This window comes from Protomyctophum bolini (genome assembly GCF_963924005.1).
Source record: "Protomyctophum bolini genome assembly, chromosome: 2".
NCBI lineage: Eukaryota > Metazoa > Chordata > Actinopteri > Myctophiformes > Myctophidae > Protomyctophum > Protomyctophum bolini.
This window is the reverse complement of record NC_137863.1, coordinates 14,604,585-14,730,067: the sequence shown is the minus strand read 5'-3', so window position 1 is coordinate 14,730,067 and position 125,483 is coordinate 14,604,585. Positions and strand designations below refer to the sequence as shown.

General features: G+C 41.6%; 3 protein-coding genes across 3 annotated transcripts; all 3 read right to left on the bottom strand.

Annotated features, from left to right (window-relative positions):
• Positions 1 to 21,646: 21,646 nt before the first annotated feature.
• mybphb (myosin binding protein Hb) lies at positions 21,647 to 35,325 on the bottom strand. Its single transcript, XM_080793337.1, has 12 exons — positions 35,012 to 35,325; positions 29,983 to 30,117; positions 29,005 to 29,172; positions 27,161 to 27,249; positions 26,811 to 27,006; positions 26,234 to 26,373; positions 25,928 to 26,087; positions 25,397 to 25,533; positions 23,875 to 24,061; positions 23,069 to 23,131; positions 22,331 to 22,368; positions 21,647 to 22,191 (listed from the first exon to the last, which is right to left on the bottom strand). Exons 1-10 carry the CDS (start codon positions 35,250 to 35,252, stop codon positions 23,091 to 23,093), a joined length of 1,494 nt encoding a protein of 497 aa, XP_080649463.1. The 5' UTR covers positions 35,253 to 35,325; the 3' UTR covers positions 21,647 to 22,191; positions 22,331 to 22,368; positions 23,069 to 23,090.
• Positions 30,124 to 34,991, bottom strand: LOC308336102 (uncharacterized protein). The gene is made up of 6 exons (XM_080793346.1): positions 33,421 to 34,991; positions 32,960 to 33,022; positions 31,638 to 32,464; positions 31,323 to 31,385; positions 30,774 to 30,839; positions 30,124 to 30,396 (listed from the first exon to the last, which is right to left on the bottom strand). The coding sequence occupies exons 3-6, from the start codon at positions 31,638 to 31,640 to the stop codon at positions 30,214 to 30,216; spliced, it is 315 nt and encodes a 104-aa protein (XP_080649472.1). The 5' UTR covers positions 31,641 to 32,464; positions 32,960 to 33,022; positions 33,421 to 34,991; the 3' UTR covers positions 30,124 to 30,213.
• Positions 35,326 to 35,592: 267 nt separating the features above from the next.
• On the bottom strand, positions 35,593 to 112,675 carry nav1b (neuron navigator 1b). Its single transcript, XM_080793194.1, has 32 exons — positions 112,561 to 112,675; positions 104,002 to 104,772; positions 103,088 to 103,173; positions 93,993 to 94,736; positions 87,451 to 87,553; positions 83,535 to 83,879; positions 64,439 to 64,586; positions 62,854 to 63,160; positions 60,432 to 61,197; positions 59,664 to 60,083; positions 58,641 to 58,682; positions 58,370 to 58,539; positions 57,526 to 57,699; positions 56,958 to 57,010; positions 56,011 to 56,034; positions 55,487 to 55,564; positions 52,973 to 53,056; positions 51,928 to 52,045; positions 51,303 to 51,433; positions 48,041 to 48,219; positions 47,406 to 47,562; positions 46,360 to 46,552; positions 45,420 to 45,514; positions 44,596 to 44,691; positions 43,908 to 44,076; positions 41,103 to 41,338; positions 40,813 to 40,967; positions 40,638 to 40,709; positions 40,250 to 40,446; positions 39,996 to 40,114; positions 39,630 to 39,827; positions 35,593 to 39,251 (listed from the first exon to the last, which is right to left on the bottom strand). Exons 2-32 carry the CDS (start codon positions 104,736 to 104,738, stop codon positions 39,168 to 39,170), a joined length of 6,480 nt encoding a protein of 2,159 aa, XP_080649320.1. The 5' UTR covers positions 104,739 to 104,772; positions 112,561 to 112,675; the 3' UTR covers positions 35,593 to 39,167.
• Positions 112,676 to 125,483: the final 12,808 nt, after the last annotated feature.

Here is a 125,483-nt window from a genome sequence, read left to right as displayed (position 1 = left end):
GTTACTTGTAATGTGTTGTGACAATAAAGTCTGATTGATTGATTGATTGAATAGACCACTATTAGTAAACCACACCACATATTATGTATATATTATATGATATGTTATACAGGCACGGTCTGCTCCAGGGGTAGGGCCCAGGGGTAGGGCCCAGGGGTAGGGCCCAGGGGTAGGGCCCGACAACTAAGCCTATGGCTTCTCCCTAACCCTTTCTCGGATCGGACAGGACATGAGCTACGGACACTAAAAAAAAAAAAAAAAAAGGAAAAGAAAAGAAAAGAAAAGAAAAAAATATGGAAACTATGAGTACGTATGAACTGTATGTCCTCCTTCCGAAAATAAACTGAACTGAACTGAAACTGAACATAGGAAGTATTGTCATATTTTGTATTGAATAAATATTCTAAAATGCATATTCAACACTTCATTCTCTCACAAAGGAAATGTTCAATTTCCACAACAGCAAATGGTCTATATTTCTATAACGGAAAAGGAGACTTTGTGATGAAGCCAGGATGAGCCATGAAAGGCTATACTGTCTCCTAAGCAACAACTGCCCTGGACTGCCTCGGAGAGAATTGACCCTACCTTGACCTTTCCTACCATGCTCAGTGGTGTGTTCTAATGTGGAACTATGGCGTAGGACGTTAAGAACAAAATGAAAACTAGCATATGCCCTTGATAAGCTTCAAAGGAGCGTATCTGATAAGCAGGAGGTGGCAAGAAAGTGGATTTCAGAGGCAGGCTCCCGACAAAACCATCAACACCACCATCACGTTTGTTTTGGGAGTCAGGCATGGGGGACAAACAAATAATACCTGAACCTGTCATCTCAGCGGAGGTAGACTACTGCTACTGGTGCTAGCTAAACAAATCCGTCTCACCCGTCCAGGGTTGTCAGATTTTTGTGAGAGAGAAACAAGTAACCAGGACTATTAAAATAAGTCCAAATACCGGTAAGCAAGTAGGCTAATGTTGTCGAACAGTTATCAAACATTTTCATGTCAAGGACCCCCAGTATTTTGAATCAACTTTACGGAAAAACAAGCCTGAATAAGTAGATTATAATAAGCAGACTTGGCAACACTGTCCACTTTTTTGTTATTGATAAGTTGTCTTTTAAAATAAAATGAAGGCGGCTTGCTGTGGTTCGCTACTAACAGAAATTTGCATGCACAGGGAATGAAGGGCCAATATAGCTAGGCGATCTTTGTTGTTTTTTCGCCGCCTTTTTTCAGAAGTTAGACTGGGCCAGCTCATAAATAAACTGAGCCACGGCCCAGGTGGCCCAATGAGTATACACACACACACACACACGCATTTGTATGACCACAAAAATAATCTAGAACACACCACTGACCATGCTATGGCAATGCTATGGCATCTAAAAGTAATAATGTTTAAGCTGTGTCAGTTGACCAGCAAGAGCTGGGTAATGTATGTTGTCTCTTGGGAACTAGCCCAATAAGCTATTTGTATTTATTCTGGTGTTTTCAATGTGGAATGAACACCCATTCAGAAGGTAACCAACTGCATTGATGAACTAAATATTGCCTTTTTATGGTGTGCTCTAAGGCCTATGCCATCTACTAAAGTAACTAAACCTTCTCCTGTCTCTCAGCGACAATGTTACAGCTTTTTATGACTGATCGACATGGCTTCAGACTGGCCTCCAAATACTGACATCATATTGATGACGCCATGCAGTCTTCCGCCTGACCTGGCAGAGATATGTCCTCAATTTAGCGTCATTTTCCTGTGTTGACACTTTTTACGGCGTGGCCGAGCCATCTGTCTGTGTTTGTCTGTCTGGGGTTAATAATAGAGCTGTTTAAGTTGAAAACGAGAACGTCTGCAATGCACCGTCCAGTCATAATCTTGAATTTAGATTCAGAACAGAGTAGCAGCCCTGTAGTGTCTCCATAATGAATCAGCTGCGTGTGGAGGGACATTGAGCTATGAATCATACAAGTGAATGAAATCGTTCATAATTCATGTTGCTGTGCATAACTGTAGCAATCGGCCCATGTTTGGCGAGATAAGCCAGGTGTCGGGAGGGTGATATTCGTCATTTGTTATGCATACTCCTACGCCACGGCCTGTCAGTGTTGGGTGAGAGGAGGACGGAGATGCTACGGCCACCAGGTGGGGGTTCCTCACTAGCAAGTGAGAGAGGGATACACCAGCAGTGACTACACACAGAAATGTGTGTGGGGAGGAATCAATTGGCAGAATGAACGACTAAATTGGGGAGAAAAAGGGGTAAAGAGCACACACTTGAACTGAACGGTGTCTCTCATCCTGACAGTATGCTGTGATAAGCCACACCACACTTTGTTGTCCTGCACTATACAGACTAACGTTGGGAGAGAGTTGGGTCAGATGTCGACGATACATACTGTACCCTACAGACGGCCAGCTGATGGTGTTGGTTGTGTGCCATGCGTGAGAGGAAATACCTCTCCATGCCAGGAGAAAACCAGAAGGCTGTGTGCAACAACAACAAACCACTAAAACCTGAACCAACCAATGCATGGTTCATATCTCATTCACACGCGCGCGCGCACACACACACACACACACACACACACACACACACACACACACACACACACACACACACACACACACACACACACACACACACACACACACACACACACACACACACACACACACAAGTTGGGCGATTTTGATTGAAGGTTCAAAAAGTCTCCATATATTCGGCTGCAATTATTAATAATGTAAACCACACCGACCGAATGAAAAGACACACACAACACACCCACAACAACTGGCAAAGAACTTGAACTTGAACCATGAACTTGTAGTAGGGTAGAGACTCATTCCCATCATTTTGTAGTTTAAAGATATTACAAAAAACTCACAAATGAGGATGGGACTATAGTTTCACATTGTCAGCCAAAATGACACAGGTCAGGTCGGGAGGATATGTATAGTAGTAACGAATGTGAGGTATGCTCAAAATAGCACAGCAGAACTTGATTTAGTTTGTTTTTTTATTTATTGTAGTGTACGGTAGTTTTTAATTTTGTTTTATTGTGCACACTTTCTAACATGTTATGACAGGGGTAAAGGAGGTAGGTAGTGGGTCTCTCTTTGTATCTGTAATTGAGGCTCACTCAACACAGCCGCTCTGCGTTGTTTTCATCTCTGTGTGCCAGCCCATGGGGATAGCAGCCGGAACAGAGAGAGGACCACAAAACACCAGCGATATCCAAGTGAAAAAGATAATGAATGCATGCAGGGGACAGCTGGTGCAGTCCAGAGCTGTATAGCTGCAACTATTGTTTATCTTCTTACACGATTAATCTATCAATTACTTTTTCGATTCATCAAATAACCAAGAACTGCATATTTTAATGTCTTTTTGCATTTGGTTGCAACAAATTGATTAACCACTTAAGCACTATTTTATACTCCATCGCACAATGGTGTAGTGCATCAATAGTGAAATTAGCCCATTTATAAGCGCACAATGTGTTGCAAACTAAGCGATGCTTAGAATGACCGATAAATTATTCGTTTTGAAATCAATTATTAACTTATTAACTGCACCCCTACTGAGCTGGCCAGGGTTGATTGGTCAACGGGTGTCCCCTCCTCTGAGGCAGGAAGTAGAGGACTGCACCCTCTCAGCTCACGCAGGGATTGCTGCAATGCAGGGGTTTCCCATATAAATATGAAGCTAGACGACAGTCACAGACAGACTCTGTCTGACAATCAGCCACTGATTTCACTCCCTTCGTTTTATTCTCTTCTTTACTTCCTTCCATTCCTCTCCCCTAGATACACACAGACAGGACACATAGACCCGTGCATACAAATGCTTGTGTTTGGCTGGGTGGTTATAAGGTCTCCAGTCATATAATAGCAAAGCCAGTAACTTGATACGGTAAATGTAGCTAGCTCTCTCTAACAAATCCCTTTGCTGGGATGATTACATTATGGTGTCATTCTATGAAGGATGGGAGAGGTGTATGAGGTCTATAAAGTCAACATGGACATAGAAGTAACGCCATAACCTCTTAAATACAATGCTGAACAGAGCCACTTATTTTCACTGAATGTTTGCCCTAGAATAGGGATGCTAGAATACATGCGTTTAGCCGCTTAAGCCCTAAATGCTTCGTTGACCAGGGTCCCCCGGGGTCTATACTTGATCCCCTCACATATCCTTAATCTATCTCACCATGTTGTGAGCTTGTAGATCAGCCATTTGTGCCCAATGTTCGCCCCAGCATAGGGAAGCTAGGGTTCATGGGGTTATAAGACAAACTGTCTGACTAGCTTACTTTCAAATGAAAGGCCTTTTTATGATTATTTAATTGCTGAACATTGGGCTATAGGTGTAGGTACTGTGCGAGAGCTAGTGGCACTGGAGGCAACGGAGCTGTGCTGAGGTGTATATGAAAGGAACATTTGATAGATGTTTTAATTAAATCTAGTGATACATTTAGGAGAAACAGCCCTAAGCTGTTTCCTTCACACTGTTGCCAGTTGCCACCATTCAATAATTGGTGGTGGTGGGTGGGCGATGGGCGTGTGTTTTTGTTCCTAAAGATCAAAATGAAGCCGAACTAGCACATTTGATGACATCCCTCTAAAAACGTCCACCTACGTAGTTAGATCTCTTTGATTGGCTAGAGAAACACACATGGAGTAGCCTCATCGATGTTCTATAGTAAAAAGCGCTGACCTCTCTTTAGCTGACCTGTTGTCAAGTTGAGACCATTGCATTAATGCCAACCATTACAGCACAATGACACTAGAAACTGATTCCAGAATAGCAAGTAAACAATGCAGATTCTGCAAATGTTTTTAGAAAACCCAGTTATGCATTTACATTTGTATTATAAAAAGTTACAAAACTAAACCAGTACCTGTTGGATATGATGCAAGTCCAGAACAAAGCAAGTTGGAAATGCATGCCTTATTTACCCGAATAGTCTACCTATTCTGTCTGTCAGACATAATAGGTGTCTGTCAGACAGAATAGGTGGCCTACTGACAGTCTGTCTGTTTCCCTTTGATGCCCATAAGTTCTGTGTCAGGCATGCCCAAAGTCCGGGCCAATCTATTATGTCATATATTGATCAGGTCAGAGTGATCTTGTTGAAAGCTAGACCAGAACTATGGCATGAGACTGAATGCACAATACTAGACAGAGCTGCCATTACTTCACAGACACCAGGATAGCAGGATATTGACCATGATACCGACACCAGGATACTGACCAGGATACTGACACCAGGTTACGGACACCAGGATACTGACCAGGATACTGACACCAGGATACTGACCATGATACAGACACCAGGATACTGACCAAGACACTGACACAGGATACTGACCAGGATACTGACACCAGGATACTGACCAGGATACTGACACCAGGATACTGACCAGGATACTGACACCAGGATACTGACCATGATACCGACACCAGGATACTGACCAGGATACTGACCAGGATACTGACACCAGGATACTGACACCAGGATGCTACCGACACCAGGATACTGAAGAGAATACTGACACCAGGATACTGAAGAGAATACTGACACCAGGATACTGACAATCTGACAAAGGTTGCAATAATTAAAAGATATTGGCTATGAACGCTTGTCCACCCAGCTCTCATAGACTACAATGCATTCTATCAAACTTCCAGCTCCTCCAGGTTTCCTCCCTGTGTTCTGTGCGATTTCTCCTTCACTATACTCCTTAGTTACACACATCACTTGTAGTGATAATGTGTACACTGTGTAGTCAGTGTGTTCAGTTGTTGTGTATGTTGATTGATTGACTCATTATGTATGAGCACAAAAACATAATATAAAACAAGGATAGACAAGATAAACAAATAAAAATAAATCAAATAAAAAGTTTAAATTAGTTTACACGACCAAACACGCAGCATCATCAACCGTATCATATGTATACTAAGACAGTAAACAATCAAAATGGCATTGCCTGACCATGGATCACATCAAGGACCTGCAACATGACTGAGGAACACGTTCCACTTCGAATCATATTTATCTAACTGATTATTCATCTTAAAAGATTACTTCTCCAAAGCAGCCACAATACCAAGCTGAGTGAACCATACATGTGCTGGAGGCAAGTCCTCAGACTTCCATTCCTTAACAATGATTTTCCTTCCCACCATTAATGCTGTGTGAATCCAGTCAGCTAGAGGTGCAGGGAGATGTTTCAATACAAATACGGTATATACTTTTATGAAAAAAGGAAATCATCATACAGTTAAAGAAAGTAAAGAGGGGAAACATATGTACATTATGGATAGGGGGGGGGACTTTATTTTTTTATTTTTTATTTTTTTTACAGGACAGGGGCCCGTTTCAAATTACAGCTGTCCGCTCTTTGAGAGCGGTTTTGAAGGAGTCTATGGATTCACATTTATTAATGGCTATTGGTAGCGAGTTCCACATTTTTGTGGCATAGGGGCGAAATTAATTTAGTCCCTTTTTTGAGCCGAATCTGGGTTGCATGTGGTTTGTTGAACTCCCTCTGGTGTTGAGATTGTGGACTTTGTTGACATTAAGGAAGTATTTATATGGGTATCTTAGTGGTGTAGAGAATATTGTAGACCAGGCCCATTGCAAGTTGCTGTACTCAGTCGTCAACCCTAAGCCATTCCAGCCTATCAAAATGGGAAGGGGTGAGGTGTGTTCTCTGAGTGAGGCCAAGTAGTAGCCTGACCAGTTTGTTTTGGGAAGTCTGGAGCCTTGTTTTAAGGGCCTTTGGAGGGCTATGGTACCTCAAAGGCTCTGGTACATATTTTCGTGTGATAATTGTCACCCACTTTAACTGAGAAGCCATCGTTGAGATTACTATTTGATCCCAAGAGAATGGATTCAGTTTTTCCCCAGGTGTAAAGATAGTTTGTTATCAGCGAGTCAGGTGCAGATTCTACCGAGTTCAGAGCTGAGGGCCTTTTCAACCTGCAGTTTGTCTCCGTCTGACCAGCAGTGCTGAGTCATCCGCGAACAGGAACAAGTTGCAGCCAGTCACAAGCTGATGTCATGTCATTTGCATATTAAGAATAGTAAAGTCCCTAGTATGCTTCCTTGTGGAACACCCATAACTGTTGTACATACATATTTGAACATATTAGTCATACAATCAAAAGGTTTGCTACTACCCCTAGTGATTTTGTCCAAACCTCATCCAAATGGGCCTTATAGTAAGCGCCACCCCGTTCCCGCACCTCCCCCGATACTGTTGCTAAGTAGGAAGCGGCGGTGGTTACTCATTCACCCTCCCTGCTACTAAATCATACTATTAACGTCAACTTTTATTAAACAATGGTTAAATCAATCGTCTAATAAATAAACAACTTACCCTGGAGCACCTAAAATCAAAGTTTAAACGGTTAAACGAGCGTGTAAATAGCTTGTTTAGTGAGCCGCTTCCAATTAAGTTGTGCTTATGCATCATAGAGTAATAAAAGGATAGAGACCGAACGGGAGCGCTAGCCCCGCCCCCAAGCTATTCATTTCAATGGAAGTTGCTCAGTGGCATTTTGAAGCACCCGGAAGACTGCCGGAAATACAATTATAACTCAATGGCCTCAAATTTGAGGTCCTGGGCTGACGCACATGACATCATGAACGTTCGTCCACCTCCATGAAAGTGCTGCAGTTTCACTTTTCGCCAGTAGGTAGTGGCAGCTTCAACATTGGATAGCCTTACTGGGGGCTTAGTGTGCATGTCGACTGAACTGAAGTCAGTTGGAAAATCTAATTCCACATGATTCGACCAGGGGAGGCGCAAAAGCATTTCAACCTCCTTGAAAAAATGGAAGCGGCTGTCTAAACAAGCTATGTAAACACCATGATGTAAACGCTCGTTTAACCGTTTAAACTTGGATTTTCTTTGCCCGTCAATTCAAATTAGTTTAGAAAAGGGTAAGCAGCGTTCTTTTTTCTGAACCGCAGTGGGAGGGGGATAGGCGTGACTGGAGGCTGTGGGTGAAGTTATGTGGCCGTCCACACAATCAACTGAACGTGGAGAAAGTTACAAAGCACACCATTTGCTCCAGGGTAAGTTGTTTGTTGTTTATTAGACGATTGATTTAACCATTGTTTAGAAAAAGTTGACGTTAATAGCATGATTTAGTAGCAGGACCAGGGAGGGTGAATGAGTGACCGCCACCGCCGCCTCCACCTCCATATGTAAACATTGACATGTGCGCACCAACGGGAAAGGGAATAAAATCACACCTGTGTGAAGTGGTGCAACTCTGGGGTCCCCGGAAGTTCCAGACCCAGGGGGCCGGGCAGATTCCAGTGAGCCGCCCCATGTCCGAAACGGTTGAGAAATGACAGAGTTACCGTGTGGGGCTCCCTCTACTGTGTCTGTACTATACTGTACACTATACTGTACTAGCAACCATGCTATTTTCGTGCCACCAACCACCCAGCCAGGCACCCAGCCACCCACATATAGCTCCATAAGGGAATGGTTGCACAACTCAAAAAAGAAAATGCCCCAAACGTTCTGGGCACTATTGCAACAACAGCACTGTTTCACCATGGCATTATTATAGTATGGATGTTGTTGATATGAATACTTCTATTCCTCTTCGGAAAAACGCTGACATAACACGGTCCTCAGTGTAGGAGCAGCAAGCGTGTCCTACTTAGGTATACAGTATAGGGGGAGGGGCGGGAGCAGGGTGGCGCTTACAGTAAGGTCCATTGGTACACCATTATCTCTCATTGAACACACTCTCCCAGTAGGCCAAGGAAGAAACTCCACCCCAAATTATTCAAATCATGGTGCTTTCTATGTGCTTCCCTGTCTTCTATGGCGAGGTGCTTGGTCCTGCTGGCCTGGTATACATTACTATCTTGATTGGCCTGGTAGCTTACAAAAATAGGTGGTGTCTGATAGACACACAACCAATCTCAATATCTCTGCCTGCCTGGCAGAGATAATCAAAATAATAATTATTGGAATAGGGCAAGGCTTTAATATTAGTTGCGTTTAGTCCTCACTTTTGCCTCCATCAGTTAGCTTGCCTGAGAGTGTTGGAAACTGATTATTATGAATGATCAACTCATTTGGAAATAGTGAGATTAGCTTTTCTACTGGAACTAGTTTTCACTTATTTGAAAGGAGATCATGAAGGAAAATTACTGTGAACTGCAATTCCAGAGAATCAGGACAATCAATCAAGCGTTATGAACGCCCCAGTGATGGGTATCTTTGTGGCATTTGCATAATATTTTCTCATATCTAAACACTCAATGACAAAAAAATCTAACTCACAGGGGTAAGCCCATTAATAAACATAACAGACAGTCCAATGTCCTCTTTCCAAATGACTATTTTCCCATGTGATTTCGCCCCAAATTATATTAGCTTGAAGGCATGGCATGCAATTTGCTCTCTCAATTATGAAGCCCACAAATATTACCCTCAGTGCCTGAAATGAGCCAATCACATGAAACACTGGATCAGATAAGCTTGAAATCTAAATTGTCAGACCTAGGTTGTCTTGACTTCTTTTCAACTCAATCATAAAAGCACAAAAAAAGCACTGAAAAATGTGAATTCCTCTAGACTCACTGCTAAAACACACTACACCGTAACAGGATTTCATAAGCTCTTGCCACAGGATATTATTGTCAATTTGTGAGTATGCTTTTTTTATTTTGCCGCTGCTAGATCAATGGAAATTTGCGCATTGTCAAAATAGATCTATTGATGGCAAAATATTGCCATGGCTCGTCTTCAAACTTAGCCTGGCATTGACAGACTGATGACATGGATATACACTCCACCGTGGAGTCTAGCCCATTATGTCCTGCGTCATGTGATCAAGATGTATAAGTTTGATGAGTACACAGCCGTGCAATAGATAAAGGCCGCCACAGACAGACACCACTCCCAAGGGAAGTCACACGATGCACCCACTGCACACAAAACGTGGTGGAAACAAAGCTGCACTTACTGACCACCTGCCCACCCCAGACACATACTGTACAGATTATACACACCTAAAGTGAGTTTGAAAACATGACCAATGTGCGAACACAGCAGCAAGATGTGTGAACTGCTGCGATAAAAGATTAGCCAATGGAATGTAACCACCCTAAGGACTACTACCTTAGGGTAGTATAGGGTAGTATTGATCAAAGTACTGTGTTCGTATGCCACTCCCAAAGCCTGTACAAGGTATCTTCAGTTGATTAAAGTAAAAAGTTATTACAAAAATGTTTTTACAACCAAACATTTAAAAGAAATCCACGGGGGACGGGGGACAAGTCGGGGGACAAGTTCCAGAGTCCCCTCTATCCCAGCACCCTTTGAATGGAGTCCATTATCTCCACTTCTATTCATCTTGCATTAAGCTGTCCTGTCTAGAGTACAACTCTAGGTCACTTCAAATTAGGTCAAGCAGGCACTTGGTTCTTGTTCAGAGGCTTTTTCTTTCCCCCCATGGTGCACCAGCTAAAATCCTTTTTCCTCATTTGCTCTTTTCACAATCACAACACACGCGCACGCACACACACGTCACATTCATGCACACAAACACAGGCACACTGCACACACACACATCTCACTGCGCCCTCAACATGCACATATACGGATACGCAAATGCATTCCTTCAGAACACATGCACGTGTCGTACAGTCACACACTCAAATAGTTGCACGCACAGTCTTTTTTTCTCCTGCTGATACCGAAAATAGCATGACCGAGGAGAGCTGCATGTTGGTGCATTTAAGAATGCACAGAGAGACAGAGACAGACAGACAGACAGACAGACAAATCACAGGAATGAGATAGACATACAGCTGATAAACTGCTGAGATACATATAGACTGCAATACAGATAAAGAGTGAGAAATGAGGGCAAACGAGAGAGAGAGAGAGAGAGAGAGAGAGAGAGAGAGAGAGAGAGATGATTCATCACCCCTACAAGAGGTATTGCGTTGCCCCACTCTATAGATCTGGGGCAACATGACAAACTACTGTAGTACTGTGAAAGATGTAAGACAATTGGGACATGAGCTCAGTAATTCATTATCTGAACCTTTTATGTCACAGTTTCTACATTCCTTTTTTCCTTTAGCCTCAAAACCAATTCTGAATCTTGTCAATGAAGCTGTGTTCTCCCTGCCTTTGGTGAGATAGTAATTCCACCTTAAGAGCAACATACAGTAGCATGTACTGTATGGAGGGGAATACATTTCTAAGCAATTAGTGTGAGATTGTCATACCAAACACTCTAGTTTAAAGGGGGGGGAAGTCTAAACAGAGTACCAGAGCCTGACTGCCTGTCAGTGTTGACATCTTCAATTTTCTGCTTCAGTAAATTCACGAATCTCTTATTGGGACAGCGGGAGACATACCGACTTCATTAAGAAGAGCCTTTCTCAGCAGTTCTTCATCAAAGAGAGACTAATAGTGCTGCTGTTGCAGGTGGTAAGCACTGCATTGGATCAGATTCACACTATCTTCTCTGTAGTAGGATTGTTGCGAGTGTGTGGCACCGTTCGTTGGACCTGTCGATGTGAAAGCAGTTGTCCACATTTTTCACATCGGCACTAGCAAGCCACATTTTTGGCTACAACTCTTACAGATGTTGTCCAAACATTACTCAAATCGGTACACATTATGTCTATATAATTTGTTCAAGACGGAGATTTTTCATATTCCATCGTGAGTGGCTCATTTTGAACACAATGCCTCATAAATCATGAAACCATGAAAGGCAGAGTAAGAAATGTCTTTTCACGTTGGCCTATTATAGTGCCACCAGGAAGATGATTACACATTTTGTCCAAATATCACGCAAATCGGTAGTACACGTTATGCCCATAGTCATGACTGAATTCCGAACATTGCTAGCCCACAAAAACCTACCCGAGCTGTGCTCAGAGGGATTTTCAGGATATATACAGTTAAAAGATGCTGCCTGACTGGAAAGAGATGGAGGATTCTATGCTAGTACCAGTTTATCACCAGTAGAGAGCACTATTCGTCCTTATTTTACATCTTATCCTCCTCCATAGCAATTCTTTGTCCACGCATGTGTGCCTGCCTGCCTGCCTGTGTGCACGGTTAATCTCAGACTCAAACTAGATGTTCTACTACTACTGATTTTGTCAGTACACATTATCTCTGGAACATGTATTCATTCATTTTTTTATATCCCCGAATCCATTGTGATTGGCTATGAATATGATTGCTTTCCAAAGCATGAACACATGCGTCTGATCTACCCCAAACACACATTGAGGGGCGGTATACACACAGTGTGCAACACTTTTTATACTTTTTTTTTTACACATAATCAAATACACACATGCATAGTCTCTCACACACACACACACACACACACACACACACACACACTCATGACTCATCCACACAAGCGCACAAATTCATGCTCAGATGAACAAAGTTTCAGCTGACGCCGGCACTCATCAAATGTATTAATTTGCCCCCGAAGCGTTCCAAATTGATTTGCTGAAAAATATTGATCCACCGTTGGGGCCTGCAGAGGTCAGTCTGTCACACTCACTGGAGCGATTAACACAATTTTCACTGATCTAACCGGCTGACATTAGTGCTAATCAGAACCCCTCTAATATACGAAGTGAAAATATTCAGGACAATCTGTTTGCTTAGTGATGGTGTTCAGTAGGTTAAGTAAGCCTTGCAGAGGCCCATCTCCTGTTTCTGTAGCGTGCGGCAGCATGATGTACACCCCATGGACATGATGTACAAGTACACCCCGTGGACATGACGCTAGTATGTCGCTAGTATGTAGTATATTGCTCTTTTGTCTTTGGTATGACCCGGGCCGAGGATCTAACCCCTACCTCCCAGTCTCAAGGCGGACACTCTAATAGGTTAGTAGGCCAGACATATCTGCATTTGTGTTCTCATACCGAGAGTGAGTTGAATGAGTTACAACAGCAGTTAAGCCTGTGGTATCTAGTTGGACTTATCTGAGCTTAAGGCAAGGAGACGGGAGAGGTCCCAAGCAATGCATAAACACTGTCATTCTCCTACTGCCCTCTCGTATTCCATCCACTATACACCAACACATTATTTTCTCAGGCAGAGAACAGTTGTGTATTTGAGGATGACTGATGGATTTATTTTTACCAGCTTTACTATCCCCAGGTCAAACTATGAAATACACAGTAAATATATTCAGTGTCACTACCAACCTCAATTGGCCAAAACACATGATTGTAAATTGGTTCCATAAACATGGCATGTTGTGTACACACATGGATACGCTTGACAAGCTGTAATAGAGGATCTCCACTTCAATTTGGCTACGAGATTGCAGGAGTCCTACAAAATCCTATTTCATGAGCCATCGAGCAGATGTGCTTCAGGCATGTCTCCTGAAGAGAAGGACAGTCTATTGTCTTACTGTTAAAACAGATCCAACGTGACTCATATTTAGAAGTCATGTATCTGTGACTTTGAAGAATAGCTTGATGAAATGTGATATCTCTTGAATGTAAGAGTTAACTCATTACCATTCATAGAGCATATCAAGGTCTATTGCACCTTACAGAGAGACGACTTTACCTTGGAAGCTGACAATTTGTATGCTTTTGCATGGTCCAATCCAATCCAGTCAAATGTATTTATTTATATTGAACATTTTAAAAACGACTCATCGTACCAAAGTGCTTTACAGATCAATGTAAGCAGCAAAACAATCAACAATAAAACAACACAAAGTCATAGTACTAACTTTCTTACCTTTTTCACAAGAGAAAAGTGAAGCTTTTGGTCATGCTTCACAGACTGTTGTCACAATATATAATAAACAGTAAGACGGAATCCAGTTCCTCAGTCAGTGCTACCACACTTTGCACCTTTATAGTAGTTTATAATTGTCTTCTTGTTCTTTTACATATTGTCATATATTGCATAATGTTCTCCCAACATTATCACATAACATGAATAGTCTAAACTTAAAGTAATAACTGATTTATATACAATGTGTCATATCACATAGGCCTTATATATTGTATACTGTTTAATATAATAGGTAGGAGTAAGTCTATTTCAGTTTACTGCAATATACATTACATTACAGCACTAAAGCCACCAAGGCATATCTCTTGTAGAATGTGTGTATATAGTGTATATAGTTATACAGTACACATTTCTGCCCTGAACTGTTCTGTGCCAAAAGGGAGTCATTTGCCAGTATGTACAGAGGAGTATCCCAGTCATGTAGTCTACACATAATACCCCTGGGGACTACAAAAAAACTACGCATCACTTTTGCCCTTCAGTGTCACACATGGCCCTGGAAACCAGCATGCAGAGCTTTCTACCCCACATTCTGCTGCGTATTTCCATAAGACTATGATAAATAGGGCACTACTGTAGCTACTAGGAAGTCGCATGGCAAAAGCAGGTAATGCACCACATTTTACCAACTGAGATCCAGTTAACCAGGTAATGTGTGACCTTTAATTGCCACAATGCAGAAGATTTAAATGCGCAAGGACAAGAAGTCTTTATATACAGCAACAACTCGTCATTATAGTAAATAGTAAATACACTAACTTATTGCAATATTTTCAATATACTGCAATTTAAGGGAAACGGTGGTGACGCACTTCATTTCTATGAGCTTGGTTTTAACTGGTAATAGGATGACTCAATTCCATTACAATCTACAGAGTGCGCTCTGCGGACTCAGAAGGCCTGCTCCATTCTTGCTGAGCTCAGCAGATCTGACCTTGCATGCACCCCCATCAGAGCATTTACTGTATTCCGCTATCCTAATCTAAATAATGCATTAAAAGGCTGTACTCTTCTTTTCATAACTCACACAACTAAAATGCATGGGAAAAATGTTGGATCCAATTGATGTCCATTTGTGAAAAGACAATCCTATCATAATAAAGGTATAATCATTTAGATCCCCCCCCCCCCCCCCCCTTCCCCCAACTCTTTTTAGTTTTTTGTGAGAGCAAAATAGCATTAATACTTTTCTAAGTGTTTAATCAATACACCACTATTCTTCAGACCTACTATAGATTGTATTCGGTCAATGGTATGTTCTCATCCCATGACTACAGTCAGAGCAATCCTGTCTCAAGTTCTACACTCAGGCACAGTTGCTACTATTATGTAACACAATGCCGCAGCAATGCATGACGCTACACACTGGGACCTGCTCTCCCCTGAATGATGAAAAAGTTCCAGTCCATAGCTCTGCAGCATAACTAAATGAGAAATGGCAAATAACAACAACAACAACAACGTCTTTGTCTTGTGGCAGACCTCTTGCCACTTACATACTGTATCTGTGTAATGAGGCTTGTTACCTTTGTGCCATCCTGATAGAGCAAAGCGCTAATCACTGGTGACAATTGATCTATGGCAAGGAAAAGAAAGCCGCTTACCTCACACAGAGATGAACTGACTCCTATAAGAAACTGAGTTGAAGTATAGAACAGAGAAAGATAACGCTCTCGACGAGGGAAAAGTACAATCTTAGTAAAAATATGCATATATTTTTGCTGGCAGCTCCCAGTTGCACCCCTTGGGGGTCTCTCTCTTTTGTGAAAGACCACACACTCACACACGCTCACTCACACACACACACACACACTCAGGAAAAAGAGTTGTCTCCCGACCCGAGATGCTGAGATAATCAGATTGGGTGGAGAGGAGAAGAGTAGACGCGCACTTTATCATTCAAAAACACACTGGTAACCAGCGGAAGGCATCAGACTTCGGCTGCAGTTGCACTGCTGTATTTTCCCGGCACTGTTTCGTCATTGGTTGAGGAGCTACTCCATAAAAACCTTCCTTGTCATCAATTGAGCAAAGGAGGGAGGGAGGGATGGGAGGGGGGGGGGCATTTTCTGTGGCGCATTAAGAACTGCACGTTCCTCCTCTTTTTTCAGGCTCTCTCTCTCCCTCACTCTCTCCTTTCCTACAGACAGGGGAATGCTGAGCTTTGAAATATTTACATGCAGGGGAGGGAGGTGGTGGTGGTAGTGTACTGTATATGTGCGTGTGTGCATGTGTGCATGTGTGCGTGGGAATCGATGAGTGCTGAAAGGGGAGGTGCAGACTGACAAGTCCAGCACTATATGCAGAGACTCCCATAACGTCTGGTTTTGGGTCCTCTGCACCCCCTGCTCCACCACACACATACACAGACCCCACCACCAGTGTAACATCTATGTGGGACCAGAGTACAGTGAGGTGTCAGAGGCAGAGTGGGTAGCGGAGAGGGGGAGGGGAGAGGAGAGGAGAGAGAGAGGACCGGTTCTCAAACACTCGCACGCACGCACGCACGCACACACACACACACACACACACACACACACACGTGTATACATGTTACACATTGCATGTTAATGCAGTTTGTACTGCGTCGTGGATGCAAGGCACCAACCTGCTCATCAGGATCAGTTAGTGTCTTGCTCAAGGACACTTGATACGCAGGTAGGAGGAGCCAGGGATCGAACCGGGAACCTTCTGTCTCCCAGACAGGCGCTCTACCTCCTCTGCTTCTACCAGGATGCGAGACTGAGCGAGGAAGGGAAAGAGAAGAGAGCAGAGGAGATGATGGGTGTTACCATTCTGTATGGTGTTGCTTTGCTGCAGTGTAGGTGCAGGCTGGCTGCACACGAGAGACCAAGTTTCTCCAGCAAGTCGACAGACGGTTGCTGTGACGCTCGAGCGGACTCAGCAGCAAAATAAAAAGGCATCCAGTTCTCCTTTCATTTTAAAGCGTGCGCCTGGTGAATAATGTAAACCAGCAGAAGGTGGAGTGAGATGCACAGGAAAACACTGCTCACTGTTGTCTCATTAGCAACTTAGCAAGGATCAGCCTACAATATGTGGAAGGATCTGGTAGGGACAATATAATGCAATGTATTTTAGCTATATGCTAATTCTATAGCGGTAGCCAAGAACACAAGACAACCGACATTTTTCACGAGGATTAATTTTGATACTGCATGATTATTTAAAGTTATAGATAGATACCGGTACGCAGGAAAGGGCAACATAACTGCAACAAGACTTTTCTTGATTTCGTTTAATCTCCTGTCCGCTTTCCACAGTTCAACTGCAATGGTTTTAATTAATTTGACTTAATGAGTCCCATTCTGCTATCTGAAATCAATTGATTACTTGAGTTCCCACTGTGGACAGTTGGGGAGAGTTACGTCACACAGCCGCTGCAGGCTTTCTGAAGGGTCGTCTGAAAGGATTCCCTGTAAGTGGCTCGTATTTGTGCATTACCCTCAACCTCACCCACTGTTAATCATAACGAAGCAGCATTCTACCGACAAAAAATACATTTGAATGTTATCTCAGCACCCAGCTGATTGAGGCGAGTTCAACAATAGTATCAAGTCAGAAAGAAGAGCGAGCGAGTTGTGAAAATGCTTATGCTCTTAATTAAAAAGAACTCTTCGTACCATGAGTCAGACGAACAGAAAAGAATATGCAAATCCAATGTTAGAGCTAGGTGATTTACAGTAGCACTGCTAAAGCATTTTGATGGAGAATAACAGGACATTGGTGTGACTGCCAGTTATACCATTAGGCAAATTACGTCTCCTTGGAGTCACGCCAGAACCTTTAAAGCAAATGCCAAGCAGGCTCGATTCTGGTGGGATGAAGCATTTCATTGCCATCAGAGGTACAGTGGCCTGCCGCCTATACCCTTGACGCAGTAGCGAAGCGACCAGCCATTTCTCAGTCCATTATCAATGATTAGAAAACACCACCATGTGACTCAGAGGTACTGCATTGCCTCACCTCTCTGTATCCTTTTAACTTTCCTTTAAGATTCCCACGTTGTGCATAAAGACCTACTCTTCAAACTGTGGCACTACCACCGAACTATTGACCTGGTCATTCAGACAATAGCCTATTTTGTCAGATTTACTTCTTTGTGGGGTATTATGGCAGTTAGCATCCTTAATAGTTGCACCCCGTTCTGTATATCTCAGTATCTTTACTAATCTATTCCACAGACTTACTATGAGGACTTAGGACTTAATAATGAAAATCCTCATAATAAATATAACAGAATTGTTAATATTGTAAGCATAATGATATTCTAGCGTTGTGATATTTGGCCATAACTCCCTCCTCTGTAGGTGGTAGGTACCTTTGGTAAGATGTTGTATAACATGTATAATGGTGAAAATGTAGTAACGTTTTCACTTTTATTTATTTTCTATTTTTCTTCTTAAGAACTTGCACCAAAATCCCGGCTTAATCACTAATCCAAGTTTCGTGAAATAGGCCCCTGGTTTTCTAACCTATCATTTAGCTCAGTGGTTCTCAACCTTTACAGTTTGTGATATCTAGCTCGAACCAAAAGTAAATAGCAAATTAATTCATAGGATTATTGAAGTGATCAAGAGCCATGCATATACTGTATGTTCCCTGTTACAACTCACATACCTTCAACGGTATACTGTCACAACATACAAACTAGATTCACATCAGCATTCAATTCCAGAGCCAGAAACAGTTACTGAACATGTTTACTTTCATTGCCACTCAGTCCCAAAATAACAGCAATAGTACACCAGCTTGAATCACACTAGTATAGCAAGCATAAAACAAAGTTCCTTACCTTGAGCCGTCTTCTATTTCACGTCATCAGTTGTGTAAGTGATGCCAGGGTCAAAGTTCAGATAGAGCAGTCGTCTCCATCCCCCGGCCACTGTGGCCAGTACTTTCCTCCCAGTATCAATGGCACCGACAAGGCTGCATCTTCTCACTCAGCCTTGGATGTTTACTATTGTTTAGTATTGCACATAGCATTCTACAGTGGTCAGGCTCTAGGATCCACGCCAGCATTCACAGCATCATCCATTCTCCTCCTGTGGCGTGACGCCACAGAGAATGGACTCAGGGCTGAGAAGAAGCTGAGCTTGGGGGTCTGGGGTCATCACTGTGGCTCATGTACCTGGAGCAGGTTGAGAGAGACACCATAAGCTTTGAGTAGAAGTAAGTAAGCTAGAAAGAAAGAAAGTGAGCTGACCAAGGAAGGGCCACATACTGTACAGTAGGCTATGTGCACAGTATGCGGGTACAGTGTAACCTGTACTGTCGTACCCTGTCACAACTCAAGCAACAGCTGACAAACAGCCTGAGTGAGTGAGTGTAGTAGGCTACAGTACTGCATACTTCCGTTTACAACATATACATACAGCCTAGTATACAGTATACAATACATATAGCCTATTATATCCTGCCACAACTTACACAGCCTAGTATACATACAGTACATATAGGGGTACATAAATACGTAAAGTTCGTTTTTAATCCGACAATGGATGCTGTGGGTACTTGACTATTGTATGCCTTGAAATAAATTGAGAGTCAAATCTAGATGTGCAATTCAGGTTGTAACAGGATTTGTAGCCCCTCTCGGAACCCTCCGAAAGCTTTTATGATTGGACCTAGCTTAAAAATGTCAGAAACTTTACTACATTTGGGTTCTGCTTGTGGGGCTACAGGATTTGGTGCTGTGACACCCAAAACAGAACCTTCAACCTTGTCTCTGTAGGCCTATATTTATTCTAGCCTATTTTCTATGGACACAACACTTCAGCACCTTTATTTTTGTTCAATTCTCCCTCGCACTCTCTCACTCTCTCACTCACACACACGCACCACGCACAAACGTTAAATGCTTGTTAGCATAGCATAATAAGCTAGATGCAAGGAGGGAATCGACCGGATTCCAGATAACTCACCTGCATAAAACAAAACGAAACCACCAATCAGTGTGTCATGAAGACAAATTCACTTCTCTTTCACTGTCACAAAAGTTGTGACTGAGCATTTTTCACTTCCTAACAACCCATGGGCAGGTTCCATGAGGTGTAGAGTTACATTGTGTTGTTTATTTCACTAGTTTTACTACAAAACAAGCTCGTGTCGTCATGTCGTGTCTGACTGACTGACTGACTGTCTGTCTGTCTGTCTGTCTGTCACTCTGTCTCTCTCTCTCTCTCTCTCTCTCTCTCATGACAGTCTGACTTAGTTTGCAGAAATTGCAGCGTGTGGGTGTGGGTGGAGCGCGTTGCTCAGGTGGTTTTAAATTTAAACCCTTTTCATGTCAAGCTCAAGATGGATCGTTATCGGTAGGCTACTAGGCCTATATATCGCTACTCGATAGCTCTGGTCCATACCATAGCTCTAATGCCGGGCCCGTAACCGTTGCATATGTTACGGCATATTAGAACTATATGGACCGAGGTACGTTTTATCGGTATTTATTCTGCATTTAAGCCGGACCACATTTTTATGTCAATTAGCCTCTCATACCCAAAACTCGAATATTTTGTTATCGTTTAATAGATGAAATGAAAGTCTGCTGACGCAATAAAGACAACTTAAAGGTACTAGATAACACTAGGCAAATAACAATTATTGGTTACCAACTCTCCATCATTTAGCTATCCTCGCATTATATCAGCTTTTCCACCTCGGAGGAAAATCATTTAGCTGGTTAATTTTATTTTAACTTAAAATAACATTTTAACAGGAGGACTAATTTCCTGTGGAACAGTGCATAGATGTTATTACTTGAGAGTAACACTAGATGGTGCAATGGTCAAAGACGTCATTCACACAATGGCCTAAATAAACTGTTGAAAGTAGGCGAGATAGAATAGAAACAGCCTTGGGTCTTTATTGATTGTAATGTATAGACTGATCTCTGGATTATAAAGGTTTTCATTGAACATGGAATAAGAAAAAGGAAATCATGTTTTCATTCTGGATATGAACAGCTTTTGACTTTTGAAAAGGGCTGCATATTACCAAGCTATCTCATTGAAACAATTTCATTTTTGGGCAGGTCAAAGTGTGCTGTACTGCAGTTGGAAGTTGGGCCTAAAATAACTATAGAGGGAAGGCTTGAGAAGTGAGGCTAATTTTGTCAACCACTTTGTGAACTGAGCCTCTATCTCTGGCAGCAACCTAGATATCTCTGGCACCATGGCCTATATCACTATGCCTGTAACTTCACGGCAGCATGATTAGAAGATCAGAATTTAAGTATGGTAGTATTATTGTGGCAGGCCTAACATTCTGTTATGCACATTTGCACTTGTCCGAGTATGAGCAAGATGAAGAGACACTGTGTTCACATTCTCATAGATCCACTGCAAGTGTACCATCCACAGGGTCAAATAGTAGGCCCTAGATCATTTTTCATACACTTTTTGACTTACAGTTTAATGGGGCGTGGTGTTATCAGACAGTGTATAAGATGTCAGTTTTAGAAACCAATTTAAATTCAGATGCTCCATGTTCTTCTAACACTTATTTTAGTATCATATATGGCAACCTCCAGAAAGCTGGTAAGGAATGTCACAGACTGACATTTGACACTATGCTGTAACACAGCAATAGGCCTATGTATGTCATTCAAATACTCGTCTCTGCTATATTCTCCTGTGTCATGAGACTTGTACAGGCATGAATGAACACAAAGTAAATTAGGTTACTGCAAAGGGTTGGACATTTGTACAATATGATACCCTTTAATTTGATCAATTTACACAAACACAATATATAGCAAAAAAATAATAAAATAAACCAGAAATGAAAAGATTTATTGGTACAAACACTTACATGTTACACATTGTTCTATGAGTAACAGTAAATTTATGCAACATAATTATAGGTGGACACGACTTACATGACATGACAATTGTAATAGAGGGTATGCGCGTGACATCATCATCAAACCCGGAATTTATGCGGGAACGCCTACTGAGTGGCAAAAAACTACTTACTGCTTGACAGCCCATACATCCAAACAGAAAATCTGATTGCATTAAACAACATTAAACAATGTTAAACTCACTTTGCCTATTGCTTTGCCACTCGATTTGCCACTCGATGTGCCATTCACTTTAAGCATGCACATACCCTCTATAGTAGACAATTATTGGGAACTGAGCTGAAAGTGGACATGGATGTGTGAGTAGTGTTGCTTGTGAGGAAGTATGTTAGTAAATAAATAGGAACAAAAATGGCTCAGCTTGATAAACATTCAGGATAGAATTCAGTCAACAACCATTTGATGTGTTCACCAGCCATACTATGTACATGTTCTTTCAGGAATCCAGCACACGCCTAAAATGACACAGAGATTGCACAAAGGAATTTAAATAAATAAACCAAGGTTATAATTATTACAGTATATACAATCAGGAAGCTGTAAAACATTTCATTACAGAGAGGCCAGTTTTAGAGGTGCTAAAGGAGTACTTGCCTTTTGCTGGAAGGGCTCCTTCTGCTCCTAATTTGGGACTGCAGCAGGTGAGAAAATAACAAGAAAACAGGTGTGAAGTATCTTTGGAGGCAGTGACTAACAGTTACAACAATAAACACATGAGGAATTTCATGAAAATCTAAGTACAGAACATCAACAAGACTATTTTTAACAGGCGTGTGACCAGGGAATACTTCCTGCTGGTCTGTGATAATATTTAAGCAGCCCATTTAAAATACTTTAAAGAACCAGATCATGCAAACATTATTTCAAAAACAATTAGGGTCAATCGGATGGACTCGTCTAGCGCAACAGACTATAACAGTAGAGCCTAGCAATAAATGGCTGTGTCTCACTAGTCCCTAATTATGGTTACAGCTGCTGACTGGAGGAAATGTGATTAAGCTCCCTCTGCTGAGTACCAATGAGGAGTCATTACATGTTTAATTTATGGGTGGTGCTGCTGCCCCTGTTTCAGTGGCAGGGGCCACCGAGTCCAAGTATAGTGCCTTCCATGTATGGACAGCAAGACATGGAGCAGGCAGATGTCACCTCAGGACTCAAATAGATCCATATGGAAAAAGAAAAGCTTTCTATCACTGGGCTGTGGGCTTCTGAGGGGAGATCATAGCTACTTGTCAAATATAGTGTAAAAACAATTAGGACATTTATGGACAAAGATGACTAAAACTATCACATTACTATAGTAATAAAATGTATATAAAAACAGTGCCTAACCTGTAAGAATTACGATATTGGCTTATGACTCCTCTTCTACATCTGCATCTGGACCAGTAGGCTCTGTTGAAGAGAAAAACAAGCTAGTATGAGATTGAGAACTTGGACTTAAATAACATATACATTCAAAGTGAAGGAGAATTATGTACAGTAGTATTACAAGAAGCTTACAGTATATTGTATATAATATCATACTAAATTGGCCAGGAAGCTTATTCGAAGAGATTAGAAGAGAAGTCGATTTCCAAACTAGGAAAGATATTTTGACAAATATATTTAATATTTGGACAACTGAAAATAAATGATCTCACATGAATTTGTTTCGTAACATTTTTTTAAACTTCGGTTTATTGTCTCCACCACGAAGGCATGGGGAGAGAGTATGTTTTGCACTCCGTCCGTCCGTCTGTGTGTGTGTGTGTGTGTGTGTGTGTGTGTGTGTGTGTGCCGACTTTATATTACTGCTCCAGATTCTGTCCAAAAATCCTGCAAATCGTTACACACTATCTCTATATATGTTCAAGACGGATCTGTCCGATATTTTGTGTGCAATTTACCTGGAATCTTTCACAGACTTTCCTACTAGGTTGAGGAATAGATCCCACCCTTTTCAAATTGGCCTGTTATAGCGCCACCAACAGGTGGACTTTTGAAAAACACATTTTTGGAACATAATGCCTCAAATCATCCAATTGCCATCCAAGGCGTAAGAAGAAATGGCACTCTTTTCACATTGGCCTATTATAGCACCACCAGGAGGCAACAACCTGGTGGTGCTAACTTTTCTAGTTCAAACCTTTACTTACTTTTGACCTCCAGCTTGCACTCGACCGTGGATTCTCCGTGTTCGTTCACAGCCTTGCAGACGTACACACCGCCATCATAGTTACCAGGCTTACGGATCTCCAGAGTGCAGATACCCTGCACACACATCTGCCTGAACTTGGGGTCATTTGAAATGGGAATCTTGTTCTTTATCCACTGGATCTTAGGCTGCAGGAAGAAGAAGGACCATATGTTCAATTCACATTCATCCAATTTCACACCTAATCTTTTTCACACGTTGACTAAAAAGTGCTTCTCTACATGTAACCGACATGCCCAGTAGTATGATGATTATAGCAAAATGTCTTATTACCTCAAATAAACAACTTCACAGTGCGTTCTTTCTAAAGAGTGTTACTCTTGATAATACAACCACCTGGGAGCAGATAGCTCAAACACACTGGAGGTTCCAATGGCAGTGCCACCACATAGTAGGTAGTAGTAGGTATTTTGCACATCGGACCCTCGACTAGCTGTCACCCTCCCACCCTATTCCCTACACAGAGTTTAAAGGCAGAGAATATCATCCGTAGTCATACCAAAGATACCTCATGTCCCTTAGTGTAAAACGCCTTCTGTGCCAGTCTGACCCAGAGGCATGTACAGTAGAGCGAACGTATTGTAGAAAGCAATGAGCAATGACTAAACCACAGGCTAACAAGGGCAGGATACAATATAATCGTTTTGTGGCTCAGGGGTAAACACGTTGACAGGGATGGATGAACAGTAGAGTAAGGTTAACTGTACCAAGCCCTTCATACAATCTATCGCCACAAGATCATGAAGGTGGTTAGCCACCAGCTGGCATCAGGCCCGAACAGTGTCAGGTAACTGATGCCTCTGGTGTTCGAGTGTCACAGAACAAAAAATCACACCCGTGTGTCGTGTGAAGTGAGTGGTGCAACTCCGTGTGGGAGTTCCCGGGGGGGTTTCCAGACCCAGGGTGCCGATAGAGAAATGACAGAGTTACCATGTGGCGGTCCCTCTACTGTACTGTACTGTCACTGTAATGTACTGGCACCCCCTAAAGCATCATATATACAGTTAATACGTGCGTGTGTGTGTTTGTGTGTGCATTAGGTTGCGCAGTGTGGTGAAAAACAACCATGCTGTTTTCGTGCTCATACCCAGACACCCACCCACACACATATAGCTCCGTAAGGGAGTGGTTGCACCACTCAAAATTGAATGCTCACAGGGTGAGGTATGGCTCACTCACTGTAACTTAACCTCCACATGTCCCCTAATTAAAGAGTTTAGGCCATTTGCTCAGCACCAGCATGATAGTTTATTAAACATAATTGCTATATAAATAAAGTTTATATATCTAATATTTATAATTGACTCTGTAGTTTTGTCATTTGAAATAACGTAAGACACAAGACGTTGGTGATGGTGAGCAACTGTACCTGGTTAAATGCTTTAACTGGTTAAATGCTTAATCAGTGACAGTTTGGACGCTAGGGAGTTTGATTTAGGACAACCAGAAATGTGCTGCCGTACCTTAGGGAATCCCCTGACAGAGCACAACAGCCTGGTGCTGTAGCCAACAGTGGTGGCTCTGTCAGTGAGAGCGGTGGTGAACTTGGGAGGCTCACTGTGATCAGCATCGCTGTACACGGGAGGCTTGTAATCGATGGCTGAAGAAAGAGACAGACACAAAATATGCAAAATTGAATTTAGCATATTATGTCATCAGAGACTGCCTTTCATAAAGCACCTCAGTCACATTCTCACCACTACATGGAAGGACAGCTGATAAGGGTGCTATTTAGTCAGCTAACAATTTTGTTAGTTCACATGCTTCACAGATTACTATGAGGACAATATATACTGTATGTGTATTAGGATTTGTTACACCTGTTGAAATGAAAAAGTTCTGACATAAAACCCACAACAGATATGACTATGCAATGAATGGATTAATGAATTAATATTTAATATATATATCAGCAATTAAATGAATGAGAAAATCCGGTATGTACAGTCTGTATGTCAATGTTACTAAAGCCAAAAGCAAGTAGTGAAATATACCTGTCTTCAAAATGCTAGCTTCAGTGTCAGTAACAATAGCCTCCTCACTGATTCCAACTTTGTTCTCAGCCCACACTCTGAACTTGTAGGTGTTTCCCATGATGAGGTCAGAGATGGTAGCAGTAAGTCTATGGTAATGCTCCAAAACAGTGAACCAGTCCTGTAGACAGACAGATGGATGGAGAGAGGGGGAGGGGGGGATGATAAATTAAGTGTTTCATGCATATGAGTATTTTACCACCAAAAATCATCACACGTAACCTGGACACTGTTGTAATCTAAGACAGGCAGCTGGCAGCTACTTACTCCGGTCTTTTTGTCGGCCTTCTGTATGGTGTAACCGGTGATTACTGTGTTTCCCTTGTCAGAGGGTTCTGTCCATTCCAGGGCAACATTGAAGCCCCAAGTATCAACAATCTTCACGGTTGCAGGGGGCCCTGGCAGCTCTGTGGAAAACCAAGTATTGAATAGCACATATTATGGTGAGCATCTGTGGTGACTAGAATCACAATGGTCTAGAAGACTGGAGAAAAATAAATCTATCACTATCTATAACTAGATGTTTTTGTTCTGGTGAGCGTAGGATGAGTTTGTTAACATAACAAACAAAAATGCTACAACTGACACTTCTATAGTGATTCATAGTATACAATCTATAAGCTCACAACGCATTGCAATACAACACGTTGTGAGCTAGTAGAATAGATGGTCTATTTTCCCTACTAAAAGGAGAAAAAAAGGAAAACAAACCCACTATTAATGATATGTCAAAACAATAAATAGCTATACAAAGTGTTTGTACAGAAACCAAATGGTGAACATCAGGTAATGATTTGAAAGTACAATTTCAGAAAAAAAGAATCATCCTAGTAGCTTTACTAACCAACAATTTGAAGGATGAATGGACATTTGTCCTCAAAGTCGTCCACTTTCACACACATCTCATAGACTCCAGAGTCAGCTCTCTCAGAAGTACGGATGAACAGGATGCTGTTCGTGTCGGTGCTACGGACCTGCACCCTCTTGGTGTCAATGGGCTGACCATCCTTAGTCCAGGAGACAACTGGTTTGGGTTTGCCCTGGGAAAGACAAGACCATATATACTCACTAATTTATACTTTCACAATGGCGTTGCTAGCTGAAAATCCTTTAGTAATGAGCAAGTAGATTACTGATCATGCATTTATAATAGCAGGAAGTCGATTCTGGTGATCTTTTCAGGTGTATACTCACAGTGAAGGGGATGGTCAGGTTGATCTTGGCACCAACATTGGCAACGTATCTCTGTCTCAGGAAACGCGGCATGCGAACTTTGGGGCGGTCTAGAGAAAATGGGAAATTCAAGTCGTTGATATTGAGTTGTGAACACAGGATTGTATGAAGAGAGTTACACGTATTAGTAGTACTATTAAAGAATATTATATACAGTATGTACAATGCACTCCTAGATTCATCATTGAGGGGAAACATGGGAGGATTGTTGGGAACAGCCACCTGCTAAGTTCAGCAAAGCAAGAAACGCCAGGATTCTAAATAAAGCAGGACTAATATTAGACCACTGCAGGCAGACTACCCATAAAATATCATTTGGAGATAAAGTTACTAACATACAACCGTCATACACTGAAATAAAGATCATATTTTTCTGTCCCAACTTGTCACTCAAAAGTAAAAGTCTAAAGAAAACGCCTGTAAAGTCTATGGCATGTTTCAAAATTATCAGTGAATGCGTGGCAGTCCGAAGGAACTTAGGCGCCACTTGAGAAACTATAACCTCCCCCACACCTCCTTCGACGCAAAGAGAACACACCGGAATGCACTGCGCTAGCCACTCCCCTGACAACCCCCACCTGCTTGCAAGCCGATCAGTTGTCACCATCGATACGAAGAGCAGATTGTCACCTCTCCAGCTATTTACTGTTACAGTGGGTACAGAGCCACCACATTTGCGTTAATGACACACACATCCTAGCTATTTTTCCACGGCTGCGGGAGAATGTGGCCCAGCCGTTCTTTTGCAATAGCATTTAATGAGGAATCTCTATTATGTGGAACCACCTTCTGTCCTGGCTGGCAGGTGAACATGGAACATTGGTAGTAAGATATTGCCAGGATCATGTTTCCTTCCATGCCTGTTCAACTCTCCATTACGTGAAAGATGACTTGACATGGCATAAATCTATGCCATGCTTTTGTTTTTGCTTAAATGTAAGTCGCTCTGGATCATGAGCGTCTGCTAAATGCCTAAATTGTAAATTGACAAAGTCACATTTCCAGCTTTTAAACTATCAAGAGAAGGCCAATGTCCTGACCTACAACTTTTAACTCTTCAATGATCACTGCCACAACATTTTGTTGGCCTCTCTCAATAGTGACTTCTGCACTTTACAAACCCTAACATATACTATCCATAAATAATTGTCAGTGTCAGCCATTCCTAATTTACCTTAACAAAAATATTTACATGAAATCCCCCCCCCCCCCCTAATTAACTTGCTAAATGGGTGGCCTTTGTTCACAATGAATGAATAGAACAATGTTAAACATCCATTGCTAACACATCTGAATTATACTAACATGAGTGCACGTTCCTAATAACTATTTGCAAATGATCTTTGACCCCGGTCTATTTAGGACCTTTCTGCAGGGGCCTGGTGATGTAATACTGTTCAAGTCAGTAGATGGTCAGAACAACCGTGCGGCCTGTGTTGAAAGGGCAGAGATGTACTCATGCACATTTTGGCCTATCCTATAGTTTTGGAAATGGAACCCCCACTGCAAAATCTGTTAATTTAACTCTGACAGTGTACAAATGTAACCATGATATTGGTAAATGAACACTGATGATTTTACTGTGGAACTCCTTTCGGTCACACCACTGCAAGAAAATGGAATTTTCACGCATAAGAAAGAGGATTTCTACAGCCATTGATGCTGTGTTGGAATATAGCTAAATATACACATACTTTGGACAAAAGCGTCCATCAAAGGGCGTGTCGAGTTTAACTCGACACTATTAAATCTCTAAACTATTTAAATCTCACTATTTCTGTGTGAGACCACTTCTTAGTTCTTACCAGCAACTTCCTTCACCAGGACAGCCTCGGGAAGGGCGACAGGGGGGCTGCGGCCCCCAGCATTCACAGCCACCACACGGATCTTCAGGCGATCACCGGTGGTCTGGTTCTTGATGACGTAGCGGGTGGACTTCTGGAGCTCCTCATTGACTGCTACCCAATCCTCAGCTGTGGAAAACAATGTACCGTTAGTGAAGAACAATTGACACAGCTGTGTTACTATAATACTAAAACACAATACTAAAAGCACACTGAATGAGCAAGCTGGCTTCAGATTTGCGCTGATGAAGAAATTGAGTCTGATGCAGGTTTGTAGTATACAGGTAATTGTAATCCATTCCCCTTAATGCCATACATTTATGAATGTAGCACAAGGTAAGAGCAGGACATTAGTGTGGTAATAGTTTTTATTTATGTTTTTCACATAATGTTTTCATTTCAACACAGTTGATTGCAAGATGCTAACTATGTCTGTGGCTAACTAAGTCTAGCTCAAGCTTACATTTAGCTGGTGCTGACTTTAGCTTTGTGCTTGGGATCTAAAAGCAGGAGCTCTGGTGAGACCACAGCAGCTCTCTTGGAATGACTCCTTCCTTGTAGGGAGAGGTTAGGTAGCCTATGATATAAATCTACGAGTGACACTTCAGGGACAGGTGCAACCGATAGGGGTGACCCGTATTAAAGTGCCATTTACCACGTTCACGGGTATATTTAAAAAGCACGTCAGCATGTGAAGAGGCTGTCGAGATATCAAAAAAATATGACTGATTTACAATGGAAATAAAATATATATTTGAACTACAGATGTCAGCTGGTGTAGTAACTTCTGTGACCCTTTCTGAAGTAGAGAATAAATAGCTTCACACTCTATGAATACCGCCATCTAACACGTTGAATTCCGCTGCCAGTACAGTGAGAATGTGGGGTCAAATTGAATGCATAATGCATGTGTGAGAGAGCAACCGCTAATGGACTTACTTCCGTCCTTGCAGACTTCAATAGTGTAGCCATCTAGACCAGAGTCTCCAATGGCCTCCGGCTGACTCCAGATGATACTGACTGAGGTGTCATTCTTATCCTCCAAAAACAGTTCCACGGGGGCACTTGTAGGCTCTACAGATGTCATAAAGGAACACAGAATACTACAATAAACATTTTGAAATGCAAAAAATAACAACAGACAAAAGGAGAATTTCAAATGGTTCGAGGTCATTCAGGGTTGTCATACCAGTGTTTATCGTAAACACAGTAACGACACGTGACGTGAAGAGCGTGAAGAGCATAGAAGTCGGTGATGATGGATTGCTCAGTCTGACAGTTTACCTTTGGGTGGTGGTGGTGGAGGTGTTGGTGGTTTAGGCTCTTCTGGCGCGGCTGGCTCGGCACCTTCAGCTGCTTTTAAATAAGCATTAATGTCAGCATTAGCTTAGCAAGCAGCATGAAATTAGCACCACAATGTTAAGCGGTCAAATCTAATCTAAATGGTATCTCACAACTCTCTGTCTGTTTGCTTGACTGTGATTACCCGTAAAGCTAATTTATACTTTGTCAAGGGACCGTGTCGTATGACAAACACAACATAAATTCAAGGGGTTGATGGAATGTTTAAACTATTTTGGCACACAACATGGTCATTTGACAAAATAGAAAGGCTTATTTTTTTTTCTTCAAGGGACTATATCCAATAATTGTTCTCGAAAAACTAAAGATAGCTAATGCACAGAGAGGAGTGGACAAGAACACGTTTCTGCATGTTTGTTATTGTTTACCATCAGCAGGTGCTTCACCATCAGCAGGTGCAGCGGCAGCGTCCTCTGCAGCGGGGGCAGCGTCAGCTATAGTTAAATGTTAGATATTAATGCCAAAGCCTATCAGCAGACCTGATATATCGTTGCTGTTGGGCAGAAACCTCATATCTCCATATTCCTTCAATAATTTTCGTATATTAATGCCCTATTTCATCAAGTGTGTCGCACTATAGTGAGGAAGAAAAAAAAGGAAACGTATAAGCTCACGAGTCGCAATGCCACGCACTGTGAGCTTATACATCTGTTTTGAAAAATAAATTTTAAAAGGAATGGTTTTGGACAAACAAGGTTTCCACCCAACAGTAACAATATGTTGAATCAGATAATATAGGATGTGCTGGGTCTTCATTAAACTGTATGCCAAAGCTTCAAAGCGTTTGGCAGGAACATCTTAGTGCCATTAAATTAGCATTACAAGTGCATTTAGCAGCATTGCATTGATACAGTGGTGGTTTAAATAACTCAATATGTCATCTGTTGTTTCTTTGCATACTGTAGATAGTGGTTTACCAGCAACTTCAGCTTCAGCTTCAGCAGGTGCGACAGCTTCATCTGCAGCTGGGGCAGCATCAGCTACAGTTAAATGTTAGATATTAATGCCAAAGTCGATCAGCAGACCTGATATAATATTGTTTCAGCATGTAGCATACGCTGGATCTCCAGCAACTCGTATTCCAACCATTATACCTTCGTATTGTTTTAACAGGCACCAGTTAGTACCATTACTCCATTAGCATTACAGTGAGATGACGGTGGTCTTAAAGTTTAATTAGACTGGATATAGACTATTTGTTGTATCTCCTTTGATACAGTATAGTGGTTTACCATCAGCGGGCGCAGGTTCAGCAGGGGCAGCGGCAGCGTCCTCTGCAGCTGGGGCAGCTTCAGCTATATAGTTAAATGTTAGATATTAATGCCAAAGTCGATCAGCAGACCTCACCTGATATACGTTTCAGAATATAGCATGCTGAAACATTATCCACCTGTTTACTCTTTATTATCATTATTACTACTATTATTACTCCTAGCTGTATCACCTTTTCGTATCTGTTCTGTGGTAACGCCATGAAAACAGAATCTCCCCAGCGGGATCAATAAAGGTCCATCTATGGATCTCCAGTAAACTGTATTATGCCATAGCTTCAAAGTGTATTAACAGGAAGGACCCAGTTAGTGCCATTACAGTAGCATTACAGTGAGACCATGGTGGGTTTAAAAGTGGATTAAATGGAGGGACAGGTCATCTGTCTCCTTTCGTACTGTAGATAGTGGTTTACCATCAACGGGAGCTTCAGGTTCAGCAGGAGCAGCGGCAGCTTCTTCTACGGCTGGGGCAGCGTCAGCTATTGTTAAATGCTAGATATTAATGCCAAGGTTCGATCAGCAGACGTGATGCAGTATGTGTTACATCAGATGATGTAGCATTATGCTGGATCTCCAGCAAACTGTATGCAAGAGCTTCAAAGTGTTTGAACAGGAACCAGTGCCGTTAGCCTTACAGTGAGACTATGGTGGTGGTTTAACGTTGAATTAAGACTGAAGGATAGGGTTCTCTGTTGTCTACTGTAGAGTAGATAGTGGTTTACCAGCAACAGGGGCTTCGGGTTCAGCAGGAGCAGCGGCAGCCTCGTCTGCAGCTGGGGCAGCTTCAGCTATTGTTAAATGTTAGATATTAATGCCAAAGTCGATCAGCAGACCGGATATATGTTTCAGAATATAGCCAGTGGTGTAAAGTAACTAAGTACATTTACTTAAGTACTGTACTTAAGTACAATTTTGAGTTATTTTCTACTTTACTTGAGTATTTCCAATTTCCAGTCCTTTGGGTAGTTTAAGTACATGTTGATACCAATACGTTTGTACTTTTACTTGAATTCAAGACTTTTACATTGCAGTATTGGTACTTTTTAATACTTAAGTAAAGAATGTGAGTACTCTTTCCACCACTGCATATAGCATATGTTTGACATACATATGTATATATAGCATATGTTTGACTAGCAACTTGTATGTCAAGCATAGCTTCAAAGTGTTTTAACAGTTAGTGCTGCTATTAGCATTACACAGTGAGACTATGGTGGTTTAAACTTTGAATTGAATTTGAATTAGATCTGTTGTCTCCTTTCAGATTGTACATAGTGGTTTACCAGCAGGTGCTTCGGCTTCAGCAGGAGCAGCGACAGCTTCCTCTGCAGCTGGGGCAGCTTCAGCTATATTTAAATGTTAGATATTAATGCCAAAGATATGTTTCAGCAAATAGCATAATTATGCTGGATCTCCATCAACTTGCATGCCAACCATAGCTTCAAAGCGTTTTACCAGAAACCAGTTATGCTAGGTTACTATACTTTGGTCTGACATACCATTGGTCCGATCGACTACCTACCCCAAACCCTCACCCTAACCATAACCGCGAGCACGGGGCAGCACACCTAAACCTAACCCCCAACCATATCCCGAGTCGGACCAATGCTCCTTCGAACCAATGATATGTCCGACCAAAGTATGCTCCCCGTTATGCTATGCTATTAGCATTACGGTGTGGTTTAACGTTGACTAAGTTATAGGTTATCTGGTGTCTCCTTTTATACTGTAGTTAGTGGTTTACCATCAGCAGGGGCCTCAATAGGGGCCTCCACTGGGCCCTCAGCGGGGACCTCAGCAGGGGCCTCTACAGGGACTTCAGCAGCAGGTGCGGGTTCCTCTGTTGCAGGAGCATCAGCTAATGTTAAAGGTTAGAACATATCAGATTAAAAACAAAAAAATGTTTTAAAAATCGTTAGCCTCATAGTATAATAGCCTCTGTAAATTTTTTGGGGCCAAATTGACATTTCTACCGTAACTCTACCTACTCTCCTAACACTACGTCTCATTCATTGTGCCTAATTGCCTATGTCTTCAGCCTATCAGAATGCTTGTTACATTCCAAAAATTATGCAATTCATTTTCTTTCTTTCGTTTTGCATTCTGATAGGCTGAGAACATAAGCAATAAGATGAATCAATGGTGTTAGGAGTAGTGTTGGCTTGTTAGGCAGATATAAATAAAGACAGATAAACATGATCATGACAAACATGACAATCAAGTGTGTTGACATTTTCCAAAAGTTATTTTTGTTTTTGTTTTAATTTCTTCAATATTTATAATTATGCTATGAGGCAAAGGAAATGTTAGATTGAGAGTTGTTTCTCATTAACCACTTAAATGGCTCCCTTGAAACCAAAGATAGCAGAGATTGTACAAATATTTTTGCAGAATGTTCGCCCCAGATTAGCACACTAGGGTTCAAGTGGTTAACTGAAATCCATGAAGTCAAGTCAAAATGTATATGCAGAATTGGTAGATTTAAGATTAGGTTAAATTACCATATACTCCTACTACTGGCAGCTGGCTTATTTTGGTACAGATACATTTAACTTAAAGTGAGAAATATGTCATTAATATTGACTGTATTCCTCTGAGCACACTCAGCAGGAGGAGTGGGGCAATGTTAAAAGTTAAACTTAAAACTTTAGTTGTAATAGTAAATTTGTGATATCATTGTTGCTAATATGCGTTATGATGAATCAATGGAAGCAATGCAAACCAAGCTCAGAGCGCACATCACTTCCACTTTGCAGACAATGGACATACCATATACTCATACAGTAGGCTAGCACTAAGCACCGCATAGTAGCAACTTAAGCCGAGTTCTCAGAAACAGGAAATATTTTTCTCAAGAACCTTTCAGTTAATTAGACTGGGCAAACAACGCAAAAATGATGCAGTTTGATTTCGTTGACCAGCATGCTTTGCCTTTAGCCATACCACCAAAGAGCGCTCAGACGCGTAAAGGGTCTCCAAGATGTCAAGAAGTGCTATTTTTAACCATCTCCTTACCATATGAGGTCTTGAACGCATAGGAACAACCGACTACTTTAGACTTACAAGCGGAATACGCAAATTCACCAACGTAGGTCTACATCCAAATGCGCAAAAACGCGCATTTAAGGGTCTCCAAGATGTCAAGAACTAGAAGTGCTATTTTTAACCATCTCCTTACCATAAGAGGTCTTTCTTGAACAACCGACTACTTTAGACTTACAAGCGGAATACGCAAATTAACCAACGTAGGCCTACATCCACCTTCAAATTAGGTCATTGTAGATTTTACGCAGAATAACAAGGTAATGGCTCGCGTCTTTGAGCGCGTGCATTACCAGGTGGGGGTGGGGGTGGGGCCTCCTCCACTACTGGCTCGGCCTCTGGGGCGGCCTCTCCCTCGGCGGGGGCAGCTTCTCCCTCTGCGGGGGGAGCTTCTCCCTCGGCCGGTGCAGCTTCGGCCTCAGCTGGAGCTTCAACTGGAGCAGGCTCAGCAACAGGCTCTGGGACGGCTTCAGCCTCGGCCGGCGCTTCCTTGGGCGCTGGCTTCTTCTTGATTGGCGCTGGCTTGGCTGGCATGTTGGCGGTTCTCAGCTAATTCCCAAAGTAGTAGTAAGTCCTCAAAGTGTACCCCTTATCCAATGCCATCATTCCTCTGGGAGTGCAGAGTTTATATAGCAGCCGCTGGGTTTGGGCTCCACCCCCTAATGAACTCTATGTAACAGATACTTGACAGAAGTATGGACCACAGATACTCTACGTGTCTGGTGGTTGTCCTTAGTCCTCTGTGTTCATGATTGAGTGTCATATTCATATATCATGATTCATATTCCCACTAGAAACTTGACATCTTAATAAAATAAGTAGGCCTATAGGTGAATTGACTTGAGGTGTGAGCAGTGTGACAGAAACACCATGATCACCAGCATGACATGTTTTTATTGACTCCAACAAACAGTGAGAGGATGAATATGTCTCCAGAAGCATGCCATCTCCTTGTATTGGACCCAATTAATTCTGAAGAAATAGAGGTCTCTGAATTAATCTTTTACTCATTAATGATTGTTGCCGCGTCCACAATGCTGACATATTTACAGTCTTTACAATTATGATGTCCTGTACAAAATAGAGAAATGAGGGTTTACAAAGGGTTCTTTAGAAAAGGAAAAAGAAATATCAAATACCATCGTATTAAAAAGGAAAACCTTATTTAGAATAATCCCCTATAATAATAGTTAAACTGTTGTTTTTTTGTCACAAAGCAAGTTTACATGCGTTTACAACACTTAGAAACCCATCACACTTGCACGTCAGTGTCATTAGAGAACGCATTACAGTTTTAAATTAATTTTGTCAACAGCAAGCTTTGCCAAAAAAAATATGACTATTCAGCAACCTGTATTGGTCAATATTCTATTCTTTTTATTTTAAGTTTTCAAACTGTAGTGCTTATTCGTGTCATCTTAAAGACACACATCCTTTCATTTTTTGTATTTTTTTTTCTTCCAAGAAGGAATTTATTAAAATAAAATGTCCTGCTTTTAGACCATTCACTATAGGCCTTGTGCAATTACAGTACACTTTACTGCATCCACCTGCCTTGTCATTCTGCAGTCAAAACACATCATATGGGCTTAACTTCACAAACCACCCTAGAAACCCTGTCGCAATACAAACCCCACGAAGGCCCCCCTCATTAAGGTTCTATTTGGTCCAACCTACAATAAGAACTCGAAGTCAGAGCTGATGAAAATGTACTGCATTTGCTAGTTATGACATTTGCTGTTTGCTAACACCAGTAGAAGTTGCTGCATAGTCCTGATACACTAGTTAGCAAATACACATCACAGTTACACAGCAACAGGTACAACAACCAGTTAATGAGATGAGAAGGCCGACATAATCGTGTCCACTGTCTGCATACAAAGATGAGGGTAGAATAGAGGTGGGGGTGGGGCACTGTCTGAGTTGTTTTATATTTTATATTTATTTACAATAAATAAAATAATTATCAGTTGGCGTGGTGCCAGTGTCATCACTGGCCATTTGGCATCTTTTCCTAAAGAAGTCGTCATCAGCTTTTGCTCACATGACCGATCAAAGCAGCAAATTAGCCATTAATTGGCTTCAAGTTACGTATTTGACAGTCAAACAGCTTCATGTAAAAGAAGTGCAAAAATAAAGCAACAAAAAGCCCAAGACAGAAGACATATTTTAAACTTAGGTTGGCTGCACTTTTCTTATCAAATAATTCCTTTGATGTCTTGTGATAACCATACACAGAAAGTGGCCTGACATTCATTACAGTTTATGTTCACATGGGGGAGGTTAATGCATTTTAAATGCAAAGGCCTGAACAATTGACAGATGACTCAACACTAACATACACCACAGTCCCACTTTACACATCATCTTTCGTCTCCATTTACCCCAGCATAACTAGCTTATAACAATAAACACACACCAAGCACATCGACAAGAGGTTTCATGTTGTCATCGGTCTTGCCTTTTGAGCAACTATGTTGTAGGTATTTTAGTTTGCTGTGTGCCAGTCTCCTATGCACTGACCAGTTTTCAAATATGAATACTGTACGTCAACATCAACATGAGAATACATTACACAGTGTCTCACATTACTCCACTGTCTGCACTGAATGTCTTGAACGAGTACACTTCTTAAAAGTGACCAAGATCTCTCAAATAAATTTCACACAATCCAGTTTCACAAGACACCTAACAGTTCTATGGTCTACTAACCTCACGCTAGCCTACCCTGTACTTCTACACTGATCCTTATGCAACATTAAACACAGTTCATGACACTGTTGAACTTTATTCAACTTAAAAGCAAAGAGCACCATAAGTAATTAAATGATGACCAATGTTATGTTAGCATTATTAATTTCCCCCCCCTGGGGCCGTGTGAATTGTATTAACCTTGTTTATACTCCATCACACGATGGTGTCGCTTGTCGACGAGAACTGATTTAAGTTCTCGTCGGGTGACAAGCGACAACGTAATAGACACTTGAAATGGGAATAGGTAGCTTCAAAGTCACTGTGCTCACCCACATGAACACATGGCTGTTATGGATGGTTAAGTTGCAGTCCGTCTCTGTGGTAAGGCTAATTTCTAAAGCACCTAGTGTAGATGACTGCCATAGTTATGTAGTTGTGTGTTTTCTAAGTGAAATCTATACATTCATATATAAAGCAATTGAACTTAGATCCCTAGCTTGACAGTCAATATGCAAGATTACAGTTTAAGTACAGTATTTGGTTCAGCATATTAGATATTTGCACCATGCAACTAGTGTAGATAAAATAACTGGCATGTAGCGTTTATATGTACATAGAATATACAGTAGCTACTTTGAATTCTGAGGGATAGACTTGATGCTATTTTATTACTTTTAAATCAACTGTAATGAAAACAAAATGTTTAAAGTGGATTTTCTAAAATGCATCTTTCACCAGGCGGTGCTATGTTGTCGTACCTGTGTAATACGTATCTAATACCTGAATTTTATGGCAATAATGGCAACAATGCTTTATTTTATAAAGCTCCTAATAAAACTGAAAGCAAGTGGTAATAACACTAAAAGAGCAACTTCCAGATGTCATGAATTTGCTGCCAGCAACAAAGTGATGAACTTGCATCACAAATAAAAGGTCAAGTGTCTGCAAAAGAGTATAACAGCAATTGAAAATATTCAACTAAGGAATCAAATGCACAATAGCAAAGGAATAATGTGCATCTGGTCACCAATGATCAATACATGAATGCCTGAAGTGTTACTCATCTATACAGTCATTCCTTATTTCATGCTCCTCTCTCACATTGAGACAACACAGTGGTGGTAATATTAATGAAAGCACCAATGCACCGCTAAAGTTGAGAGATGACAATGAATTCTTTGTTTTAAGGCATTCTGTCTGTTTGACGAGATTTAAACGAGTTGTCACCTGCTGGTGTGGTGAGATTTCAGGATTGCATACGGTATGTCAACATTTAACTCAACCTGTTATGCTGTCATACTCTTTTCCAAAAGGACTCACACAAATTAACCTGGACTAAATTTATTTCAGAACCTGTAGTACAGTTGAGGACAAAGCAGAGACTGTACTGGGCTGTTCGAGGAAATACCTGACTGAACAACTGAGACGATTAGTTAAGTGTATGGATATATTAGCACCAGTGTGTGTGTGTGTGTGTGTGTGTGTGTGTGTGTGTGTGTGTGTGTGTGTGAGAGTACTAGGGGATAATAAGATTTGTACATATTTGTATAGATGTCTTCAAATAAAAATAGAGAAAACGTTTCATACCTCTTACGAGTTGAAATACACATTCCTAGAATGACTAACACTTGCAACATCATGGAGTGATGATGATATTTTAAACTAAAAAATAATTTCTTTCTGAATATGAACAAATAAATGTTATATTTTGAAGTGCTATGGCTAAGATTAAAATACAAGAAGGGAATGGTTCAATTAAAGTCTGGGCAGGCTGGGGTCTTCCTTGTCAGGAGATTCAATGTAGTTGGCAGCCTCTTGGAGCTTCAAAAGCATCGCCATCTAAAACATAAGAGTAATGTAGTCCAAAATGAACTGGACATCGCTGTACAATAACAAAGAAACCGTTTGTTTTACATACTTAGATTAATATGTGGTTAATTGCTGTTGATGGCTATTGCCACGATGACACCTGGAGTTTCCACCAGGGATCAATAAGGTTTATCTTATAGCTTGATTTACCCATTTTATGAAATATATATTATATACTTATTGTCATTGTTCTCAAATATCTCAAATTTGTATTTATAACCAAGATTGTTGACTTTCCATTGGCATTAAGCAATGTTGAATTTAGTGCCAATAAAGCACATTGGAATTTATTGAGAGCCCTGTGAAATACTGTAACTGACATAGGATAAAGCTAAGTTTGTCTCCTACCAGAGGATCAGACTCCATGGAGCTGGGTGGTGTCTGCTTGTGAGGCATTTCTCCACTGGGTTGCCCAGGGCTACCAGATGCTACACTGGGTGGAGGCAAATGGAATAGCTTGGCCTGATCTTGCTGGGCAGAGGGCCAAGGAAGGGTACCCCTCACCCACTCCACTGGGTCCTCCCATACTGCCTTCTGACCACGGGCCTGAGGGCAACACACAATAACAGAGACAACTCATTTACACCAAATATTTCCTGAGAAAGGAACAAGACTGGCACTTCCTGACGAATCCTGAGAAATAAGTACAGCAAGATGTTAAACTGGCCTTGTAACAAAGACAAACAACAAAAGAGTAAAGCTGAGGATTCCAACCTTGATGCCATCCTTGGCGCCTTCCTGAAGGTATGGGATAATGGAATGGTTCCAAAGGTCAATAAACCAGGATCGAAAATCGTCTATTGTGACCGGGCAAGAAAGGAAAAAGCAAGGGCCTATAGGAAAAGGAGAAAAAAGAAGATAAAACGGTAGGCTAGGTTAATCTAACAAAACAAAAACAATGCACATGCTCTGTTTACAATCAGTGCATCTCAGAAACTCATTCTTCATGTGATAACAGCCTTCTGTACCAATGAGGAAGTCAGATGTGCTGTGCTTCTCCAGGAAGGTGTGCAAGTGGTACCACAGTTTGGGCACCCAGTCCAACACCCTGATCAGGTCCTCATTTGTCAGGCTCTTTTCATCCTCGGCTTCCATTAGCTTCCTGTGCAAGTAACGCACCAGGAAGCCATTGGCTGGCTCCACGTTGTTGGAGAAGGTCACCATCCTATACAGGTAGGCAGGGGGAAAATAATATAGAGGGTCTACAAGCTGTGTGACCTTACAGATGTAAACTGGAAAACCAGCTAATTATCTTCATATTGTACAGTATATCTGACAAAGAGTGATGTTAGATCCATAAATGTAACAGTTTTCAGTCATACAACTAGTGTATTTCGCATTTGACTCGTCTCTCACCTAAAGCTCAGATGTAGGCTGTGGTTAGCGTTCATCTTCACCGGTTGATTGCTTGTCCCAATAATATAAGGGCTAAAGAAACAAGTGAATTGACAAGCTTAGTATGATTTTATGCACTTCTGGAATTTTCTTTAATGCTTACATTTAGCCCACAACCAAGAAAGAAGCAACTCACCATTTGTGATATTTGCAGGTGAGTGCACCGTTGACAAGCTCACTGATAGTGGCTGGATCATGAATGTCATCCAATATAACTATTAATGGAATTTCTGATGTGCTTGTTTCCCGGTCTATTTGATTGGCAAGGTTGGAAAGGTAGAGTTGCAAATCCTGTTAAGAGACAAAAAGGTGATGAGGAGAAGATCATGATGATGAATAGAAGCGATTAATAACGAGTCAATGACAAACGATAAAGAAAAGCATGATTCAGCTTTTTCTCTTGTGACATTTCAAGTTCCTTCTAACCTTGCATGACTGTCTGTGCATATTGAAAGTGACCATGATGCCCTCTGTGATTTCACGAGCACTGCGGTCCACCAGGTACTCTGCCAGTCGAGAGGTGAGGTGGGTCTTCCCTGTGCCACTGGGACCGGACAGAATGATGCGGCGGTGCTTGAGAAGCAGGCTGATGTAGTGTTGCATCATGGGCTTTGGGATAAGCGTCTCAAATACCAGGCTGTCTACGCACTTCTCCTTCAAGCCTGTAAAGGTGGAATAGATTCATTATTGTGTTGTAAAAAAAAGATGTTGAATTAACCACTTATTTTGTACTTTGTTGTACGATGTAACGCACAGCAATTATTATTATTTTATTTTATGTTTGTAAAATAAAATATAGGAGACCAGGCATCATGTTTAAAGTGGTTAAAATCAGCTATTGAACAAGTATTCAGCAACTGGCAATTGATTGATTAATTACTTTATTTACAGTTTGCAAAAAGTACAGTTATACAATGCTAAAAGAATAACACAAAAAGCCCTGAGGGCTTGTTTGCATTGTGGTCCTATGTATTGAATTAATCAATACATATAAAGACATACAATACTATACAAGAAACCTTAGGAGCAGTACCAATATATTTACAGAAAAACAGTGGGGGGCTAACAATTTATTTTGGCAAGCTGCTAGAAGACTTGCAGAGAAAAACACAGAGGCGAACCGGGTGCTTACAGGAGATTAACAGCTCAGGAATAGACTTGGAGGAGAGGAAGTGAATATTAAAACAAAGTTTATTAATTTAAATTTCACTTCCTCTCCTCCTTTTTTCATCATCCGGAGATATCTTGTACACTGTAGGACGATCGTATACTATAACAATACAGTTAAAAAAAGCTAGAGCCTTTGGCAGAAATTAGTTCAGGAAGGACCACCTTGCATGTCCTTCATAAACAACTTGGAGCTCCAACAGTCTGTTCTGAAAATAGCTCCACATCAAGCATAGAGGAGGTGCATCCCCCACCAGCCTTCAGGACAAGTGTAATATATATCACCTCCCCCACCCACATGCATCTAGGCCGGGGGTCTGGGTGTCTGAGGGTACTGGACCAGCTGGGCCTGCCTGTGACACCAGGCTGCACAGGGATCATGTTACCCAGAGCCAAGTCTGCCCTGGTGCTCCCAGTTCAGTCAGTGCTGGCATTCTTGCCTCGCAAAGGCGGAGAGGGGTCGACTACCAAGCAAGCACTGTCTTCATAATCAATGATGGTACCTCTTTGGTATAGAGTCATTAATGGGGTCTACATGTGCTATCGTCCCGTGGAATCCCAGTATAAGACTGCATTACCCTTCCCTTCCTCTCTGAGTCGCAACCTTCTTACCCTCAGAAACTCTGATCAAGATTTAAGAAAACAAAGACAGGCTTTTTCTATTTCCTCGTATTTCTACATCCTTTTTTGCTACTTCTATTATCAGTGGGCTGTGACTTTGACCCTGATGTACTTAAAGGACCACTTTTCAACCTATCTTCATATACTAGGTCCTCACTAATAATCAATAATAAATGGCGCAATTTCTTTCTTCTTGGTCTGGAAGAAACCGTCTTCCAGTGACATCATCATTAGGCAGATTTATTTAAAAAAAATATTCTTTTACAAATTTTTTAATTTATTTTAATTATCGTGAGAACGATGGCTTCCATTTTCGCATTGCAACTTTTCAGGACTAGAAAGCCTGGAGTTTCTATTAGCTTGTATTCCCCATCGATGATGTCACTGGAAGACGGTTTCTGAACTGCCCACAGCCCTCCTATGAGACACAGACTGAGTAGAAAGAAATCGTGCCATTTTTTATTAGTGAGGACCTACAGTATTATATGAAGATAGGTTGAAAAGTGGTGAAGTGGTCCTTTAATACTGGTTCTCTTTTTAGTATGATATTAGACCATAAACAGTAAGAGTTGCAAAAGATTGCAATGCAGCAGCAATACATTCCCAACAAAGCAAATATATACCGTAAACAGGGTTACATTTCACTGCCGCAATCAGGTCAGCTGAGTTTATGTTTTATGTTTAGGGAGATGACTGCCAGGCAATTTCCAAAGTAAATACATCCATGTTGAACTTTGCAAGACCTTAGGAGCAGACAAAGCGTCAGTCTTAAGCATGGCCGACAGAGCTGTGCTTACTCACCAGAGACGGGCAGGCACAAATGCAGTTGCTTTGATAAGGATTTGCTCTCATAAGAGTTTAGAATTCTAGTCGCTTTACTCGAATTCTAACACTTGATAGCCACCTACGGTAATCAGGGAATCCCAGTCATAAATCAGTGTAAGTATTCCTGTGGAGGAGCATACACTACAGTATACTATGCTAGTGTTCAGTCAACAGATCCCCACTTTCTAAAATTAACAGCTGAAATTCAAAATGCAAGCTGCAGGCTTCTTCCAACAAAAACATTCTGTATTGCACTTCCCATTGCACTGAATCATTGCAGTCAGAACTGCAGCATCACTCCCAACCTTCCGCTGTAGTCTGAAAACCCACCTTTTCAGACTCCATCATGGCCCATAGCACTTACCCAACCCCCTTAGATAGCATTTCTGTAGACTTAGATAGCATTTGACACAGACTTATAGCATGTTATGAAGACAGCACTATAATTGCATTGTATGTAGTCATAGTACGTCATAGTACATATGTATAGCATAGTAGTTTATGTGTATAGTTTAATTATATAGATATTCCATAAAGAAAATATAGCATCATTTTATATATATATATATATATATATATATATAAATGATAGAAACATACTTCCCCACTACTACAGACCTTTCAGTGCCACAGTGATGCTGCTGGGGCCTCTAGACATGCAGCGAGATGGCTGGCTCTCTGGTGCCTCTCCTCCCAACAGCCTTTTAATGTGCCCCATGTTGTAGCTGTAGATGGAGTCAGTGGACAGACCCAGGCTGGAGGTCGGGTCCACCTTGGCTATATACACCTACATTAGAGACAAGAGACTGTATCACTGTACCAATATGGAATAAACCTGGCTATATTCCATCAAATCAGTTTGTATTACAAGGACAGAATCAAACATGCAATCACGAGGATGGGTTTCGCTAACAACTGTCCATTGTATCTGTAGCTAATGACAGCTGCTGTTTCCCATGCATGTCCTTGAAGCAGGCCATGGGGATTAGATGGCCTCTTCTTTGTCGTGCTTATACAGTATTGAGGATGGAGATGACAGTCCAACAACAACAAACTGCATTAGATCACATATTAGTTACAGGACAAGCTTTGGATCCTTTTCAGGGTAATTCAAGTTCAAACTAAACAAAGTTAATAGCGCATTCTGAATGCATGACATGATCACTAAATGTGTCAATCTCAAGAGTTAAATTAACACTAATGATTTTGTTGCACAGTATACACTGCCACAATGTGTACATCTAGTTCATAGAAATGAAGGTGAACCATCTTATGCGAACCATGTCATCTGAGGACATTATCTCACCTTAAAAGCCTGGCTGACAGCTGAATCCAGCATGGACCAATCCATCCTGCCATTCACCCTGACTGTACCAATGAAGAAGTCCTGTTGTTTCACCTCCTATCCAATGAACAATGGGAGTGATAGGTAATAAAACGTACAGTACAGTACAGTACAGTACAGTACAGTACAGTACAGTACAGTACAGTACAGTACAGTACAGTACAGTACAGTAGGGGTACCCAGAAGTTTCAGCCAGGACCCAGACAGGAGGCTTACAAAATTACATTATGAATTAATAACGATCTACAAAGTCCACAATGCGTCACCTTGTGACATAATGTTTTGATTTTATACAGTATTGATCTGCTATTTTCTCAATTGTTTGTTTGTTTTATTTCTGGATTTCCTTTGAAAAAGATGTGTGTTTAAAATATAATATTGTGAACTTATACTGCTATTTTCACAATTTCTCAATTGTTCGTTTGTTTTATTTCTGGATTTCCTTTGAAAAATATGTGTGTTTAAAAAAAGATTATATATTATATTTCTTATTTATATATATATATATATATATATATATATATATATATATATATATAAGAAATATAATATATATTTTATAAAAAATATATATATAAATAAATATATTAATATATAAAAATTATTTTCATTTTTTTAGTCAAACCCCATGAAAATGGGTGAGCAACTCCAAAATGGGTCCTGACTCATTGTTTGGGAAACCCTGGAAGTACAGTACAAATATTTGATTATAGCGCTGCTGGAAGCAATACAGTAAATACTGATGGGTCCATGGGAGATTAACCACAACGTGTGAAAATACTTACGTCTTTGAAGACATGTAAATCGGCAATGGAGACAACAACCCTGACACGGTGGTCGTCTCTCTGTAAGGACAGACTGATGGAATCTGTGAAGACATCTGTCGGAAAAAAAACAAAAACAAAGATTAGGCACCTGTAGTGCCACATGTTATGAAGTAAGCTACCCAGTTCATTTAACTCATAGTGTAAACATTACAGTTAAATTAATCTGGGTTTTGCTCCGTAGGCACTAGAATGAATTGCACAGAATGAAGTACATACTTTTACACATCATATAGCCTAAAGGAAATGAGTTGCATTGGTGTGGTTGACCTTAAAACGGTTTTGTACCAAGGAGTCCCTACCGGTGTGGTTTGGGCTTAACGTATGTGGATGTCCCTGGTTCTCTTAATACACTTAATCTTAATTAAGCTCATTTTGAATCAATGAAAGACCCCATGATTAAGACACTAATTGAGCACTGACATTGATGGAGATACTGTAAGATGTATGTCTACCACTAGACCTGGGCTAAACAGGTAGTCTGAAAACGTACCTCTTCCGACTTCACCTTAACCACTTAAGCACTTGCCCTAGCCTTGACGACCTTGCAGGCGTATGCAAAGGCTAAACTTATGTAATTTAGAAAGCATATTATGTAGACTTAGCACTCTATAGTGTATACTCAGTTTCATTCTACAGATATTCTACTGTTAGACGGATGTTAGATTCCTAGCTTGCTTATGACTATTTGTCTATATGTATTCGATGTATTGCCATGTGTTGTTCTTGCTTAATGTAAATCGCCCTGGATTAGGAGCGTCTACTAAATCCCTAACTAAAAGTAGATTGTAGGCAATAATACAAGGCTTGTCGTATGTGGCAAACCCAACTTTTATGGGAGCCCAGACGTCCTTGTGGGGGATTCAATGAATTCTAGGTCAGTGTTGGGGAGGAGTGTCACCTGAGTTGCTCCCGTCACTCAGCCCCCTGCTGTAGCTTTTGGGCATGTGCATGGCAACAGATTGACGCGGTGATGAACCCCCGAGGGTTGTGAGACCTGAAGACTGCGAGACAGAGTTAGAAGGGCCCGGAGAGGGGGAGGGGCCACCTGTCTTCAGCTTGTCATTCTCAGTCTTCAAGCTCTCCACTGTCATCTACAGACAAAACCAGCAGTATTACAATTAGTCAACTCCACTTCAGGAAGTATTGTAATACACAATTAAAATGGTGTAATTGCAATGTAATGACCATAATTTTAATACATTTTTACTAAATTAATACACAAAATGTTATATATTGATTTTGATTAAATAAACAAATCAAATTGATTAGTCAACCAATTCCAATGGATATTCATTGACTAAAGAAAACAGCCCCTTTTCACAGATGCATATTGTAAAGATAGCAGCAGCATAATTAAATGATAAATCAATAGCGTTTTAGGTATGTGAAAAAGCAAATCATTGCTAAAAGTGTTAAAGAGTGTACCAGCATCATCACACAATCCTCTTTCAAGACCATTTCGCAACTAATTTATCAAACGAACATTCGCCAAAATGAAGTGAACACTGGCCGAAAACAGTGGATCACAGAGTTATAAATAATAGAGACGGCACCGAATTCCCCTCCCATAGGCCCAGTGCCGCTCGAGCTGCAGTACCTCGGTGGCACAGTGGATCTACAAGCTCAAAATGGCTATTTTCAGAGATTTGGGGCTCCATTTTTGCCACCGTTAAACCCCTTATCCCTAAACTTCTTTGCCTTTTGTTTACTATTTTGAAAAACATTTTTGAATAGTTCAACTAGACAATCTACATTGACACGTTGTGAGCTTGTAAACTGGCCATTTTAACTATTCAAAAATGTTTTGCAAATTAGTAAAAAAATGGCAAAGAAGTTTAGGGATAAGGGGTTTAGCGGTGAGGAAAATGGAGCCCTTGGTGTAAAGGGAAAAAGGAGGGGGCCCTGGAGCACCCTGTTTAATCTAACACATTGATCACACGTTACCTCCATGCTCGTCATGGCGTCCTGCAGCTGTTCCAACTGACTGGCGGAACTGAGGGCCTCCAAGCGGATGTCCGTAAGTTTCCTTTCCTTCTCCCAGAGTTTTGAACGAAGGTTGGATACCATCCTGTCATCCTCGACGTCACCGTCTCCGCAGTGTCTGCCGATGTCGAGTTTGTGAAAATGGGTCACGAAATTTGAATGACATCACACAATAAGATGCTTTAGTGCTCATTAACTACTGACCAAGTGATCAATCACGGATTGCAGACATGTATTATCGATGTCAAAAATGTCAGATGAATGAACATAGTGGCGCACACGCACACGCACACACACACACACACACACACACACACACACACACACACACACACACACACACACACACACACACACACACACACACACACACACACACACACACACACACACACACACACACAATATCTTGGAAGGATAACATGTGTTTAAATAATTGCCAAAAGTAGAATAACAGGAAATGAGTCTTGGCAACATCAAAAATTGTGGTTGTAATTCCAATGTGGACATGTACAGTATTTATCTGTCATTAGACAATTGAAATGTATGTGTGCCATGTGTTGCAGTGATCATCTGGGCGTGCTCTGTGATCTCACCCGGAGGAAGATGCCGATGTAGAGGACTTTATCGTTGCGGAACGGTTGTCCTCATCATGGTGGACTTTGGGGGATGAGGGTGCAGAGGTTTCTGGGGTGGTTATCTCCTCGATGTCAGCATACGAGGCTGAGAGCTTGGAACCCTTCTTATTGAAGGCTTTGTTGAAGGAGCTCCGTAGCTGTTCAGAGAGGAAATAAGCTTACTGTCAGCCAAGGTCTGACGAACAGACCCAGGCCAAGTAACATTTGAAATCATTATCAGTATTTATTTTAAACGTCTTGGAATGCCAGATGGCTATAGTTTGTAGTTTACATTATAACAACACCTCTGATAGTGTTGGGCAAGATGTTGATCGCATGAACAGGTGACTTTCCCAAGCTGTCATGGGATTGTCCAAACAATCTGATCCACTTGGTTTTCAGTAACCACCTGGTTCATGCTATACTGTAGGTTTGAATCTATAAATTAACAATTTACCCAGTGAGTAATAATAATAAATACTCAAATCACTTCCATTTCTAACTCTAACTTATGTCCACTTTTCTGAGGCAGAACAGGATGGACAGGAATACCCTGAAGTAATCTGGCAGAATGGTGAATTACTGGTCAGTTGGATGCATGTATAATGACAATATTGACTCAGCTTAGTCAGCAATGAGCAGAGAACACACAAATTAAACAGTGCAGCTCATAAACCCTGGGTTTTAACTTTTAATGACCATTCACGGAATAGAGTACTGTGAGATGGAAAAAGCAGACCACATGGCTTTGGCTCAGTGCACAGTTAGCCAAGCCATATAAAAATAACAGTATACTGGGTGCCTGGTGGCTCAGATTGGCGCAGATTGACCAGATTATTCAAAGACTGAAGCGCTCCTTATGAGGACCCAGGTTCAAATCCAAGCCATGTCCCTCCTCTCTCTCTGTCCTTTTATATAATTTTTATCCCACGATTTTGCAACAATTTTTTATCCCCCAGTGTCAATTATCTAATGTAATGCTGGGCGCTACACTTCCTCTGCCAACCTGGGGGAGGAGTCAAAGCTGCCAGTTCCTTTCCCCTCCATCAAGCCTCCCAAAGCAAATCTTATGTAGCCTAGCAAATTTGAAACTGTAAAGTATTGTATGTGGGCTCAAACTCTTTCTTGCTGCTGTATGAGTGTACTGTAGTTTTACCCTGTTTATGGATATCATTGTATGTATTTATGTATAATACCACAACAACAAATTAATGGTTAAGATGAAAACGCACCCAAAATTGTGATATACTGTAATACAAATATATCACAGTCTTGTTTTAATGCCGTTTCTAGCTTTGTTACCAGAGATGATTATCACCTAACAATTGTAACTAAACAGTACTCAACAGTAATCAAAACCTAGTATATCTTTTGTCTGTGTACAACAGATAACTTAAATACGCTCTAACAGGGAATTCTAATTTCACAGCACGTTAACACTTCTGAAATTATTACTTAATTCATCAACTTTTTAGTTCCTCTGACAGAGAAGAATTTCAATATGTGGAATATCTACTGTAGCTAATTCAAATCATACTTAAAATATCAGCATGATGTTTAAAATGATCAAATATGGCCACAGCACAGCGAGTCCGGAAATTAACTGTAAGATTTCTATATCACAAGAGACTTATCTTCCAAATATTTCACTACTATTACGACTCATAAAGGGGGCTGCAAGCTGGAAAGGGAAAAGTGGTCAGGGGATTTGGGCTTATGGGACTCTGTAAATTACTCACCTCGTACACCTGAAATAAAAAGCATGGAAGCATGGGAGAGAGATCAAAGGCATACATTAACAGTCTATTGTAACAGGGAAAGCAGAGAATCACATACTGTACAGTGTACATACACACATGCAGAAGGACAAACAGAAAGAGAGGTCAAGCAGAACACTGGTTATGTGTGAGCGTCAGCACAAAGGCGTTCAGTATGTGACTAATGACTACAACCATAATAGGTTTCAATGTCACTTATATCGTTGCTGTACGGCAGAAACCATGTATCTCCAGTCCATTTTTTTTTTTTTCCCACATCAAAGTTTCATTAAGCTCAAAACGTGTCACGATGCAGCATGTTTTGAGCTTGTAGATCTGCTATTTTTTGCTTTGAAGAAGCGAAGAAGAAGCGCTGCCGTGGTCCGTGCGGTTGTACAAACTGTAAACAGGTGTTCATTGGCGAGGGTTCGATAATGAGAATACAAAGCCGAAACGCGTAGGTCTTTCTTTTTAATGCTCTTTGCCGAGATGCCGCTTCAATAAAGGCTTTTTTACTTGACCGTAGCAGAGTGCCTTGGACCTCTTTCTGTATTCCCTGCTGTTTTTGCTATTGAATTAGACTCCTGAAAAGTAACCGTTTTGGATATCTGGTGGTTATTGACAACATATCTGATGTTCTCTGAATCATCCAAGCACCCATGGTGTGCATCTGACCTTTATGGAAACACTGAGAACTGTTTTGTGAGCATTATATGACCCAGGGACAGCACCATGCACAGATTCATTCTATGACACAGGGACAGCACCATGCACAGATTAATTATATGACACAGGGACAGCACCATGCACAGATTCATTCTATGACACAGGGACAGCACCATGCACAGATTCATTCTATGACACAGGGACAGCACCATGCACAGATTCATTCTATGACACAGGGACAGCACCATGCACAGATTCATTCTATGACACAGGGACAGCACCATGCACAGATTCATTCTATGACACAGGGACAGCACCATGCACAGATTCATTCTATGACACAGGGACAGCACCATGCACAGATTCATTCTATGACACAGGGACAGCACCATGCACAGATTCATTCTATGACACAGGGACAGCACCATGCACAGATTCATTCTATGACACAGGGACAGCACCATGCACAGATTCATTCTATGACCCAGGGACAGCACCATGCACAGATTCATTCTATGACACAGGGACAGCACCATGCACAGATTCATTCTATGACACAGGGACAGCACCATGCACAGATTCATTCTATGACACAGGGACAGCACCATGCACAGATTCATTCTATGACACAGGGACAGCACCATGCACAGATTCATTCTATGACACAGGGACAGCACCATGCACAGATTCATTCTATGACACAGGGACAGCACCATGCACAGATTCATTCTATGACACAGGGACAGCACCATGCACAGATTCATTCTATGACACAGGGACAGCACCATGCACAGATTCATGCACCATTCAGCGCTCACCCAGCTCTTCTTCTTCTTCTTCTTGGCTTCCTGCTCCTTCAGACTACCCAGACTGGAGTGGCTGGTGGTGCTCTCGAGGCTCTTGAGGCTGGAGAGGCTCTCTGACGAGTTCTGACGGTTGATCAGCAGTTCTGTTCGCCAGATGAAAATAATACATACAGTAGGTAAGTTGAATGGGAGTGCTACTGTGCACTCTGCAAAACAGTCTCATGAAGATGCTGGAAGCAAATTAGTCCAATTTAGGAAGGGAAAAAAAGATTCTGTACGCTTTCTCCATTGCAGATTGCAGATTGTCTGTGAACAATATAACCCGAGAACAAATGTGCATGTTAAGGTCACAATCAAGGTCAAGGTAACAAGAACAAATGGGTGGATGTTCAGGGAAACTCGTTGGGAATGGATCAGTAGGCTTGGACAAAGAAAGAATAGAAAAGAGGCCGCACAGCTCGTAGTCACGATGCTAGAGACTTTTATTGAACCGACGTTTCGCCGGTTATAGCCTTCTTCAGGGTATGAAGAAGGCATACTGTTTGCCACATCTCAGGAACGTTTTTCCTTCCAAAATTATACTTGGCCTACTTATTAAAAAAATGATATACAGAATGATACAGCGTTTGACCCCTACCTGTTGGTGTGACCTCTGGTTCTGGGTTACTCAAAGCCACCTGGATGATTTCCTGCGCTTCAGTGTTTTTGACCTTCAAAATCTCAATGGTATCTTTCAGCTCAGACAACTCAGATTCCTGTAGAAGTGACAGTGAAAAATAAGTTTAAATAAACTTAGTTATCATGTTTGCCAGGCCGACAGGCCAGAAGATGAAGACCATGTTTTTGCCCCTTGTGTCAGACAGTGAGTTTACAACTAATCTCACTGGACCAATCAGTGTGAAACTTTGCATTCATGCTCCAATAGGCCAAGGAAGAACCTCCGCCACAATTATTTTCAAATCGGCCTGACGGCCTCATGGTGGCACTATAATAAATAATTTAGGCCACATGTCCGACTATTTCACATTCTCCTAAAATAATAACTCCAGCTATTACTCTTACTGATTTGTCCTAACCTCACACAGTTATGATGAGCATTTATTATTAAGCTTTGTCATACTCTGATTGGCTTCAAGGGCCTGTTTTACAAAGTATTGCTAAATAGAGTGTGATCTAATCCCAAATGTGGATGGCACACTGAGGTGCCTCTAAACACAAGGCCAAAGTGATTTAAATTACACCTATATGGAGTGCCACACATGCTACTCACAGTTTGTAGCAAATGTAACTTTTATTTGGGGAGGCCACCATGTGAGCTTGAAACATCAGACCTAGTACATAATGGAATACAATTCTGCCTGTGTTTTCTTTTCAAGACTGTTCCAACTTATATTTCCATCAATTAGTCCACAACTGGAAATTTTCCTTGGGCCGTTTTCAAGGTTATTCCCTGTAAGGGTATTGGTGTTTTGGGGTATTTATTTTAAAGAGCTAGGATAATGTATGTATTTGTATTTATTTATTCAGCACAGTATAAAAACAACACAGTGAACATATAAATATGAGAAGGGTAAGGTGCTAGGCTGCTAAAATAATACAAAATGCTCTAACTTTCCAATTAAATGAAATAACATTATTATAATAAAATAAAATAAAACTGAAACCTGATTTCTGTGTGATACCTTCTGTTCTGAGGAGGCAGACAGTGTCTGTAGGCGTGCTGTCATCAGCGCCAGGCTCTGCTCAAATGCCGCTACCAGGTTAGCCTTTTAAGATACACAGAGAGACAGAGAGAGAGAGAGAGAGAGAGAGAGAGAGAGAGCATAGACAAACAAACAAAGACAGGAGAGAGAGATAAGTCACAGGCTGCAACAGAAAGGTCTGCTGTCTCACAGGTTCAGGATCAAGCGAATACAGTAGCTCTCTCCTTCTGCAGGGAAGACATGGGAGGGAGGGAGCAATGACCAGCTAGATGAAAGAAGGGGTTAGGTGCCAGATGTGAGGGATGACAGCGATGTGACGCCTGGGCACAGACCTCTTCAACCAAATTTAGCATGTTTAGAGTTTAGTACTGAATGTGATGTGTTTCATGACTGCAGCATTAGATGTTATGTTATGTTTCTTCTGTTCCAGTTGCTTTGCAACAGATCTTTCTGTTTCCTTTGGTGATGGAATGTCAAGGTCAGTGTGTGGTTTACTGTAATGATAATGGTCAACATGCTTCGAGGTGAAGCCTGGGCTTCACTCAAAAGGAATCATGCGACACCGTACAGATGGAGAGAAGGTTCTGGAAGTGACAGTGGAACAAACCTGGCCAAGCTGATACACCCAACATCCAATGGCGTGGATCAATGGGAGCCAAGCAGGGGGCAGCGGTCAGTCCAAAAGTACAAGGAGGAAAGAGGGACAGCGGCATTAGGCCTGGGTTCGAAGTAGGGCTGCCCAATTAATCTAAGTATATTGGTTAGATGCTGTACCTTTTAAAAAGTATACAGAGTTTAATAGAAACAGAACACTGTGCAACTTCTCCATCCATCAGCCTCACAGAGGAGTAATACAATCACAGAGGCTGATATGCACAATGAGCAACAGACACATTAAGAAAATAGTAAAAAACACCCCTTTCCACACAAAAAAACATGAACAATAACTGTGACTTAGAATTATTATTAATTAATAACGATTAATTAGCATTTTATTGTCTCGTGTTTTGTTATATCCGTTTTGTTTGTATTTTAAAATGGATAAAAGCAAAAAATATGTTTCCTTATATACAGTATATATATAAAGAATCACTATTAAAATATTACTTAAAGTAACTGATAATCGGGATCGTGCAGCCCTACAAGTTCATGGTCCTATTATGGATTTACACTGACTCAAGCTCACACACAAACACATCTGACAAATTTGCTCTTGTTGATTTGTTGGTTATTTGCAGTGGACGTTGCTGTTATCACATTAGATCTATTTACTATGAAACTAAGCTCTGGTTATTTCACACACCACATACTGTAACACACACTAGGTGACTAGGATATCTCTAATAGTGTTTATAAAGGTTGTAGTTCAGGGGTTCCATTAATCATTATAACTATTTCATAGCGCATCATGCTGAAAGTATATATTATTAATTTATACCATAGCCACAGGGAATACTTGATATTTCATAGATTTTAATCAAAATATATGTGTATACAGTCTGTGATTGTGTATTGTGTATTTTTAAGCTAATGTTAGCTCAAAGCTATCCTTAAAACCCAACATGGAGGCCCGGACCGTTAGCTCAACCGTCTGGGCACCTAGGCTGTTGAGCCAGCCTGATGGCGTGTTGCGGGTTCGACTCCCGATCCCGACGGCCTTTGCCGCGTGTCGTCCCCCCCGTCCCCCCGTCCCCCCATCTCTCTACCCATTTCCTGTCAAATTACTTTCCAAACTATCAATAAAGGCAGAAAAAGCCAAAAATATCTTTAAAAACCCAAAATGGATTTCAATACAACTTTGGACCTTTTGGGAGAACATAAAACATGTCTGACATTGTGAAAATAAGACAACTGACTGATTCAATAGGGGACAGGGAACTCTGCTACCACTCCAAGACCCTCTTCTGATTCTTTTTCTTCTTCAATGCCCATTGGACATCCAAAACAGATACCAAAACATTTAATTTTGAAATAATTTTGAATTATATCCTCAAATATCCAAATGCTGATACAATGCAAATAGAGATAATTCTGAGCCGTATGGTTATTTAAAAATAATGGATTCTGTGGAACATATTATGTGGAATTAGCCTCCATATCCTGCATAATTCTTCGATAATCACACATCTCATTGTTGAATATTGATCATCCTTTACTTGGAGTATGGTGACTAATAGACTAAACAACGTTAGCTGAAGCCTAATGCCTAATGCATATATTTTAATATGGCTTGGGTGGTAAAACCTCAGTTACAAGTAATGGATCAACATAATCTCTTCTGTCCAGCGGCAGTACAATTTACATGATGCATTCTCACTCAGACCAAACACTTATAATGGATGCATCCAACACAGACATTGCAAGATTGGTTTGCCAAAGGGAAGCTAGAAAATATTCCTTTGACAAATCTATTGTCTGTACTACTGTCAATTACAAGGGGGAACTACAGTAAGCTGAAACTGGTGGTATACCGGCGGATTTTAGTATACATACATTGGCACTGAGCTGGGTGGTCAAGGTGGCAACCTTCTCCTGGGAAGACTCCAGTTCTCGTCTCAATTTGCGGATTTGCTGTGAAAAGAGTGGACAGTAAGACCAAGCAGTGTGGAGACTGCACTTTACAGACAAATTGACACTGATCACACAAGTACTGTATGGTGGATGTTATGTCTGGCTTTTACCATGATAATGAAATACTGTACAGCCATGAAATGTCACAACAGTGCACCAACATGTTTTTATACATATTGATCAGAATGATTCTTAATAGGCCTACAGTCAAATCTGGGTCAATCGTTAATGTTAAATCTGCTACTGGCACTGACATTATTCATTAAATTTGTTATAATGTGTGTGGACAGACATTGTGGATGATATTAATGGAAATGACGCTGGCTGTGAACTCATTCAAGACAGAGTGAAAACACAGTTGGATGGATGGACTTGGTGGAATGGAGACATGCTTTTGGAGAAACGGACATAGAGTGAGCAGAAGAGGACCAGCCCGTTTGCCTTACCTCTCCTTGTATCCTCTCCTCGTTCTAAAGACAGCATGAAGGTAAATAAACAAACAGTAGGGGGGAATAGGGTCACAATGTGAGCTTCGGGGGCAGATAAGGGCACTAACTAGACATAGTAAATATGTTTGACGCTAGAGATAGATAACAGGTGTTAAATGATGTGCTTGGAGTTGGTATCAGGACAGTATGCTTACAGTATGACGGGCATTTGAGGTCATGATTGCGAGAATGAGTTCAAGAGGGGTTAAGAGGTCACTGAATGTAAATATACTTAAACCATGGTAACCCAAGAGAGTTAAATGTAGGCAACACTGCTGTATACCAGAACTTAAAAACACTGCTGTACAGTATACCAGAAGTTAAAAACAGAGTAACCCAGAAGCTGCTATGTCTGCATTTTTGTCTCAGCCACACTTCAGACTGACATCTTTCTTTTTCTTTTTTTGCAGTTTTGTTACAGATGTTACAATGATATTGAATTATAATTAAAAAAAAACTGAATGTGAAAAAATTTGTGAAAAAAGAAGCAAAGAAAGGATTCCCATGCAATAGAAATAAAACAAAATGAATTACAACATAATTGTAACTGTTGGATTGTATGTAGCCTACAGTATTTACAGTCCATTGCAATTAGAACTGTATTCCAGGGTTAGAACTGTATTTACAGTTGTCATCGAGATTGTTATTTCATTGTTATTTCAACAGGCAATATCAAGGGACTAAAATACACCTGCACATTGTCTGCACTTGCTCAATAAAGATATATCAAGTTTCATTGTCATTTCAACAGGCACTATCTAGGGACTAAAATACACCTGCACATTGTCTGCACTTGCTAGCTCATAAATACACTTGGTATTTCATAAACAACAAAAGCAACAAAGTCTGCAAAAAGTAACTATCTAATCACAGAGGAATAGGTTGATAAATAACTATGTACTCACCGAGGAATAGGTTGATGAGGCATTCGATGCCAGAGAGAGGACAGAACCATGCACTGGAAAATAATAAAGGAGAAAGTGGAAGACTTTATTGGCTACCCATTCTCTGCTGTACGATGCATATTTACTACATATACACAGCACAATGTACAGGATCAGTACGACATTGTTGTGTGCGTGACACAGTGAGAGGAAATGATGGACTCTAGTATCAAATAGAGTGCTGACAATACTAAAGAGATGAAGTACATCCAAGCAAAGATGGAGAGCAAGTCTTAGAAATGGGACTAATAAGCTGACCCAGTTTTCTTTCAGCTCATTAGGCCCTTATATAACTCATCCCTAATACTTGCTCTTTATCTCTCTGTTCAGAAAAACAAGACAGATTTTGTACAGAATAAGCCTGATTTATACTTCACTGCACACCAGTGTCCTATGCTGAAAATAGCCGATCTACAAGCTCACAGTGCGTTGTTTTCAGTGCGGGACACCTTTGTGTGACTATGTATAAGTCAGGCTTTAGGTCATGCTGCGTGGCTCCCTAGAAGGGGGCTTCTCTGAGCATGCTCACCATCTTCGCCAGGCTCACGGAACGACCCAGATCGCATCATGCTCTTGGGTCTGTCAGCCAGCGACATACTGCTGCCGAGGGGAGATGTACCATAGAGGTCGTAAGCTGATTCGCTGGGGGGGCCTATGCTGTTAGAGCGGGTAATCCTGTGGGTGCCACTCGAAATCGGGGCAACTACGATGAAAGAAAGGTTGAGAGAGTGAGGTTGTGATGGAGAGTGACAGAAATTAAACTGTATGGGTAAGAACAGTGTCCAAAAGTTTGAATCTTTCTCAGTCGCGCACAAGCGCACACGCACACACACACACACACACACACACACACACACACACACACACCATGCTGCCCCATTTCTGATGACACAGTGTAAGACGACACTGATGGCCCACAACATTCAAAGAGATAAATATAGATTAAGTGACACCCCACACCCACACACACACACACACACACACACACACACACACACTATACCATTACCTTTCCTCTCTATTTTGTATAGTAAGTATATTGTAGCCAAAATTAAATGACTCCACATGTGGCATAGTCATTTTCCACTTGGTTTAATAGCATAACGTGATATCCCCTCAGAACACATGTGTGTATATTATATATAATTAACTACAGTATGTCAACATGGTGTTTCTTAGTAGTTAAGTAGTTAACTGGTCTAATGTGAGTTGACATGGAATGCACTTTGTCCTTCTTTTGCAAAGCTTAAACAGCCAATAAGCAACGGTATTTTGACAGCTTAACGAGTCTCTGCAGTCTTATCAGGTTAAACGCTCATGGCAGGAGAACTTTTTGGAACTTGGCAGGAAAGCTGATGAAGTTGGAGACTCACCGACGTTGGTGAGAGGAGGGGCTTTGCCAGAGGAGGGGTGCAGCAGAGCACGGGTGGGGGAGGGCAGCTGAGGTGGGCTGTCGCTCTCCGTCATGCTGACAATGTTGTGGGAGTGACGCCTCCCATGTTTCCCTGCTCCGTCACTATCTGATAGGCTGGAGCTGTAGCGTCTGACATGAGAGAGAAGAGAGAGAGCATTAATTGTGATGGAGCATAAGCCTTCAGATACATATGTTCTTGTAATTATTGAGAAGTTATTATTGAGACATACTCTAAGCCTTTCTTCGGTAGGGTGTTCCTGTCAGTTTGCAAACTGTAAAAAAAGACAAGTTGCAATAAATATAGAGAGAATAATAAATAGACATAATGAGAGACAGTTCATCAAACAGTACAGGTAGAAAGAACCAGTATAAAGAAGCTCCACTGCAGCCATCAGGCGTCCGTCAGCGTCAACGCAGGGAATGTCCCCTTTTTAGTCAATGAAGGGTGCTCCACGGCCGACGGTTGCGTTTGGACGGTGTCATCCATTCGCCCTGGTTAATTGTTTGACGCCGTCCAAACGCAACGCGATGCAACACACGCAGTCTTACAAAGATCTACATGCTCTCAACACGTCACACTGATAGGGGATTCACACTGAGTCCATTTCATTCGAACCGTTTCTGAATACAGTTGCCTGGTCCCCGCTGGCCATGATTCACATTGCCCGAGATTCAACAGCGCACCCGGGTACACTTGCATAACACACTTTGATCCTCTAGGTGGCTGTGTGCTTGATGGCTGGCGCGCACGGACACTGACCATCAACTCTGCGACATTGTCTCCAATAAATCCAGACACACTGCATTGCATTGCCTCTTTGACTCTTTGCCGTTATACTACTTCACTGTCAGCCTGCCTGCTATTCACTGTGTCAGTCAGTTCTGCGCTCCAGTGTCGTGTTTGATTAGTTTGCTATCGATTCTACTTTAGCATCATTATTATTTTGTTTCCCGGGAACGGTACGCAACTACGCATCATTCACACTACCACAACATCTGCCAAGTGGTCCCGAGTGCGCACCCGGGACCCATAGTGTGAATCGCCCCTCACTGAGATGCGTTGTGAGCTTGTAGATTGGCTATTCTCGGTGTGCAACACCTGCTGCACGCAGCTAAGAGTAACTCAGGCTTTAAATTTGGAAAGGGAAGCCAATGGAATCCACAGGATTAACACTGTTCCTCCCTTTGGAACGGCACAGGTACGTACAGGTGTCAACACCACTGAGTGCCAAAACTCTCCAGCCATGACCCACCTGTCAGGGAGGTTTAGGGATGTTCTGCTCCCTGCCCCCCAGGTTCCCGTGCCCCTTGTCTCCTCTTTGTAATGTGCCTCTGTCCTGACAAACCTCCCACAGGGCGGGACACTCATCTGGAGTGGCAGGGACTCCATGCTGCGGTGCATGCCCGACAGCTTGGGGTACAGCAGGGGAGAGCTGCGCCCACTCAGACACTCGCTGGTGTAAGACCCAGGAGAGTCGATGTGAAGGACAGGGGCCGGGCTGGGAGTGAGGCGAGGGCCAACGCGAGACCCAGCCAGGTCCTGGAGCTTGGAGTAAGGGGGAACTTTGGGTGGCAGGTCCTGGATGATCACACAAGAGTCCAAGCTGTTGGAGTTGACCTTGTCTAGGTGAGCCAAGCTAGGAGGACGCCCCAGAGACTTGCAGTTGAGCATCCTATGAATTAGACATGAGGAGACAGAACAGTCAACAGGTGGCGCAGAAAACAAGAGTGAGTCCTGACACATGCTGTTCGGAGATATTCGCAAAGTCCTGCATAAGGCATGAGTACACAATACAATACATACTGAAGCAAGCAGTTGCTTATTCCCTTGCTTATATAAACAGTTGTATACGTCATTTGAAAAAGTTTTATTATTGTTTAAAAGTAGATCTCATCTCAAGTGACAACAATGAATGCTATAATGTAAACAACATGTTGTGACATGATCTTTTCTGGTTCTGTATAGTTGGTGTATTTATTTCTGTCAACGATACAGTATAGAAACATCAATGTTGACAGACCTTGGTGTAGTGGGTGAGGACAGCTCAGGGTATTTACTACTGCTGGTCCGTCTTAGACCATGCAATTTTAGAGTGGATTCTCCTGTACACTCGGATTGGCTGTTGTCTCCTTTTAGAGAACAGCAGTCCATGTCGGAGGCCACAGCCTTGGCTTTGGCTCTCTCCTTCTCCTTCTCCCTGTCTGTCTGGTTGACAGGGCCTGTGCTGCTGCTCCGGTTGGCCATCTTACTGCTGCAAGTTGCAGGCTCCTTCGCCCGTGGACTCGTGGAGGAAAGGGGCATGGGTTTCAGGCTAAGCAGACCGGCGTCAATTGTGCCACAGGTGGGCCGGGACGTCGCCGGGCGGCCAATCACGCTGAGAGGGCTCGATTTGGCCGGTCGCGGCAAGCTGCGGTACTGAAGGCTGTTTCGGGCATTAGGCCCGAGGAAGCCATGCTCGCTGCTGGCATCGAAGCTGTTCTTGCGTCCTGTAGGTGTTCCCCCGCCCACGGGTTTCACAGGGATGCCAGAGGACCTGGGGATCTTGCCCACGGTGGCTGAGCCACTGGAGATGGTGGTGCCCCCTGCTGTCATAACCGTGGCAGTGCCAGTGGCCGGGGGTGGCTTCTTGTAGCCGAAGGAGGTTCCGACACTGGGCTTCACTAAGCCTGACGGGGGCTTGCGGTAGTCTCCATGGTGGTCCCTTCCTGCATCAGAGCGAGAACGCTGCAGGCCCGATGACTTGACGGACATCTTGGATCTGTCCAGTGGCTTCTCACTTTTAGGTGCTGCGAGAAAGAAAGAAAGAAAGAAAGAAAGAAAGAAAGAAAGAAGTATAAAATGACAACAGTCTCACTCAATATTTCAGTATCTTTTTCACATTGAGGTCCAGTTGTGCCTGGAGAGCACTGACAGACGATGAACTAAAGGTCAAAACGCCAGAGGGAAGGTGGCCTGATGACAGCATTGTGAGTCACATTGGAATGGATAAATCAGGTTGGTCACACATCATTATTCTCTAACTGGGTGGAGACACATAAAAGGATCTACTGTATATCATTCAAGCTATTAGAGCACTGTCAGCACACACAAACATATAAGCACTAAGCAGGGAACATCTGTATTTACTTTCAGATGTTTTTATGTGCCCATGACGAGATCTACTGTACTGTATGACTCACCTACTGACATAAATCTTGGATGGACTGTAAGAAAACACAGTGCTTTTCAAAGTGGGGGTTGTGGCACTCAGGGGGCGCCAGAGGGGGGGGGGGGGGGGGATTGGAAAGGAGAGGAAAATGAAAAGAAGCTCACAACCTCACAATACCTTGACACTTTTTCTTTTTTTAAAGCAATTTTGCAATAGGGGCAGAGACTATGGCCATGTGGGGGTCCTTGGCATAGAAAGGTTAAGGACCCTCTTGTAACATATTATACACTATCTTTATGATATTCAGGATATTGTTTGTGCTTATCATTGATATTGGTAGTGAAGTTTTCAGCGCAGATATCCCTCAACTCCATAGATGGGGAGGTTGATGTAAAAAAGAAGAGGGTAAATTTAGGTTTCGTTTCAGGTTTGATATACATTTTGGGTTTAAGGTTTACTTAAACTAATGAGTCAAACAAACCCTACTGGTCACTGGAATCATTCCCGCCTAGCAGTCACGCAAACTGAAACACACACTGTATATTAATCACTCATATTAGCTGAAATGAAAGATAAACATGTTGAAGGCGTTGTACTGAATTGCATCAGCGAGGAAATCTATGACTTAATTACAACATTACAACAACAGATTAAACGACAGCAAAATATGATGATGGTTTGCAGCAGGCAATGAAATAAGCTTTTCTCTGAGACAAACGAGAAGCATGCCTTCAGTTATTATATTTGAAACTAATACTCGAGTAAAATAAAAGACAGGTCTTTTCAATTAAGTGCATCGTTCATTGCATTTCCCCACCGACATACTGTGCAGTGCTACCAATCAAATCTGGGCAACAGTGCAAGCTTCTACATTTCATTTGATACCGAGCAGATATCCGCCTTGGCTTCTCTACAAACCAGCTTGCATTTGGATTCCATTTACCAGAGGTTATGGATGACATACATTTCTTGCTAAAACCGGTCAGCAAATCACAAAAATAAACCCTCCCACCCACTTAAGGAGGGGGATTCCAGGGGGAGAGAGAGACCAAGAGAGTGAGAAACTGAGGGGAAGTAAAGCAGCGAGCCATAACAGCAGACAGACAAGAAAGAATAGACAGACTTTCTCAGAGTCACAGACAAATAGCAGTGTCCAGTCATATAGGCTGATGGGAGCAAAATTGACTTATATACTCACACAGGGGCCATTTATCTCTTACGTCATATATAATACTCAGGGGTTGGGAAACACCATGTGTGAACATGGTCAATACAGTATGTTAACCGATCTTACCAGCAACTTTCAGCATGCTCTGAGAGGTGTGGGTGATGGGGGAGGTCACGCCAACGGGAGGATTGCGTCCTTTTCTGAAGTTTCCCGACTGACCCAGGCTATGAGGTTTCCTCGGCTCCCCTTTGCACCCCGTGTCTTCACCCATGCCCTGCATCGGAGGCTTCTTTCTCCATTTGCTCGGAGCCTCGGTCTTGAGACTGCCCGTGTCGTAGACTCCGCCGTCGAGCTTGTGGACGGCCTTGCCGTCCTCGCTGTACCAAGACAGTCCGCTTTCCACCAGGGATCGCTTTTCCGCATCGGTGCGAAGCTGGTTGGGACGGGCAGGGAAGACAAGGGTGAGAAGAGTATGAATAACAACTCAGGACAGTCTCAGACAGTGTCTGTGTTATCTGAGGAGCAGCAGACTCTGTATGGATGTAATCTCTCCGCTCTCTGTAATCTTTGCTCAATCTCTATGTCTGCATTCCAGTTGTGAGGGGATGAGGGGAAGGATGACAATCTTGCATAACAATTTAAAAAATACAAAATACATAAAATAAGAGCAGTCACAAAAAGGTAGAAACCTAATCCAGAGTTTATTTTAATTGCATGAAGATACATGATACGAGCTAAGTGATTACAATTGATCTTCGATACTCCTTGCAACTCAAGGAGTAGCATTGGTGTGGTGACCTTAAAACGGTTTTGTAGCGAGGAGTTGCAACTGGTGTGGTTTATGCTTAATAGAACAAAACAATAAATGATAATAACAAACAATATGACACAGACTTAATGTGACACCAAAGATACTTTGATTGCAAAGCCAATAATATAATTACCCATGAGCTGAGATAAGGATTACATAATAGAAAAGATGAGGCTTCAGCCTTTAATTTGCACAGGAGAATGCATTTATAATTTTTTAGAGTAGACTATTATTCCATCTCTAAACAGGACTTAAAAAGAATACCGTTTTTATGTAGCTGATATTTTGGTGTTTTTGAGGGGCGCAAACTCCTCCTATGCCCAGGTTTCCGGGTTTGTGTAAACACAAACATTGAAGACAAAAGTGAAGACGGAAAAAGTGAAGACACAAATTGTGATTGGCCAGAATGATGATGTATGATGATCAGAGCACCCCTCACTTCCCCTCCCCTCCACTTCCCTGCCCCTAACTTCACACAGGTGTGATTTTTTTTATTGTAGTGGAGCTTACCAGTTTAAGATTTACTGTACACGTAACTGACTTGTACCTGACCAGTGCAATTGTTACAATTCTGTTACAGCCAACAGAAAGCATACAAAGATAACTTTGCTGACTTGAGTTGAGTTTTCCCTCAACCAACTAATCATCACATATTTATTAACCATTTACTGTATATACAATAATATATATTTGTCTGCCCTCAATTATATCTTTGCTAAAAATAGCCAATCTACAAGCTCACAACACATCGCAAAACAGCATGCAGATTGTATATTCTTTCTTGCCAGATGTTTGCCTATTATGCTCAAAATAGGGATGCATCAGTTCAGCTCTTGTGGCTAACAGGACAATCCTAATCTAATCTTGTTCTTTCCATTATAATAGATACAGTGCACTCACCATGACAGAGGAGTTGCGTCTGGACCCCAGTGGTGTAGTGGGGAGAGAGTTGAGAGAAGAGCTGACGTTGAATTCCTCAGAGCTGAGGTTGTCTGAACCACCATCTCCATCGCTGAGACCACTGCTGATCGAGCTGCTCTCATCCCAACTGAATCAAGACAAGAGGGACATGTCATTAAAATCAACATTGTAAATCTTATCACTTTCAACCTGTTGTAATTTCACAACAATGCAACGTGTTGTGAGCTTGTAGTTATTTTTTAAATAGGACGTGTATCGCCTGTGCTCTAACACAATGTGGCCAAGAATGAGTGAGCAGATGAAGGTATAGTATTTTGTTCAAGATAACAAAAGAAGAACACAGTCACCCTGGAGATGGAACCAATAATCTTTCATTTAGCCCAGGTAGTGTCACTCTCACACTTTTGGAATTCTGCAGTACACACTGCTGAAGTTCACTTGATTCAAACTGATCAAAGTTTCTGAATTTTAAAGTAAATAAGTTGAATCAATAAATGTAAAAACATTATGATAGTCTTCAAAATTATTTTTGTGGAAAATACAAGATTTATTGGCAATATAGTTATATCAAAAAGACAATATTGTGTTATCCAAACAGAAGTCCTCACCACCGCTCATCTGAAGTGAACAAAAGTTGGCAGTGACTTTGACATATCCATCTGTCCTCAGAGAGAATCACCCTGGAGGTGACCACATGCTCAATCAAGCAAGTAATACCAGCATGGCATGCAGCGGCTTTCATCCAAGTTATGCATGATTTATACTTGGTTGTGCACGATATATCGCACACCAAAAATAGCAACAATAACCAAACTAACAGATATAGAAGCTTACAACCTGTCACAGTGCCACACTGTGTGAGCAGGTACTGCATCTGTCATGTGTTTGGTGCGCAACACCAGGGCACAGCTAGGGATTAACCCATTAAGACCTGGGTCCAATTCTACAAATGTCTTTCAAACTAGTAGTTCTCACACTTTCAAGATTTTTCAAAAATGTTCAAAAATAGCAGATGTACAAGCTCACAGTGTGGCACGAAGTGATTTGCTGAGAGCTTGCTAATTGTGAGTAGCTAACGCAAAAATCTAAAATGACACAAATCTTTACCCGATTTAATGGGCTAATAATGCATAAAAGGCCAGGACACAGACCATGTCCTGCCATCAGGCAATGAATAAGCTCCACTTGAAAGACACAATCAGCAATTTATTTGATGATCAATGTATAATTTGTATATTCACAGTTTGGAACATTCCACATTATAGGTCATGCCACAGATAGCAAATGTGAATTAGTTGCCAATATTTGTGTCAATATAGATTTAAAACCAGATAACCACGGTTAACTCCTCCATCAAATCCTGTAGGAACTACTGTAAGTGAAGCAGGATCAATGTTCAAGACCAGGAAGGTAAATCAAAGTTTGTAAAGTCCACAGCTCAGTCATGCTCTTCGTTGGGGTCATAGTTTGTGTCAATTTGCTGCACAATGACATAAATAACTATTTTTCTCAAAGGGTGTGGGTACAAAGAAGTGCTGGAAGCAATGTTTTTTAAAGGGGTCACTGAAGTGCTACATTTGTTTTTAATTAATTCTGCATTCAAATGAGGCAGGGTTCCTGGGTTGATGTTGGAATTTGATACAATATGCAATTAATACAATATAAACAAAACAAAATTTGGGCAGTTTTTCAGCAGTCGGCACCATACTGCAATTTCTGATTGTGGTCAAATGAGGCTTCCCGTTACACTAGGCATACTAAATCATTCTGAATGATATGCATGGGGAATGACAGCTCAGGGTTCATAAGAGCCAACTGGCATGCACTCTTTGAGAAGCATGAGAAGGTCCCAATGGCAGCAGCATGTAGGACCAGACAGCCTCCTGTGGTACTCCCCCTGACCCTGGCTTCTCTGCAAACTCCCCACCACACTCCTGGGTTGCCCTGGAACAGATGGTACCTGGCCACTGTCCAGTAGGGGTGTAACGATAGACTGCATAAAATAAATTGAAGTATATATGTTAATCCATTCTGACCTGAGATCAGATTCTAAGAATGTCTTCTACATCCTGACAGTTTTCTGAAAAAGCTATGTTTCTATGTCAGTCGTTCTTAGATTTTTCAAAAATAGCAGACCTACAAGCGTTGTTATATTGTACCGTTTTACAAATAATGGATATATCGATACTAAGGTATTAAAGGGTGTGTTGTAATTAGGAATTTTAAGACGAAAAAAGAAAGTTACATTTCTGTTTGTCCATGTGTTCACATACAATGTCTATGTATTTGCCAGAGAATCACCGTCTTTACTTTATATATATAATAATACATGTTTGATGTTTCCTTTAAAACTGCACTATCCAGTATCCACACATTCCACACACATTGTATCATATCGCCATGAATGAACCAATATCGTCCATGTATCGTATCGTCAACATCATATCGTATCAATGTTGAAATGTATCGTTGAACTACTACAGGCTTTTTTTTTGTGCTGTCCTGCCCACATGTAGTATTCACTCATACTGCATAGCCATACAGTAGATAGAATCTAGAGAATCAAGCAGGGTTAATTTGTCACTCACTCATACAGGTGCTAGCAGCAAAATGTTGCCGTGGCATTAGAACAGTATTCACAATTCAGTGCAAGTAATGAGCCAAACTATGTGGGGTTACAGATCAGATTGAATGTAGGTTTAGTTTTTTTTTGTCCTTCATGTCCTTGTTCAGGGCTCTCACAGCCTCAGGGAAAAGCCCAGACATTTGAGACACCTCAGAAACAGTCCGTTAGTGTGGGTCCTTTAATCCACATCTTTATTGCGTAATCATTGAGAGCTATAGTTATACATATACTATGTATACTGTATAAAACCACAGTATACCGCTAATCAACTTACAAATTACATATACACTATACAGTACATAGTATATGTATAACTAGCTCTCAATGATGACGTAATAAAGATGTGGATTAAAGGACCCAATGCCAGAGTGTAATTGGTTTTCGATGGTGACGTAATGACGATATGTTTTAGTGTTGGGAGGATTAAAGGTAATGCTCCTATGTATACATGTATGTAATCTGGCACCACTGCCGTATCAGGCACAAGTAGTCATTACTGAGATTTGACAGTTTGTAGCAGTTGAAAGTACTTGCACTCTCTGCTTGCGCACTAGTAGGCCATATATGGCAACAAGCAAGTATGCACTCGACAGAGTGCAGTTCTAGTTATATTCTAGTATTGGCAATCACAGATAGCAATCAGTCAGCTCACTAAAACGTGGCACGGTGAAAAGGTAAAAAGATTAATAAAGAGCCCTTGGAAGCTGAGTCATTCAGAGGGCGAGAGAATAGTTCTCTTCTGTTTCTTTGCCTCCCCTCACCGAGCTGAAATTGCTCTTTGTGGCTTCATAGTCTGCAATTAGCAGAGGCAAGGAACATGGAATTGCATATGTAAGAAAAATGCAGGGAGACAAAAATGGCTCATAGAAAATTCTGAAACAGCGGAGGAAATGGGATTTAATCACATGGGTTTATTCTAAAACAGAATTGAGTTCTGGAGGTACAGTATGTGCCCCACAACACGCTTTAAAGTCCAGAGAGTTAACCATAGCCTATGTAATCTAGGCTCCTAGGCAAAGAAATAACTAAACAAAACAAAACAAATATTAAAGTGAAAAACAGTGAAATAGTGCATAAGTGGATCATTATACTCAGAATGTCAAAATGTACCCTTACAGGTACATATTTTACATTGTTGCTATGTTCTACATTATGTGTGTGCATAATATGTACTAGATAGTGATGCATGAAATCCACTCTCTGTAGCCCATCAACTAATGATTTGTGGTCACATGTGCCTGACCTCAAAAACCAATACTACCAGCCAGACCAAGAAAATGTTTGTATTTGAGCATAGGGATTCAACAGCTCTGGTGGTAAACTAAACTATTAAAGTTATACAATAAAGTCCAATCCAGCATGATGACTGGGGCTTGGCATGCTTCAGTAACATAACATCAACTCTATATTAAGTGATGATTAAGTAAAGCCGGATGCGAGACCAATAAGAAAGAGACAGGAGGGAATGTGGGCTGTTGATAAAGCCAAAACTGCTTGTTCTCCGAGGTGAAATTCAGACAGGGACAGAGTGGGTGTAGTCAAACAAGTACATACATACTTCATACTAGGATGGCAATTAACACTTTGTTTTATGTGGCAGAGCTCCAAGTTCTGCCTGATTTGTGAGTTTGTGCTATTAGTCGAATAGAAGTCTCAGAAAATGCTTTGGTTTGAAAGATTATGGCATATAGGGTGGGAACTGGGAAAACATTAAAATCACTACAATATATGCAGGGCATTGACTGCATTCCAAAGTTGAACTTGGAACAGTTGGGTGCATGTATCACATTGAAGTAGCCTACTGCTTGTCTCTAAGATTTGCAGCATACTTTAGGTGGACTAAACCTAACTAAAAACAGACCAAACCTAACATAATACAAAGGTGAATTGCACATAAGGATGAATGGTTTATATATATTCTAAAGGACAAGGACATATAATTCTCTATGGCAGAGTGGTAATGACATGTTAATAAGATATAGCTACATATGTGTGGTAGACTATAGAAATACCACAATTCTAGAATAAAAATGTGTTTACACCAATGTTAGTGTATAATTGTAAATACTCTCTCTCTCTCTCTCTCTCTCTCTCTCTCTCTCTCACACACACAGTCACACACACACACACACACACACACACGACGTCAACACCCGTTTCACTTTTTTTGATTGATCATTTGATCAAGTTCATCTTAACTGAACTATCCTAAAGTTAAGAACAATTTAAATGCATGGTGAAAAAACGGTGCATCCTGAATCCACATCAAAATTGCAGACGCTGCAGGCTAATGTCCGTTTTTGCGCATCCATCGATCAGCATAGGTTATCCCGGTGATGACATAATATTTAAAATAATTACAAACTAGACAATGATTCAATTATCAGAATCATAAATTGCACCACCAATAAGACAATAAAAAATCGTAGGCAAATTTACCTGGGCGCAAAACGTAACGTCCTTTTAGCTCTTGACGCCGATTGTAAAGGTGGCACTTTTCCGATCAAAACACGACCGTTCATTTGTAGCCTACAGTTTTTACATCCACACGAAACCGTACGTGCGCAACCTTCCAAAATCCTGAAAGATGAGTCTAATCCTCGATTCAAAATCTCCCTGTCCTCCGCGAGCATGCCCGGCCGTTTCCCTGCAAAAAAAACGGTCCGTCCGCTAGCCTAGGAAACACCCCCAAAATGAAACCCCCTACTCTCCTCCACTGATGGCAAACAGCTGTTGCTCATCATTCGAGGGTTCTCAGTCCAAAGGAACTATTATGAAGCTGCAAGCAGTGGTTCTCAAAGTGAGGTTCGGGGACCCCCAGGAGTCTTGAGTTAATAAATAGCCCATCTACATTGAAGCATGTACATGTTCGGGGTTGCAGGTCTCCGCGGTGTCTGTCCAACACCACAGGGGGGAGTGGATTTAGATTCAACAGTTCAACAAATTCAAATACATACGAGTCTAATCCCAGGGTCACCAGCAAAATTTGTCAAAATAGATCACTTAATGTAATGTGGGGCTTACATGTAGATCGGAAAAAAGCTGCTGAGCACTGAACAAACACTAGTCTATCACAATGATTAGGCTACAATATAGAGCAGTTATGTAACACTTACTTTAACAACAGAAAATCAATTCTTGCGACTTTAATTGGTAGACTTTTTTCCCCCTTTTTTTCTCTTTATACTAGACTAATTGTTATGTTCCAATGGACCTCTGCAAGGACATGATTGCCTGAATATAATAAATTACGGTATGTGTGTTCTTCTCTTTCACAGTTACACACGTGAATGCCTTCTGGGACCAAACTGGAAACATCCAGACCAAGGTAAGGTCTGACTCTGAATCACAGAGGAGGAAACCACAAAATCCTAAAATGAGTTGAGGACCTCCAGTGAGACATGAGGAGCCTTGGTAAACCAACCCCCCTCCATGGCTTTTTATTAGTAGTGGAACAGTCTCACGTGATGATCTCACCAGGCCAGAGTGCTGCAACCACTCAAGAAGGTAAACCGTGGGTCAAGAAAGTCCCCACATCTTAGAGCAAGTTCTGGGTTTCTGTGTGGCATCATGTTCATTATTTCAAATGGAAAGATATTGTACTCCCATCATCAACCACCCCAAAATACCAGAGCACAGCTGTATGAAGGAATATAATTATATTGCATAAATGCATATACATTCTCTCTCTTTTTAAGGAACATGGCAATTGTGTTGCTTTCACTCTGACAGACAACAAACACGCTATCGCTATGAAAAGAAAACATCAACAGATAGACTGTGAAGATAAAAGTATTGTTGTGTCTGCCTTTATCTTTTGATGTCTCAACTTGAGAGTGAGCCTATGAGGGTTTTTTGAGGGGCGCTAGCCGCTAGCCACTCCTATATGCTTTTGTCCCCACAAGATGTCCGCAACACAAACATTAATTTAAATGCCATTGACAATGAAGGGAACATTTCTGTAATCTTGTCCCCACACGTCTCATATTTGCCATTGACAATGAAAGGAGAAATGAGATCAAATGTCCGCGAAATATGATGTAAAATGTCTGCAACACAAACATTAAATGCCATTGACAATGAAGGAAAAATGTATGTCATCTTGTCCCCACACGTCTCATATTTGCCATCGACAATGAAAGGAGAAATTAGGTCAAATGTCCGCCAAATATGACGTAAATTTGTGGCAACAACAGGCATTCTGATTGGCCAGTATGAGATGATGCACGATGATAAGAGTGCCCCTCAATCACTTCACACGAGTGTGATTGTATTTGTTCCATTTAAACCCAGCACGTGAAGAAGTATTTTCTTTATATATTTACTACTGGTTACTTCTAAAACCTCAGCTGTCCTGATAGCCAAACGGTTTCTCACTTTCTCCTAATAGCCAAACAACCTCTTGTTTGGGAAAGGTGAGTGATATAGATTGTACACAACACGGACAAGCACTTTACAACCCTCACATCCCCTGTTTATCTGAACTGAACCACAGATCTGCTAAACAAGCCGTCCTTTAAATGGCCCCTGCACCAGGTTTGTATAGTAAAGGCTGTCCTCCATTGATAACCAATGTGCCTGAAACATCCTCTGGATGTTTGCTAAAGCTGGGGCCCATTGGATACTGACCGTGAGACTCAAAAGCAGCATGTGACTGTGTAAATAATGAAACGGAGTAAAAACTACCTCTAAATGTATACCGTGGAAAATGTATGGTTATGGTGTATGCAACATTTCTTATTAGGGTGTAGTGTTTGTTGATATGAAAACTAAATTCTATAGTCACATGATTTGACCTTTAAAACACAACATGTATAGTTACTGTTATTTGCACTGTAGGACAGGATATTTACAAGTCATTTAAAAAGAGATTCACCCAGTCTGTGGGGATGGACACAAAGAAGGGTTGAATGAATGCAACAACATGTGGTGTCTGGAGGATAGTAGACAGGAAGCTTTACGTCCTGACCTTTTGTTATTGCAACCAGTTAAAAGTTCAGCCATTGCTCTAAGCACAGTTAGACATTGTACGATTCTTCTGAAAAATCCCAGAGTTGACCTATACGGTGAATGGTGAATTTTGGACAGATGAACAATATTTAACTTGCTTTGTCTATATTTAAAATATTCACTTACTCTACCATTATGAACTGAATCATTTATGAAAATTTCACTTAAATGAAAAGAATGGGAGTAGGCTACTATATTGCAATATTTCACAAATCTATCACAAATCAGCACAAGTCTTAAATTGAAAGATCTCTTTTTAACGCAGGCCCTGCTTCTCACTCAGTTAGGCACATTCACAGCAAATTCGTTCCTACAGAGTACCGGTTGTATACTATTGGCCACTGAGCACTGAGCAGCTCCACTGGAGCAGTTGGGGGTTCAGTGGCTTTCTCAAGGCCAAGGGCACTTCAATGATGGGTGTTAAGGGATGGATGCGTGCTGGTCACTTCCCCCAGATCTTTGCTACCAGTCCGGGGACTGAACCTTTCGTCCACAAGCACGCTCCTCTAAAAGCATTGCTGATCTAAATTTATAATCTTTTGTTTCTCTAAGGTGGTGTTGTGACACAACATTTCCAGCAGGAGGCACAACAACTCAACAACACTTTCTGTTTCTGTGTGTGATGTGAGTGTGTGTGTGTGTGTGTGTGTGTGTGTGTGTGTGTGTGTGTGTGTGCATGCGCGTGTCAACCCTTCACTGTTGAGAGAGAAGTGTCATCACTCTGCTCACTACACCCGATCCCATCTTACAACATGAGTAATTATTTAAGTAGGCTGTAAGAGCATCGCTGAAATGTACCCTGACATTTGGTCCTATACTGTATTCCCATTCAAGCATTTCATTCGATCAATAAGTCTGCCCACGAGGAAAGCTGGCAGGGCATTGCTCCAGAATATCAAGGATCTTCCAGTAATTCTGATCTATATTGAGCTTGACCATGGAACAAGCAGGTTTGTGCTACCATCAGCGCAGAGCGCTGTCGTGGCAGTACAGCAAATGAGTCTGAGATGCATCAGTGAATGTGTCCAAGACCATTATATGGTTGCTCCAGCCTCCTGCCTGAAAATGGCTCGGAAATGAGCACACAATCTTTATCAGTCTCAGACAGGAAGCTCCCCACTGTAGCCACAACGCAGGGGATGCAACATGCGGTCATGGAGCACACAGAAAACTAAAATCCTCTATCTATAACACTGTTTTCCAATTGTGGGTCGCGGCCAATTTTGGGGGTTTTTCTGGGTCAATTTTTACACGACTCACGACTCGAGTAAAAATCCCATTTTCTTTTCATACATTTAAAAAAGATATATATTTCAAAAGATATTTTTTTATACAAAAATAATTAAGAAATAGTGAAAATGATAATAATCTAGAAGCTCGCAACTTGTGTGCTTGTAGATCTGCTATTTTCAATAGTTTGGGTCCAGGGAAAATGTCTAAATCTCTGTTTTGGGTGTCGACCTGAAAAGTTTGTGAACCACTGCTTCCTTCCAACACAGAGCTCTGATCGTACGAGAGCTAGCTATACTGGTGACTGGGTGCATTGCCGTCCTCCTGCTGAGGCTTATTTAGTATAAGGAAGGATGCATGTGTCCACAAAGAACCCATCTGGTCCAGTATGACCTATCGTGGGAAACAGAACTTCAAGCAGGACAGCAATGAGACAGACCTACATTGAGTAAAGTTGAGATGAGCTAAACACAATCAAATCCGTCTTCATTTGCTACATTTATAACAGACGAAGTGGCAATTCTGTGTCAGACTTCATGGTGGAGACAGAGTGAGGCACTGTACAGTAAAATCCTCACTGTTAATTTATCCATTACCTCTGCAAGTGTACAAATGTAACCGGGTCCATTTGGTTGCATTATGTACACTCAAAGAGTTAAAGAAGTGGTAAATGGTAAAAGTCTCATTCATCAAACTGGAACATGATCTAAAAGAGTACATGTATACATGTATGTATGTATGTATGTATGTATGTATGTATGTATGTATTTATGTACAGTATGTATGTATGTATGTGTAATGAAAACTGCACCCCCAGACAACCACATAGAGGCCAGTGTAAACAGGGAGCACACGTCATTGACATGATACAGAGATGATTCATGCTCCCCAGGGGGCCACTGTAATGGTGGAGCCATTATTCACACGGACAGAGGTGGTGGTCTCGTTGGTGGGGTGGTCATACAGTATTTTAGACAAACCTCTCAGTGGGGAAGGGAAACTCCATATTGAGGCCAGATGTTGGAACTCTCGAGTGTGAGCATGACTTCTGTGTGTGTGTGTGTTTAGTATATCCAGTATGTGGGGTGTCTTGGTTTAAGTGTTTGCGTCCGTGGATGCTCGCGCCTGCGCTTGTGTGCGTGTGTACTGCACATGTTTTATTTTGTGTTTGTCCATTTTCTGCAGTAACAGCTCGGCCACAAAGTTCTTCAATCAATACTCAACAACAACACCACTTGAACCCTATAGCATCCATATTCTGGAGGAAACCTTGTAGCCTGTCATGAGTTTGTAGAGAGGGAAAAAGTGTGGACATACTGTATATCTGTGTGTATATCTCTGTGTGTGTGTGTGTGTGTGTGTGTGTGTGTGTGTGTGTGTGTGTGTAAGAGAGAGAGAGAGAGAGAGAGCACATACTAAAATCTCCCCAACGGAAAACAGTAACTGTCCCTTCTCATTTGAACCATAGCCCATAAAAAGTAAAGCAGTGGTCCTACTGAACCCTAATCCCTCCAGGACCTATGGAGCCTTGGCCAGGGAGGCCCATGCAGGTCCAATCAGGGAGCAGATGGGTTAAAGTGGGTCAGAACCCTGGTGAGGCTGCACTGGTCAGGAAAGCAGTTGGCGACTGTAGAGGATATAGGGCTCCAACTCAGGCAGGAAAAGGGAAATGGAAGGCAGACAGCCGGAGGCACAGACCTACGATCAGATGACTGCTCATGCAAACTCTCTTGTGTGCCACGGACATGTCGATATGTACACAGACCTAGGATCAGATGACTGCTCATGCAAACTCTCTTGTGTGCCACGGGCATGTCGATATGTACAGTTTCCATGATTGAGACCATGAAGTATTTCAATATCTGGAACTCTATACAGACTCAGACAGTTTTTGAGCAGATCCACCACACAGTAAAATCCTGGATTAATTTAACTCTGAGAGAGCACAAATAGACCCAAATGGGTTAATTTTAACTCTCTTATTTTACTGTGTAGGCAGCTTTTTTGAGGGTAGCTAGTCCCTCCTATGCCCAGCTTTGTGTGTCCTACATTTGTGATGATTTGATTGGCTGATCATGGAATGTGATTGTACTGTATGATGATGTATGACGATAAGAGTGCCCCTCACTTCACACAAGTGTGATTTTTACTGTTATGTTTGAAACACTGAGGAAATAGATAGACCACTGCTGTTCATAAGAAACTACTCAAGAGAGTGCAGATATTCCTTGCTCTAAGCTTTTTTACTGTTACCATGGAAATTATATTGCCAGAGGAACAAACTAAGCCACTGGCTTATTTTACAGTAAAATGTGGACAAGAACAGGACTGAAATACCAGCGCTGGAAAAGAACAACAATATTTGCTCATAGCATGGTCCGGATCTTGTCTTTAAATAAAAAATCATTTTGACATCACTTAAAGCATGGCAAATTCAGTGAAGGAACAGCAGCTTCTGGAAAGCATGACTGTCATAGTCAATAATTGTATGATCCTATATCCATTCCAAATACCGGCACTTAGTTGCAATGCAGGGACAAGCGGGAATAACAATACGTGACGGCAGCCATCTTTCTCCCACAACTCTACTCACAATACAGCCTAATTAAATGGTTAGCACACAGCCTCCACACCCATCTCTCACTCATAAAAATGTGCGCACACACCCACACGCACACAGACATACACATACACACACACAAGCGTGCATGTATGCATGCGCGCACATGCACATGCACGCACGCACTCACGCACGCACACACTGCTACCGCTCACACAGCTACCACTCACACACACGAGGTGGGTCAGTGGAGGAGGGTTACCATGGTAGCACACCCCCATCCATGTTGCCGCATGATCAGAGGCGTGATGCTGCTGCACCGTGCAGCCTGTGTGTTACTGGGAGAACACAGCGGAGTCTAATCGAATGGCTCTTCACTCCACACTACTCTGTTCTCATGCACATCGTTGCTGTCAGGCAGGAACCTCTTATCTCCATATTGTGTGAAAGGTAAAAGTAACAGTTTTGGACATCCAAGGTACCATCTGACAGTGACAAACATGTAGGCTTACTGAGGGAAAAAGAAATGCAACTCAGTCAGTCAGCTTCATTCCACAGTTTCCAGGCAAGGTGCACCCGCTCTAATGGAATGCCTGTGAGGCAACTTCAACATCGATACTGTACTGTAGCTCTCCGTTGCGAGCAGCTAAGTGCCCTTTTAAGGGTTCTTCAGCCCAGTGGTTCTCAACGTGGGGTCTGGGGATCCCCAGGGGTCTTTGAGGGGGTTCCAGGGGATCCCCAGCAAAAGAGGTGAATACAGCATTCAAGGTCAAGGTAAACTTTTGGGAAATTTGTCTTGGGCTTTCACCCCAGCTACAGCCACACATAAAACAAAAATACATTACAGAGGAAGACACAACATTACACAATTACACACATGATGTGGATAATCAAGCCTCACGTAGTTACCGCTGTTTCAGAGCCTCGTTCAGCATCTTAGTTGATGCTGATACAAACGATTTTTTAAATCTAATGTACTTCCACTTTGGTTCTTTGTATCTTCTCCCAGAGGGCAGAAGTACAAACTCGCCATGTAAAACATGGGTAACATCACTGACAATTTTTTGAGCCTGTTTTAATGTAGCCTGCTCATAAATAGACTGAAGAGTCACAGTACAGTACAGTACAGTTGAATTATTTGTATTTTTTATATATCAATCTTATCTTCCAGGGATTCCAGGTTTGAGAACAATGCTTTAGTCAATGTAGCCAAACACTGACAGATGACATGACAATATTATGTGCTTGTTTCCTAAAGAGTAAAAATAAATAATAAATCAGCTGTTTAAATTGTTTTCAGTGAAGTAATATCTGCCAAGAAAAATTGTAAATATGATGGTATAATGATATACATATTTCTACCCGCCCTCCTCTTGAAAAAGTATCAATCTATTTGCATGTCCTATTTAAAGCATTAGAGCAGCATTCACCTCATCAATCACATGCTATCGTGATCGTGATCAAAACCAAAGCTTAAAGCAACCATCAGATTCAACCAAACTGCTTACACTGCAACTGGGTGAGCCTAGGATTCTGACCATAATTGACCCAACACCGCTTTAATGGCGATGAACACAGAGTAGCACTGTAGAGCAGTCATAATTTATATACCAGGTATGGAAAAATCAAACCTACACCCATAATGTAATGTGATTACTGCTCCTATTCATAAACCAAGACTCAGAAAATAACCTACAAGGCTTGTAATAATACAATACAGTATGAGCGATGGCTGCACTGTACCTCTATGTGGCATGAACGCTGAGCCCGCAGGAAACACTGTTCATAAATCCAACATTCATTAGAGGTGGTCAGGGCTAAATGGGGGTTCATTTCAACTTTAGACCTAATATACTACTGCACTAGACAGCACTGTTTCCCAAACAGTGGGTCGGGACCCATTTGTGGGTCACGAACCATTTTTTTATGGGCCACGGCTTGAGTAAAAATCCCATTTTCTTTTCCTATAATATAAAAATAAATAAATCAAAGGATATATATTTTTAAATAAAACAAATTAAATAATTGTATACATTTAAAAAACAAATAAAGAGGTAAGAGCGCAGACCAATAGTGGGGAGGTGCTGACCACAGGAGACAAAACTTCAAAAAAGGAAGGAGAGGTCGCACAGCTCGTAGTCACGAATCACGATGCAAAAATGTTTATTATAAGACCAACGACCAACAAAATCCCTTCTTCAGGGTATAAAGAGGGTGAAGATTTAAAAAACAAATCTAAGAGTTAGGTCCCAGGTCTAATCTCTGCTTTGCGTCTTGACCTAAAACGTTTGGGAACCACTGCACTAGCTGGACAGACAATGTTGTTTTCCATGGATGAATAGCTACGGTTGCTACTTCCATGCTGTGTCTCAATTTATGTCATTAAATGTCAGTTGACTTTTCTAGTTCAAACCGAATCTAAGCAAGGAGGAGGATGGGAGGAGAGGATGGGGAAAATGCCTGTGCATTAATATCACTGAACCAACAGATATCAAGAAATTATTGAAAGATGTATAATAAATGCCCCAGCCGCCATGATGTACAAGTACACCCCCAGGACATGACACTAATATGTCGCAGGGACTTAACCCCAATCCAGCCCTTGATGCTGGTTGCCAAGATGGGTCAATTTTTATAGTCTTTGGTGTGACTCTGCCGGGGAATCAAACACTCTGTCTAACCACAAAGCCTGGCAAGTTTAATAGGGCCGTACAAATATAACTAAGAGAGAGAGGAGAAAGCCCAGAAGTCACTTACAAAGTTCAATAGAAGGTAGAAGTTTAATATCGATACACAATTTCACTGGGGGCCATGTTAATAATAATATAATAAACCGTAATTTTATTGACGTGAAGGTAATTTGGAGAGTAGCGTTTTCATGACAAAATGTATAGGATTTGCATTTTAAGAACACACTAGCAGACGGCTGAATACGTTCTCAGTAGCTGTAGCACTCATCATCATGGGGAATAACCTCTCTGAGGCGTTTCCTGTGAAGTCCGGAGTGAGGCAGGGGTGCATCATCTCTCCTATCCTCTTCCTTGTCGCCATTGACTGGATCACCACCAACACCACAGCTGACAGACCGAGAGGCATCCAGTGGACCCTATTCTCCCAGTTGGAAGACCTTGACTTCGCTGATGATCTTGCTCTCCTATCCACAAACCACAACAACATGCAGGCTAAAACTGACAGGCTTAGCACCTTCGCCAGACAGGTCGGACTCGGTATAAACACCTCAAAAACACAAGTGTTGTGTGTGAACTCCACCCCCACACAACCCATCCTTGTCGATGAAAAACCACTCGAGTTTGTGGACGATTTCACCTATCTGGGCAGCCTTATCAGTAAGGACAGTGGGGCATCAAAAGACATCAGAGCAAGGCTGGGAAAGGCTCAGGGTGCCTTCTCCCAACTCCGATCCATCTGGAAATCCAAAAAGTATAGCCTCAAAACGAAGATGCTCATATACAACAGCAATGTCAAGTCTGTTCTGCTGTATGGATCTGAGAGCTGGAGAGTGGTCAAGACAGACACAAGGAAAATGGAAGTGTTCCACAACAGATGCCTAAGACGTATATGTCAGATCTTTTGGCCAAATAAAATATCCAACAATGAACTGTACAAACAAACAGGGAGCCGGAGCATTACAAAGGACATTACACACAGACGACTGAGATGGCTAGGGCATGTACTGAGAATGGAGCAGGACTGCATCACAAAGGTGGCTTTAAGATGGACACCACCAGGAAAAAGAAAACCTGGGAGGCCCAAGACCACCTGGCGCAGAACTGTGACGCAGGAGCTGGAACAGATGAATCTGTCCTGGGGAGAGGCGCAACATGCTGCCAGAGATCGAATGAAATGGAGAGCGCTCATTGAAGCCTTATGTCCCATTGGGGACGAAGAGGAGTAAGTAAGTAAGTAAGCTGTAGCACTCTAGGAACAGAGAACCTAAGGCTTGGATGAAATCACAAATGAAGCCTCATAGTAAGATAGAGTCAACTGCACTGCATGCTTCCCCCTGTCCTTGAGTATTGGTGTAAGGGAAGTAACTATTTCTCTCATGGCTGACAGATGGATCCTATGAGGAGAAATGCGATTGAGGTAATACCAGATGAGTGATGTGGCTCACAGTAGCAGTGATTACTGTCAGTGTGTGTGTACACACATATACATGTAGACCCATGCAGCCAGTAGTGTTTGGCTGGTGAGTTAATCAATAGCCATTACACCACCAGCCATGTACTGCAGGTCTGGAGTTTGCTCCACCGAGACAACACACAAGGGAGATGACACTCAGGACTGATTATTTTACTGTTAGATGTTCCAGTGCTTATTGCTTATCTGGCTGTAATGCATAAAAAATAAATAAAAAAACATCATCTTATTGTGTCAATTGTGCAATAAGGGTAAGCAAGCTCTGTGTTGCTTTTTGAAACACCATTATAAAATATCCTTGTGATATTTACTAGAACATTTCATTGGGCATACACCTCACACTTACAGTAAGGCTCCTGTCACTGTGTCACACCAGTGAAAATGTATGAATAATGAGGGTTTAAGAAGGGGTGTGCAGAAATTACACCTCAACCGCTCAGTTGATTTCTCCACGGTTTCCATGGAAACGCAGGAGGAGCCTGTTTCATTTTAAAGCGATGAGCCTGATGGTTCTCAACGAGCTAAAATGTGTGAGCGACGACGTGCATGTGTGACTGTATGGTATGTGTACGCATGTGTGTGTGTGTGTGTGTATGCGTGCGTGCGTGTCATGCTGTCACCAATCTGGATTATCAGGGCTGTGCAAAGGAAATGCAAACATATTCACAAATATGCAAAGTGATGTTGTAAGTAACAGAGGAAACTAGAGCAAGTGATGTTGCTCCTATTTCGGAAACGTGGATTAAGCAATTATCCACACCAGGGGCCGCCATTATATTCATGAGGCACTGTAATATTAACCCTTGGTAGACTATCACTAGTATGCCCTTATTCCTGAGAGATCATAAGATGACAAGGATATTTTCTAATGACACCAATAGGCCAGAATACCATAGTATTCAGATTCAGAATCATTTGGGTTTCCCCATTCTTTTACAATTAAGGAATGTCAAGTGGAAAATGTCCTCCACGCTCAATGTCATTATAATTGTTGTTAATACTGCACAGTCAGCACAATGCCTTTTCTCTTTTACATTCAATGGAGATGCAATAAGGCGTGGGTGTGATTATAACCTGGAGACAGGTGGTACACAATAGGGATGCCGGGGGTTTCTCACAGTCACCTTGAAACCCGCGCCTGGAGGTCGTCGGCATGGGTGGCACTGGCAATTCACCAAGCATGATGGGACTTTTTATTTCTTTTTTACCACGTCAGCAGGTTAGGATCACTGTAGCCTGCAGGACTATTAAATAGTTTCAGGTCCAACCCCATCATGTTTATTAGCAGTCCCACGGTGGTTCATACAGAGGTGCAGGGTCAGAAAACAGGGCAGATTAATTTGGATTATAGGTGGATGTCACTGTTAGTGTTAGGAATGGTGCCCATGAAAAATAATCTCTTTTAAGCTGTGACTTCATCAATGATATACTGTCATTATTTTCACCTCGCTCTCTACCTCCAAAAACTAATCTACCCTCTACAAGTACAGTACAATTACAAACAAACACTACACGTATTTGCTATTTTAAAATGTATAACTCATTTTGTCCCTTTCTCCTGTCCCGTTCTCCTTTAGCTATACTGACCTGTCGTAGCCTACTTGATACGCTCTTTTCTCACTCTACTCTACACCCTCACAATGCGTCACACAACATGACGCATTGTGATCTTGTAGATCTGCTATATTTGGTGAATGTTCTCCAAAAATAGGGATGCTGGAATGCAAGTGGTGTGCAAAAAAGAAGAAAAAAGGTAACAAGCTAAATTATAAAACATTTTAAGATAACCCAGTTCCACCCCTCTTCACCTCTTTCTACTCCTGGCTGACAGCCGGAGCCCAAATCCCACTGCATGTGCAGCAGTGATAAAGCTGCTCAAATCACACCAGAGAACTGGCCTGGATACATTCTCAATCTCTTTCTTGCTTTCTTTCATTCGTTCACCCCTCTCTCTCTCTCTCTCTCTCTCTCTCTCTCTCTCTGTTCTCAATAAACTCAGGAAAGATAATAAGCTGAATGATTGCTAGGAGAGCTGCAAAAGTGAAGAAGAGTAATATAATGGAAAGCGGAAGGGAAAAGAATGAAGGTAAATGGGACATTGCAGTATTTCCACAACTGAAAGTACCAGCAGATCGCTGCCACCAGAGTCCAGACAAACTATTCAAACCATGTGGCTATCGACTGGTAAACAAAATAAACTAGCCAGTTGTGTCCAGCTGACATTACGCCTGCACAATAAAAACCCTCAGTGTTCGTTTAATCTCAGAGTAAACATCTTTAAACTCTCAGAGTTACAGAGTCTACAACATCCCACTGTTCATCGTTCTGGGCATGGGTCTGTGTCCGGTGACATAATCACCTCAGTAAGTAGTCATAACAGATCACATACGAATTACTTTAAATAACAAATACATTCAAAAGATTTAAGTAATCCTGTCTGTATATGCTGTAAAAAGTAATATTCAATGTTAGATGTAAGTCCGCCATCGAATTACATACAGTAATTGGATATAAACATACTATAAAAGCTTAAATAAAAAGCTTTTACAGTATAAAAGTTAATTGTCTTTTCATTATTTTCTTTCAATAAATGCAGTGGTATTGACTATATCACTATATCATCTCATTTCAGAATTATAGGGAAGTCAAGACATTGTATTTTAAACTGTATTACATGCCATTGTAATAATATAATATATTATTTAAGCCTCTTTTCAGCTCATTTGCCTACCGATAAAATATTGATACCAGTCCCATAATACTTCACAGCACAATAACATAAACACCTTTTCCTTTGAACATTCAATAATACCATATTGACTGCTGACTTATGTAACTACTGTTCAGAGCAGTTCTACCCTCAGCAAAACACAGTAGTCAGACTCAGCACAATTATTTCAAAAAAGTGTCATGGCTGATTTGAGAATTCCTTAAAGACCAAGAACAAGGAAGCTTTTTGATAGACATGTACCAAGCAAGTGTGTGTGTGTGTGTGTGTGTGTGTGTGTGTGTGTGTATGTGTGTGTGTGTGTGTGTGTGTGTGTGTGCGTGCACGTGATCCACTTTTTAGCTATTGATTTGCAAACACTGAAACAGGACATAAACATACATTTAGGCTTAACATACATTCTGCCTACCAATACCACATTTGTCTTGGTAGTCCTAGATCACTGATCTTAGCAATGTTTTAACCATTATTTTGTCAAAAAGTGCAACAAGATTAAAGTTTCTATTTAACTTATGTGCAAAAAAAAGTGATGAACACCCTTTTTATCACAGACACATCTAATCTGCAAGCTCACGTGTTGCAAGCAACACAATGCGTTGATAATGACATATTCCCAAAATAGGGCCACCAACGCGAAAGTTGGTGGTTATAACAAATGCTGAATACTGATCAAAAACGTCACAGATAAACGTACTGTATATCGTTCTGGCTCTAGATCATACTGTCATACAAACAAGGATTTCTCTTGAGTCTCTCTTACCCATTAGCCAGGTTGTCATCATCATCATCCGGCAGACTCTTGCCTACAAGGTCGCTGTCGCTCAGGTAACCGGACTTGAGGTCGACGTCATCCAGTCCCTCAATGAGCTCGATGCGGGAAGTGCTGCTAAGACAGCGTGCTGGCATTGTGTGGGCTGTATACTGCGAACCCGTCCTACCGCCCTGGTATCCTCCTCCCGTGGAGGAAGGGGCATCACCTGCTTGAAGACGGGGACTGGACTGGCCGTGGCGCCAGGAGAGAGGCGAGGAGCGGTTGGACAGGCTGGACATGCTGCGGGCGTTGGTCTCGTCGCTGTCGTAGCCGACGTTACTGCTGTCCACACAGCTATAGGGGCATGGAGAGAAAGGTTTAGTTTATATTTGAGGCTTTTGTTCTCCTTTGGATTAACTTTCCACAGTGGATTGACTGATTGCTTGATTGATTGCTTGCTTGATTGATTGATTGATTGATTGATTGACTGACTGACTGACTGACTGTCTGACCTTTATTATTGACCAGGAAAACAAAAGATATCTCTATTCTGGATCATATAGAAAAGTATAACAGAAAATGTCCTACAGCTTATTTCTATTGTGATTCTGTTGATGTTATGCGACCTATATGTGTGGGTGGGTGGTGGGGGGGGTTAATTAAAGCCCCAATTAATACTTTGATTAAGCCTCATAGCTGAAACGCGTAAGCGTTCGTTTATTGGTGTGATAGGTATACATTTTTACATATTAATAATTTAAATGGCATTGTGACTGGTAGGACTTGAATGCTTAGGATTTGGACTCGACTTAGGACTTGGCAGTCTTGACTTGAGAATTGGCTTGGGACTTGCCTGTCTTGACTAGAGACTTGACTCGGGACTTGAGAGCAAAGACTTGAGAGTTATAGGGACTTGAAAAACAATGACTCTGTCATTGTCTCCATATTAAACAAAGACAAACTCTGTTCTAGACAGCTTAGCTTACAGCCGCACCATAAAGAACATTACCGTATGTGCCAGGGTGACACACTGCCCCAGTGCCCCTGATATTACATTTTATGGGTGCTATGGCAGAAGTTTGAGCTACAATCTGTCAGTTTTATGTCGGTTGACTCCTTGTACCTCTGTCCTGATGGAGAGAGTTGATTTATTATCACTAGCAGCCCTCACATCTAGAGTTTGGAGTTTGCCACTATGCACACCCTCGCACCTACACATCTAGGACTCCAATTTCGTCGCTGCCTTTACCCGCAGTGCGGCCCGCAATTCAGCCGCTGTCCCTTAATGGTATTTTCGTCCAGCATCACCCGCTATCTTTTTTGCAGACACCGGTATTTGCACCTAGAGATGTGGTCATGGTCGTGCTGGCACGCTTCCCCCTAAATTGCTATTTTGGTCAAACACATTTGTGAAAGCGATGTATGCCAAATTAGTTTGGTAAAGAGCAATGGAGATGTCCGCGTAGTGCAGGCTGCGTCATCTCTCCTTATTCTCCTATGCAGGCATCTCTTTGTAATTGTCATAGTATCAGCAGAAGTGAGTGCCTGCCACTTCCTTGTGTTTAAATAATTGTATAGTCAAAGAAGTTATTTGTGCCAGTATGCCAGGCATTGCAGCGTGCGCGATTCCATTTGCACGTGCAGTTCATTGCCCCATAGCAGCAAATGGGGTTTAATCTAGACTGAACTTCCGTAGAGACGGCCTACACGCACGATCTATATACCAAATGAAAGCCCGATTTTTGTAGTTTACATAGTACATTTTTAAAAAATGAGCAAGAATTGAGCGAGTTGTGACTTAATGAAAAGACGTGTTCTAAATGTATCCATTGGAAGAGTATATATTATTATACTGTACTCCATACTACCATACAGACTTGTTAAAATAACATACAACATACAAGTCCCATATTTATCTTTTAGCTTAAAAATAAATCAATAGTGTCATCTAATTGCTGCTGACCCAGATACAGCGGTACAATCTGGAAAACCTTCAGGGACTAAAGCTGGAAGGATGTCATTTCAGAACTCAAGGACAAGTAGAATACCAATCTCTGTGTAAAAGGGCATCTATATCTTCCTTATTGCTCTCTCTGTATGTCTACAATCACCAAATGAAATGTTCATACGATTCATACCTCTTGAGATCTTTCTTTCACTACAATGTTGGTGAAAAACAGAAATTGATTTTGATTGCAGATGAAAATGATCCTGTGCAGAGGGCTCAGCATTATTCCTTCTAAAGTCTGTAAGTAGGTCAGGTTCTGAAATGCCCTGCAATGACTGGCAGCATATCTTCTAGGTCTGGTGATTACATAACAGAATGCATCAACCCACGCAAGTAAATAATGCAATAGCTACGACCATGGGAGTATTTTTATCCATTTCTAGATGGTGATTGGTGTGGTTGGTGACTGGTGAAAGCCTGTAAAAACATTTGACAATCTCACAATGTGTTATACTTAAATTTGAACCTCACTGTCTATTTACGGTTTCTGACAGAGGACACCATTTTGGATTGTTGCTAAATTGCTAAATAAATAAAGCGTTTAAGAATTCATATAAATGCCTTGGTCAAATCAGGAACTGGAAGATTTTCCTAGACTTACGGTACAATATTCACCAGATGATTCACCTGATGGCAAGAATTACTGAACATATGAAAACCCATCATTCTCTTCTTTTCAACTGTGTCATACAATTCTTCACATTTCATCTAGCTATTGCCAATATCAATTGTTTTGATTCACACAGACTGTAAACACAGTGAAACTGAACAAGGTCAAATGAGTTATAGCTCATGTCAAACGAAAATCCCATCAAGAACTACAAAGCGATCCCCAGCAGAGATGAGCCATGCACATTTCCGCTGGTTGGAGATAGGAGAAGCCCAAAATGCTAGGACAAGGCATTTCATGAATACAGAATGAGTCACTGTAATATCCATTCTGAGGTTACAAGCTTTGGTGTTATTTATTTATCTTTATATTGAATATTTCACCATGATACAGATGAGTTGATGTGCTGGTGAATTGGGAACAGAGTTCAAAGAACAACAAACACACTTGGGGGCAGCGGTGGCCGAACGGTTTGCGGAGCGGCCTTGATACCAGAAGGTCGCCAGTTCGAATCCCCGGACCGGCACGTTAAAATGACCACCGCTGAAGTGCCCTTGAGCAAGGCATTGAACCCCTATCATCAAATGTTCTATGAGCAGGGTGTGGCTGTAAACAAGCATCTCGAGCTTAGTCCACTTCCCTGGGTAAACAAAGAAATTTGCTTTGCTTTGGTCATTTCAGGGGCCTTTTTTAGTTATTTGCCGCAAGATTTCCAACGAATGCCTGGTTACATATAAAAGCATGCAGAGCTTAGGGTAAATGCCTGACACCCCTCCACAATGCAAAAGGACTCAAATTACTCTTTATTTTCAAAGTGACATAGCGGTAATATAATATATTTTCAGATCAGAATTTCTAATTAACACAAGAGATGTAGCTATCTTTTCTGGGTAATGGCTACTATTAGAAGTTCTACAGTAAAATATTCAACTCTAAGTGTATGGTCTCCTTGCGCAAATGTCCATGAGAAACTCAGAGGCTATTTCAATTATTTCAGTCAGATTCTACACACAGAGGGATGCACACACAGTATAAAGCCATGAAAACAGATATGGGATGTTTGAGAAAGGTAGATGCCAGATGTTAGCCATGTGGTATCTCTCCAAGCACACTTGACAATTGTTTACACATGATTGTGTTATGTATCCCTCCAATTACAATCCATTGTTTGCTCACTTTAGAGCAGGGGTGGATTACCCTGGCTAGCTAGACCATGACATAATTCAACTTGTGGCTTTTATTCCTTCGAATAGCATAAGCACTAATATGGTTCTTATCAAATATTTTGCAAGTGTTCTGCATCTCACCTATGGCTGAGCTGGGATCCACGCAGACTGGACATCGTATCCTCCAGGTTCTGCCGGAGGTCAAGGACATTCTGCACGGTCCGCTTCCTCTGTGATTCCGGGTCTGTGGGTCAGTCATGCACAACAATAGATCATAAAACATTTAGGTCTTCATGAAGAAAAATGCACAGCACACTATTATGTCCTCTCTCTCTCTCTGTTTTGGTGTGTTTGCTGATGAGAGTGCATGCACATGCGCATAAACATTGTGCATCTACAGTACGTGCATAAATGCATGTGTGTCTGTCAGTCTGAATAATTTGTCTCTGGTTTGAGGAGACGGGTGTCTGGCTGACAGTAATTCACATCCGTACCATGTTCACAACAATAGGCATACAAATAAAACACTGCAGCACTGCTTCACTGGGGCAATGGAGCATATATAAATCAATAAAATGTGACTGGGGCTTCCGGGTAGCGCAGGGCTAAAGTTCCTGTTCACCACCATGGAGACTGGGGATCGAAACCCCTACAGTTCGTCCGGCTTGGCTGGGTGCTCCAATAAACACAACTGACCATGTTTGCACTCTGCAGGCGGGAAGCCAGTTGGGAAGGGATCTCCGTCACTGCACTAACGACTCCTACAGGCTGGTCAGGTCAGGGTGCATGCTCAGCAGGGAGCAGAACTGGGAAGGATAGTTTGTTCCTCTGCACGTGCTACATTCCCGGAGCTTTCTACATGATGGCCGTGCATGGTTTTGAGGTTATTATTCTGTGATGTTAGGTTTAGGCTTAAGGCTGGGGTTAGGCATATAGCGTTTGTGAGGTTAAGGTTAGGTTTAGGCATATCAGGTATAATGCTCCGAGAAAGAGGTAGTCCCTGTGCTACATCCCCTCAGTGAAACTTCTAACTGTCAGGTTTAACGAAGAAGAAGGTGACCTGTATCAGAGGAAACACGTAGTTGTCTACACAGTACACACCGTCACCAAGGCCAGTGAGGGTAAACATTCAGAACTACATTGGGGTTTGAATTGGCATAATGACTAAATTAGGAAATAATGCATGTTTCCCCCCCTGTCATAGCTCCCCCATTATCTTATCAAGTAACACACCATCCCCGTTTCATATTTAGTTTCACATTTAGTCATCTGCAATCCTTATGTTTATGAGAAGCTGAACTGCGTGTGCCCAAAAGGAAAGCTGGTTGTTTTGCTGTAATTTAATTGGCACCATGCTATATGATCTTTAAAGTGCTGTAAGTGCTCTGCAAGGCAAAGGAAAAGCAGCAGCATTCTGTATACTGCAATGTACTGTATATACTATATTTGTACTATTCCACATATTAAATTACAATACACATCTTATTGACTTTGCAATGGATCAATTTCAACCTAATAGAGGGACAAACAAGTTGACAGCATTGCTGAGTCTGTAGTTTAACACAATTGCCAATGATGCAATCCACGAACAGGGAGTGGTCTTGGACAGAGGCATCTACATCTGTTTGGAAGATTAATGCTGTTATACTCTTTTCTCTTCTAAATGAAGGAAGCACACTCCGACTTGTCTAAATCTCTTTGAACATTTTACCGGGTTGACACAAGGCTGACGAAGGCCGTTGGCCGAAACGCGTTCGTTGTTGTGCAGCATACCTTGCTAGAATTAAACAATAAAGTGCCTTAAAGGACTAATCCGTGGGTGCTGGTATTCTACTTCTTCAACTTTTCTCCTAAAATTCTTTCTAAAAATCTCACATTGTCTTCTCCCTGTATAAGTCTCGCATTGTCTTCTCCTACATCTTTCTCATCCCATTAATGCTTTCTGGAATATTTTCCTTCTGAATGTCTTTTCTTCATTCTGTCATAGGAATATGCCTTTGCGTGCACCACAGCGCTGACTCCATCCATGCTATCTTGTGCACTCGGAAGTCACTCTGGATTAGCTTCAGTTTAAGCCTGGAATATGAGGTTAAAATAAAGGGGACTACTGCGCTGTGACTGACAGACAGTTCCTTGTTGCACTGCATTGCAGTGATGTGAATGACACAGATAGTGAAATACTGAAGCAGACCTGAAAGGGGATAGGCCTGTGAATAGTGATGTATGTAGTACATCATTATTCGCATTCATTATCATAAGGATTCTTCTTCTGTGATGCTGTGGTAGAGGTGAAATGGTTCTGAAATACATGTAAAATATCAATGCACACACTTCATATCTATTAAGAGACTGTGTTCACTGTAAAAAAAAAGCTTTCTTCCTGAGTCTTCCTTCCCGATCAATAGATTACGTACAGTCTGCTACTCTGCTTACAGTAAATTGTCTTCCCCACTAACACAAGTGTCGTTATTGATATTGTACAGCAGAGAAATGCCTTTTGAACAAGATCTTAGCCAAAGTTTAGACAGATCACACTAGAAAGACTCCAGGAAGTTGTGATTGTGAATGTTTGATGCCAAATTCAACTTGTGCACATTCTATAGCAGCAAGCTATGGAGAATGTGACCTTCTCTACATGAACATTCCCTTAGAGGATATTCCTGGTCAAAATGAGCCAAATGGATGGATTACATTTCCCATTTCATTTTCCATCCTATTCCATTTTGTCCTGTCTAGCTCATAGAGACAGACAATGTTATTCTCTCTCTCTCTCTCTTTCCATCCTATTCCATTTTGTCCTGTCTAGCTCATAGAGACAGACAATGTTATTCTCTCTCTCTCTCTCTAAAGCTGTATCCAGCCTAGTGAACTCTATGTGTGAACACTAAGGTTTGATTGATTGATTGATTGATTGATAGATAGATTGACTGATTGATAATTTTCAGTGAAGTGACAGTACAGGGTACAGTCAACCACATTGGTCCAAAAGGACAGAACCGAAGAAAGACCTTGCGGTCTTGTCTTCAGTCGGGTCCTATGCATTCATTCACAATAACAACAATGACAACAACAATTGAGATATCTCAAAAACATTCAATCTATGTACAGGTTGGAATGGAAATAAATTGGAGAGGGAGGGGGGGGGGGGGGATAAAGAGGTGTCACCTTCTCTCCTTTTGACCTGCAGTGACAGGTGCATTTTCATTCATTGGATTGGGGGTAAGTCCCTGCAACATACTAGCGTCGTGTCCAGGGGGTGTACTTGTACATCAAGCTGCCTCACACTACAAAAACAGGAGATAGGCTCCTGCCCTATGGGCCTCATGACTCGACAAGGCTTACGTGCTTGGTTTTCAACCCCACTCTCCTGACAATCTAGTAGACCATAACATAGTAACCAAAACAAAGTAGGTATTGTTTTATGGAGGTCTAAAGGAAGTTTCCTAACCAACTTCTGATGTCTTATGACGAGAGGATGATATGTGATGTGGTATTCTATGCAACATTGCACAAAACTATGTTGTAAAATTGATAAACAGGTCTCTTATTATAACATAGCTGACCACCAAGTGATGCATGATGATGAGCTACAAAGGAATCCTCTGTGATCCAGGACAAGCATCCTTTCATAAGTGTTATAATGATGGGACTTATGCTGAAGTACAATAAAAGACACACGAGTGTGCACGTGGCATTATGCGTGCTATGAATGAACAGAATTCGATGCATAGTAGATCTATTTAGGAGGGACATCCATTGAACCCTGTACAGTTGTAGCCTGGAATCTGACAATGTACAGTATATTAGTCTGGCGATGACGATGAGTTGTACACATTAGGAAAATAAAGTATTTAGAGTTAGAAATTATGGTCCTTACACACCAGGGGCATTTTTATTATTTTATAAATGATTTACTAATTTGCCCCAAAAACCTTTTTTTTGTTGTTGAAATCAAATGAATGAAACGAGTTCTCAAGACACAATTGTACTGTTTAAATTTACGTACAGTACGTTATACATTTATTTATGTAAATGTTTTCTGTCATGGACAGGTTTGTCAAACATGGATGAGCAACAACATAATCCTTCCTACAGTATTTGTACATTTGTATGCTCAGCCCATGTTTCTTTTCACCAACAAAAAGCGTTTTACTGGCCCAGGCGCTGACCTAGCGGTCCGGGCACCTACTGTATAGGCTCCAATGCATCCTGGTTAGAGTCCCAATCCCGACGGCCTTTGCTGCATGTCACTCCCCAGTCCCCATCTCTCCCTCCCCGTTTCCTGTCTACCTACTGTACTATCAATAAAGGCATAATAAAAAAAAAAAAAAAAAAAAAAAAAAAGCGCTTCACTCAAAGGTCTGTGGGGTGTTGATGATGAATAATTCATCAAGCCGTTTAAGTGGCATTCCCTTTTTGGTGAAACAATGTCAGCAATTGTTTTGAGGGAAAACTCAATGGAAATCAATGCATTCCACAAGAGAAGCATACACTACTTTTTGTGTTATCACAGTCATGGGTGTGGTACTGTACTTTCGCTGAGCTGTCAGCAACTTTGACTGTGGTTCTACTGAAAAGTCATAATCATTTAATCAAGTATAATGCAGTGACATGCATGTTGGAATGTCCCATGTCAATGTCTAGCTGTGTGACTAACGTGACGTGAGTGATATAAACTAGGCATGAATAACAGATTAGATCACTGTTAATGTTTTCATTAGGAAGTGAAGGGATGAAGAATGTGTTGCTGACACTAGTATTAAGGAACAGAGCATACATCTGCCTTAGCAAATAACACATTATCAGACGCACACAACAGTGTAGTGTATGCTTAATTTATACTTATATATATCTATATATATATATATATAATTTAGAAATAGTAGATCTACAAGCTCACAACGGGTACCATGAATCAGGCCTCAAAAAAGGCCCAAAGCCTGAGATTGGACTGCCTTGTTTCAGGCAGTGTAGTCAGAAGTATTGTGCTTGTTAGTTTAGCCCTGAGTGGAATAGTAAGAGAGTGGCGACACGTTTTGATCTCGCCGCAAAGCGGGTTCCTATGGGCTATAGTTCCAAACATTGGAAGTATGTCATTGAGATAGAATGAGCACTTCCGCATTCCATTATTACAATGGGAGTCAACGCTAGTGTCGCCATTCTCATACTATTCCACTCAGGTTTAGCCTCTCCCGTCCCGCTCTCAGTCTCACTATATAACACTACACTATAACTATAATAACATGTGTCTTTATGGTGTACCAGAAATAGTAGACCACTTCTTTTCACTATTCTGTAGGGGGAAAATGACCACGAAACAAGCTTCCTGGGAAAACAATTGTGGAAAAATTGGATTTCAAATGGCCAGTGTAATACAGCCAATACAAAGCAATTGCAGTAACTTGTCACCTGTGCGCAACGTATTTGATTTATCTGCCTTAGTCCAAACAAATAAAAATAAATCAATTGAAAGTGTGATAATGACATGCACTGACCACATTGTAATATAGACATGACAGAGCTCTTTGTGTAGTAGAAATGTCATTGTCTTCATCATTATCATCACATCCCAATCACACCACCACCATGATTAGTCGATATAACTTATTTTACTTATACACAGTAAAGTCCTCTGTGTTCATTTATCGATTTATAGCTCAGAATATACAGTATCTTTGTACACCTTCCGAGTTAAATGAACACACTTAAACCCTATATTTTTCATTGTATTTTTCCCTCCACAACAAATCACTTCACTGAAAATAGCTGATCTACAGTACAAGCTCACAATGCATTTCAACACAATGCTCTGTGAGCTTGTAGATCTGGCTAGAAATAGGGACACTAGACTAGGGTTCATGTGATTAAATACACTTTTGGACAGAAAACAGTTTTCTTGGCTTTTTTTCTCTCTTATTGCTGATCGTGTGGATACCATCTGTCAATGGCTATGGATGAATGGGGCTGGGAGGAGGCTAAATATGTGTCTGACATGTGCCTAAAATAAATTCAATATGCTTTGGTTAATTTCCGCCCTCCAGTATTTTGGAACGACGCATGGATATCCCTGCATGTACCATCGAGGTCACAGCCACTCGCTACAGCAAATGGCAGAAATGACATTGATCAGAAAGACGATCAGTGTGCAAGTATGAACCCCCAGGGTTTCCTTTTGTTTCCCTTCATGCAATCGAACAGCAGCGTTATTGTATAGGAAGCAAGCGTACTGCACACAATTGATGCCATCATGCCACACACACCTTAGCAAAAGAAAGCTATGAGCATTTCGATCATCCTTGTTAATATAACCGATACAATATATCTGGAATTCAACAAACCATACTGCGGAACCATATGGAAATGCTGTACTGATTCAGCATTGAAGGAATCAAAAAAGCAGCTTTTAAGAACATGCTTTGCAGGCAGATGAGGAGTGGTGGGGAATTCATACATACAGGCAAACCACCTGATCTCCATTCAGGGAAACCTGAGGGGCTGCAGCAGCAGGCAGGTGTTAGTGGTGGGAATAGTTAGCGGATGGCGGTATAGGGAGTATGGGGGGGGTTTATGCTGACTTTGAAAAGCGTAGAAAGCTTGCGTTCAACTTTGGCACATGACGGCCAGGCGCAAGGGTTAGAGGCTGGTAGAGGTTCTGCATATAGGCTCTGCCCTGCTGTACTCACCCAGCATCTGGCTGAAGAGCAGCTGTTCCAGGTCTCCCAGCACGGTGACCACCAGCTCTGGGTCCACCTTCAGGAAGCCCTTATCTCCCCCGTCCTCCCCCTGGCTCTTGGACCCCGACTCCCCTCCAGCTCCGGCAGTCTGCTTCTTAGCACCGGCCTTGGCCTTGCTGGAGAGGATCTCGTCGTCAGACTTCCCGTCCTCAGGTGCCTTGCTCAGCGGCTTCACCTCAGCGTAGGGCCCCCGAGGGATGCGGCTCTGCCCCCTCAGGGCAGAGGGGGCGGCCAGCGGGCTGAAGGGCTTGGATTTGCCCTGGAACAGGGAATGTTCCGACTTGGAGAGGTTGCGAGAGAGCGGGGCGCCGCCTCCTCCCGCGCCCCCTCCTCCTGCCATCTTGGGCTTGCCCACCTTTGGCTGACCCACTCCAGGCTTGGCCATATCGTCGCACCACTTGGGTTCGTACAGGTGCATCTTCTTCTCGGTGTCGGTGAGAACGGCCAGGTTAGTCATAGACCTCTGCTTGCGGAGGTTGGAGGGCACCGGCAGTCGGCCCTCGGAGCTACCTGCCCGGTAGACCTTCAGCTCTCCAGCGCGCTGTGCACCCTGGGGTGCCAGGGGCTTGGCCCTCTTGGCCGCCACACCAACTGCTTTTCCGTCGGCCTGGCTGTACGTCTTCGTGCTATCGGTCCGCTCCATCTTCAGATCTCTCTTTCTGCCTTTCACGCTACTCCCATGAAGCATGCCTCCTGCATGAGACCATTTAGAAAAAGCATCAACAGGAGGGTGGGGGGTGAGGCTTCCTCACACAGACCCCCCCTTTTGTTCCTTATCAATAGAATGAAAAATAAAATAGAAAAATAGAAAATGCAACAATGGCAATCCTGAGGACAGATTCCTTTCCTTTCCTGCGATCCCCCTGCTCCCTCCTGACAGGCTGCTGCAGCTGCAGCTGTTGCGGTGCTGCCCCGGCGCTCCCTTTCTCTCCTTCCCTTCCCCTGTCCTGTCGTTTCTCCCTTCCTCCGTTTTTTCCACACTCCTCCCTTAGAGCAGCACACCCTCTCCTCCTCCTCCTGCCTGCCTGCCGCTGAACCGCGCAGCAGCAGAAATGACAGCAGCGGCACACGCAACAATGGTCCCTCCTTCTCCTTCCTCCCTCCCTCCCTCCCTGCTAGCTTTCTGCTGCTTCTCCCTCCATCTCCTGCCTCCCTCCTGCGCTCCATCCCTCCTCCCACCAACCCGCCCTCCCTCCTCCTTGCATTTAAAGATGCTTCGCGGTGTCTCTGCAGACCGTGTGAATTGCACCGGTGCGAATCCCGCGATGACAAACACTAAATGTGCACCACTTCAACCCGGGAAGCGATCACCTTTCTCGCACATCACATTTCCACACGGTCGCCCCTGATTCCTTTGTTCTCCGTCTCCCCACAACCCCTCAACCCCACCCTCTCTCCTTGCAATGCATGCATGCTCATTACAGTCAAAATGATGCATGGTTTGATGTTAGTGGTACTGAAATGTTGTGAGCAGTAATGCACATTTGGATTATTGTAATGTAATTATGCTCCATGCACATGACTGTATGGGGGTTCTGCCTTCTGATCACGACATTATACTTGAAAAGAAAAGGCAATCTACGAGCTCACAACATGCAATGCAACACGTTGTGCGCTTGTAGGTATTTTCAAACAAATGTGTAATTGGGTTGCCAGGGTGAAAGTGGTTAATCTTACACAAAGCAACAACTGCATGCCACATATGGGTGATCCAGATGTATCTCCGACTAGAATCACAATCAGCAGTGTATAGTAGCCTGCTTTATCCGCCTCCTTTTCATAATATCGCAACAGTGTTGATAATCTATTTTATCCTGTTGCACTGATGAAAGGGAGAGGATCGTATGGTTTTATTACACTAACCTCACCTGGGGAAAAAATGTACACCATTAAATAGCTGTCGCCAAACGAGTCATGGAGACAAAAACCTCAGCAATAAAAGTGTGTCAGCCAAATGGGTGACTTCAGTAGGGCAGACGAGACTATGTTAAAGGCGACACACCCAAAACCATGCTTCAGAATAATTATATCTACAGCTCAGACAGAGAGAGGCTGAAGAGGCACACACAGACACACAGGCATAAAAACAATATCATACTGAAATGTTATTTCTGACAATGAAAAGTATGTCCTTTTTTAGACACGCCCTGAGAGCATTATCTTTTGTGATAGTCTACACACACACACAAACACACGGCGCGCACCCATGCTTACACGGCGCACACACATACACATCTCTCAGGAGTATTCTGTGATGCTTTGGAGCAACATGCAGGAAGCCTTGGAAACCAATCTCTCTCATCACCTGCATGACATCTGTTACACCACATCCAGCTCACAAAACAGACTGGGGATGTTTTGCTTCTGTCAATCAATAATGCTCTGCAATGTTTATAATATAGTTAAGTGGATTAATGATTGTGTGTGTGTTTTCAGCAACTAAGTAGACTGTAAATTGCCCTTATCCAGGACATACAGTAGTGTGAGTGAACAAGACCATGAATTAATTTATCCGTAACTCTGAGAGTGTATACAAATGTCCATGTGGTTACATTTGTACACAACACTGTCACTGATAATGCTAGATGGTCCATACTTAGAAACTAACAGTCTCATTTGGGTCTCAAGGCACCTGGCATTGAAAGTGTTTGATGTAGTATGAAAAGCCAGAAACAAAGCTGCAGCTTATCCCCCCTTATCACAAGGACTCATGCCTCCCTGCTGACACCATTGATAATAATCCTTTGACTAAATGACTTTCTGTAGTAGTGTTGTTAACGAAAAACATCCTTCAACCCATCTTCATAGCTCTTAACTTTGTTTTATGTACTAGTGCTGGGAGTATTGAAACAATCAACAACAACAACAATCAAGCTTTTCTGTAGTTCTTTGTATGTTGCGAGTCACCTATAAAAAGTATATGAGATATAAGTATGTATGTAGGAAACCAGAGGATCGAACAAGGGGAAAAAATGCAACATGATTTTATGCAAACATCTCTGTAATCATGCAAACAGGCTGAGTCAGAGGGGAAAGGAACATCTCTAGGAGTTCTTGTTTTTCAGCCTCAGAAATCTGGTTCCTATCAGAAGTGCCTGGCTTCATCAGTCATTGTGCCCATGAGGCAGATCTGTGTCCTTACTGCACTGCACGCTGCAACGCATCCAAACCCTGTGCTAGTGAATGAGGTGTGGGCCACCCTTCCTCAGGAGAGAAGAAGGGTGGAGGACTATCCTGCCTTTGGTTTCATTCACATCTGGGTCTGATTCTCACTCTCCGACTGGCCATCCAACTGGCTATGTTTATTCTGTGTGTATACATGTACTGTATATGTGCACGCGCGCACACACAGCTGCATGAAGGGACAGCCAGTTACACACAGCTGTGTCTTGTAAATTTCCCTGGACAATGTGTGTAATCATTATGGGGCTGCTCAACTGCAACGCTGGAACTGTGATCATGATGATGATAATGATGATGCAATGAATAAAAGACCACCACAAACACTTCCAAAATGTTCTCTCCCCTTAAACTGAGAATAACAAAGCAATATAAAAGTGTGTGTGTGTGTGTGTGTGTGTGTGTGTGTGCACACGGCCATATAGTTCAGGGGTTCTCAACGTTTTTGGCTGGGGAACCCCGGAAATGCTTTGGCCATGTCTCGTGACCCGCGCATCGTCCCCCTCCCCACCACCATTACAAACTGACTGCAAAAATAAACTTAATAATAGAAAAAATATATCATAAATGAATACTGAAACCAGATCATCAAGGAATCATTAAGGGAAGTTTATGCATGTACTATGTGTACTATGTAAACTCTTATTTTCCATTTTCCAGCCATTCAGTTATAATTTGGCGACCCACGGGGTGAGAACCCCTGATATAGTTGGTCACAGCATAAGGACAAGGACACGTGCATGTGTTCATAGCTGGGGTCAAATATGTGTAAAGAAGACATTAATAGTGTATCAAGCTTCTAAAAAGTCTTCACATCTATAATGAAATTATGGTGCTGGATGGAACGTGGCTACGCGAATAGCCAGAGGATCCAGGATAATATAAAAGACGGAATGGTAATGTGTTTTGTCTTTTTTATTTTTGTCTATTCCCATTGAATTAAATGTTCCAGAGAACTGTAGGAAAGTGCATCTTGTTCTTGTTTAGAGCCAAGGTGATTAAGTCATTGTCTTGTGCTAATGTTGGAACGGTGCTTTAAATTGAAGGACCATACGAGTGGCTGGCCTATTTAGACCTTAAACTATGATTTACGATATAATTACTGCATACCATTTTCTTCGTCATTTTATTTGGCACTTGGTCATCGCTCATCATACAGTGAAGGCATATCTGTACCTGTACGAGACTCAACTGGTAAAGGTCCGCAATTACAGTAATACCTTTTTCATAATCTCTTTACAATGTGTGTTACATTCTCCCATTCACACAGCAAAGGTGGAGGCAACCACCTCATTGGAAGGAGTCAGGGGCTCAGTGTCTTGCTCAAGTAGTAGTAGGCCTACAATTATATTTAGTATATGAAATCTAAAAAATAAAGTGGTCAAAATGGTCTTTGCTTACAGTATGTACGAAAATATTGATTTCGGTATGGTTGTTTAAAGTCTTTCCAAAGTAAGATATTACACCACAGATTATTAGTGACTTTTCCCCAGACCTTTTGAAGCTGCAGATGATGTCATGGAACTGGCCATAATTTAATTTCTAAATGGCAGATATTTCACCATACGAGTCAGTTGTAGTTGAAGCCAGACACATCTCAAATGTTTTATGGCCTCAAAATAACGTTTTTATTTCTCTCATGTCTGTCCTTTGAGGCCAAGTTGAAAGCTGATCCTCAAATGAAACCAATCAATCTCTCTGTCCTGCATCTGTCCACCCTGATCTGATGACCACTCAGTCGCCACGCACACCTCTCCCTGAGGCCGGCTCAAGCCCCTCGCAGTCATGAAGATAATTAAGAACCCACTTACAGGTTAACTATGTATATAGAAAATGTACAACTATTAATTTAGCCATTTGGATAATAATCCTATTATTGGGCTATTATGGATTTGTTATAGAGCTACTGTAGCATATGTTGATTATGTTATTGTTTGCTGATATTGATCAAGAATCAACTAGTTTTATTTGTTCAACGATCAGTAGTGAAATTTCTTTCTCACACCAGTATGATGACACCAGGGGCATGCACAGATAGACACTAGGTGGTGCTAGACTGTTAGTGCTAGTTTGTATTTTTGTAGTTTGTTCATTTTGTTTTATTTTTGTACAGTGTACAGTATGTGGCCCATCGATCAATTCTGGTTTAAAAGCATCCATTATATTATTTATGTCCCAAAGTCTATAAATCTCACACACTATTAAAGGCAGCCAGTGGTTCCATGCGCCGCACAAGGTGCTCTTTTTTCACTTGAGCACCTGCCCCTCAAAACGTCTGTGCACGCCACTGGATGACACCCATACAATTAACTAACTCAAAGTTCAGAATATCAAGTCATGTCCCTTTGATATGAAGGAATATCTTATAATGTATACATATATTACTCGTCTATTCTTCAGGTCTTTCTTATAATGATTTGTATCATTAGATCATTCTTTCCTTCATTTATTTGTTTAAATGATCTCAGCATAGACATGTGTTTCTCAGGCAGCCAGGCTCCCAGTAAATACAAATAACCTCAAACTTTCAGAATGTTAAAGGGACACTTCACAATATATAATATATGTTAATGACGTTTAGAAGATTTAGAACACTTTCCTGGTGTGTAATATCATGTGGTTTTAGATATTTTAGATTGTAGCAGTGTCCATGATGTCATGGACACTGGGCTCACTTACTCATAGACATATAAAGGTAGACGCCCTTTCCGGCTCTGGAGCGTATGTGCTCAAGGGAGGGCAAAACATTCCCGAGATTCCTTGCGAAGCACCGCGGAAGCATGAGTGTGCATCACAGAGCGCATGTTTCGGGTCTGAAGTCCCGGAAAAGTATGCTGTGATTGGCCAGTAATCACTTGAGTGACAGCGTGACGTAACGTGCCTTTCACACTTCACCTCCACCAGTGTAAATTGTTCCGCCCCTCCTTCAACACACATGGCTCCAACGAACAGCAGCGGCCAATGAGGCATCTATTTTTTTTTTTTATATCTATGCACTTACCTCCTGGACTACATGTTGTCTCAGTAAGACAGCCCTCCCCCAGTGCACCAAAGCATTATGGGAATTGTAGTCCAGGAAGGAAGTGAGCCCAGTGTCACTGCTAAAATGCTGCTAAAGTGTCCCTTTAACGTAACGTAAGAGTATCTTATATTCATGATTTTATTTGTATCATTAGCCTAGATATTTTTTATTTTTGTTTACCTTTACCTGCCCCTGGTAAATAAATTAAAATAAATTTTAATTCAGTTCCAGTTGTTTGCAGCTCATGAAAAAAATTGGTATGAATTCGCTAATTTCACGCATTTGTAACTGTAAAGAAAAGTGTTTGAGTGGTGGAATGTGAAAAACGGGGTGCATACTTTGTTTAGACTAGTCATTGGTTAGACATAAGATTGGTGAGGGGTGCGTTAAGACGACCGGATTAAGGTTGGTGAGGGGTGCGTTAACATGATTTTCTTTTGTTACTCTCCACACACAATAATGATAGATACAGTTATTGAAATTAACAATACTTTTTATATAGAAGTTACAGCAAGGATTGATTCTGATTAACTTGGTTCATGAATACAAAAAGCTATAGGCCTACACTGATTAGAGGCACTGTCAAAGCATTGAATGACCCAATTCAACCACATCAATCCTAGCAGCATCCCTATTCTGGACATGCCATAATAGGCAAGGCAACGCATCACAAAGGAGCGGGCGAAGTACAGACCCCTGGGTATTTCGGTCAACAAAATATAGGATTTATTGTAAGTGGATAATTATGTCTATTGGGTTAATTGGCTGAGATACAGAAGTCGTATTGAATGTACTCGCCCATTTAAAGATAGCCTAAATTAAATATTGACATGCCCGACTACTAGGGTGCCATGGTAAGCTGGAAGGCTTTTACTTAATGCATTTGACATTGACTTCTATAATGTAAACATTGTGAATAGAACAAAGGCATCACTCCGATTAGCAAGATGATTGAGATTCAAGTTCATCGAAATTTCAAATGAGTTCTGCATGTGTGTGTATGCAAACTATGCAAACTACCCAGCAGAAAATGTTGACATAATAAATCATTTGGTGTTCTAAGAAACAGTTGACAGAAATGTCATCACAAACGCATACTGAAGATACAAATATATGTGTAGGCCTACTGTGTTTACAGTATATTGTATACAATTCTGCCATAGGTGTTTAGTATCTGGTGACTGAGAAGGCCTTAGCATGATTCACATGATTTATTTTAATCTCCGGAAGGCGTAGATTTTGCATTCAACCTATGTGTGTGTCTGTATGTCCAGCCGCAGCTGATATCACAAACTACTAGGCCAAATGAAACAGCATGATATTTCTAGTGCATGCTGACAGCAGACCAAGAACCTAAATGGTTTAGGAAAGATGGAGAAAAGGCGGCGATCCAAGCACTCAAAAAAGTATAAAAATGAGGAGAATATAAAATGTAATTAATAATGTTAGAAGTTAGAACGCCATTTTATTTGACAACTACTGTATGTAATTAGTGTATTTATAATTGCAGAGCAATTGGTGGAATACACATCCTGCCAGGTTTGGGCCAGAAGAACAAACCAATCACAGACATGCACGAAGTGATGGTGTTGCTTCATGAACACAAATACAACTAAAGTGGAGTAAGGTTCCCAATTTGATCCCCGGCACCTCCTGACTTTAGTGATATTGAGTAAGACACTTTACAGGTTGGTGCCGTGAATGGATGCATCCACCGACGATGTGTGAATGGGTCAATGTGATTTAGCAAAACACAGGGCATGATGTTAAAGATCTAAAGTGCCTAGGGATCTTTAACATCATCTTCATCCTCTCTAGACAATGTAAAGCACTTTGGATAAAGGCACTGAATCAATGCACTTGTAAGACCACTCTTATCAGGATAGATGTCTTATCACAGGATGAAGGTGTTCACTCAGAATAATGTGGGCTGTATGGTTTATAAGAGAATTTCCACCTTCCCATAGACTGAAATGCAAATGTCTCCGACTGTTCCTATTGAAAATAATGACTACTCTTTCGCAGACACTTAGCTATTTTTCGTTTGCCATCTTGATCCAAAATTGACTTAAACAGGCTCTGCTCAGCACACAGAGAATAGTGTAGGATGTTCATTTCTTAAATGTATCATGCACACACCTGTATGGAAGCATTTTCATTTGTTATGTTATATATATTATATTCATTCATTTACAACGTTTTTTCTTTTAATTTGTCACCTGTATTGTTCGGTATAACAAACCGGGTGGTGTTGACAGTGCTCTTGACAGAGTCTTAAGGCTTGGGAGTAGTGTTTGTCTGCCAAAACTCCCACATGTGCATGAATAAATATTACAGCAGCCGTGGAATATATATATATATATATATATATATATATACTGTACCATTGAAAAATTGCTGGTGAAAGTCCTGATGTACTAAACAGGTGTTGTGAAATGACACTCTTGTTGTGAGTTGGCAGCAGCACCCGTGTGAACTACTGCCCCTCTAGATGGAGCCCAGAGGGATTTTCATTCAAAAATCTGATTAAAAAAGTCCTCTAACATAAGATATTCACAGCACAGAATACTTTTCAACTTTTCAATCACTGACTTACAGTAACCCATTAAGACCTGAGGCCGATTCTACAAATGCTTCAAAAATGCTCAAAAATAGCAGATATACAAGCTCACAGCGCAGCAGTGGCGGAACGAAGTGCATAATTTAGACATATTAAATAGTAAAACCCAAAGTAATTGAATTTTGTAATGCGCATAATAGTCATTTTTAAAATTAACATTGTTTCATTATTGAGTTTCTCCAACATCACACAGTAGGTGTTAATTGTTCTCTTCTCACTCACCCAGGTCATCGCAGCACACTTCCATGGAGTCGGAGGAACAGTCACTCAGATCATCGGGGGCGGTGTCCTCCTGAACCTGGAGCCTGCTATGGAAAACACAAAACCCCATCCTTTACAGCAGTGGTTCAGGGGTCCTTGAGGGAGTTCCAGGGGGTCCCCAGCCAAATGGAACCAAATGTGTTACGTCTCTCTCCCCCCCCCCCCCCCCCCATCGACTTCACATCTGTGTGCTGTGGGTGCTCTGTGCCCTTCAGAGGGACGCAAAGCAGCACCTCTCAACACACCTGTCTCCCAGTTACAACCTCCCCACCTGAGCGTCGTCTGCAATCAGCTGATGAGGCTACAAGCCCTGTCTGCAGCTCGGTGCCAGTTCGTCTCCAGTATACGGTTGGTAAAGTTAGACAGCCAGACTTAGGTCCTCAGTGTTTAGAGTTAGCCAGTTAAACGTTACTGTTCTTTGTTCTCACCTCTGTGGACCTGCCACTGACACAAGGCTGCATGCACACAGTAGTGCATGCACACAATATACAGAGAAATTAAAAGGTGGAATTCTTTCCCACTGCAAATGACCAACCTGACACAGAAATCACCATTCAAAAAGCTAATAAAGAAACACCTGGGGAAATATTTGTTGTAGGATGTACTAAGTAGATTGTTTTTAATGCATTTTAATTGGTCTTATATTTGTTCATAAAATTATTAGGTATATGGACTATAAAGTTTAATGTAGCCTACTTTTCCTTTTTTCTTTGTTTTTCAAATGTATGTATTGTTTTTATACTGTATGTGGATGTGTGAATGTGCAAAGATGTGAGAACCAAAAGATGTCCTTGAATAAGTTTTAAATTCTAAATGTAATATGCCCAAAGCACATTATCTTAGTATATCTTCAAAATGAGAAACACTGCCCTCACCTGAACCTGAATGGAGCAACAGTGGCCATGTTCACTCTGCCTGGCTCACTCCCTCTGCGCGGGGCATTCAGATACGGAGGATTACAAGTCCCCATTCCCTGGTCGAAGACATTTACAGTCTGTTTGTGGACAGTTGAAGGAAGCCCAGGTATCACGTTGCCATTTCCGCTTTTACTATGTGGGACTTTGCCCCTGTTATGGCTTAACAGAGCATCAACTGATGACAGCCTGTCATCCTCCTCATCAGCGTTGTCCACGCTCCTTTGACGATATTTCCCAAAGGTCCAGTTCTTGTTACCGTTTCTCCGCACCTGTACGTCTTGGAAGGCCGGTTGGGCCAGCGTGCCACTGCGGAGGTCCAGTGTGTCCTTGGAACGCGGGGCTTCTCTCTTGGTCACCTGAGGGCTGCTGTACGCCGAACACGTCCCATTAGCCCTCTCCAGTGTTGCAGGGGTTCTGGAAGTGCAGAGCCCTGTCCTCTGCTGCAACAGGTGGTTCTTCAGTGCCGCGCCTCTCAGGAGCTCGCTGGGAACTGACGACACAGATGATGAAGAAAAAGCAGGCCTCAATCTGGATCCGTGTTGAAGCTGTGCCGTGGGATTGGGGAGGCCGCTGTGTTTCTGCTTGGAGTCCATCTTGGCGAGGTGCATCATGCTTCGGGGCAGTGGTAGACTTGAACTGACCCCTGTGCTGGTCTGGGTCTGAGACATTGTCTTGATGTTCACGCCTCCACTCATGGTCAGCGATGATCATCAGCGATGAGAAGAGTGTCTGGAATTGGAAATTGGAGAGGAAAATCACATGGGGTGCAGACAGTGAAAGAAAAGAATCACACTCATCCTAAAGTTGTCACTTGCCACAAGACGCGGGTTGAGTAGCACTGCACTAGAGGAAAGGCCGTAAAGTCATAAAATCTGAAGATATTTAGGTTACGAGATATAGCGTGCAACTTTAAAATTATGGCCCAAGGGTGGCACTACAGAAATGGTCATGGGGTCGCTCAAATGTTCAGGGTTAATCCTCGAGGGAACATGAACACAATCAGTAAATTCCATGCAAATCCAGCCATACCAGTAGTTTTTGAGATATTGTATTTGGAACCAACGTTTTTGAAAGCCAGATGGAACACTGTCATCCTTATTAAGAGTGCCTGCCGCAGGCCAAATGTCATCCATCCACAGTTCCACACATTCACATGATGAAAATAAAAAATAAAAATCATGTCAATGCTCAGAACTGGATCAATGACCAATTTCGCAAAAGGAATTAAGGGACCGCACAAATGTCTTCCATATTTTAATCAAACATTCATGGACAAATCGACTGTCACCATGAATAATAAAGAGGTCAAGCTATAATTTTTCTTCTCCACCAACTGCATCTAATGGTTTAAGCCCGTCTGCAACGAGAACCCATCATCACACAGCGTCTTAAAACACACCATATGATCCAACCGTTCTGCCTAATGTATTCCTGGTTCTGTGTCCTCAACATTGGGTGTGAAGCATGCTGTGGAAGCTGGTGGCAGACTGACACCGTTTGCCACACGCAGCAGGACCACGGGTCCTTTCAGGCCGTGCCAGCACCGGCTGGCCCCGTGGCTGTCCACACAGAAGCCACTCCTCCTCCAGTGTAGTGGAGGGGATTGTCTGTTTTCACCTAATACAACCCCCCAGTTAACTGCAGTCACGTTCTGAGCTACTGTAGCTTTTTCTTTGTGGACACGTTTTATTGTTTGTCTAATGCCAAGAATAAATACCACAATCATTATGACATCTTCATAATTTTGTATATGTCTCTGAACACCATGTTTTGCCTCTGAAATGTATATTGTACAAAGTAAACCTTGTGTTCTTTCTTTATTACCGTTAACCCACAAACCCAGTGACCCCCTGAAAAACATCTGCCCCAGATGTCCTGTGCCCAGTCTGCCCACATACTGTAAGTTGTCTGTTGATGCTGAACATGCCAGGACCACCTGACCTGACATGTAAGTACATGCAGTGAGTGAGGTTTGCAATGAGCAGCTGCTGCAGAGCACACAAGCACCTCTCTGTCTGCCTTACATTTCTATCTCTGACAACATCTCTGTCTTTATACCCCGCTGCCTAGTGCCTATTGTCAGATTTGTGCTCTGAAAATTGCTGATTTACAAGCTCACAATGAATCATTTCCGTGGTGCGTTGTAGATTGGCTATTTTCTCTCTCCTTGTCACTCCGACTGCTTTCATCTGCGTTGAAATGTTTTCTTCCCTCTGTCAATCTCTCTACCACAGACGCATTAATCCAGCTACGTGCACGTGTGCCGGCACGCAAGCACACAAATGCATAATTGCAAACAGAAGTATAATCTCAACTATCCGAAAAAAGCATAAACTGCGGCACAGTTTAGCATAAAATTGTTTAATGCCTACCCAAATAGAATGCCAAGGAGATTAATTATATAGGATATGCAATGTACGAAATAAGTAAAATATAGTACTAATACTATAGATCAAAAATCACACTTTTATGAAGTGAGGGGTGCTCTTATCATCATACATCAGCCAATCAAATCATCACAATCCGTAGTACAAACACACACACACACACACACACACACACACACAACAGGAACAAATTCTCCTACCTGAATGACTGCATCTTCAGGATGAGAAAAAACACGGACGGGACTAAAGAGTCAGACTACAGTATTTGGTCTGTAATGTATGCTAACAGTACAGACCAGCCCAAACCAGCTACAGTATATGAGACTGTACAATGCAGCTTACAGTAATACAATTTAAGTCCTACATGCTGTCTGTAAGAGCGTGAGAGTCAGCAGATGCTGGATGGAAACATGCCAAAGAGAGAGCTGAATAAAGACAGATTCCAAAAAATCTGTTCCGTTCCCCCCACTCTCGCTGTCTCGCTGTCTCTCTCTCTCTCTCTCTCTCTCACACACACCTTTCGCTATCCCTTTCTTTCATGACCGTTTTCATAATCATTCTCAAATAATAATACACATGCACACTCAGCATACTGGACACGCACACACACACACACACACACACACACACACACACACACACACACACACACACACACACACACACACACACACACACACTTATGCTTAAAGATAAGTGCAAAAAGTGAGTACAAAAGCTCAAGAGCACACTCACATTCTCTCGTCAGGAATGCAGACATTAGTGATTTTGATCTTTCTCTGATGATGACATCATGCCAAGTTGTCCCTGGGGCCAGTGAGTGTGACTTTCAATCCCTTTCAACATGCCATCTTTTCAACTGTTCCATCATCAAACCTGCTAGCAAGACTAACTATCCTCACTCGCCTATAATCAGCCAGAGGGCTAAACCAAAGTTACTTATCACTTACTTGTGACGGACAACATGTCTGCCCTGGATCAGTTTACTCAAACGTACTCCTTGTAATCTCCAAACTCATATAACGTCTACAACTGAGCAGCAATACTGTACCATGCGTTGCAAATATATTCGTTTGTCTGAATTAATGTCCAAAATGATACAGGATACAGTAGTAATTAAGTCCTTTTTGGGTGGTGATGGTTACCTGAATATATCCTACAACATGAGTGAATATCCTACAACTGAGTGAATTTTTGCCTTGCATTTGATGTTCCAAATGGACCCTTACAGGTCTGTAACAGAGCTATACAAATGGAATTTGAATCGGTCCAAAAATGTGGTTCAAGTTGTACACTCTCAAAGTTATTGGAATCCTTGAAAGTACAAACTTTGAGAACCACTGTACTCCATCCATCCATCTTCAACCGTTTATCCGTAGTCGGGTTGCGGGGCCACAGCTCCACCAGAGAGCTCCAGATTTCCCTCTCCAGAGCAGCATTAGTAACTTCCTTACGGGGGATCCTGAGGCGTTCCAAGGCCAGTGAGTCAACGTGATTCCTCCAACTGCGCCTTGGTCTGCCCCGGGGTCTCCTCCCAGTGGGACATGCGTCAAGGACCTCCCTAGGGAGACGCCCGAGAGGCATCCTAACCAGATGCCCGAACCACCTAAGCTGGCTCCTTTCCAAGCGAAGAAGCAGCGACTCTACTCTGAGACTCTCGCGTGACTGAACTTCTCACCATATCTCTATGGGAGATGCCAGCCACCTGTCGAAGAAAACTCATTTCGGCCGCTTGTATTGCAACCTTATTCTTTCGGTCATGACCCACACTTCATGACCATAAGTGAGAGTAGGAACGAAGATTGCTCGGTAGACAGAGAGTTTCCCCTTCTGGCTCAGCTCTCTTTTCATCACAACAGGGTGGTACAGCGAGTGCAATATCGCCCCTGCTCCGATTCTCCGGCTGATCTCCTCTGTCCTCCCCTCACTCATGAACCACTGAACTATTTGATTCAATTCCTTTGTAGCACTGATATAATCTCAGTCTCATCCCATGCTCCATTTACGCCTTGTCTAACAACACAGTGAGATACATGTAGGCTATGTTGGTTTTCTCAATTACTATTATATTGTCTGGATTTATTACAGCCTTGATCCATTTCTTTATATTTAGCAACAAGTCCTAGATTCCTGATCTTATCTGTCATTTACTGTGCCCTAACTAGAGAGGATTTTTATCAAGGCGTCTGGGGTGCCAAATTGCAAATAGGTATAGGGTTTGGCTAGCCACAATATATGCATGTACATTGGCAAAACACACCGAAGATCAACAGTAAGACAAAGCATTGCACAGACAAATACCCTAACCCCCCCCTCCCACACACACACACACACACACACACACACACACACACACTGACTCTTCTTAAACTTAGCTCAAGGCAGAATGTTAGGAGACACCCGTTCAGGCATTATATCCATTTACTGTGACAGCTCAAAAAGCTGTACTTTGTTGTTTCATTGCCTCTAGCAGAGAGAGAGAGAGAGAGAGAGAGAGAGAGAGAGAGAGAGAGAGAGAGACATCACTGATTAGTGATTACATACTGCAAATTCCTAACTACTAGGGGAAATGGCTGAAAATCCCCTAGTAAAGAACAAAAAATGCTCATCTAAATTGGTTTCTGTCTTATCTATCTGCAGTTTTAACATTCAGCTCTTTCAGTTGATTTAGCTATTGAGAAGAATGTGAAGAATAAGCTTCAATGAAAATGGATCTGCAACAGTATTAGAAGAATAATATTGCAATATTTCCTCTCATAAAAATGGCCCAATAGCAACAACATTGCCTAATCTGGCTAATACACAGAGAAACACATGACAATTACGGTACAAGAGAAAACCTTTGTCAAAATGTCTGTACATTTTGTCTATGTATATTTGTATGTGCCTTTTATTTCATGTGGTGCAAGATTCTGGGGGGAGGGGAAAATTCTATGTAATATTTTCATGTGTGAAAAAGTAATAAAAAAAACTTTGATCAAAAAAGAAATGTCTGTACATTTGCCACAAGCTGTAACTACTTTTAATAACTTTTGTTATTTGAGTTGATTTACTGTGACGTACAAAAGGGCTATTTTAGTTCACAGGCAAAATGTTCAGGGTGCATACATATTACTTTACTTCACTTTACTTTCATAATCAGTAACAAAATTCAGTGGCATTCACGGTCAAGGCTAGAAATATTTTTTTGGCACTCAGTAGGCGTTCCCGCATAACTTCCTGGTTTGATGATGATGTCACACGCATACCCTCTATTTACAGTACAACTAAGTCAACAAGATATGACTTTTGGACGAAAAGGTATGGGCTGTACAGGGAGTGCAGTCTGTCGGATCGCCAGTTGTCCAGAAACAGCACAAAAGCCTCTCCCCAGGCTCCGGACAGGGCCCAAATCCAGATCACCCCTAGATCTCCATATATGGAGCTGGCCTGTTCTGACATCACAATGCAGTTCATACATCACAATGGCGCGCAACCTCGCCCTTTATTAGCCAATTGATCACACCTGATCACCCCCCAACGGGCACTGTTCTAGTCTATCTATATATAAATGCACCAACCACCAAGTCTCCATGTGTACGACAGGTCTGTAATCCATGTAACTCGCGAACCAAATTCAAATTCGACACACACGCGTTCCACACCACACCCCCACAGGGACGCGTTCCACACCCCCACAGGGAGGGTCGAGTCCGTGGGATAGGCTGGTTGTCCAGGACCAGCACGGGATCCGGATGATATGGAGCTGGCCTGTTCTGACATCTCAATGATTGTTTTGACATCGACTCCATATGTGGGCATGCCTGACAAAGAACTCCATATATGGGCATAAAAGGGACACAGACATAATAACTGCATGGGTGGGGCATGGATTTCCAACTTGCATCGTTCCAAGTAGGCCAGTGCCCAATGGGAAATGCTCTAGTACAATTAATTAAACAATTCATTCCAATCTAATTTAACATCTGCAGTTTCTAGTTTTAATATTATCTCTGACGGATACATTTTATGTGTCTTTAATGTCACATTCTAAGTATCCCTTCCCAATAAAACATGCTTCTTAATGATCAATCTATTTCCTTTTCAAAGGTGTCTGTAATTTGATTACTGGGAACTCAGTTACCATTCGATGTGATTACTGTAAATCTGGTCCTTATAATCTGTTGCCAGGTAACCTCAGCAGTAGGTCAAAGTACAATAGAAAGTGTCATGCCTTAAAGGTCAGTGTGATGTGGTCATGCTAAAGTGTATCAGTGTCGTGTCCAGTAATACTGTTTCTATTGGGTGCCTGGACAGACACCATGGAGAGAGCCCTTCTATTTCCCAGAACATATTTCTGCTAATGTCTGTAATGACATCAAAATAAAATGATGATGCCTAAGCTCTTTCTATACATCCGCCATAGATTATAATAACATTATAGCACTCCCCTTCAGGAATTTGTGTGTGCCTGTGTGTGTTTTTCTTTGTCTGCAAATGTTAGCACGTGTGCAGTGCCAGTGCATGGCTGCATGCAAGTAAGTAAACACTTTTTTCTGTCTCATAATGGCCAAGAAATAAGTCATCTTTCACAAATATTTCACCGTCACTGTTTTTAGTGACCTGTTTGAAAACAGATCTACTACAGAGCCCTGGCTGACTGTGGTCAACTAAGTATACAGTATAGGCTTTATATTGGTTATAAGGTATAAACATATTTATACCATATGCCTATGTTTCAGTGGTGACAAGTCATGTTAGTAGCCGTATTAATAAGTCTAAATTAGTGCCATTATAGTTTATCTCTTCTAGCCTCATATATACTCTCTAATATCTCACTGCAGAGCTGGCAGAATCATACCATAGAAGGAATATTCTGCTGTGAGATATCTTGGCATGATCGTACAAAACACCCAGGACCCCTGAAACCCAAATGACATAGTTATCTAAAATGAACTCAGTAGCTTATGCAGTTCACTGCACAGTGAGGCTTCAAAGTGTGGATGATTGTCCATAGTTTGCCATCAATACAGTAATTCAGTGTGACATTAGGGCAAAGAAAAGTGGAAACATGCATGGAGTTCCTCAGAGAAAAACACCCAGAGCTTCAGTAAAATGACAGCAAGGCTGCCCAAAATAGCAGAAGCTGTCGGCTCATGTATTGCATATCCAATAAAAACATGGCTTTTCACTTTATTTTTTGGTGCATAAAAGTCAGTGTGTAAAATCTCAGAGGAATTATATAGCTATCCCTGACTATGTACTCAGACATAAAAATGGATTCATGAATACGATATGGTATCTGTATAAAGTGAGTGATGACAGCCATAATCACAACCTTCAACCAAACCCGAGACTTTCACCATGTTATGATGCTGTGCTGTGAATAAACCACGGTTGCCGTGCTTGTGGAATGCTTCCATTATAGAGAATATCTCAGGATGCCAATAACATGGACTGAATAGTGTCATATCTTTAGGTGGAATTCTGTTCTTGAAGGACTTTATAACGCCACACAACACCAATATCCTATAGCATCCTTGTGTTACATTGCAAATGTTCACCAGTGAAAGTGTCCCAGAAAAACAAAATGATGCACCTCCATCTAGACCTGTTGCACTTAAGTCAGTTATAAGCTGTTCAACACCTGTAGTTCAGTAGATAACAAACATTTTGGGAAACATTGTGCAGGATGCTGGTGTGATTGGGCTTTGCAGCACAATATCACTCTCTCCCAAACCACTTTGGTTGCCCATCTGGGCCAACAGTATATAAGTTCTCCAGCATCTGGACAAGTTTACATTTTGAACCGGTTACTGTATCTAGATTACAAAAATATATATATATTGTCTATTATACACAGTAGCAAACTGAAGCCACCCTCTATACTAGTGAATTTGTAATAGCTAAAACTAAAAGTGATGTTGTAATCAATAAGGGCCTAAAAACAACAACAACAAAATAAAAAACAAACCCAGAGCTGTCTCTCCACATCACATGATAGAAACCATGAAGGATTATGTGTGGAAAATGTAATCATGCTCACCTCACAGCAACAGAGTAGTTTTACATCCCATAAAGAGAGTACAATATTTAAATAAAACCCCACATACAGTCAAAAAGTCATATATGAAAACATACTCACGCTCACCTCTGAAACTACGTTTTTTCTGTGACCCCGGATTTTCTCTGGTCAGTCAGTAGTGTATGATGACCTTCTAAGGCATACAATGTGGCGCAGTCTTTCCAAGACCAACATGTGTGTGCCATTCTAGGTTAGTCAAGGTAGAACATGACTACTACTGCCGAGGCATCTGTCTGTGTGTGGACTAGACATTCCAACCAAACGCCCACACTGGCAAGAACACGAACACACACACACACACACACACACACACACACACACACACACACGCACACACACACACACACACACACACACACACACACACACACACACACACTTTAGGAATACTCGGAGCAAGAGTGAAACGTGGCATTCACAGAAAGAAAGACGGATGCTGTACAAGCTGAACACATCTGCCATAATTTAAACCGTATGCTGCACTACTGTTGTAATTATCATAATAATAAGAGCATCACTTCTGATGTTGTGTGTAATTTTCATTCTGCTGTTGCTACTACTGTGCAATTTCACTGCAACACAATGTCATTACCCGAGCGATTGCAGTGTCATTTCACTGAGAAACTGTGACGAAAAGTTGGAAAGTTACTTAGCTGTTCTAAAAGGGACTTTATGAACAGCACAGCAGACCTCCAGAAGGCTGGTTTTTGCCACTGTAATAGATGTTGTCTTACCACGGGTTGCTATTCTGACTTCTTATCCCATAATCATATATGGCTTTGAAATTATTTGGAAAGTTCAAAAGTGCATCAAGTTGTGCATGTACGTGCATGCGTGTATGTGTATGTGTATGTGTGTGTGTGTCTGTCAGTGTGCCAATGACATCATCCAGCACGAGTGGTACTCCTCAGGCTATATATTCTATAGGACTCCATGTGTATATTGAATTACTTTATGGTCTGTCTGCGTGTGTGGTGTCACATGCCAGCATGTGTCTATGTGGAAGTGTTCCACATAGAAGTTCCAAACAATATCACACAAAGAGATAGATATCTCAAAGAAAATGATATACAGTATTAGATGTTGTGGTTGACCGTAGTGTAAGCTACGGTATTCTAGACGACTGCTACAGTGACGCGATGGTACAGGATCACACAATTGTACGAGTCAAAAGGTCCCAGACAAGGCTGGTCTCATGACTCCCTGTCCCAGTCAGAGCAACAGACAGACACCCACCCAGCACCAGACCATGGTATACTCTTCACCAGGAATTAGTTCAGGCTGCAGCCTCGTTCTGTGTGTCCCCCTTTCCCTCTATCTCTGTCTGGAGTCATACAACACATGACAGCCATATGACTGCGAACAACATGTGCACAACACATTGTGTGGATGGAAGGTTTTATTTGTGAAATATACATTTTAAAAGCTTATTTAAGCACGTTTGATGACACCAATATTAAAAGGTATGTAACACAGCATTCATGGTAGATACTGTACATAAATTAATTGTATTCTGGGATATTTCTTTCACTTTGCCTGATTCTCCATCACAATTTACTATTGACCATTACATTACTGAGAACAGTGTCGGTTTTATTCATTGCATTCCCAAAATATCTTCAGTGCAAGGGCCCTACACTCACAGCATACACATTGGAGCAGCACTTCTGCTCAGACTACTGAAATGAATCATTTGTAAGTTGTCGTTACTAGAGGTTTGGCCCTCACATCTAGAGTTAGGGCTGCTATGCAGTCATCAGTACACCATCTATTCTACACCATCAGTGCAACAAACGTCTTCCCATGAACTTGCACAACTGCAAACAGTGTGTGTGTGTGTGTAGGGATTTCTTATGAGAGTCAAAAGACAGCTGCAAAATCCCCAATGGGGGCCTAGATGCTGGCAAACAGCCAAAGTCCAGTTTCATTGCAGCTCTGGCGTGGTCCAGTGCATACCAACCAGATGCTATCTGACAACTGGTCAAGTGCGACTGGTCCACTTCTGCTTGTGTAGGCTGTAGGGATGCTCTAGCCAGTTTCTACAGCTGCAGATGTGTGCCTGTGACTACTTTGTGGGTTGTTTCTTATGCTCTCTTTCTGTTGCCGACTTGCAAATGGATCCTCTGGCATCAATCCAACTGCACGGCTGTAGCACTTGGAGTTAAGTGCTTCGATTTACCGTGGTTACCTATGTTCCCTCAGCACCTGTGTGATTATTATTATTATTATAATTATTTTTCATTCAAATTAGTCCCTACAATATGTTCCCTCAGGCATATGTTCCCTCTTTACTTTAAGTGGTGCAACCACTTCACTACAGAGCTTTGTGTGTCTCTGGGTCTGTCCCTGGCTGGCTGGCTAGCTGAACACACACACACACACACACACACACACACACACACACACACACACACACACACACACACACACTTTAACTCTATATTTGATGGTTTCGGGTGTGACAGTACAGTACAATGAAAGTAGAGGGACCCCCACACGGTAACTCATTTCGGACACGGGGCGACGCGTGCATCCCCGGGGACCCCCACACGAATTTGCACCACTTAATTCACACGGGTGTGATATTTTATATATGTCAAATTTGGCCCTACAAACACACAAACACATGACATGATTGTTTGTCATTTGGTCCATCGTGGTTTGTTTCAGCTATGTCCTCGGAACTGAGTGACAGCCAGGTCCTGTCAACTGGACTGATTTGCTTTGTCACAGCATGCTTGCGGTTGCCCACCTAAAGGGCACAGGCTCCCTCCCTCATATGAATCTAGGCCGGAGGAAGCAAACTCTGAAGTGCCATTTTAGGGAAGATGTCACAGGCAATAACATGGGTCCACTGACCCCACTGTTATGTAATCTTTGATGTGGGATCCAAAAATGTGTGTAAGATTACCCCACCTCCCACATTACGTATGTCTAGAGGCGAAATATTTCAGACTGACTCATGCCAAAATTATGTCCAAACCAAGGGCGAGTGATGAAACAGCCAATTATACTGCAATCTTTTCTAGCAGGTGCCAACAGCGGTAAAACAACAGGCATGCCTGTGTGAAGACCATGGGGGACAAAATGTTCATACAACATTTCCCCTCACTCATTTGAGCAAATTGCCTCTTTGTGAGATGCCACATTGCGGGATGACTACGTTCATATAAGAGAGATTACAGACTTGGATGCGCTGAGAATTAGAGCTCTGCAATGCAATCCAATGTTGAGTCATGACTGAGGCGATGATGAGAGAGGATTAGAGTCAAAGTTGTGGAATAGATGGGCACAAAAATGTATATTTATATAGCAAGTTCATGTGTCACGTGTACAGATACTTAAAAGAGACACACAGCCTGACACTGAGAGATACAAACCCTCCCATGTGGCTGAACGTGAACGTATTTGCATTCTAATTAAAGTTGCCAAGATAACAAATGCTGCGTGCTCAGAAGGTATAAGCAGTTCAAACGAGCAGCTCGGAGTTGAGTCCCACACCCCCCTACTACCGTCAGCTTATTGCTTTTTGCACTTTACCCTCAGATACACACTGGTTTGGCTATTATTAATAACAATACTGTTGCATTTTGCAACAGAATAGACGAATCTCACACACACGGGAAGACAGAGAGAGAAAGAGCGAGCGAGCCCAGGGTGTGTCACCACCACCACCAGCGCACTACAAACTTAATCTTTCTCCACTTGTGACCTCTGCTGACTTATTTGTGGAGCTGCATTTCCACACTGCTCACAACAGCCTCACTTCTTGCTGCAGAACAGCCGTCATGCTCCATTCATCACATGGTGGAGTCCCATTAATAAAGACATCGGTGCCTGCAGAGCACTTAAATGAGAGAATGGGGTGCTCCAGGACAGACATCCTGCCAAAAGCCCTCTGCTGTAAATTCCATTAACTCATTTGTTGTATACTGTACCATGAATTGGTACAGTATACAACAAGATAGAGAATCATAACTGTTTCCACTGATGGACAGTTCACAGTTATATTTATTTATTGAGGTTATCCAAAGCATTGATTGTTTATTGATTGGGGAAGTTATTTCTAGTGAGGAATCAACTCAGTTTTGGAGAAAGAAATACATATATACCATAATGGCAACAAATCCATTCTCTTCATTAACCTAATAGCAAAAATGTAATTATTAAAAGTTATTCGACAAAACATAGAAACAAACACACAGTAACTGTACACATGCATGGACATGCTAACAATCACATGGCACACACAAAACGGCAATATGAGGGCCACACAAAGCAAACTTTAAACATAAATAAAACACAATTATTATTTTCCAAATTTGGTCCAGTAAGACAAGCTCAAGCTAAACTAGACTTAGTTACAATAAACATGGGGGGAGTGACTGAGTCTAGTGAAACCTTTAACTACTTAAGCCCTATAAGATTTTGTTGAATGACAAATACTGTAGCAAAAATAGCTTATCTATAAGCTCATAAAATGCCGTGGTGTGATCCATAATGACCTTGTAAATATTGTAATTTTGCACAAACTAGGGGCACCAGGGTTAAAGTGGATAAAAAGCTGTTTACACGCACTACCACACAGACACAGTCATGTCAAGTGCACTGCCAACACAAACATGAGGCCATCTCATCCACCTTGATCTCCATCACCTGACAGGCTGGACCTTGTCAATCTATATCATTATTATAATATTAATTAAAAAGCTATGTACAGTACAACATATTGCAAAAGAGAAACACTTACCAGTGGCAAAGGGTTCCTGCAGGCTACAAGTCAACTGAAGTGCAACAACATTGCACTGGATATATCACCATGCTGCGTCTCGGTTGTACACTGATGGAGGGACTACAGCCCAGCCTCGTCCTTGCCCCTCGTCTTCCCCTGATTTAATCCACCACTCTCTCTCCCCACTCACTCGCTCTCTCTCCATATCACCCTCTCTCTCTCCATATCACCCACCCTCTCTTGCTTCTCTGTCCTCACTCACTCATAAACGCGATCACATGTACATCACAACTAGCCGGGGCGGATGTCCACCGAGGAGAAACAGAGGGCTAGTGTTGGCCAATGGCAGGCTATAAATAGGCTACTTGAGTTCATCCCCGTCTCTTCCTATGGTGGTGAGGAGCCTCGAGGGTGCAGAGAAAGAGAGGAATAAAGATCAAGCAGCAACACTCTGCTCCAATGCTGTTAGCTTCTCTTCAACCTCCTTATCAGTTTCACCTCTCCTATAGGCTACTCTTCGATCGAAAGGAGTCATCCGAGCCTGGCTGGCGCTCATAGCTATGTACATTTCTGGATGACTAAGCAAAATAAGGCAGCGAAGGAGACCATAATGTCAAATCTTGCATATGTTATATGATAAAGACATCACATTCCGGCTGTAGAGTGCTCTATATAAAGGGTTTTCAAATGTTTTCATAACACGGACCACCAAATTGACCTTCAATAGGTGATGGAAGCCATTTCAAATGATTCTGACCCGGATATGAAAATAAGTTTAGGTTTAAAATAAAAGTATGGATAGAATAAACTATTACTGCATAAGCCTGCAAGGTCGTTGAGGCAAGTGCAACAGAAGTGCTACGGGCTAAGGTGGAGTCTGAAGTTGTGAGTCTTCAAATTTACAGTGGAAGATTGGGAGTGAGTCTGCAGTTCTAATTGCAATGGGAAGTTCTTATTAAACATCCCAGTAAAACACTGGTATGCCAAAATGGTTAATTTGATCTATACTATGGATAATGGCTTACCGTATGAACCAACATGGCGCCAATGTGCTTAAGTGGATTAATGTCCTCAACTGTCCACTGAAATTGATTGACTGCAAATAAAGTCTCTCCACTACGTGGTGTGGTAATGCATGAACCACTCAAGAGGAAGAGAAAATGGCATTGAATTCTGCAATGCTGAGCAATTTCTTTTTTTCTTTTCACATTGTCCTGTTCTATTCATGCAGGAACATATTTATACTGTATTAGTGAGAGTATCAAAATGCATAATCACACCAATACAGAACACACATACAGTAATGTACAGTACCAACCAACTGGTAAGACTTGGGGCCGCAAGACCAAAAGCCTACTGAACAGAATGTACGTTTAGTATAATAACAGAATTGTTATGTATTGTATTGCTAATGCTAAATACTATAACTATAAAGGCAAGAACTCTTGTGGCGCCACCTGCATTTCCTATCTCTGTCCTGCAGGGGGCTGGATGCATTGCTCCATGCACCAAAGCTATTATATTACTACTATGCCAACTTAATTTACCATGAACTTTTACCTGCTGTAGTGTGGTGGGACTCTGGCTCTAACGCATTTCTGCCCGGGTGGTACCTGATGATACTGCAGCATCCCTTCCCTTAGTGGAAATACTGTAGATCGAGATACAACATGACAAAAGATATATCGTCATGTCAAATGATTACCCAGCAGCATAACCTGGGGATGTTAAGGTCTGGTCATTGTGCAGGCAGAAATATTATAGTAAAGGAATACATAAAAGAAAAAAAAGGAAAAGAACATTTACTACCTTGATAAGTCTTTATTGATCCCAGTTAAATGGGGAATTCAGTTTTAGCAGCACAGCAGATATTACAACCAAGAGATTCGAATATAAAAGTAAATGTCCAAACGTAGTAGACTTAAGAGTCGACTACCTACCCCTCAGGACTGACTCGGACAGCTTAGTGTACAAACAATTTAAAAATAAAAACATTTAGGCATAAGTATAAGAAACCAGAATATGAACAACCTGGATATCTATACATCAAAGAAACAAAGATACTGAGTGCTGTTGAATAGAGTATGTGATAACTTACTGGTGGATGTGTGGTTCTCACAAAGTCAATATATACTGTAGATTTCTTGAAGACATTTGTCTTTGCTGTGATATACTGAATGATCTAATTAGGTCTTCTGGCCAATATGTGTGTGACTGTGTATACAGTTACAGTATAAGGACGACTGAACCTAGATTGAATAATCCCTCTAGCTACGCCCTGAGGAAGACCCACACATTTTTGACCTTATATGGCTTTTAATGTTTTTTATTTGATAATTGTGCCCTAAAGACATTAAAGGCTTTTTAACCATGTCCTCGGCTCATTGTGCTTGGAAGTTACGCAGAGGGATTGTCTGTCTTCATATATCTATAGTATATAGACTGTCAAGAGTGGATGCGAGGATGATATAATTATGTCAGCCAGCCTACACAGTAGGTATAATGATCATATATTATGTACAGTCAATCAACAGTGAATATAATTAACAATATTCAATCTATTGATAGTGAAAGCCTGAGAGCAGTTAACCCAAGCAGGCAACTGTCAGGATACATTAGTGCTGTACAAGAAGTTAAGAACACATCTTGTGCCAGGGAAGACACGGCTCATTAATGCAATAATATAAATTCCTCCATCAAGGACACAAATACCCACTAAAGATGATGGCTGTAAAGGGAGGTTTAACACCCCACATTCTAGTAGAATCTCGTACCACAATAGAGCCCGTAGATAATTATTCAGGTACAATAAGTGACATTTTTTTGTTAAAATAATTGTTAAATAGCTTATAGTAATCATTGCTATCCACCCGTTTCCCAAGGAGCTTACTGGGGTGAATGTGGGTTTCACTTCCTCCACACATCCATGTCTGCTTATTATAAGTGACTTATGGCTTGTGTGTGTGTGTGTGAGTTTTAGCTTGTTTCTAAAGTGTAATTGCTTATTTGGGCTTGCTTCCTAATGTAGTTTTTCCTAATGTACTAATGCCGTACAAGCCACACAATTTCCCCAAGATTTTCATAATAAAATGGCTTTTTTCAGAGACAAATCAGGAGAAATTCTACTTCATTATCGACATTTCTCTGTCCCAGCAACACTCTTTCGCGGTATCTAGCACCATAGGTCGTCCGCAAGATTTGCTGACTGATGTCAGCGCCCACTTAGGGGACCATTTGTAGGATATGTACTATGTCACCTCTAGTGGCTCCAATCAGGATGGACTATCTTCCTAAATGAACAATCTTTGGCTACAGCCAAGAGTAAGAGGAAGTGATGCCCACATTTCACGCAAAGGCTCATGATGAGACACTGGAATCACATGGATAGTGTTTGTTCAGAACAGTAGTCTCCCTGTCTCTCCAGCTCTTTACAGAAAATGCATTTCCAGGTCGGGGTATCGATTTTATCTGATCAGGAGAGAGAACTCACACAGGATTGGCAAGAATGGCAACCCGACCTGTAAATGTATTTTTTAAGAGCTGGAGATACAGTAAACATTCACTATAGCAATGGTTACTAGCAGAATATTGTGTTAATGTAACAGAGTTTAGTGGGTTCCACTTGCTCAATCAGTAATGACATTTCTTATTGGTTAGTGGGCGGCACCTCATTGAATAATACTGGTGTCCACGTTTAGAGTGGTGTCAGTCTAACGTGAGACATGCCCATGGTAAGATGTGTTCCTCAGCACACTATATTTTCAACAAGAGTCTGTATGTTTACTGTGATGAATACTGGTTATTCTAAACATGCTAAATGTACCAACATGAAGTGGTGATTTTTGTGCATATTTTCAATTAGTTCTTTTGCCATACAAAACTGTAAACGGTTTATAAAAAAACATGCTCTTGGTCACGTTGCTAATTCTGTTATAGATTCATGTAATCCTCGTAGTAATGATCATTCCTCAGCTTGAGAGGTAGGTGGTACCTACCGGTCTCATTGCTGCAACCATCAGGCTCCTGTCCCACAGTTTCCCATGTGTCCATCTCTTCACAGTAGCGCTCGATTGTCAGGTGACGACTACATAAAGAGAGACCAATAGCCATGAGAGACATTTCTGGTGTGGTAAATAACACACCTTTCCCCTGCATTCATGAAGTAGTAGTGTCTTACCTGAAGTGGTCATCCAAACTGGTCAAAAAAACTTTAAAAATGTACAATACAGTAAAAAATACAATACACAATACAATATCCCTTTACAACAACAGGAGCTTTCTATTGCTCCACAAGTGACAGGCAGGCATGTAGCATAAGCAAAGTATCTCTGTTAGTGCCCACAAAGAGTGAGCTCAAATTAATACCCTTGTGTCCATATTTCACTCTGATATCTTGTGTGACGGGACACACCAGTGTGCTGTTCGTTTTGTATATCAGTCTCAACCGCTGTTCAGGTAGTGTTCGGAGTTTGGTGATTGCAGCCCTCCGAAAGGCTTAAGAACAGGCAGCACACACGGGCATGACTCGTGTTAGTCAATTTATTTAGATTAAGACCACAGGTCATAAACCTGGAAGAAAGAATAAAATAAAAATGGCATTACCATAACATTCGTTTGAATATAATGCAACAAATAAGCAATGAGCAACAAATAAGCAACACAATATGTTATTGTAATTGACTCTTACAAAATATAATATAGCTGTACATTCTCCCAGAATATACCTGCTGAAATATAATTGTAATATAATCTTACAGCTCCTCTCATTACTGATACAAAACTGTAATATAAAGAAAACCGGCATCATGCATATATTACATTTCCTATATACATACAAGTAGCCTACATATAACCAAACACACATACTAAATATGTATATAAAGCAGCACAGTAAACTCTGTTAATACAGCGAGCAGGATACAATAAGTATAAACTATAAACTGCATTTCCCAGAATGCAATTCCCAAAGTGCCTTGCGCAGATCGCACGCAGCACGCACGCACTATGCCGGCCGGCACGATACTACAAACATTACCATGGCAACAGAGTCCGTAAGTTAATGTACTGACGTGACACTATATGGACGTGCAAAACACCACTACAAAATAACACAGGACTTCTCCACCACCACGCTACAGTCCGCTAAGCGTCCCGACAGAGCAACCTGTCAAAAACAGCCAACGCTGGCCACAGCTAAACACTAGCATTGCTACATAAACATGTACATAAACATCCGTGCGCCGCTTGCTTAATACTTGCGGTGTACCAACGCGGACACAACGAGAAAATACTACTGCACAGATGCTACAAGTAGCCCATAGCAAAACATTATAAACAGTATACACTCACACACTACAGTTCAAAATCTAACTCACCAACGGGCTGTGTGCTCCTGTTGACATACGTTGAATGTAATGAGTGACGCTCTGAGCAACCATTCAAATGGTCGCGGTCGCACAGTCGCGCATGCGTAAACATAATCATGACCATTATACTGACACACGTATCGCATAATGTAAAGCAAGAATTAGAGTTATTAAATTATTAAATAGGACAATTATGAAGTAAACATATTTTTAACACTCCACAGTTCCCATTATTTATAAATGAGCTTTTTTATGTCCATAAACTACTTGTTTTTAAACCAAAACTCAAAAGAAGGTAGTATGCTCCATCTTCCCATTTCCACACGCAGTCTATGAGCGGACAACCGAAACCGTGTAAAGGTTATCCTCAAATAGTCCTCAATGTAAGGTGTACTGCTGGTATAGAGTGGGTGAACATATAGATCTGGGTTGATGGCTTGGTACGTCTTATATCTTGTTCCCTCTTTGGATTGTAATTTATGAATCATGTCCCTTCGGTCACTCTCAATATGATCTTGTTTTTCCATTATCTCAGATAAATGAGAATACATGACATTGTTCTCCTTCTCCAGCAATTGAAGAACACGCCACAAGGGGTCATCAAGCATGCCATTTGGCTGCTGTATATGTTGGTGAAGAACCTGGCTTGCTTTTCTCTCACCAAAGCTTGCACTGAAGGCAGTCCTGCTACACATCGATCATCCGAGCCTCTTAACAATTTGACAAAATACCGTAATCGTATTCCCCATCTGACTGCCTAGGTTTTCACTAACCTTTGAAGAACCACCCCGTCCACCCCGACATCTGAAAATATGTTGTTCCAGGGACCACCCAGAAGCAAATATTTGAGTTAAAAACGTTCGCTCTGAAAGAATATTCAACGATTTGTGCCACATTATTGCGATTTTTCAAAAATAACAGATCTACAAGCTATTTGGTGTCTAAGCTTGACACCAGATATGGCTCCCTCAAATGATTTGTGCATATTTGTATTGCTACTAGTGTTGAGGATTTCTTGTATGTCTTGTGTTGATCACAATGGAAACAAGCCCTCAGGGATTTTTATGTTAAATCGTTCCGCTGTACTTTTTGCAAACTGCTGTGTCCCTGATAAAGTGGCTGATAAAAATAGATTAATTCAAAGCATTGTTTAACTTACAAATTATGTATTATTATACTGTTATTATTATTATTATTATTAACTGCCAAGGACGAATTTGGACAAGATTTTTCCAAAGGCCCTCACTCGATTCCCAGTGAAGCGAGAACAACGAAACCACATGGTCCCAAAACTCGCCTCCCATCCACTTCCTTCTTAGAGAAATTCCTAGAATGCCCATATTTCCTCCTGTATCGTTCCACTTTAGCGCCGACCACCATTGCATTTTCAATGGTCTCTACCTATTGGACATAAGCGAACCTCTCTTGGATTATCAACGATCGGGGTGCGATCAAAAAAAGAACTAAAAAAGCAACAAAACAAAACGGGGCGGAAAATGATTTTCAGACACCCACCATGCACCCCCCGCATTGATTTCATAAATGGCACATATGAAGTCCTCAAGACGGAGAACCTTAAGCCCTGGTGACTACTTAAACTAAACGCAGCAAGACATACATCTGGCAGTCGCTATTTACCAGATGCAACATTAAAGCGATGAATACATTAACACACTACTAATTAGTAATTACAATCCAATAATTCAATAGTGAAATGGGCCATTCTGCATAATGAGTATGTTTGGTAGGGCAAGCATATTTTTATGCCAGAACTGTTGGTAAATGGTGCATTGACCATTGTACTATTTTCCTCAAGTAAAATTTTGATTGCAGGACTTTTGCTTTTAACAGAGTATCTGTTAAAACTGCTACATTCACTATTGCTACATTTACACAGTACATGTACTAAAGTAAAAACAGGTGTGATACCTATAGCATATATCTTTCCATTCAGAGTGCAGACAGCTGGTTGTTCACGTAGAATCTGCATAGGAGGGACTTCTGTCCATACGGATGTTTCAGGGTTGAACTTGGCCACCTGGGCTAGGTTTGGATTTCTAGGAGCTCCTAGGAACAAAAATACACACTGAAGTTGCAAATGCATCTCAAATCTGCACCTACTTACAACGGGTATGGATGTCAAGACGTTATAAAAACAACATTGGCATTGACCAGCGTTTGACCTGAGTGCTGCCACACTCGCATGTGACATGTGACACACACACACACACACACACACACACACACACACACACACACACACACAAACACCAAATCTTTGCTGATTATGCTTGACCTACATTAGATACAAAAACACAACTTCATGAAACCCAGCAGGTTGCATAAAATTGTTCTATTTACATACCAATGAAATAGAGCAGTCCATCCAGCGCCACTACGTCCACTCTTTTGCAAATAGAATCAAAATAGGCTGCCACACCGACAGACTCCATAAGCTGCCAGGTGTTGGTGTAGGAGTCATAGCGATCGATTGAGTCTTCACTCTTCTTATCGCCCCGGCCACTGACTGCAAACATATATCGCCCCAGCATCACCATGCCTATGTTGGGTTGTGCAGGGAAGAAATATGAATAAACCTGATGTTTAGAAGTGATTGCCTTGATGCATTATATGCAGCCTCTCATTCAGGTTGAATTTGAAATTGCAGTTCAACTAATATGTGCAATAATTAAATATTCTCATAAACAATAAATGTTATACATTTTGGAAATCATGTTTGAAAAGCTAAATCCCCCTTACCCTCAACATTTTCCATACTCAATGCTGTGATGTCAGGAGTGGAAGTAATATTACATTACTGCTGCTTGACCGCACTACTCTACTAATTTAGGGATTATCATTAAATTACATAAAATGCTATATTTAAAGCT

Bases quoted from the DNA above. Each gene is read 5' to 3' on its own strand.
- nav1b (XM_080793194.1), bottom strand. From the start codon at position 104,738: ATGAGTGGAGGCGTGAACATCAAGACAATGTCTCAGACCCAGACCAGC. The intron at 58,540-58,640 runs GTATGTCTCAAT...CTCTCATGTCAG, and splicing joins CTACCGAAGAAAGGCTTAGA to ACGCTACAGCTCCAGCCTAT. The intron at 52,046-52,972 runs GTATCACACAGA...TCACTTCTACAG, and splicing joins CTGCCTCCTCAGAACAGAAG to GAATCTGAGTTGTCTGAGCT.
- LOC308336102 (XM_080793346.1), bottom strand. The intron at 30,840-31,322 runs GTAAACCACTAT...ATTTAACTATAG, and splicing joins AGCTGAAGCTGAAGTTGCTG to CTGACGCTGCCCCCGCTGCA. The intron at 30,397-30,773 runs GTAAACAATAAC...ATTTAAAAGCAG, and splicing joins TGGTGAAGCACCTGCTGATG to CTGAAGGTGCCGAGCCAGCC.
- mybphb (XM_080793337.1), bottom strand. From the start codon at position 35,252: ATGCCAGCCAAGCCAGCGCCAATCAAGAAGAAGCCAGCGCCCAAGGAA. The intron at 24,062-25,396 runs GTACGGCAGCAC...TTCTTCCTGCAG, and splicing joins CTGTCAGGGGATTCCCTAAG to CCTAAGATCCAGTGGATAAA. The intron at 23,132-23,874 runs GTAAGTAAAGGT...TCTCTTCAACAG, and splicing joins GTGCAAGCTGGAGGTCAAAA to AGCCTACTGGTCCAGATGCA.